Source organism: Phyllobates terribilis, unplaced genomic scaffold (assembly GCF_046119375.1).
Source record: "Phyllobates terribilis strain yellow unplaced genomic scaffold, ASM4611937v1 Scaffold_3__8_contigs__length_932513732, whole genome shotgun sequence".
Lineage (NCBI taxonomy): Eukaryota > Metazoa > Chordata > Amphibia > Anura > Dendrobatidae > Phyllobates > Phyllobates terribilis.
The window spans coordinates 201,678,561-201,822,739 of NW_027362763.1; the positions used below are offsets into that span (position 1 = coordinate 201,678,561).

General features: G+C 44.7%; 2 protein-coding genes across 5 annotated transcripts in view; both read left to right on the forward strand.

Moving 5' to 3' along the window:
• Window positions 1-23,995: 23,995 nt before the first annotated feature.
• Window positions 23,996-91,658, forward strand: KLHL24 (kelch like family member 24). 2 transcript variants are annotated; one of them, XM_073674478.1, is made up of 8 exons: window positions 23,996-24,165; window positions 65,866-66,832; window positions 69,311-69,495; window positions 71,954-72,072; window positions 74,820-75,008; window positions 75,885-76,073; window positions 84,110-84,145; window positions 85,556-91,658. In XM_073674478.1, exons 2-8 carry the CDS (start codon window positions 65,916-65,918, stop codon window positions 85,754-85,756), a joined length of 1,836 nt encoding a protein of 611 aa, XP_073530579.1. In that variant the 5' UTR covers window positions 23,996-24,165; window positions 65,866-65,915; the 3' UTR covers window positions 85,757-91,658. The 2 variants fall into 2 exon arrangements, with proteins under 2 accessions (XP_073530579.1, XP_073530580.1); XM_073674479.1 differs by lacking the exon at window positions 84,110-84,145 and having other exon boundaries at window positions 23,997-24,165.
• A 32,984-nt stretch (window positions 91,659-124,642) lies between these two features.
• YEATS2 (YEATS domain containing 2) overlaps window positions 124,643-144,179 on the forward strand; it is a 56,237-nt gene continuing 36,700 nt past the window's right edge. For 2 of the 3 annotated variants that reach the window (XM_073674480.1, XM_073674482.1), the window contains exons 1-8: window positions 124,643-124,843; window positions 125,072-125,190; window positions 132,025-132,122; window positions 133,973-134,065; window positions 138,443-138,670; window positions 138,753-138,862; window positions 142,814-142,975; window positions 143,105-143,216. In XM_073674480.1, the coding sequence (XP_073530581.1) occupies window positions 125,091-125,190; window positions 132,025-132,122; window positions 133,973-134,065; window positions 138,443-138,670; window positions 138,753-138,862; window positions 142,814-142,975; window positions 143,105-143,216 (903 nt within the window). In that variant the 5' untranslated portion in view covers window positions 124,643-124,843; window positions 125,072-125,090. Of the gene's footprint in view, window positions 124,844-124,863; window positions 124,925-125,071; window positions 125,191-132,024; window positions 132,123-133,972; window positions 134,066-138,442; window positions 138,671-138,752; window positions 138,863-142,813; window positions 142,976-143,104; window positions 143,217-144,179 lie in introns of those variants that run through there. The other variant, XM_073674481.1, reaches the window with a different exon arrangement.

Sequence of the window (144,179 nt, forward strand, 5' to 3'; positions counted from 1 at the left end):
GTTATACAGTATGATGCCACACCAATACATTCACCAAAGGTGAGTATGATGCCCCCACCATACATCCCCCCACACATAGTCCTCCTTAAAAATCAGTCTTCAGATATTTCTTGACCCAGTCTTGATGTTTCAACTTGTGTCTTTTCCAGTGCACTAGAGGATAATGGGTTCTTGGTCGCTTCATGTTTTATTCTTCTCAAATCTTTGACAGTTAAAGGGAATCTGTCAGCAGGTTTTTGCTACCTCATCTGAGAGCAACATGATGTAGGCAAAGGAACCCTGAATCCAATGTATCACTTAGATTACTGGGTGCAGCCGTTCTGACACAGAGATTTTAGATTTAGAAATGCAGCAGAGCTGAGAAAGCTAACCCCGCCCTTTACAGGCTGTCTATTTACATTCTCTATAGACTGTGAGCTGCTTATCGCAGGAGGGGGAGGAGTCAGATTAGCATGCACTTGCAGCTGTAGTCCAGACAATGATAATCACCAGGGGCTTATCAGTAAGCAAACAGAAGCACATAGCCTGAGAAGTGACACATTGTTGAAGAAGGTGTTTTAACCCCTACCTGATACTGTCCTCAGATTACATAGCAAAAACATACTAACAGATTCCCTTTAATGTGCATTTTTTTCTCAACATGTTTTTTGCAACCCTGTTGACTATTTGCAACTAAACTTTTGATGGTCCTATGTTAACGCCCCAACGTCTTAGCAATTTCACCAAGTTGCCTAATAATTTAGCACTCCTTGATAAAGAGTTTTGATATCATTAGGCCACAGGCTGTCTCCTTAAACAAATACACATCACCTGATCTGCTTCATCCCATAAGCTTTCAAGTTTATACAGAGTGGAGTTGGAAAATCTGCATAAAAATAATTTTGTGGTCAAAATATTCATTTAATAATAATAATAATAATTCTACACACAGTGTACATTCCCCCACACATAGTATAATTCCTTCACATTACATTCTCCTCCACACAGCATTATCTCCTAAAGTCCCCCTCACACAGTATAATTCCCCAATAGTACATTCCCCCACACACAGTATGAGGCCCCCACAGAACATTACCTGACATATAGTATGATGGCCCTAAAGTACATTCACCCACATACAGTATGATGCCCTCACATTACATTCCCCTACAGTATGATGCCCCTATATTACAATCCGCCACACACAGTAGAATGTTCCCCCACAGCACATCTCCTCACACAAAGTATGAGGCCTGCTCAATACATTTGCTGCACACAATTTTGATACTTCCATACGTCCCTACACAGTATGATGTCCCTCAGCACCCGACACACAGTATAATGGACCCATAGTCCCCATACACGCAGTATGATGCCCTCACACACAGCGATGTCTACACAGTACATTCCTCTCACAAAAAGTATGATGAACCAGAGTCCTACCACACAGTATGATGCCTCCCACAGCACATTCACTTACAGACAATATGATGGCTCCACACTACATTCCTCCACACACAGTATAATACCCCCTATAGTACATCACCCCCCACACACTATGATGAACCAGAGCCCTTCCACACAGTATAATGCCCCCACAGTGTGTGACACCCCAGGGGTCTGGTTGCCACAGTGATAGAGATATTACGTCTGAGAGCAGGTGGGAGGTCCTTTGGTCAGGGATCCTGTGCATGCCACACCTCCTGCCCAGTCTTGGGAGGGGAAGGACTTCCCCTATATAAACCCGGGGCTGAGGCAGAGTTAGTGAGAAAGAAGACAGAACAAGAGTAGAGAAGAGAAGCAGCATAGCAAGAAACATCAGGAGCTCTGTGGGGAGCAGTGTTACAACGAGTCAGGGGCTGGCAGCTACAGAGCTCGCCCTGACTGAGAAGATTTCTTACCGGACCCGGAGTCCGAGGCTGTGGGGACTAACTCCTACCCAGCAGCAGAAACCATCCGGCAGAGGATTTCAGGTCCTCTGGCCCAGAAGCCCGAAGGCACGGTCACACGCGTGGGACCAGCACCGCCATCGTGGAGCGGAAGCCATTAGAAGGCCCCGAGTCACCGGCCATACGGGTGAGCACCACACGGTACACTCAGGGACGTGGGCTACTTATTCCCGCCTCTAGCAAGGTAGCCAGAAGAGTACAGTTAGTTGGGAAGGCCTACAACTCCGCCTGGCCAGGGGAGATCCCATCTGCTCAAGGACTGACCAGGCCCCTATCACTAGCAAGTACTCCGGGAGGGTCTATCTTTGTCACCAGTAAAGACCCTGAACTACACCGCACCGTCTCTGAGTGGTTCCTGCTACCCCCATCATCCACGTCGGCTGCCCTGAGGCCATACCCCTCCCGTTGGGGGTTATACCATCCACGCTGCACCATCCTTCCACCGGCCTCAGCGGTCTGCCCTGCAGCGGCAGCTCCATAGCTGCATTCAACGTGTGGCATAGTCACCAACCATCTACTGCTAGTACATCGCCGCTCAGTTTGACTCCCTGGGCGCGGACCGGGTCGCCGCCACGAGACTACAACCCTCAAGAGATCCGGCTCCGGGTAAGCTCCCGCGTGCGCAACGCAGCGCGACACAGGCCCAGGGGCGCGTCAAGTGCATTCTCCTATACACAGAATGATGCCCCCACAGTATATTTCCCTATACACAGTATGATGCCCCCACGGTACACTCTCCTACACTCACAGTATGATGAACCAGAGTCCTCCCACGCAGTATGATGCTCCAACAGTCCCCCACACAAACATCACACTTACCTGTTACACCCCCGTTCTTTGCTCCTATTACTGAACTGGTCTACATAGTGACATAAAACCTGCTAAGACCTTTATGTCAAGTGGCATTCTCATGTCACATTGCAGGACTTTCAGTATACCTAGAAGGAAAGCTGAAGCAAGGATTTGTTAGATCCTTGCTCCACCAATATATTCAACAGTATCTGTGTTCTGAGGACACAGATGAAGCTAAAATCAGAATATTCCCCTGACCTCCCAGGCAGCTTGCCAAATTTGGGACTGGAGAAATGGGATAGTTTGGAGGTATGATAAGGTACCTAGAAACAATATTACTGCCAGAGCAGATAACAGTTGATTGGTTGGGGTTCCAAAGGTTGGTCCCCCAACCTCTTCCCCAGTATTAATGTTGATGACATAGCCTACCAATAGATCATCTATATGTTAATCCTGTCCTGTTGCAGAAAGAACAAGGGGAAGAGGTTCCTGTCCTACTAGAGCCACAGATGACAATGGGGAGAAAGAGAGGGTACATGCTTCAACTCTGGGGACACACATAGAATAATTCTTTATAGAATGCTTGATTTTCATTGAAAATGAGAAAAACTATTTTTTTTGTTAATTTTCTGTATTCTGTCCATTTTTTTGTCAAAATTTTAAAATGCCCTAAACTGTTGTGTATTTTGATAACCAGTAATAAAATCCCCCATTGCTTACCCTACCACTGCCATAAGGTTCAATGCTGCTCATGAATTAGCTTAGTAACAGTGGAAGCCGGAAGTGTCCCCATCAATAAAATTCAAGATAACTTAGAAATTAATCACTTGATTTACTCATGTGACTGCCTTCCTGGCTGCCTGACATTCTGTGTTGGCGTTAAACATGCTCGGTACCTGTACAGATACAGAATATATGTATGTGCTAACCCTGTTCAGCAGTAGTGTAGAAGTAATTATTGTAACAGCCCCCATCTTGAATCCTACAAAAGGGCGTATCGCCAATGTCTACGGTTTCCTAAAGTGAACCACGGCCAGCCCTACGTCAAAGCCATTACAGAAAGGATATCCATCTCCTGATGTAGTGGACCAGACATGTCAGGTACATGGCCAGTCAAAGATTTTTAATGGCTGCTGCATGGAAAATTTTGGACCAGACATGGCTTCCAAATAGCAAAAACAGTATGAACAGCACTCAAAGTCCTCACTTCCAGGAATCAGGTGCACACTAACTTTTGGGTTGTGATCCCGTCACTAACAAGTATACATTCAAGAACAAAAAATAATGGAGGCAGCGCTCCACTTTATTGTGATCCAAGATGCAACGTTTCGGGTACATTTGCAAGGCTCAAATCTAGCCAAAACGTAGCATCTTGGATCACAATGCTCGAAAAGACTTCTGGAGTGCTGCTTCCACTATTTCTTCTCAGACATGGCTTCACTAGGACTCACACACATTTCTACATACCTATTGTCAAACTTTTCCATTTACTATAGAAAATTTTGTACTAATTATTTGTATGTATTAGGACCTTGCTAGACAAATTGTTGTTAGGCAAATGAGAGCCTGCAGGATATGTCATTTTATTCAGTGCCGATCTTCATAACGAGAACAAAGCAGAATTGCACAATAACTGGACAGATAATTATAGATTTGATTATTTAGGCGGCACAACCGGTCTGTCTGCTTATGTCTAATGTTAGCCATTGCTTTCCTTTAAACGTATATTGTTTATCCTACTACCTAAACAAAGCGGTGTGGGGAAAAGTCTATGACAGCAGGACACAGCTTTAACCAGAAATGTTACTCCAGTCTCTGACTGGAATAGCATTTCTGGCAAGGAGTGTGCGTCTTAATGAATTTTGCCCCTCTTACCCCACCATGCCCTCTCATTAAGAATGGCGTAGACAGCACCAGTCTTCATGAATCTATGTGCACCAAAAGTAGTTTTACCTTGATGTGGGAAATGAGGTGCTTTTATTTTTGTTGTAGATAAAGATAAAAGGGACACTTTATAGGTTTTTAATCTAGAAAGTTTTTTCATGTTGTCCCTACTTATCTCGATGACCCATCTCTCACACTAACACTATTTTGGTGCAAGGACTTGCATATATCTTTCCTGCAGCACAGCAGTGACGATTATGCAATCCGCCCTCTCGTAAAACAAAAAAGCAATAACCTCTGTTTTTTTCCTGGAAACAATGGCACATTGTAGTGAATTCTGATTACCAGGAAACTGTTTTGCTTTATTTATTTATTTTTACATTAAAGGGATACTACAGTTTCAGAAATGTTATTATAGGGATATGTTCCCTATACTCCACTATACTTCCTACATCTTGTAGGTTGTAAACCCGCAGCTCTGCTCTCCCCCTGTGTCAGTCTGTCTCTCATTTCGCTGTGTTTACTTGTTCTTGTCCTTTATGTTATATACCGGTGTTATGCATTGTTATTAAGTGTTTCATGTTATAAACAGTTTTCAGACGTACAGAATCGCCCTGGAAATATATTACATGAATAAATAATAACCATCATTTCTTAATTGTCTTGATCAATCTCCGCTAGAAGGAATTTAATAGTAATGTTCATTGTTTACTTCCTTGGGATACAAATCTGTCCTGGTCATAGTCACAATAGTGAATATAGTACAGTTATCAGAGTTGTTATACAATGAGCCCTGCACCCGTGGGATCTTCACATGACTGGGACAATCAAAGTTCTCATTAATTGATGGCAGAAAGAGACTTATGGAGATTGTTGGCATGCATAGTTTGTTTGAGTTCAGCATATTAAAGAATTTCTTCTAGATTTATTTTACTCACTTATATACCACAATTAATTTCCACAGCGCTTTACAAACATTATCATCCCTGTCCCCATTGAGGTTCACAATCTAAGTTTCCTATCAGTATGCCTTTGGAGTGTGTGTGGAAACCTGGAGAGAACATACAAACTATTTGAACCCAGGACTTCAGTGCTGCAAAGCCATGCCAAGATCAAGTGGCAATCACCATGCTACCCCTAGATCAAGTGTCACCCACTCAGCTGCCCCTAGATCAAGTGTCACCCAATGAGCTGCCCCTAGATCAAGTGCCAATCACCATGCTACCCCTAGATCAAGTGTCAACCCCTGAGCTGCCCCTAGATCAAGTGTCACCCACTGAGCTGCCCCTAGATCAAGTGTCACCCACTGAGCTACACCTAGATCAAGTGTCACCCACTGATCTGCCCCTAGATCAAGTGTCACCCACTGAGCTGTCCCTAGATCAAGTGTCACCCACTGAGCTGCCCCTAGATCAAGTGTCACCCACTGAGCTGCCCCTAGATCAAGTGTCACCCACTGAGCTGCCCCTAGATCAAGTGTCACCCACTGAGCTGCCCCTAGAAACAAGTGTCACCCACTGAGCTGCCCCTAGATCAAGTGTCAACCACTGAGCTGCCCCTACATCAAGTGCCAATCACCATGCTGCCCCAGATCAAGCAGTGAAGCTGTCGGTGCCTATGTGTGACCACTGAACCCATAACTCTTGGCATCTGAAGACACTAGAGATGTAATGGGTTTGCTGATCCATGGCACCAGTCACATATACTGTACATATCACTAGTGATTTACACCAGACTAAGGGCTCGCTCACACTGGCGAGTAGCCAGCATATAACTCAGATGAGTGCTATGTGATGTTTCATCGGATAGCACTCGCTCCAATGTTATATTATGGAGCAGTGCCGACTAGCGTTTTTTTTGGCATGAGAAAAAAATCACAGCATTCTGCGGTTGGCAGCGTGTATCTGACAGTGCACAGCCATACAAGTCTATGGGTGCGTGCAAAACATTGGACTGCACTCAGATGTCATCCGAGTGCAGTCCATAAACGCCAATTCACACAATGGAGAAGATGGAAAAATTAAGTTCTCCATCTTTTCCGCACCTGTGATCTGATTCTTGCATGCAAGAGAATTGGATCACAGTAAAATGACACTTGGCTCACGCTCACAGCAGAGTTTGAGTTGTGGGTCATTTGCATATAGCATCTCATTCTCTCGCATAAGAGACTCATCGGATGCTGTACGCTAGTGTGAGCGAACCCTAAAGATGGCCACACACCTTACTTAGCGGTCAGACGATTGATTGTTCGGGTTTGTAAAAAAAAAATGGATCATACTCAGATCAATGTTATTCAATGGGGTTGTGCAGATGAACGATTTTTTTCACTGACCGAATCTGCGTGTGAAAAAGATCGCAGCGTGCACGAGTTTCTTCCGTAAATAGGATGAGACTCAACCATTCAAGTCTATGAGTGCGTAAAAAAAATTGGATGCCATATAGAGCCACAGTATAGCGTATGATTTTTACAGATACATTGCAGTTCTGCCGCATAAATGGTCCTATAAAAGATAATAGCTGATGAGTAAAACAACGGATTGTACAGTGCCTACAAGTAGTATTCAACCCCCTGCAGATTTAGCTGGTTGACACATGCGGAATTAACTTGGCATTGTGACATTTGTACTGTAGAGCCTGGAAGTGGGAAATGCACTGCAGCAAATTTTTTTTTTTTTTTTTTTTTTTAAAAAAAAACGTTAAAAGTTAATTCAGAGTGTCATTTATTATTCAACCCCTCAAACCACAAGAATTCTGTTTGGTCCCCCTAAAGTATTAAGAAGTAGTTCAGGCACCAAGAATAATGAGCTTCACATGTGTGGATTAAAGATCTCTTTTGCCAGCCTTTTCTTACTATTTAAGACCCTCCCCAAACTTGTGAACAGCACTCAGACATGGTCAACATGGGAAAGACAAAGGAGCATTCCAAGGCCATCAGAGACAAGATCGTGGAGGGTCACAAGGCTGGCAAGGGGTACAAAACCCTTTCCAAGGAGTTGGGCCTACCTGTTTCCACTGTTGGGAGCATCATCCGTAAGTGGAAGGCTTATGGAACTACTGTTAGCCTTCCACGGCCAGGACAGCCTTTGAAAGTGTCCTCCCGTGCCGAGGCCAGGCTTGTCCGAAGAGTCAAGGCTAACCCAAGGACAACAAGGAAGGAGCTCCGGGAAGATCTCATGGCAGTGGGGACATTGGTTTCAGTCAATACCATAAGTAACGTACTCCACCGCAATGGTCTCCGTTCCAGACGAGCCCGTAAGGTACCTTTACTTTCAAAACGTCATGTCAAGGCTCGTCTACAGTTTGCTCATGATCACTTGGAGGACTCTGAGACAGACTGGTTCAAGGTTCTATGGTCTGATGAGACCAAGATCGAGATCTTTGGTGCCAACCACACACGTGACGTTTGGAGACTGGATGGCACTGCATACGACCCCAAGAATACCATCCCTACAGTCAAGCATGGTGGTGGCTGCATCATGCTGTGGGGCTGTTTCTCTGCCAAGGGGCCTGGCCATCTGGTCCGCATCCATGGGAAGATGGATAGCATGGCCTACCTGGAGATTTTGGCCAAGAACCTCCGCTCCTCCATCAAGGATCTTAAGATGGGTCGTAATTTCATCTTCCAACAAGACAACGACCCAAAGCACACAGCCAAGAAAACCAAGGCCTGGTTCAATAGGGAAAAAGTCAAGGTGTTGGAGTGGCCTAGTCAGTCTCCTGACCTTAACCCAATTGAAAACTTGTGGAAGGAGCTCAAGAATAAAGTCCACATGAGACACCCAAAGAACCTAGATAACTTGGAGAAGATCTGCATGGAGGAGTGGGCCAAGATAACTCCACAGACCTGTGCCGGCCTGATCAGGTCTTATAAAAGACGATTATTAGCTGTAATTGCAAACAAGGGTTATTCCACAAAATATTAAACATAGGGGTTGTATAATAATTGACCCACACTTTTATGTTTAAAATTTAATAAAATTCAACTGAGCAACATAACTTTTTGGTTTGTAAGATTTATGCTTCTGTTCATAAAACCTACTCTCGTTTGCAGTTTGAAGGCTCTAACTTATTTGCATCTTATCAAACCAGCTAAATCTGCAGGGGGTTGAATACTACTTGTAGGCACTGTATATGAACTGCACACGGATAATAATTGAGAAAAATATCGTCCCACTTTTCTGGATGAAATTCTGAATAATTTTTTATACACTCGTCCTATCCTTTAGCTGAGAGCTTTCTCTCCCACCTCCCCCATACACAGTATCAGTCGGCTCAGCTGATTGCCACTGCCATAATCATCAATGGGAGATCCACATACACATTAGATGGACGGCCATAGACAAAGAAGTTGGCAATTCTAACCCTTTTTTATCAATGTGTGTATGGAGGGCTTTAGATTCATATAACCGGAACTGGGTTGCAGCCTGTTCCTCAGCTATTCTCTGCGTCCACTATTCTGAATACTGCTGGAAATGCAGACAGGCCAAGGCCAACTGAGAGTCAGAGCTCTTCTCACAAATGTCCATTTCAGCTGGATACCAATCACAATATACAACCAACCCAAACTCCAGGCTCTTACCGCACGCTGCCAGGATTCTCCGGTATTGCCAGTGAGAGCGGGCACTCATGTGACTACAAATATGCGATTTGCATACTTCCAACCAAATTTTGGCTAGATGCGCTCGTCCTCACTCAATGCAAGTGAATTGAGCAAGGCAAATTTCATAATTGCGGTTACGTGGCCGCCTGCTCTCGATGGCATTGCGCACACTGTAAGGATTTAGAATCTGCAGTCACTTAGAGTGACTGCAGACTTTTATCAGAAGACCGGACTTACTGTATATTCTCATATTTACTCTACATTCTCTCTCTCTATATATATATTTATTTATAGGTGAAAATGTACTTCAAATAGTGTTATCAAGTATGAAGCGTGCAGTCAGACACTTGACTTCCCTTTCATTGTGGATTATACTTTTCATACTTTTGTGCACTAATTCCCCTTCAGCAGTCTCGTGCTTTGATATAGCACAAAGGCCAACGTTAAACTGCAGATGTTCAGATGCAATATGAATAAAAAAAAACAGGATCGCAGACATAAGGGTGTGCACTTGATTTGCATGAAGGAACATCTTTTATTCACAAACCACAGATTTTGTAAGGACATGATGGAATCAGGGATAGAAAAAACTGTAGATCCGTGCACCCTATTCAGTAAGACACGGTGCTTGTGCTCGGATACCCAATTCAATATAAAGGCAGTAGTGATTGGCCCTGATATAACCTAACCTACATTGTATTTGTACAGTAGGTCACACAAGGCTTCATTTCTGAACATGAGCGATTCTTATCTTGATTTCTTAATTTGGTTTTTATCCTAAGTCATATTGCAAGACTCGTTAAAGGGTCGATAGTGACTTGTAGATTTGCTGCTTCCAATAGGTGGCACAATAGAGTTCTAGTCCTCTTCCTCTTTGAAGAGGTAATTTGCATATCTTATCATCCTGTAGATTGGGATCTGAGGAGGAAGGTTTCTCCTTGTGGAGAGTGACATGTGTCTGCCACGCTGTTACAGGTCCGGATAGTGGTACCACTGTGCCGTGGTACAAGGAGGGACCAGAGGGGCGTAACTAGGGAGCTCACCCTGGACCGACCATGGCTATGTGGCGGCTTAGTCGTCTCCGTGAACCAAGGAAGGACTGAGCAGGTAGACAAGGTTCTACTACGGGACCGATCTCATGTGAGAGGCTGGCGGGCAGCACTCGGACCTAAGGGCTGACAAGCGTGTTAAACACAAACTGACAACATTGCTGAGGCACCTTCATCTTAGGGGAGGTGCCTTAAGTAGGGGATGTCCTCCGGCCATTGGCCGGGGATATCTTAGGACGGTGCGCACGGCTCCTTTAAGAAACAGGGAGCGCGCGCCCTAATCATATTGCCCAGGGAGCGTGGAGCGAGATGGAAGGAGTGGTGCTCCCATGACCGGGGCCACGGCAATAAGGGGATCGGCATCTCTGCCGGGCAGGAGGCAGAGATGCCGACGCTACACATGCCAGTATGAGGAGACTTAAACACCTTGCATGCTCCTCTGGGAAATTAAATATGCAAATTGTCTCTTCAAAAGAAATAGGACTTGCACTTTAGTGCCACCTACTGGAAGTACCAATCCCCTCATCAGTGCAAAGTATGAGATCTGATTTGGCTAGGTGAAAGGCTAAGACAGGGATCTAAGGGGTAAGGTTTCTCCTTGTGGAGCGTGACATGCCAGTAGATTGTAAACCCTGGTGGGCAGACATATGCTCTGTACCAGTTTGTCAGTCGTCCACTGTACTTGTATTTGCTTTCTCTTTTCTACCTAATCCGTTGTCATGTGTACAGCGTGGGGCTTTGGAAAAATAATAATCAGAATTTTTCTTCATCAAATGTTACACGTTTTATATCTGTAAGCGAAATAAACATTCCTTTTTGTTTGTTTTTTTTCATAAAAAAAAAACGTAGCAGATGTACCTCCATCACACTGGGGGCAGATGCCCTATAAGGGAATCTCGTAAGGCAAGGAACAGTAGATTGGATATTAGTGGGTGGGGGCCTAAAATCTTCTCATTTTGGAAATATTCACACATGGCATATTTGTTGCAAACATTTCAGCAACTTTTCCAGACATCTCAATGTAGTTTCTAAAAATTCATGCACCTATAGAAACCACACCATTCACACACATGCCAACTGACTGGCCAGATTGTGCAGCAGCAACTCTGGCAAATGCGGGGATGATTTGGGGACATTTCAGGGTGGGATTGGGTGCGATCCTGGGTGGGACTGCTGGTGTTATGTATGTATAAATATACTATATACCATTAAAGGCAACCTATCGGAACGTATTTTTCCCCTCCATACCAACATAGTGTGTTTAGCTGCAGAAGATGGATTTGCTAAAAAAATAACTTTTATCCTTAAAGTCTTGAAAGTGGAGCCGTTGGAGAGAGAAGTCAAGTTGGCTGTGCTGTAATCCCACTTGTCTGACATAATTTATGACCTCCGAAGACAGTATGAAATCACATGCTCGCTCCATTGTCTTCTAGTTTCGATATATGAACCAGACAACAGGGCATATGTGGGGTTTCAGAAGCTCGGGATGTCATACCTTGTCCTTAAAGTCAAGGAAAGAAAGGTTGCAATGTCATGCGGGTGCTGCCGTGTAGGAGGAAAGGCCGATTCCAGGGGCAAGAAGGTTTATTGAACTACGCGTTTCAGGGACGGTCCATCACCTTCCTCAGGTATAATCAAACAGGAAGTCATTCCTGACCCATATATCGGTCGGAAATGATAGGACAATTGCAATTAGGTTATTAACCCATTGTTTGCAAAATCAAACATCCAATATGGCTTCTCACAGAGTCATACACCACTTCTTGAAAAGTGGCTATCACATATACGCAAACATAATATTATCACAGAAAAACAACATTATGAAATGAATTATAGAAAATGATATGATATAAAATCATGTATACTAAAATGAAGATTATTATTAAAAAAATCCAATACAAAGTACACAACTGATATTAGTATTTATCATGTATTTTCTATACATTCATTGAGACCTTCTGATGTCAAAGTAGACAATACTTTCTTTTCTTAGTATCAATGTGACTTGGAGCTATGTGATTTTTTACATTTCTATTGCTCCTAAAAACTATGTTTGTTTTTTTTTGGTATGACCTTAGAAAAAATTGCAATCTCTCTATACTTGGTTTCAATCTTCAGTTCCTTGCTGGTGCATTTGGAACGGGGCGATCGGTGCAGCAGCCTGGGTGGAACCACTCAAGCCTTCTTCAGTGTTGTGCCTATATTAGCACATCTATCTCAGGTGAGCAGTACTGAAACCTGTATTGTTTTCTTTCTGAAATCGATCACACATGGAGCAATTTTTCCTCTCTCCTTTTGATATCTTGTCCTTAGGGATGTCAATCAAGCTGGATTGGGGCCCGGCCATCTTAAATTTTCTCCCAACTGTTCCACCTAATGAATTGCAATTAGGTAAATAGCATAAAAAATGCATTGGAATAAATTCCTTTTGAGCAAATCCAACTTTTACTTCTGCAAAGAAACATCCTGAGGGCATGTGCACACCACGTCTTTTAACATAGGGTTAACCTGCTGAGTCTTTCAAGTAGAAGACGCTTTAGGAAACTGTGGCATTATTATTCTGAAGCTTAATTTTTTTCAGATGTTAGGGGTTGTCCACTATTAGGACAACCCCTTCTTAAACTAAATGTTCGGCCCCGATAAAATAAAAAGACCTATACTCACTTCCGGTGCTGGCTCCGTTCCAGCGGTGTCGCCACTCGCAGTCCCGGTGCTGTGATGCGGTGGCATGACACGTGAAGCCCGGCGCCCAATCATTGTTGGCGTCATGGTCCCCGCCTTCGAACAAACTGAACATGAAGAGGAAGCCCGGACTGCAGCTGATCCCGAACTTCCTCTTCATGTTCAGTTTGTCCAAATAACTAGTATAAAAAGTACTGCCACCACCATAAGGGACTTTTTTTTACAGCATACAGGAATGCTGTAAAAATTCCCCAATCCAGTCTGCAGATCTCAAAAAATAGCTTGGGCATCTTTCACACATCCTGATATTTCCAGTACTGGAAAAAACAGTACCGGAGATATCCATGTCAGTGTATCCGTGTGTCCATGTGTACCTATGTGTCATACTTGTGGCAACCGTGTGCCGCATAAGTATCACACGTACCGGCGCCTGGGAATCAGCGGTACAGTTAGCGATTTTCCCAAGCGCCGGGTGCTGAAGGAATCTCTCATTTTCTCCTGCTGGTGCTGAGATTTCCATGACACCGACTCCAACTCCCTCACACATGGCTCATGTTTAAATGTTTAAGTGATAAATTTACTGTAGCACAGATTTATCTCAGCTAAAAGTCTAGAGCCTTAGATCAGGAATAGGACATTTCATAACTTTCCCAAATTCTTATGAAAAAATATTCCCCACAAACTGCATTGAATTACTGTACTCAATTTATTATATATTTTAGGAGTCGGAGTTGGTCCATTTTATACCGACTCCGACTCCACAGCCTGGCCTGTAAACAAACTAAAAATAAATAAACACAATATCTCTCACCTGTCCAAAGTTAAAATAATCCAGTGTCCCAAGCCGTAATCCATCTGACCGGCATTTCTTCATTAGTGTGAGCGGTAGCTTGAGGCGACTGCACACGCTGAAAAGCAGAGAAGAATGACTCGATGCAGCGAACAGGCCCCTGAACTGCGCTGATCTCAGTGAGCAGTTTGCGGTCACTCAGTGAGCTCAGCGCAGTTCAGGGGCCCGCTGTCATTCTTCCCTGGTCCTCAGCGTGTGTGGTCGCCTCAAGCCACCGCTCATGCTGACGAAGAAATGTCGGTTAGATGGATTACGACGTGGGACACTAGATTATTTCAACTTCGGACAGGTTCTTTTTTATTTTTTTACTGGGGACAATGGCTTCAGGGAATTAGGTGTAAAGGTGAGTATAATGAGTTTTTTATTTTATTCTTAAATTTTATACTTCTTGTAGACAGCCGGGGGTTGAGTACAACTCTCAACATTGTCCCTTACTCGCGCTGATCGCAGTGCAACAGGAGACAATGATGAACTGTACCGCTGATTCCCAGGCACCAGTACGAGTCTAACAGATTAAACACGGTTATCATCTGTGTCTCATCAGTGTGCATGTGTGTGGGATGTTGTGCGGCGTGCAAAAAACGGCCATGTAAGCGTGCTTTGCCCACGGACACACGGTCCCTGGAAACACACTGACATGTGCGCAGACCAATTCATTTGAATGGGTCTACATGTGTTAGTGTCTCCAGTGCATGTGAAAACTGTCACCACACGTACCAGAAACACTGAAGTGTTAGAGGCCTTATACTTACAGACGGGGCGGTGTGCAGACTACAGTACTTTGCTCTTCCCTCGGCAGGGCAGAGAGAAGTGCTTTTGTGCAGGAGAGAAATGGAGGACACCATGAGGATGACGTAGGACGTGTCATAAGACATAAGACCAAGGAAGGCGCAAAGCGATCGCAAGAAGAGAGGTGGCGCCGGATCAAAACCAGAGACGCCCATTGGACTGGACCACCCCGTCTGTAAGTATAATAAAGGCTATTTTTTGGGATCTGCTGACTGGATTAGGGCGGCACGGTGGCGCAGTGGTTAGCACTGCAGCCTTGCAGCGCTGGGGTCCTGGGCTCAAATCCCACCAAGGACAACATCTGCAAGGAGTTTGTATGTTCTCCCCGTGTTTGCGTGGGTTTCCTCCGGGTTCTCTGGTTTCCTCCCACATCCAAAGACATACTGATAGGGAATCTAGATTGTGAGCCCTGATGGGGATAGCAACGATAATGTATGTAAAGCGCTGCGCAATATGTTAGCGCTATATAAAAATATTATTATTAGAGACTTTTTTACAGCATTCCAGTATGCTGTAAAAAGGGCCTTAAAAGGGCCCTAATGGTGGTGGCTGTACTTTAATGGGGGGAAATCTAGTGACAGGTTCCCTTTAATTGCAATGGGGACATCTACAGAGCCAGACTTATTGAGGACTTATTCTATTAGTGAAAATATGCTTCAAATCATGTTATTGGTGAAAAGTATGAAGAGTTCAGTCAGACACTATTTCCTTCTTGTTCTGGATCACTTTCCATTGCCCTTCAGCAGTCTCGTGCTTTCATAGAGCACACAGCCCAAAAGTAAGCTGCAGATGTTCAGGATATCAGTGTACAAACCCTGGATCGCAGACATAAGGGTGTACACTTGGTTTGCATGGAGGAACATCTTTTATGCAGACAATACACATCACAGGTTTATTAAGGACATGATGGAGTTAGGCTCGGTTCATTTGTCGCATACTTGATGTAGATCTTCTATGTATAAAGTCTGTCGCATTTTACAGTAGCAGCAAAGTGAATGAGTTTTAACTTAAAAGGGTTGTCCAGTACTTTTAAAAATATGCCAATGTGTCTTAATGATAAATAGAAGCTTCTTTCTAATTACCTTGCGCTGCTGTTTCTGCCTGTGAGCATCGCTATCAGTGGTCGCTCACAGGCAACACGTGACCCCCGGCTGACGTCACATCAAGTGAGGTGTGACTCAGCGCTGGGGTCCCCGCGGTGGCTGCTGGGTTGTGGGCGGGGTTTCCCATGGTCACTATATGGTAAAACTGACCTGACAATATGATTTCCCAGCTCAGCACGAGTGCAAATACCAAACATGTATAGCTTAAGTGGTGAAAAAAAATTAGGAAAATTGTATGAAAAAAAGTTTTTGCATTTGTAGCTATTTTCAGAGATCCGTAGCTTTTCCATTTTTTGGGATCTGGGGCTGAGTTTTTTATTGATACCATTTTGGGCTAGATACAATATTTTGATCCTTCTTATTCCATTTTATTGCAATATTGTGGTGGTCAAATAAAACATAATTCTGGCATTTAGATTTTTTTTTCTCGTTACGCTGTTTACCGATCAAATTAATTTATTTTATATTTTGATAGAACGGATATTAAGGTTACCGCAGGTCACAAGCAGCGGTTCTCACGGTAACCTCTGTAAGGTTACCGCAGTTCACAGCTGTTCGGCTCACACACAATCCTTTGCGGCTCACCTGCGGTAACGTTAATGATGTCACTGCCGCTGGTTTTCACGCTACTCTCAGTGTGTTCCGGCGGCCGTAGTAAGTAATGTTACTGATGTCACCGCTCTTCATAGCCTCCGGATGTAGCAGAGTCAGGGATCATCCAGTCACCTCCATATTATAGATTATGGCGGACTCTGTGGATTATTTTTTTTTTGCTAATAAATGGGTAAAAGAGGGTAATTGTCAGGGAGTGCTTTTTACAATTAAAGGACTTTTTTATGTGTGTGTTTATTTCTTTTGACTACGGGTATGGTAATGGGGGTGCCTGATAGATGCCTCTCGATTACTAACCCCTGGGCTTAATGTCAGCGGACATTACACAGCTGACATCAACACCAAAACCATTACTCCGATTGGCACCGCACCAGGGCAATGGGCAAGAGCTGAGGCTAAGCACCAGAATTGGCGCATCTAATTTCTGGGGATTGCTGAGGGCTGCACTTATTAGGTTGGGCCCTGTCCAGCCTATTAATATCAGCCTGCAGCTGTCTGCTTAGCCTTTGCTGGCTATTAAAAATAGGGGGGACCCCATGTCATTTTTTGGGGGATCCCCCCTTTTTAATAACCAGTAAAGGCTAAGCAGACAGCTGGGGATTGATATTAATAGACTGGGAAGGTCCGTGGATATTGGCGCCTTCCCAGAATAATAAGACAAGCTCACAGCTGTCTGCTTTCCCTCAGCTGGTTAGTAAAAATAAGGGGGATCCCATGCTGTTTTCTTCATTTATTTTTATATTTATTAGCTAAATACATTTACAGTAAACTACACATGCAAAGCACTGATTATATATTTTACCGACCTATTTCTAGCTATTCTATCTATGACAGTTTGGGCTGTTAATTTACTGTACGCACCTGATGAAATGTCGGGTTTCCTTTGAGATGTGTGCGTAAAAATCGGACAGCACACGCATTGTTCATGTGCCATGCGATTTTTTTTTCTCGCACCCTTTGACTTGCATTGGCGAGTGCAATCCCATTCTCGCAGACTTTTTTCCTCAGTACGACCCGAGCTGAGGAAAAAAATCGCAGATGAGCAGGGACTCATTTACTAACATTGGTCACTGTGGAATGTAATGTTTTCTCGCATTGTACTCCTCTGTATCATACGCTAATGTGATCGAGCCCTCAAGAACATGGCATCTCTTGCCAGCTGTAGCTCTTAACCACTTCATAACTGTAGGGGCTCATGCACACAGTTGTATCGCGGCTTTTGTTTTGTACAGAGCCATAGCGGAGGTGCCTGAACTGCCTTATGTCTCTGATGTAATATATGGGCACTTCTGTACAGGCGCTATCCATCTTATGTATGGAGGCAGAAGACCAGGTAGCACTTAGTGTAAAATGCTTAGAAAGTCCTACTGTCATGGTAATGTGGAGGTACAGGAGCACCAATATGGTGGCACCTTACACTAATATATGGAACCGTAGGAACTACTGGCCCTCACCATTATTGCTCTGTGTACAAGGCTGTACTGTGTACATAATTCCACAAGAGGGGAGAACCATGGTGTGAGCACCGCCACACCTCTGCCCTAGAGAGTGTTTTAGTCACAGAGGCGGTGAGCCCTCTATGACCGGTGTTCTGTTACCCGTTGAGTTCATTTCCAGGTCAGCTGTGCTGGGCATTCTTGAGAAGCTTCCAGAGTCATCTCCAAGAAATCCGAGGTCCCTTCTGATTGGCCAACAGAGGTTTAGGCGGGAAAAATCTTCTCAATTTATAGCAATTATAATCAATATATATTGTCCTTATAAACCACCCTAAACATAGCTGTGTGTGTAAGCACAGACAATCCATAGATTTGGTTGTGAAACTACAACTGTGATTCTAAACCAAACAGTCACAACAGCTATATGAGCATCAAATCCTTTATTACAAGAATAAACAGAATTTACAAAACACCCAAATATAATACAAGGCACCTCACACTGTGAGGGACATCAAGACCTGATAAATTGCCATGACAAATCATATAAAGTGTATCCCCTTAAAACAAAGGAGTAAGTATAGTATTATCAATATGTACACTGTACAGCCGTATACATATATTTGTAAATGCACCAAAAATGGCAGCTGATAAAAAGGCTCGCTAGTCACATGGTATCTGTAAAGCAAATATCTCTTACTACATAAAGTGCAATGTGCATCAAGTCAGTATCAAATACAAGTAAAACTTAAAGACACAGATATGTCCAGATTGACTGTACCTTAGAGAGGGCTACCAGGTAGCATATGTAGTCAGTCAGGTGTCCCTCCACCCTAACGCACGTTTTGTGTATGACTTCCTCAGGGGGCTGAAGTGTCTTTAATCTGTCATGTCCCCAAACACCATTAACCTGCTGATATAGTGTTGATCTGCAGGTTAATAGTGTTACAATGCCTGACTGAAAGCACGGCTTCTGGGAGGAAATTAACGTTATTCTTCTCAGGAACTGCTGGCTTCAGTCATGAGGCATGTACAGTGCTGAGTAACCACTCACTACACAGTGAGCCCAATCTGTAAGCACACCCCCTGACACTTTGATTGACAGCTTGCTCTGCAATGCAACTGTGCAGAGGGAGCTGTCAATCAAAATGTCGGGGCGTGCAGCCTCTCACAGTCTAGTGAGCGGTGCTGTGAGCGGTGACTGCAGTCGCTCCATGCACGCCTCTATGACTGAAAGCCAGGGGATCCCAGAAGTTCATTTCCTCCCGGTAGCTGCGCTTCCAGTAAGGCGGCCAGGCAGCATTGGAACACAATGAAGCTGCAGATTAACCCTAGCAGCTTAATAGCGTTTTGGGACATGACAGGTTCCCTTTAAAGAGTAACCGTTGTTTTAATTTTTACTTAATAAATCCATAGTATACATGAAAATAAGAAACGTTGTAATATATCTTATTAGAGAAATCTGCTGCTTTCTCATCCTGGACTGATCTTTCACTTTTAATTCATGGGTAAAATCTGTAAAAATGTGTATTCAGTAAATATAGATCTTCCCATTATTAAGATGGGAGATGACAGTTGGTGCTTTTAAAATGTTATGGAGCGGGAGGAGCTAGTAGATATGACATTCCGCTGCAAGTTCCATACAACTTCATGAGCACCAACTGCCATCTCAGTGATGGGTTCTCTTTATTCACTCAGTACAGATTTTCTGGTGAATTGAGAATTTTGAGAATAAATGATGAGTCCAGGAGGAGAAGCAGATTTCTGTGATAAGATATTTTACAAAATGTATTTTCATGTGTACAATTGATTTATGAAAAAAAAAAAAAAAATTAAAACAACAGTTACTCTTTAATAGAGATGAGCGGTGTTTGACTAGAACTGTTCGCCAATCTCAAATTCGAGCTGTTTTGGGCGGTGTTCGAGTTGTTCGACGAACCCGAACGATTTGCAAAAAATTCGGCTGTTCGAGGTTATGTTCGATAACTGTTCGTGCACCAAAAGCGTGTCCTGCATGTCTGGTGCTATTTAGAGCACCAATCATGCAGGGATTGTCTGCCACTCACTGTAATGCCACAGCCATGGTGGTTGTGGCATTACAGTGATTGCCCAAATCGATGGGAACAGTGCCAACAGTGAAACATGAAAAGCCGGCAATTCATCAGCGGCATACACCGGTACCCGACAATTTAGAACCGAAAGAATAGAGCTTCACACATAGATTAGATAGATATAAACATGTCAGCCACATATATACGAAGTACAGTGAAAGTGCTGCTTACTGTACTTGTCATTTAGCGTAAAGGATTTATCAAAAAAAATAATAGTGTTTTCATGCACCGTCTCTTTAAAAAAGCCGGCCGGCAATTCAGCAGCGGTACCCGACAATTTAGAATAGAAGGAATAGAGAATCACACATAGATTAGATAGATAGAAACATGTCAGTCACATATATATGAAGTACAGTGACAGTGTTGCTTACTGTACTTGTCATTTAGTGTAAAGGATTTATTAAAAAAAATAATAGTGTTTTCATGCACCGTCTCTTTAAGAAAGCCGGCCGGCAATTCAGCATCTGTACCCGACAATTTATAACAGACAGAATAGAGCTTCACACATAGATTAGATAGATAGAAACATGTCAGTCACATATATATGAAGTACAGTGACAGTGTTGGTTACTGTACTTGTCATTTAGTATTAAAATAAAGGATTTATTATTAAAAAAATTGGCGTGGGGTTCCCCTTAATTTTAGGCTCTAGCGGAGGTTAAGCAGACAGCTGGGGCAGATGTTTGAAGCCTGGGAAGGGGGTAATACCCACGGAGCTTCCCAGGCTACTAATATCAGCCCCCAGCTGAATACATAGCCTTTACTAGCTATTAAAATGGGGGACCCCCCAAAAAAAATGACGTGGGGTCCCCCCTAATTTAATAGCTAGCAAAGGCTAGGCAGACAGCTGGGGGCTGATATTAATAGCCCAGGAAGGGAGCCATGAATATTGGCCCCCTCCCAGGCTAGAAACACCAGCCGTCAGCCGCCCCAGAAATGGCGCATTCATAGGATGCGCCAATTCTGGCACTTAGCCTCGCTCTTCCACGCTGCCCTGGTGCGGTGGCAGGGGGTAATAGGGCTGGGGTTGATGTCAGCTTATAATGCCAGCTGACATCAAGCCCAGGTTAGTAATGGAGAGGCGTCTATAAGACACCCCCATTACTAACCCCATAGTCAAAGTTAAAAAAAACACAAACACCCAGAATAAAGTCCTTTAATTGAAATAAAGACACAATTCTTTATTGTTCTAAATTAAACCATACTTACCATCACGCCCATTCCAGCTGAAGCCAACGATCTCCTGTAATAAAAATAAAATAATAAAGCAACCTCATCCTTACCTTTCCATGGTTCCCACGACAGCTTCAGCTCTGCTACATCGAGATGACAGGCTGGACCGCAGCAGAACGCTGCCATCCAGCCTGTCATCCCGCAGACACTGAGAAGCGCAGGCTTGCTTGCGCTCTGCAGTGTCTGGCTGTGACGGCATAAAGATGAGACGAGTTCATGTCCAATGAACTCGGCGCACCTCATGCACGTCACTTACAGCGTGGGAGAATTCTCACGCTGAAGCGCTGAGTGCAGGAGAATTTTCCCACGCTGTCAGTGAGGTGCATGAGGTGAGCTGAGTTCATTGGACATGAGCTCACCTCATGCACGTCACTGACAGCGTGGGACAATTCTCCTGCACTCAGCACTTCAGCGTGAGAAGGTGTTTTCTATGTGTTTCTATGTGTTTTTGTTTGCCTGCCATTGGTTTTAACGGTGTTCGACGGTGTTCTAAGGTGTTCGACGAACAGTTCCTCGAACATCCCGGTGTTCGACGAACCGAACCGAACCCGAACACTACGGGGGTGGCTCAACACTACTCTTTAATGCCTTTACTGGTGGAAATGTTGTTGATGCACTTTTATAGCCATAACTTTTTCTGTTTTTAAAGGGAACCTGTCACGTGAAAAAATGCTATTTATCTGCGGGTAGTGTTCTGAATCTGCCCGGCGCCTGCACTGAGACCCCCGCTGCTGGGAGCCCGCACTGCGCCCGCATCCGCTGCTGGGAGGAAATGAACTTTATTCCCCCAGCAGTCATAGAGGAGGCACCCCCGGCGCCGACTGACAGCCGGCCCTAAATCAGAGAGAGCTGTCAGTCAGTGCGGGGGTTGCGGTTACAGCCGCTGCTCTCTATACACAGAGCGGTGACTGAACCCGCGCCGGCACCACCCCTGTGACTACAACCTAAACACTGACAGGGGGAATAAAATATTCCATCAATATAAAAGTCCGGACAGCCCCTTTAACCACTTCAAGACAGAGTCATTTAACCCCGTTCCTGACTGCCACATTTTTATTTATTTTTTTATTACATGGGGTTTAAACAGCTGTAACTGTTTTTCTCGTTCGGATATTCAAACAACTTTTGCTTCTTTTTTCGTGATACATGGGGCTTCATTTTTCATTCATATTCTTTTTTTTTTTCTTGCTGATATTGCAGGAAAATAAGAGAAATAAGTGTGTTTTTCCCCCTTTATTATAACCACAAAAGAATCACTAACTACATTTAAAAATGTGTTCCTTAATCTATAACAATTATTTTTATATGTAGGACACTTAGGAACTAGTAACAACGATTTGGATTGACGGTGGAATTTTTATTTATTTTACATACCCCATAAAATCATAAAAGTCTTTCAGGGGGCATTTCAATATTGAAAATATTATTATTTTCATATTATTTCCCTTGTAACTGGAGCTGGTATATCAGCCCAAGTAACAGGGTAAATGCCCCCTGACAAAGCTGGATAAAACGCGCGTTGGGGAGCCAAGCTACACACCTAACACATTATTAATATGTAAGTTTGCCTCCTACACTCTTCTATCTGATGCATATATTAACCATTAGGAAATGTACTGCAATAGATATGTGGGCATACTAATTATATACTGTTTATAGCCTCGGGGAGGGTTGTTGTTAGCCCTCCACTGAGCTTCTCTGTTTTTTAACAAAATCCGTTATATTTAATTAAGTTGATATATTTGTGAGATATTTTGTAGCACCATTTTTCCTTTTGGTTTATCCTACAGTATTGCAGAACTGTCCGGGTCTCCTATGACCCAGCAGCTCATTACTGCACACACTGAGCTTCTTTAGCGCTGTATATACAGTAATGGAGAGGGCGCAGAAGGTAATAAACCGTGCCATCTCTATGAGGACTCCGGCTGTCGGATCCCCGCTTCTGCAGCTACATGAACTTGTGTAGCTGCGCTCCTACGCAGTCATGTTTTAGGATGTCACTGCAGAGTATGCGAGGACTGGAAGTGGTTAAATGCTTGAAAGGTGTTGGATGCAGTCCTAGGAGACCTTAGAGTATTACACACATCTTTTCAGGCCAATTTGAGGCTTTACAGTATTTTTAATTTGCTGGGAATATTTTTGCCACAAATCAAAATTAATCGAAGTTGGTGAATTTAAATTTCCAAACATTCGCTCATCTCTAATTATGAGATATAAAATGCAGAATTTTTTTTTTTAATTAAGCTGCTCACTGTGCTGTACGGGTGGTTACGAAGATACCAAATATGTCCATGTTATTTTCCTATTTGAGATGTTTATCTGAAAAAGTTAGTTACAAAAATTCTTTTTTTATATAATTTTAGGGGTATATAATCCCTGACTTTCCTTTACAATGTGCTGACAATACCTGTAAATACCAGTACACCAGGCTTGTAAGGAGTGCTCGGGTATTTAGGCATATACATGCCACCCATAGAGGGCGCTGCAGCCTGTGCCTCACTGTGACGGTTTCTGCCTCCTTTCTGCTGTATTACAGGTCAGGAGTTTGATTCCCAGACGCTGTGCAGGAGATGGAGGGTCAGCAGCTCTGCAGCCCCTCACATTCCCTCCTTATGACAGGGGCCCCTGCAAACACGATGTCGGATGGCGCCTCTAGAGTTAATACCAGCTTATTACACGTTATTGTGAAAAAACAAACCTGTCTGCTTGATAACACCATGGGGCAGCTTGATAGCAGAGAACAATAGCTTACATTTAATGGGAGGCAGATGAGATGCAGAGATGAGCTGGGCCCTAGTAACATCCAGGAGGGACGAGAAGTCCCCGCACCAATCTCCGTCCCCGCGCCACTCCGTGCCCGCTGACGTACCAGCAGCTGGGAACTACACCTCCCGGCATCCCCGGCTGCGCTGTGATTGGTCTGCCCTGGTGACGTCACATGTTTTGGATCTTCAGTGTCATGTGTTCAGTGCTCTTTGTTTTCAAGGAGAGAAGAGACCGGAGAGAGGAGAGAGGAGAAGTATCAGGAGCCCCATCATTGTGTGACCCGAGCACAGCGGAGCCGGCACTGCACCCGTCCATGCCGGGAGGAGGCGGCAGGTCAGTGTCCTCTCTACACGTCACCTAATCATCTACATTATATATGGAATTACTGGACTTCTAGTGTCCCCTGCCAGCTATTGTCGTGCTTAGGGGCATGCTGGGAGTTGTAGTTGACCACAATTGCTGGAGGGTTATTATAGCCTCGGGGCTTTATCCCCAAAAAGAGACAGTGGCACAGAGAAGTCACTGCCATTATCTAGGATTGTACAGATCACATTGTACAGATCACATTGTACAGACTGTCTTGTATATTCTACATCATACAGAGCACATCTGACAGACCTCGCCGTACAGACCGCACTGTACAGACCTCTATCATACAGACCTTGCCGTACGGACGGCACTGTGCAGACCTCGCCGTACAGACCGCACTGTACAGACCTCTATCATACAGACCTTGCCGTACAGACCGCACTGTACAGACCTCTATCATACAGACATCGTCGTACGGACGGCACTGTGCAGACCTCCATCGTAGGAACCGCATCGTACGGACCACACCATACAGACCTCCATCATACGGACCTTGCCGTACGGACGGCATTGTGCAGACCTCCATCATACGGACCGCACCGTACAGACCTCCATCGTAGGGACCGCATCATACGGACTGCACCGTACAGACCTCCATCGTAGGGAGTGCATCGCACAGATCTCACCTTACAGACTTCCATCTTAGGGACCGCATCGTTCGGACCGCACCGTGCAGACCTCTCTCGTAGGGACCGCACCATACAGACCTCCATCATACGGACCTCGCCGTACAGACCTCCATCATACGGACCTCGCCGTACAGACCGCACTGTACAGACCTCTATCATACAGACCTTGCCGTACGGACGGCACTGTGCAGACCTCGCCGTACAGACATCGTCGTACGGACGGCACTGTGCAGACCTCCATCGTAGGAACCGCATCGTACGGACCACACCATACAGACCTCCATCATACGGACCTTGCCGTACGGACGGCATTGTGCAGACCTCCATCATACGTACCGCACCGTACAGACCTCCATCGTAGGGACCGCATCATACAGACTGCACCGTACAGACCTCCATCGTAGGGAGTGCATCGCACAGATCTCACCTTACAGACTTCCATCTTAGGGACCGCATCGTTCGGACCGCACCGTGCAGACCTCTCTCGTAGGGACCGCACCATACAGACCTCCATCATACGGACCTCGCCGTACAGACCTCCATCATACGGACCTCGCCGTACGGACGGCATTGTGCAGACCTCCATCATAGGGACCGCACCGTACAGACCTTCATTGTAAGGACCGCACCGTACAGACCTCCATCGTAGGGACCGCACCGTACAGACCTCCATCGTAGGGACCGCATCATACGGACTGCACCTTACAGACTTCCATCTTAGGGACCGCATCGTTCGGACCGCACCATACAGACCTCCATCGTAGGTACCGCATCGTATGGACCGCACCGTACGGACCTCGCCGTACAGATCTCCATCATACGGACCTCGCCGTACGGACGGCATTGTCCAGACCTCCATCATAGGGACCGCACCGTACAGACCTCCATCGTAGGGACCGCATCGTATGGACCGCACCGTAGGGACCTCCATCATACGGACCTCGCCGTACAGACCTCCATCATACGGACCTTGCCGTACAGACGGCATTGTGCAGACCTCCATCATAGGGACTGCACCGTACAGACCTCCATCGTACGGACCGCACCGTACATACCTCCATCGTAGGGACCGCATCGTACGGACTGCACCATACAGACGTCCATCGTAGGGAGCGCATCGCACGGATCTCACCGTACAGACTTTCATCTTAGGGACCGCACCGTACAGACCGCACGGTACAGTCCTCCATCGTAGGGACCGCATCGTACGGACCTCACCGTACACACCTCCATCGTAGGGACCGCATTGTACGGACTGCACCGTACAGACCTCCATCGTAGGGACTGCATCGTACGAACCGCACTGCACAGACCTCCATCGTAGGTACCGCATCGTACGTACCGCACCGTACACACCTCCATCGTAGGGACCGCATCGTACGGACCGCACCATACAGACCTCCATCGTACAGACCTCGTTGTATGGATCGCAACGTACAGACCTTGTCGTGCGAATGGCAACGTACAGACCGCATTGCACGGACCTCATCGTACGGACCACAACGTACAAACTGCACCGTATGGACCTCAATGTATGGACCGCACTATACGGACCTAATCGCACGGACCGCATTGTAGAAACTGCATTGTACAGATTGCATCATACATTCTGTAGATCATACATGTCCATGGATTATTGCACTCCTGACCACACTGGATACTTATTGCGCACAGACATGATCATATTACAGGTAAAGTGTTCAGCGCGGCGTTTACTATGATAATTCTCACATACAACCAGCTGAAACTTAGACTTGGCACTGGATCTCTTGCACTAGTTTGTCTTAAAGGGACGGTACGGTATGAGAACAACATGGCTGCTTTTCCCCAGAAACACCGGCACGTGTGTACATGGTGGTGTATGACATTGCACTTCATTCAAGTGAATTGGAATAAATTGCAATACCGCATACAACCTGACGACAGATGTGGTGCTATTTTGGAAGGAAAACTCACAGATTTCTATATGTTTTTTTCTGGGGGTTACTTCTGTAAATCTCTGCCATTATAGTCATCATAGATAGCAAACTTTAGAAATGGTTTACCAGATCCGATCAATTTATTCACCAATGTTTTGGGCTGTTACCCCAGATGTTGTAATAATTTATTACCAGCTCAGTGGGAATCAGTGGTAAAAACTGGAATATCTCATTATAATTGTTCATGGAGGGGTTCATACTAATTAAAGACATTTTCCCATGTTATTAAAGGGGTTAAAATAGCAATTTATCCCATCCCCCGTTGTCTGTGGGACTTCCATAAATAGTGGCGCTCTGTACTTTCTCTTGCAGTCCTCTGGACAATGAACGGTTGAGCACCTCCCCTCCCTCCATTCAAAGTGGGGTTCTGCTTCTCAGTGTCACTGAGGGTCTATACTTTTGGTAATAACCCCTTAAGTGATGGTATACTTCTAGGATATGACCTCATGGTGGGGGAGGGTCTGACCTCTGGTGCTGATGTAGTGTTGTTACTCCTTCTTTTAAGCTTTCACTGCTCAGCAGTGCCCCCCCAGTAACCTGGCAGTGCTGGGAACTGCTGCTGAACCCATTCAGACTGGGCAGAGCCGCAATGAAGTGGTCTAGCCTTATCCCAGTGTTGCATTCCCTTCATTCCAAGAGGTCGGACCCCACTAGCATATTCCAGCGCTATACCATCACTTTACAAGAACAACCCCTTTAAGTGGAATGAATATCTCTGGGCCCCCAATAAGTAACGAGCAATGTGGGCCCCATTTACTAACAGCCGATCTGTGCTTTCCCTTGAATGTCCAGCATTGTAATGAAAAGTTGGCGGGCGCCCTGGTACTTGTTGTCCCCCAGCTGTCAGAGACAGGAAGATGGCAGAGATGTATTGTGGACAGAGGACTGTCAGCGGACACCTCTCACAGCGCGGGCCATAAGGGGAGGCTGACTATGGCTCCCGGGTGCCTGAGATCTCTGCCTCGGGGTACGATCGTCTCTTCGGAAGTTGTCGTGTGCGATCCTCTCACCTGTCCTCTCTCACCTGTACACAAACAGCTGCTCTCAGGGCCGACCTCGCCTCCGCCCGGTCACCTGAGCCGGCTGTTTATTTACACCGTGTCCCTGCAGAGGGGAGGGCAAGATTTCGTAACATTAGGTAGGGTTATTTATTCTCCCGCAGCCCCAGGCACCTCGCCTGGCTGTAATCACACGCCTGATTTATGTGCGGCAGCTCTGTCTGTTGTGTCTTGTCCCTACTCATTCCAGTGACACGGACGGGTGGTCCCATAACTCCACGTGATCGGTGACTGCTGGGGCTCAAAGGGGATCCCCAGCCATTATGGGAATGAACAGAGCGACACTGACATGATGTGATGTCCATAATGACGCCATACTTCTTCGCTGTCATCTGATGAGCTGATTGTGAGGAGGCCGGAGTCCTTCCTTATAGGGAATCCCACAACCCTTGTACAGCACATTTATCCTCAGAATATGCTGCCATATTTAACCCTTGATTTATGGCCACTGATGTATCTGCTCCGACCCCAGTTCTTGGGATTGGTTCGGTCCCAGCTGTCGGACCCCCAGTTATCAAGAAGTTATCCCCTATCATATGTCTTCTAAACGTGAGAATACCCCTTTAAGTGTCATTTCAAGGGATCCTGTCAAGTTTCCCATAACACTTTAGAGCTCCTTTTTTGCATTCTAGTAATGCCCTTGTTGTCCCAGGCCAACCTTTATAGGTGTGCCAATACCAGGACCAGTCCGGCGGGGCATCACGTCTCCCAGACCAGTCCAATCTGTCATCATGACTGACGCCCTTCCCTAATACTCGTCACACATAACCTCCAATGGGAATAACTTCCAAACTTGTGAATACCTTTAAATCCCCCGTTCTGCAGAATGTTAGCTGACGGACATATCCCAGAAGAAATATGTGAAGAGATCGAACACTTTGATGATGGCGTAAATATTATCGTCTGTCGTCATGTCAATAGGGAACATGCTGCAGACGATCAAACTGTATGCAGCAGTACAATGATTGCACAGTGACCTGGTGTTTAACCCTTTGCGACCCCCCCTCTTGTTATCCGCTAGCGATGTTCCTGATATATACCCATCACTTTATGATCCCGGGCTGTATATTCAGATATCAGCGCCGCTTCCGCACTTCTCTTTTGCCATAATGCAGAGAAGGACGTGCTTTGTTAATCTCAGTGTTTCCGCCCGGGGCTGCCAAGCACGTGGGGATGTTGATGGCAGATTGTGCGACCCTAGTGGTGACACTTGGGTTAACTAGTGGCTGTGGAGCATGTGAGCGGAGCTGCACCCCCCGCTGCGCTGGCACTATACGGTTACACATCGGCCTGGCCTCATTTCCATCCTACATTGTTTATCTCCGCTCTCTCCTCCTCTGTTGCTGCCAAAGTTTTGCAGAAAGGAAACTGATCCGACTGCTTTGAGGAGTGGAGTGTGCGGCAATCACTGCGCAGGTCCCGAACACCGATGTGCTCGGCCCTTCTATTCTGCTGCCCAGCTATGTGCATACAGTGTGCGTTGCTCGCTGTGCAGGTCTCCCTAACACCGACGTGCTCGCCCCTTCTATTCTGCTGCCCAGCTATGTGCATACAGTGTGCGGCACTCACTGCGCAGGTCTCCCGAACACCGATGTGCTCGCCCCGTCTATTCTGCTGCCCAGCTATGTGCATTCAGTGTGCGTCGCTCGCTGTGCAGGTCTCCCCAACACCGATGTGCTCGGCCCTTCTATTCTGCTGCCCAGCTATGTGCATACAGTGTGCGGCACTCACTGAGCAGGTCTCCCGAACACCGATGTGCTCGCCCCGTCTATTCTGCTGCCCAGCTATGTGCATTCAGTGTGCGTCGCTCGCTGCGCAGGTCTCCCGAACACCGACGTGCTCGCCCCTTCTATTCTGCTGCCCAGCTATGTGCATACAGTGTGCGGCACTCACTGCGCAGGTCTCCCGAACACCGACGTGCTCGCTCCTTCTATTCTGCTGCCCACCTATGTGCATACAGTGTGCGGCACTCACTGCGCAGGTCTCCCGAACACCGATGTGCTCGCCCCTTCTATTCTGCTGCCCACCTATGTGTATACAGTGTGTGGCACTCACTGCGCAGGTCTCCCGAACACCGATGTGCTCGCCCCTTCTATTCTGCTGCCCACTTATGTGCATACAGGGTGCGGCACTCACTGCGCAGGTCTCCCAAACACCGATGTGCTCGCCCCTTCTATTCTGCTGCCCACTTATATGCATTCAGTGTGTGGCACTCACTGCGCAGGTCTCCCGAACACCGATGTGCTCGCCCCTTCTATTCTGCTGCCCACTTATGTGCATACAGTGTGCGGCACTCACTGCGCAGGTCTCCCAAACACCGATGTGCTCGCCCCTTCTATTCTGCTGCCCATCTATGCGCATACAGTGTGCGTCGCTCGCTGCGCAGGTCTCCCTAACACCGACGTGCTCGCCCCTTCTATTCTGCTGCCCAGCTATGTGCATTCAGTGTGCATCGCTCGCTGCGCAGGTCTCCCGAACACTGATGTGCTCGTCCCTTCTATTCTGCTGCCCAGCTATGTGCATACAGTGTGCGGCACTCACTGCGCAGGTCTCCCGAACACCGATGTGCTCGTCCCTTCTATTCTGCTGCCCAGCTATGTGCATACACTGTGCGGCACTCACTACGCAGGTCTCCCGAACACCGACGTGCTCGCCCCTTCTGTTCTGCTGCCCAGCTATGTGCATTCAGTGTACGTCGCTCACTGCGCAGGTCTCCCTAACACAGATGTGCTCGCCCCTTCTATTCTGCTGCCCAGCTATGTGCATACAGTGTGCGGCACTCACTGCGCAGGTCTCCCGAACACCGATGTGCTCGCCCCTTCTATTCTGCTGCCCAGATATGTGCATACACTGTGCGGCACTCACTACGCAGGTCTCCCGAACACCGACGTGCTCGCTCCTTCTATTCTGCTGCCCAGCTATGTGCATACACTGTGCGGCACTCACTACGCAGGTCTCCCCAACACCGAAGTGCTAGCCCCTTCTATTCTGCTGCCCACCTATGTGTATACAGTGTGCGTCGCTCGCAGCAGAGGTCTCCCGAACACCGACGTGCTCGCCCCTTTAATTCTGCTGCCAACCTATGTGCATACAGTGTGCGTCGCTCGCAGCGCAGGTCTCCTGAACACCGACGTGCTCGTCCCTTCTTTTCTGCTGCCCAGCTATGTGCATACAGTGTGTGATCCCACTAATAGGGTTAATATTGACCTGGGTGACGCTCTCCAAGAATACTGTCAGTCAGCTCCATTTATATACTTGGGCCCTTAAAATAAATCTATTACGGCTGATTCTAGCGGTGGGATAAGGCCCTCACCCGGAACAAAAACAGCCGTGATTTCCCTGGAGCTCTGTGACGGGAAAGACTAAGGGGCTGCAGCACTAAATCATCCACGGTGACCTGTCATTACTATGTGAGACCAAGGCCCCTTTATACTGCTATGCGAGGTTCCAAAATCAGCACCAGGTTGATGCACCATTTAAAGGGAACCTGTCAGCAGGTTTTTACAAACAGACGTAGTGGTATAGCTGTATAGATGCTTGTCCCTTAATAAAATGAAACCTTTTTGTACAGATCTGATGCAAAATCTAGCTTAAATATATATGCAAATCAGGCTGGTAACCCACTGGGGGTGTGTAAATGGAAGAAGTGGTCTGACACGCCCTTAGTGCACTTCTAGTCTGATTTGCATATGTCTTCTGTACTAAGTTTCTCATGACTTTTTATTGAGGGTAAAACATCTACACAGCTATACCCCTGCAGTACTCCTTTATGTAAAAATGTGCTGATGGGTTCCCTTTAAGTGAAATGATTGCCAGCTGCAGTACTAGACACAACCTGTGAACAACAGGGGCGCAGTCGGTAAGAGAGCAGCTTTGTAATGTTACGATTATATCATGAATTGATGTGGTTCTCGACTGTGGTTTTTACAGATGAAACGTAATATAATTGTATTTGGGCAAACTGCGCAGCAAAAAAACCCCAAACCGTGAGAATTTGTAGTAATACCGCATATGGTTTGGATGCTTTTGTTTTTTTACCACGCAGTCAAATAAATTATCTTTGGAAGACTTTGTAGTGGAGCAACTTTTTTAAATTTTTTATACCAAGGGTTTGTACCAAGATTAGAAGTTATGCGCAATCGATAGGAGATAACTTAATGATCACAGGGGGGTCGGACTACTTGACTTTCCCAGGCACTCCCATCAAGAATGAATGCAGCCCATGCTCGACCTCTGCTCTTTTCAGAGGGAGCACCATTCTCGGTTGGACCCCCATCAGTAATGACGCTATTTCTTCTCCGCAGTGAATAGCAGTTCTGCCGTCCAATTTAGGACAGGGGTGTGTTGAGCTGTCTTTATGGTGATGGACGGTTGAGCTGTCCAATCAGATGCTGAGGCGTGCAGAGTTGTCAGTGTCTTGAGTGACAGTTTAGTCGTCCAATCAGGACCAGGGAGTGCCAGGGCTTCATCCGTGTGTCTCTTGTTCAGAGTAACTAGCTGGCTATTTAATCAGCTCTCTGACTTTCATTGCTGCTAATTGCAGCTTTGCTCAAGAGGTGTTTGCGCTGTGCTCCTAGTCTTGTATTCTGATCTTGAATTTGCCTTGACCATCCGTTTGCCCAGCCCCTTTTGTTGTGATATTCTTAGAATCCTGACCTTGGACTGTTACCTGACTACACCTTTGTCTCACCCCTCTGTATATGATGTACCCCCTCCTTGCTTTTGACCTCGAACCTCTTGACTACCCAGCCTGATGGCTTGTCCATGAGTAGTGACTAGCGTCACAGGGGTAGCTTTCAGTCTTATTACAAACCCTTTAATTTGGGTAAATAGCTACAATACATTGACAAATTATAAAAAGTAGCACCATCAGTAGGATGAGATGGTGGAGACCCTTCGTTGATGAGTGCCTTGGCTGTTGCCACTTTTGCCCATTCTTTAAATCAGGCCTGGTGCCCTGTATGTGAGTTGTGTAAAGGGGAATCGTATAACTATCAGTTCCCTAATATACGGTTGCTATTGAATTGCTGACACTGCACCCCGTCGTGACTTTGCATGGCTGACAATGTGCTGTAGAGTTCACCATGACCCTTGGTAAGAGACGGTTTCCAGTAATGACATGAGGTAAGGGCATTGCTAGTTTTGGCTGCAGGCGTGTGCCATCTGCTCTCGGACTCGGTTCACCTTACAGCATTGTCTCCCTATTTGAATATTCGGTTGACAGAGGCGTGGGGGAGACACAGGAGGTGTTTGTTCTGCTTTCCATATACTCTGTCGGTTTGGCTCAGGTCAGAGGATTGGTTAGATCACTGCTCGGCTGTTGCTGAGGAGGTTATTATAGTCTGTCAGTGCTTCAGTTGTCTTTTCTTTGAGATTCAGGCATTCTGCCAGCACGTTAGGCCCGGGGCAGTCAACGAATCTCTGTGCTTGTGTCAGCCTCCTGTTACTCTTTTTTTTCAGCTGTTTTTCTCCTTTCCTTGTTATTCACAGAAGAGGAAGGGACGTTTGCTTTGTTTCTACTTTTAACCCACAAGGAAGCTGACGTCTGAGACCGGCCTCATGTTCGTGATCACTTTTTTTTTCCTCCCTCTTGTGTTTACCAGGATGTTCCTCGGTTTCGTTTTTTTTTTTCTATTTAAAGTGACGCGGTGTTTATTTGCAGCTACGTCAATAAGTTCAACAATGCTTTTAAAAGTATTTTTTTCTTCTTTTGTATCAGACATAGACACATATCTGGCATTATATATAATAGCAGAGTGACGGTATATCTATACAATCACTGAAGTTAATGTACTCATCCGTTTGTAGCGGTTTTCTTCTATAGGATTGTTAATCGCTGGCAAAAAACTATGTAGAATCTTATCAGTCGCGAGGAAGGAGCCATCGCTGGTCTTTATTTCTCTACAGCACTTGTAACTACAGCAGATACTTGGATACTGTCATTGGATCCTAAGAAAGGGGTTCTTAAGGAATACACATTGACAGACAAAAAAATCAAGTTATTTCTATCTGTATGATGGGGGGATAACTTGCTTAATCTTGGGGTCCAACCGTGATCCAGAGAATGGGGGTTTGGAACCCGGAGAACAGGGGTGTCCTGAGTGGAGCAAAGCTGCTTGTACACTGCCTCCACTCTATTCATTGTCTATGGGACTGAAGGAAATAGCCGAGCGCTGTGCTCAGCAGTCCCATGTACAATGAATGGAGCTGAGGCCACACACCTACATTCAAGACGGAGCGGTAAAGACCAGTTCTAGAGCCCCGTTCTCAGGATCACTGAGGATCTGACCTCCAGCAATCAGCAAGTTATCAGCTATCATATGGATAAGGATGACAATTTTGGGGGGGAATAACTCTTTAAGGCCCCCGTAAACATTTGAGTATAGTTGGATCAGGGCATCTACCAATGCATTAGGCTTGGGAGGTGGATGGGTTGGATTTGCGGGAAAATGGGGTTGCTTATGCTGTTTGACCTGGTATGCTGGGGAACAAAATGGAAACATGTTACTTGATGATGGTGGATTGTTTTTTCTAATGCACAATGAGTAACCGTACGGTTCGGATTTTAAGTTGGAATGTACGTGGTATATCTGACAGGATTAAGAGGGCAGCAGTTCTGAATCACATCAGATCTTGTGATCCTATGATTGCGTGCTTACAGGAGACCCATCTCACTAGAGATACTAGGCACTGGCTATCGAGAGGGTGGATGTTAAAGACATATCATTCCACTTATTCCTCGTACTCCAGGGGGGTGTCAGTCCTAATACACAAAAACGCACATTATGAAGAGCTGGCAGTGCAAGTAGACAGTGAAGGGCAGTATGTATGGATTGCGTGCAGATTGTATGGACACAAAATGATTTTAGTGGCTTTATATATCCCTCCACCTTATTCTAAAAAGGAACTTCAAGCAGTAATGGACTTGACGGCCAGATGGGGGGAGGCTCCGATGTTGATTATGGGAGATGTTAACAACACCATGAATGATTACTGGGATAAAGTACGTCCGGCAGGTATGGAAGCTGGACGGGACGGAATGACTGCATTTGGCACCTACGTGGGGGAGCTGGGGCTGGTGGATCTGTGGAGAGTACGAAATGAGGGTAAGAGGACCTTCTCGTGTCACTCGGCTACACACGGAACACTGTCAAGGATAGACCTGGCTTTTGGGGATACTGCTATGGATGGGATGGTTGGGGAGGTGGAATACCTACAGAGGACTCTATCGGATCATAGTCCTATGGTTGTCACGCTTCTAGTGGGATCTGCTCAGGGTCAGAGGGGAGGTTGGCATCTTCACCCGACGTGGCTTAAAGTGGTGGATATGGGTGGCATAACCAAAGAACTAGAGCACTTCTTCCAAGTGAATGAAGGGAGTGCTGAGGCCACAATGGTGTGGGAGGCTATGAAGGCATTTACGAGGGGACTCTTTATAAGTGAGATCTCACGGTGTAAGACCAAAACTAAATTGGCAGATCAACAAATAAAGGATGACTTGACAAGGGCAGAGGCAGACATGATTTTGGCGCCAACGAGTGTAGCTCACAATAGACTAAAATTGGCACAGGAGGCAGTTAATAAACTGCACATGATGCAAGCTGAGAGGAAAAGGGCATTTCAGCAAGCCCAATTCTTTGAGGAAGGAGAGAGAGTGGGTCGCTTGTTGGCGGTGATATCTGCGGCACAGAGGGAGTCTTCCAGGGTGTACAGGTTGAGAGACCAAACGGGGACGACTCTGACAGACACAAAGGACATATTGGAGGTCTTCAAGGAATATTACATGGCACTGTACAATTCAAGAGTACGGGACACGGAGGGGGCCGTAGAGGAATTTTTGGAAGGCATCTCACTGTCTAAATTGTCTGAGGAAGATAGGATGAGGTTGGATGAACCTGTGAGTGTGGAGGAGGTGGAATGTGCAATTCTGTCTATGCCCAATAACAAATCACCGGGTGCTGATGGTCTACCTGGAGAGGTGTACAGGGAGCTGGTGGAACTGCTAGCTCCAAAATTGAAATCTGTGTTTGATGAGGCTTTGGTGAAGGGGGCGTTACCGAGATCAATGGAGGAAGCGGTGATAGTGGTTCTGCCAAAGGAGGGGAAAGACCCCATGGATGCGGAGTCGTATAGGCCCATATCGTTGTTGACAACGGATGTCAAAGTACTCGCTAAGATCCTGGCCACCCGGCTCACCGGGGTTGCGCATACTGTTATTCACGAGGACCAGTCGGGCTTTATGCTCAACCGCTCCACGGCTGTTAACTTGAGAAGATTATTTCTTAATATGCAGCTGCCTGCTGATAATGGTGGCGGGAGAATAGTGATGTCATTGGACGCTAGAAAAGCATTTGATAGCGTGGAATGGAAATATTTATGGAAAATCATGGAAATAATGGGATTTGGCCCCGCATTCATGGCCTGGGTGAAGTTATTGTACTCATCCCCAAGGGCGGTAGTTAAGGTGAATGGTGAACGGTCCGGGATGTTTGACTTACATAGGGGCACAAGGCAGGGGTGCCCGCTGTCCCCGCTATTGTTTGCGGTGGCAGTGGAGCCCCTGGCGGCCAAAATAAGAGCTGAGAGAGGAGTGGTCGGATTTAAATTTGGGAGGCTGGAAGAAAAAATATCACTGTATGCCGATGACATCCTGTTCTTTCTGGAAAATGCAGGAGAGACATTGGGGTGCACGATGGATGTAATTAAACACTTTGGGAGCATTTCGGGACTGGAGATAAACTGGCACAAGTCTTATGTCATGGCTGTAGATAGACCAATAAAAGCGGAGGAGATAGATGAGAGGGGGAAGCAGCTCCAGCTGGTTTCACAATTTAAATACCTTGGGATATGGGTGGCGCTTCCATTGACACGATTCACGGATCTGAATTTAGTTCCTCTGCTAGAGAAATTTAAAAAGAAAATAGGCGCATGGTGCCAATTGGCTTTGACGGTGACGGGTAGAACTAACCTGATTAAGATGGTCCTTATGCCACAACTAATGTACGTTTTGCACAACTCACCGATATGGCTACCAAAAAAACGGTTTCAGGGTATTGATTCTATCTTCAGATACTTGATATGGGGCAAGAGGCAGGCAAGGATTAAATTGGGAACGCTGCAAAATGGGAAGAAGGAGGGAGGATTGGCCGCACCCAATCCCTGGGTCTATTTCTTGACAGTACAGGGCCAGCATGTCAGGGGATGGAGAGAACCCGATTGTGGAGGGGCAGCTTGCCGGGTGCTGGTACATGTGTCGGGGAGACGCCCACTGGTCCAGGCGTTAGAGGATGGTACCTTTAAGAAATTGGGAGCAATATATCCTACCTTAGGCTTGACTCAGAAGGTATGGGACACTATTAAAAAGATCAGGGGGGTGGACGGGCTGACTAAGTACTCACCGGTGTTGGGCAATGAACATCTGCCGGAACTTAATAAGCTGTGTCAAATGGGCAATTGGAAGGCGCAAGGAGTGAGATATGTGTGCCAGCTGCAGAGTGGAACGGACCTGAAGACCTTTGAGAAATTGAGAGAAGAATTTGATTTGCCTTTGGTGTGGGAATTTCAATACTATAGGCTTCGACATGCTTGGAGGGCACAGTGTGGATTGGGAGCCATGACGGTTCAGGGTGACATTGTACTAGACTCTGTGTGCATGAAGGGAGGGACGAGGGGAGTCATATCGAGCCTATATCATGACCTACTGCACTCCTATCTGGGGGGAAATCACTTCATTGCAAAGAGTAAATGGGAAAGGGAGGTGGGTACCCTCACAACAGAACAATGGGAGGCAATTCTAGAATATGTCCCGAAGATCTCTCTAAGCGAGCAGGCACGGATCTCCCAATTATACATAATACATAGGACATACAAAACACCGCTGCGCTTGTACAAGGCGGGCTTGAGGGGAGATTCCAATTGCCCTAGATGTGGCACGGACCAGGCCGGACTGCTACACATGCTATGGTCATGCCCGCGGCTAGTGGCTTATTGGTTGGTCGCTGTTAACAAAATTGAGAGGGCTTATACATGTACAATTGACAGAAACCCGGTGCTGTGTGTTTTGGGGGAGGTGGATGGAATACCTGTCTCAGAACATTACAAAGTGGCGATAGCGCGATTGCTATATGTGGCACGCAAACTAATAGCACGAAAATGGACAGATTCGGAACCCCCCACTAGGAGGGAATTTATTGCTCAGACACGTACGGTAATGCATTTAGAGGAAAGCATTTACAGGCGGAGGCATGGAGAGAGAACTTTTGGGAAAATATGGTCCGCATGGATGGCGGTAATATGATTGTCAATGTTCCCAGGTATGCCCGGCATAAGGAGTATTGGCGGGAGGGGGGAGGGGGGAGAGGGTTTTGACTGTATTACTACACGTTATGTGAATTGTTATATGTATATTGATAACTGTTTGCTGTAAATTTTTGAAACCTAAATAAAAATAATTGGTTTAAAAAAAAAAAAAAAAAAAAGTGTGGTGCGCAGTGCTCACCAGGTTAGGTTGTGATAAAGCACAATTCTTAAAGGAGCGCAAGGTATGATCCAGTTGCTGCTGCTCCTCAGATTGGGGGGGGGGTCCAATATAGAGATCAGGTAGAGGAGGTACTCTGGGCTGCTGGTTGGAGGATCCAATATAGACATCAGGTAGAGGAGGTATGCTGGGCTGCTGGGTGGGGGATCCAATATAGAGATCAGGTACAGGAGTTATGCTGGGCTGCTGGTTGGAGGATCCAATATAGAGATCAGGTAGAGGAGGTATGCTAGGCTGCTGGTTGGAGGATCCAATATAGAGATCAGGTAGAGCAGGTATGCTGGGCTGCTGGTTGGGAGATCCAATATAGAGATCAGGTAGAGGAGGTATGCTGGGCTGCTGGTTGGGGGATCCAATATAGAGATCAGGTAGAGGAGGTATGCTGGGCTGCTGGTTGGAGGATCCAATATAGAGATCAGGTGGAGGAGGTATGCTGGGCTGCTGGTTGGGAGATCCAATATAGAGATCAGGTAGAGGGGGTATGCTGGGCTGCTGGTTAGAGGATCCAATATAGAGATCAGGTAGAGGAGGTATGCTGGGCTGCTGGTTGGAGGATCCAATATAGAGATCAGGTAGAGGAGATATGCTGGGCTGCTTGTTGGAGGATCCAATATAGAGATCAGGTAGAGGGGGTATGCTGCGCTACTTGTTGGGGGATCAAATATAGAGATCAGGTAGAGGAGGTATGCTGTGCTGCTGGTTGGGGGGTCCACTATAGAGATCAGGTAGAGGAGGTATGCTGGGCTGCTGGTTGGGGGATTCAATATAGAGATCAGATAGAGGAGGTATGCTGCGCTAGTGGTTGGGGGATCCAATATAGAGATCAGATAGAGGAGGTATGCTGCGCTTGTGGTTGGGGGATCCAATATAGAGATCAGGTAGAGGAGGTATGCTGCGCTACTGGTTGAGGGATCCAATATAGAGATTAGGTAGAGGAGGTATGCTGCGCTACTGGTTGAGGGATCCAATATAGAGATTAGGTAGAGGAGGTGTGCTTCGCTGCTGGTTGGGGGATCCAATATAGCGATCAGGTAGAGGAGATGCGGGTATCCTGTGCTGCTGGTTGATAGTAAATAAGGATATCCAGAGAGTCCAGAGTATTGTAGAATATTTGCAGTTTTATTGTTAACGCGTTTCAAAGTCTATGGTTCTCCTGATGAAGAAGTCATAGAGACTTTGAAACGCGATGAGGATAAAACCGCAAATATTCATTCTACACTATTCTGGACTCTCTGGATATCCTTATTTACTATCAACCAGCAGCACAGGATACCCAGATATCATTTGTTGACATTTTCCAGTAATTCTAATGTGTAACGCTAGCTTTACCTTGTGCTACTGGGCTCTGTACATCACAAAGGCTGTTATTACCCCAGGGTATAAGGCTCGCAGGACAAACACTTGGAGGCGCAGATGTTTGCGGCGTGCAGGCGGCAGACTCTGATATTATTGGCATATTACGTATCAGATCCTTTGTTAGTCTAGAATACCACTGTTTATCTTTCTGAGTTTTGGTCCCAGCATTCACCGGGCTCCTGAAATACTTCATTGTACTTTACAGAAATGAGAAAAGTATGTACTTGAACTATCCATGAACTGCAAGTGAAGGGGAATTGTCAGTTCTCCAATCTAGACTTTCCACTATGAATTGTTTAGTGATTTTGTATAAATGCACCTTACCTTGTTTTCCACTGCAATGTTGTCACATATGAGACCTATGATCAGAGATCTTATTCTCTCTACTAGGGGACAGTAGGGGACAACCCCGTTAAGCATGTATAGCACATGTACAGGTCTTACCCTCGGGACCCTCACTTATTGGAAAAGTGATTCCCATTCTCTGATTCCTGATCTCTAAACTCCCCACCATTGGAGAGGTTGCCATGATTGCTGTATTGGCTGCAAACCACCGGAGTTACGGAAAGTGGCAAGCTCAGCTCTCCATTGGGCTTTGTGGACAAGATGGTGGCTGTAAGTTGGCCAACGAGCGTCAGCAGAATATAAAAAAACTATTGATAAAAAAATTTCCATTTCTAATGGCAATGGTCCGATTCATTATTGCCTTTACCCCTTTTTTTAACCAGTTTTTCGTTTTGCGCCTTATTCCTCTTCTAATTTTTTCCTTTTTAAAGTATATTTGATCTCTCTTTGCCTGTTTTTTTCATGTTCGCCTTTTTATTTTTGCAGGTTTTGGGGTTTCCAATTTTTTTGGACTGATTCATAAGTTGCGACTTTTTAAAAAGCTACAAAATTTTTGGTGCAATTGTACTCCAGTCTACCCCAAAGTGATTTTATGTATGCCAAATTTAGAAAACTTTGCAGAACGTGCAACTTTTTGAGCTAAAAAGTTGCAAAAAAAAAAAGGTTTAAGGCAAAAATAATCATTTTTGAAAATTCATGAACCATTGTGCATCATTTTAAAGAATTTGCCCCAATGAACGTCAGCTACTAATATTAGACGAAAAAAAGAAAAGTTACCCCAAGTTCTTCTTTTGCACAAGTTTTATAGTTATTTTTAAAATATATTTTGGAGGCCAAGCTGTATGTGAAAATGTATTTGCTGTCTTTTGTTTTCTGGTCTTGATTACAGAGGTAGTTAAAGGTATGATAAATGGTTTTTACATATTAGATACTGAAGGGGTCCAGGAGGATAAGGATAATGGGGCTTATTACACCCATTATAAAGAGAGAGGTCAGCCTGGGCCAGACTATCCAATATACAGTGGGTACGGAAAGTATTCAGACCCCTTTACATTTTTCACTCTTTGTTTCATTGCAGCCATTTGGTAAATTCTAAAAAGTTCATTTTTTTTCTCATTAAAGTCCACTCTGCACCCCATCTTGACTGAAAAAAAAAACAGAAATGTAGACATTTTTGCAAATTTATTAAAAAAGAAAAACTGAAATATCACATGGTCATAAGTATTCAGACCCTTTGCTTAGACACTCATATTTAAGTCACATGCTGTCCATTTCCTTGTGATCCTCCTTGAGATGATTCTACTCCTTCATTGGAGTCCAGCTGTGTTTAATTAAACTGCTAGGACTTGATTTGAAAAGGCACACACCTGTCTATATAAGACCTCACAGCTCACAGTGCATGTCAGACCAAATGAGAATCATGAGCTCAAAGGAACTGCCCAAGTTGCTCAGAGACAGAATTGTGGCAAGGCATAGATCTGGCCAAGGTTACAAAAGAATTTCTGCATTACTCAAGGTTCCTAAGAGCACAGTGGCCTCCATAATCCTTAAATGGAAGAAGTTTGGGACCACCAGAAGTATTCCTAAATCTGGCCGTCCAGCCAAACTGAGCAATCGTGGGAGAAGAGCCTTGGTGAGAGAGGTAAAGAAGAACCCCAAGATCACTGTGGCTGAGCTCCAGAGATGCAGTAGGGAGATGGGAGAAAGTTCCACAAAGTCAACTATCACTGCAGCCCTCCACCAGTCGGGCCTTTATGGCAGAGTGGCCCGACGGAAGCCTCTCCTCAGTGCAAGACATATGAAAGCCCGCATAGAGTTTGCTCAAAAACACATGAAGGACTCCTAGACTATGAGAAATAAGATTCTCTGGTCTGATGAGATGAAGATAGAACTTTTTGGTGATAATTCTAAGCGGTATGTGTGGAGAAAACCAGGCACTGCTCATCACCTGCCCAATACAATCCTAACAGTGAAACATGGTGGTGGCAGCATCATGCTATGGAGGTGTTTTTCAGCTGCAGGGACAGGACGACTGGTTGCAATTGAAGGAAACATGAATGCGGCCAAGTACAGAGATATCCTGGATGAAAACCTCTTCCAGAGCGCTTTGGACCTCAGACTTGGACGAAGGTTCACCTTCCAACAAGACAATGGCCCAAAGCACACAGCTAAAATAACAAAGGAGTGGCTTCAGAACAACTCTGTGACCATTCTTGACTGGCCCAGCTAAAGCCCTGAACTAAACCCAATTGAGCATCTCTGGAGAGACCTGAAAATGGCTGTCCACCAACGTTCACCATCCAACCTGACGGAACAGGAGAGGATCTGCAAGGAAGAATGGCAGAGGATCCCCAAATCCAGGTGGGAAAAACTAGTTGCATCATTCCCAAGAAGACTCATGGCTCTACTAGCTCAAAAGGGTGCTTCTACTCAATACTGAGCAAAGAGTCTGAATACTTATGACCATGTGATATTTCAGTTTTTCTTTTTTAAGAAATTTTCAAAAATTTCTACATTTCTGTTGTTTTTTCAAGTCAAGATGGGGTGCAGAGTGTACTCTAATGAGAAAAAAATGAACTTTTTAGAATTTACCAAATGGCTGCAATGAAACAGAGTGAAAAATGTAAAGGGGTCTGAATACTTTCCGTACCCACTGTACCTATGTATGTATGTGGCTGATACATCTACGAATGGTTCTTTTCAGTGAATGACTATGAAACCTACTAAAACATTGGATTCTGAGAGCTGGTTTTAGAGCCTCCATTATTTTCTACATGTCAGGGGGTAAAAACAATAGTTTTTCTTTTAAATATTACTTCCTCAAAAAAGAGATCTTGTTGACTAGAGACTTACATACCATCGGCACTGATGGAGCCTGGTCGGTTCACCTCTACAAGGTAATGGATTTTCTTGGAAGAAGCAGATGGTATCATCTCAAGAAAACCAAATACGCAAGCTGTCGAAAGAAGCGCTGTGGAAAAAAAAATTAAATGTAAACTTCCAAACATAAAAGCAAGACATAAAAGTCAAAAAATAAAATATATGTCTCATCGTTCAGGAGCTTGTATTAGTAGGGAAGGAAATATTTTCCTGGTCATAGACTTCCTGTCACTCGCCTCATAGGGGAAACACAATAGGCATTGTACATTCACCTACACAATGAACAACAGTTTATCCTCTATTTGTAGCAAGAATTAATTTCGTACCTAATTTGTAATATTTAGGTGCGGCATGCTTACTCAAGATATACTGTGTATAGTGTCTCTAAGCGGCTTTCTTTGGAAAAGGATGTTCAATAAAAAAACGCCATTACCCTGGAATATCCGGAGTTCTCTCTCTAATACCAAATCTTGTAACAGGGTTTGTTCATACCAAGCTTTACATGCTGAAACTTCCCGCCATAGGTCTGCATGTTTATTAGACTGGGTTCAGACGGGCGTTTTTCATGGTCCATAAATGGCCCTCAATGCCTGGACAGACCACGGGTCTCGAACTTACAATCTTATATGTGTTTATGAAGCTGTAAGTTTGGGTCGAGAGACCTGTGCACAGTCTGGGTACTGCAGTCCGTATACGGACTGTGAAATTCAGGCATATGAACCCAGCCTTAGCCTAAGGGGGCGAATCCATGTGTGGCTACTTGCTCAACATATCACTTATTAAATCAATTTTGAAAAACCATGTTAGGAAAAAGTGAGGCAACAGGGATCCCAAATTTGAAACCCGGAGCAAATCACTAGTAGTCAGGAGCCCAAGCTTCCACCTACGATACTGCTTTATAGCCATGGAGTACAGTTTCCTTAAAAAGCAATGGCTGCTCACCTTGATTGATCACATTTGTTCTTTCTGTGCAAATATTTAAAGGCGTTCTCCTATGAAAATAAGTTATCATCTATTTTCAAGATAGGTGGTAACTTCTAGATTGGTGAGGGTCCGAGCACTGGGAGCTCCGCGATCATTAGAATGATATTCATTCCATTGATTTTCTATGGGGCTTCTGAGTGATGTGGCAGTCCCCATAGGGAATTAATGGAGCGGCCATCGAGCATGCTGTGCACTGCTGCTCCATTCTACAAGGATAAAAGTGCCTTGCTCTGAAACTTCTTTTCACTGGTCAACCTCTTTAGTGCACTTTAAAATGAAGCAACTTTACAACTCTTCAGTCACTGACAATATTTCGGAGCCATTATGCGTTCATTTTTTATCTGTTATAGACTAAGCTGGTGCCAACACAGGGCGCTCAGAAGTCAGAAATGGAGTAGTCGGGCTAAGGCTGGATGATGAGATTGGCGCAGCTCTAATGTAAAATACATCAGTCATTTCTACATATTTCTATGTCAAACACATCACTACTATTCCCAGAAGATGAATGATGAGATGCTGCTCCGCACAATAGTGTGTGACACACAGACCGGCCTGAACTTGTAGAAATGCCCTCTGATGTTTTACCCTCCATTGTATTCATGTTGGGATTTGCAGGAACTTGCAAGCTATCATCTTATCTGCCAAGTTATCTCTCTGACAGTTCATGCATGCAATGATAGTACAGGCTGTTAACACACTAGGGGTCATTTTATAGGGAAGAGATCATCAGAAAAGGACCTATTGTTGACATTAGGTTTTCGTGTTACATGTAATTGTTAAACATTTTTTGACTTATCACAATATTTCTTGGAAAACCAAACTTGTTAATATTGCAATTTTCACATTGGCCACTAGAGGTTTTTTAGTCTGTAACTTCCCGTCCATTCAGGAAGAGTTTTCAGCAGGCTCCTTATCATTAGAGGCAGGGTTTTAATGACAGGTAACACCTCTATACACAGCCGATAACACAGGATCCACCAATCACAATAGAGGATGTCAGCCTTCCCTTTATAATCACTCTTACACATTCTCATTAGATGCTTTAATACCAAAGATAGGGTCTAGGCCTGACCATTGTAACTATGTACAAGTGTTGTTTCCTGAAACAACAGGAAGTTAGAGCCTGGAAAACCAGGCCAGTAAAAATGGCAAGATTTCTATTTTTTTTTTTTTTTTAAATGTACATGTAATACCAAACCTTAATTAAACACTAGGTCATTTTCTGATAATTGTTTCTCTTTTTAAAGCTTTATATGATAATAGCTGAACCCTTTCATATTGGCAGTGTTTAAGGGCTAAGGCCTCATATAGCCATTTTTTTTTTAATCTACCATATGGTTCCCAAGATATAGGCTTTTTCATTTCTTGCAATTTATGACCTTTATCAAAGAGGCATGGCTTACATAACTCACTGCTTTTGACCAATATGGTATGACTTGCCGCCAATGTCCAATCTGCAATGGCCTGACTGATGTGACCCTGTGTTCGCTAGGACTAAGTGCCAGATCCTCAAAAAAAAAAAAGTGCATGCTCCTTTGTCTTCTGGAATTCCATTGTGTAGTTATTATTTTGGCAACGAACAACCTATAATTGATCAGGGAAAGGTTGAACTTGAGGAACGTGTTTTCGAGAAACTTACTGTAAGGACATAGGAAAGGTAACGTGTGAAGGAGAACTACGTGAGTTTTACGGTGGATCAACCAAATGAGACCACAATAGATGAACTGATAGGAACAAGGTGACCAGTCTTACTACAGAAATAACCAGTACTGTGAAGGGGAAGCTGATGAACAGATAATGAAGACAGGAGGATGTACTAGAAGAGTAAACCGGCTGTGAAGGGCAGGTGGAGGTAATAGGGGATGGGGTGATTTCAGTATTTGATAACCATACACCACAACTAAATTGGATGAAATGTCAAAAAGTAAAAACAAATGCTTCATTCTCACATGTTCATAGCTCCAATCCATCAATGAAAATGCAATGATCTTCCCGAGAATTTCGAGGTCAGAAAATTGTCCATGTAGTGTTACAGTGAAAGATAAGCAACACAGTTCTGGGGATGTTGAAATGTGGGTGAAGAAGGAAGTAGCTGCTTTAATATTATCAATGGATCTTGCTGTGTAGTATTTATCCATTTCTTTAACACTGAAGTGAATAAGGCAATGCTGTAATACCTGCAATACCCGGCATAGCCACTAGATGACATAGAAGTATACAGTGGAGTGTAGACAATGAAGAGGCTGCAGCGATCACCTGAACGCCAAAGTCAAATGACTTTTAGGCAAGAGTGCCTAGAATCGATCCCCCCCAATCTAATATTGATGGCCTAGACCAGTAATACTGTGATCTTAGAAAGACCCCCTTAAGGGGTTTCCAAGACTAAGGTATTGACTACCTATCCTTAGGATAGGTAATCAGTATCATATTGGTGGGTTCCAGTACTGCTGAAAGCACACAATATACAGAACTGAAACAACACAGCTCATTACACCATGTAGTGGCCATTGTCGGGTACTGCGGCTGCCCTACCATTCATTTCACAGTGAACCGCCACTACACAGTGTATGGTAATGTGGGCAAATTGGTGACTACTGTTGAAGTCGCTAAGGTAGGAGTCACACCAAAGCCCTGCTGCCGGTACTGGCTTATAGGCTCCTCTATCACATAAGAAGTAACCTAAATTATAAATGGTAGGTGGAGGGGCCTTTATAGAATTTGGATTGGGTCCCAGGGGCTTATAGCAAGTAATATATATATATATCTATGGGTCAGAATAGATTAAAAAAACTAAATTAGGCAATTTTCACCTCACCAATACTCAGGTGCTCCTATTTTGATGCTTCCTATGTGCCTCAAGGTTTCTAATTCCTGGTATCTTCTTGACTCAACTAATCAGAGGCTGAAGCTTGTCTCCGCTGTCACCAGTGATTGGCTGAGCAGGCAATTCTAGCATTTCCTGTGTGCGGCACAAAATTGAGACCACTAGGGTACACAGGTAGCATCAGAACCAGTGAAACAATAGGGGATCAGGGAGGTGAGTCTTTCTTTTTTATTTGGAATATTTCTTCTTTTATTTATTTTTTTTAACCCATTCAGATTCATGAGTAAATGATGTTTACCTCCCAGACAACACACTACTACATGAATACCTATAAGTGACCAAACATAGTAAAGGCTCTCCTGAAAACAGCCAAAAAAAAACTACAAGATCAGGAATGACACAGCCCAAATAAAATTAAATCATTCTTTATTGATGCAAATATATGTAAAAAAAAAAAATATAAAAACAGATAAAAAGGAGAAAGTCAAATAGAAGCTGGAACCACGCAGGGAGCCCTTGATATGAATATGTTGGATCCTCAAGAGGGGTAAAACAAAGTGTTTACAAATAGATAACCTAGAGAAAATCCTACAATGATCCAATAGATCTTTGACAGTTAAGGCCCCGTCACACATAACGAGATCGGTAGCGAGATCGTTATTACATCACGGTTTTGGGATCGCTGGAGAGTCGTTTCGTGATCGCTGTGGAGCTGTCAAACATGCAGAACTTCCCAACGATTTCGGCCGCCCCAGCGATCTAACTAACGATCTCGGCGGTCGTTGGGACGCTTTCACACAGCAGCTATTTCAACGATCCACACCTGCATAGGGACTGTACTGTGTCACAAAGGCGTGCATAAAATTACTTTTCCGCACCCCCTCATCTCCGATTGGTGGACTCTACAACGATCTGCAAAATCAGGACTCAGTCGAATGAACGGATATCAACAGCCCGGAGAATTCTGCTAGGATCTGCAATCCAGCACGAGGTCAGAAACAAAGGATGGAATCGCTATTCTGTTGCCTTCTTTATGCACGGCGGAAAATGAGAACGCTGTAGCGACCACCAATCGGGGACGAGTGTGTGGAAAAGTCCAATTTATGCACGCCTACGTGTCTCAGTTCTGAATCGCTAACGAGGTCGTTGATAAGGTGTCAAATACAGCGATGCACACTGCCCAGCGGGAGCGCAACGACCCAGGAATGGTCCAGGAAGCTTTGTAACGATCAGCGATCTCACAGCAGGGTCCTGATCGTTGCTACCTGTCAGACATAACGACATCGCTAGCAAGATCGCTATTGCGTCACAAAAACTGTGACATATCAACGATCTCACTAGCGATCTCTTTATGTGTGACGGGGCCTTTACCCTCAAATGTAGAGAAAAAGGTATATACATACAGGGGGATAGCCCATAATGCTAATCCCGTAATTGGGTCAAGCAAAGGTCATAAACAAACAGAATAGTGATAACTAAGATGGTGAGTCTGGTGTCACACACAAAAGTAAACTGGAAAGAATCCTACAAAAAGAGGACACACTGAGAATACCATAGAATATAATGGAAATGACCTTGCTAACACAGAAGACAGAAGGTAAGTGATGAAGTCAAAGAAGGGCAGTAACCTGTGTGGAAACCAAAATATTCACCCCTGACGCGCGTTTCACCTTTAGCTTCTTCCAAGGGGTGATGTTAGGGCCTGGGCACCAGCTATGCTCCCATTTTTTTTACACTACTTTATACATCTGTGCCTTGTCAACAGTCCTGAATATGTGATAATTTGTGATAATCCTATTGGGTGAAGAAATTATACAGTATAAAGTGAAGTGATTTTACATAAAATGAGAAGAAATACTAATCGTAATCAGTATAAGGTATCATTTATTGATCTTTATAAGGCCAGACGTCATTCCTTCATTTGGGCTACTAAGTAGTTAATCTAATTCCCAGGTATTGTGTAGGCTCTGCTAATATACCCGTTCTGCACCAGTGACTGTAAATATTGTTCAGGAGTTGTTGCTGGCTGTGAGATGATCCAAAGGGTCAAAGATGTGTTTCTATATCAATTGTTGCTACTGTTGTAAAGAAAACTCATGGGTGGAACAGTAATGGGTCAAAGTTCAGATCAAAAAGAAAATATTTGGTCTGACTAAGGATCTGTATACATTGCCTCTGGAGAATTAAAAAGGGAAAGTCAATTGATTTAGAATGATCTGACATTTCCTACATATCGTACATATCTGTCATCAGAAAATAACTTATTGTTTAAATTATTTTTTATCTTTAATTAAAAAAATATATATTTTATATATTTTTATATTAAACGTATATTTTAAATAATTATTGATAGTAGTTATTTTTCTATTTTTCATGTACGTGTATTGAAGAAAATTTGAAATGTTGAAATTTTCACTGAGCCTCATAATAGGCTGATACTTCCTGTTGTGTAAAGTTAACTGTTCAGCAGTCAGTTATCATCACAGGCAGGAATACAATGACCGTTATCACCTATATATAGGTGACCCAGGATGCGCCATAATAGATGATGTGCTGGCCATAGCACACCTCCTCCCCTAATCATGAGCAGAATATAGAAAAACATTGACGGAGAGTTGATAAAAAAAAGGAAAGTATGCATTTAACTAGTAATTCAGTGGGGAAAAAAGTATTTAGTCAGCCACCAATTGTGCAAGTTCTCCCACTTAAAAAGATGAGAGAGGCCTGTAATTGACATCATATACCTCAACTATTAGAGACAAAATGAGAAAACAAATCCTGAAAATCACATTGTCTGATTTGGAAATACATTTTTTTCAAATTTTGGTGGAAAATAAGTATTTGGTCAATTACAAACAAGCAAGATTTCTGGCTCTCACAGACCTGTAACTTCTTCTTTAAGAGGTTCCTCTGTCCTCCACTCATTACCTGTAGTACTGGCACCTGTTTGAACTTGTTATCAGTATAAAAGACACCTGTCTGCAACCTCAAACAGTCACACTCCAAACTCCACTATGGTGAAGACAAAGAGCTGTTGAATGACACCAGAAACAAAATTGTAGCCCTGCACCAGGCTGGGAAGACTGAATCTGCAATAGACAAGCAGCTTGGTGTGAGGAAATCAACCGTGGGAGCCATGATTAGAAAATGGAAGACATACAATACCAATGATAATCTCCCTCGATCTGGGGCTCCACACAAGATCTCACCCCGTGGGGTCAAAATGATCTCAAGGACGGTGAGCAAAAATCCCAGAACCACACGGGGGGACCTAGTGAATGACCTGCAGAGAGCTGGGACCAAGGTTACACAGGCTACCATCAGTAACACACTACGCCGCCAAAGACTCAGATGTGTCCCCCTGCTTAAGCCATTACATGTCCAGGCCCGTCTGAAGTTTGCTAGAGAGCATTTGGATGATCCAGAAGAGTATTGGGAGAATGTCATATGGTCAGATGAAACCAAAATTGAACTGTTTGGTAGAAACACAACCCGTCGTGTTTGGAGGAGAAAGAATGATGAGTTGCATCCAAAGAACACCATACCTACTGTGAAGCATGGGGGTGGCAACATAATGCTTTGGGGCTGTTTCTCTGCCAAGGGACCAGGACGACTGATCCGTGTACATGAAAGAATGAATGGGGCCATGTATCGTGAGATTTTGAGTGCAAACTTTCTTCCATCAGTAAGAGCATTAAAGATGAAACGTGTCTGGGTCTTTCAGTATGACAATGATCCCAAGCACACCGCCAGGGCAATGAAGGAGTCGCTTTATAAGAAGCATTTCAAGGTCCTGGAGTGGCCTAGCCAGTCTCCAGATCTAAACCCTATAGAAAACCTTTGGAGGGAGTTGAAAGTCCGTGTTGCCCAGCGACAGCCCCAAAACATCACTGTTCTAGAGGAGATCAGCATGGAGGAATGGGCCAACATACCAGCAACAGTGTGTGCCAGCCTTGTGAAGACTTACAGAAAACGTTTGACCTCTGTCATTGCCAACAAAAGATATATAACAAAGTATTGAGATGAATTTTTGAAATTGACCAAATACTTATTTTCCACCAAAATTTGAAAAAAAATTTCTTTCCAAATCAGACAATGCGATTTTCAGGATTTGTTTTCTCATTTTGTCTCTCATAGTTGAGGTCTACCTATGATGTCAATTACAGGCCTCTCTCATCTTTTTAAGTGGGAGAACTTGCACAATTGGTGGCTGACTAAATACTTTTTTTCCCCACTGTAAATATGATACCAAAAGTGATACATGCTTTTTAAGAAGATTATGCAGTTTTGGTGCATTCTGTGATCTCAGGCCACCCATGAGGAGGTTAATTACAACCATAACCCCCTGACACTGGACATTCTACACAATATTCCAATTACATTTCCATTGATTTGCTACGTCCTTTGCTTAAAAATATGGAAATCCGTGGTATTATGAGTTCGTGAACTTCACCAATGTAATTTTCTTACATGTTTATATGACCTACTAGAAGGTATTTTTTTCTGGATTTTTCCTTTTAAGGAGTTATCCAATTAAAGAAAACTATACTTAATTATTCTTAAAATAGTAATTTACGCCAAGTACTAATATAGTTCAATTTTCCTCCATCTATGGGTGTCGGCTCTGGTGCCAGGTTCACTTCTGGACTATGCTTAACATAGGACTTTTCCCTTGTCAGCAAGCCATCAGAGTTATGTATGAAGGGGGCTGACTGATTGGCTCATGTCAATAACTAAGCTCAGCCCCTTCCCTGTCACTGACAATACTATTTATAGGCATATTTTTGTATATTTTTTTTAACTGGACAATCCCTTAAAATGTTCCAAGTGCTGGGATATTACAGAGCCATGATATGTGGTCCCTTAGGAGAAGGGCTATGAACCATGAAAACAACCACTAATGATCTATGTGTTCCCAATATTCATGACTATGATCCAAGACATTACATAAGAAGTATGATTTACTTTGTGGTGAAAGCAGCATTTAAATGATGTGAGAAATACTGTTGTTTCAAAACTTTGCATAAATTAATTATTGCAGAAAATATAAGAAATTTGAAATATATCTTAACAGAGAAATTAGATTTTTTTTCTTCACTTATGAGCCACTTCTCCCTCCTTCGCTGTCTATTGAACTCATATTCATTCTGAAAAACAACTAGCATTCATCTTATTTGCAAGGGAGTCTGACAACTCACTGATAATAAAGTGTATAAAGCACTAATAAAACCTATTAAGGGGACTGTGGGCGTGAGCATGCGTAGGACAGTGGGCATGATAGCATGCTTAGGGAGACACAGATAGATTGTGCTGCAGTTTTCTTCTAAGTGTGTATCTCACCACCAGTGCTGGATTCACAGCCACACAGCTCAGTACTGCTGTATAATGTCATTCCTGCTGCTGATTCTGAGCATGTGCTACACAGAGAGGAACAGGAAATTCTCATGTTTCTGTGTGCTGTGTAGGGGACATGACACCTCAGAGACAAATAAAATTAAAGAAGGAGCTTCAGAGGTGAAAACTGTTAAACCAAAGTGCTCGTAAGAATGCTCATTTCCTACTATCATTCCTAAACATTTTTATCACCTGATGAGTGAGCAAAGCTTTTTGTCATAGGGTGATCAGATTGTTTATGCCAGCATAAAAATAATTGTTATAATCGGCAGCACATGATTATCAGCACCCGCTGTTTAAGACTCCTCTAAGTTCTGAAGAACTTTGAATTCTGTAGTGTACAGTTCATGGCCTAGGGCAGAGGTCCCCAACCGCCGGTCCGCGGACCAGGACCGGGCCGTTGGGGTTTTTCAGCCGGTCCGCGGCGCCGCTCACAGCTAGCTCCGCAGCCCTGCGCCTGGTCAGAGCTCGCTCTGTGTGGATTTATAATGTTTTCTGCCATAGCCGTGACAGCTCGCAGCTCCCGGCAGAGAACATTATGCAGGACGGGGTGGGGCGTCGGGCGGGTCTTAGTGACGCAGCCCTCCACAGCACAGCATGGTACCTGTTGTACGTCACGGGGCGGGTCTTAGTGACGCGGCCCTCCTGCACAGCATGGTGTGTTCCTGACGGGGTGGGGCGGCAGGCTCTCCTCACTGACACGCCCCCGGCAGAACATGTTATGTGGGGCGTGCTGGGGCAGCAGACTGGCTTCAGTGACGCGGCTCCCGGTACCGGTGTTCAGTGTGTAGCGCTGCTAAGCAGCAGCGCTGTATACACTGACGCTCAATGTACAATGCTGCTACTTAGCAGCGCTGTACACCGAGGTCCCGCCAGCATCCTCCCCATACAGCTCCACCCCTCCATAACCCCACCCCCATATGACCAAAGCCCCGCCCCCACCCCCACCGGGCCATGGAAAACTGGTCTTGCTTAAAGCCAGTCCCTGGTGCAAAAAAGGTTGGGGACCTCTGGCCTAGGGTACTGGCCACCTCTGCAGTCTATCAGTTGTGGCTGGTTTCCTAAGAAGTATGTGCTTGCAAGGTGCATGATAGCTGTGAAGGCTGCTGGATCCCTTGATCCTGCTAGCTTCAGTGCCCCTGCACTCCTCCAATGATGCAGAGGTAAAGCAACCTCTGCTTGCATTATTGGATAGCGCACAGCTCCGATCAGAGGCACCAATCATGCTGTTGGTCTGAACGCTCAATCTCCAGGAGCACACTGCCCTTCTTACCCGACAAACAGGAAGTTGGGAGGCAGAGAAGCGAGGGCGCTCCTGACGAAAGAAGGTTGGAAAGCCCCTTTAATGGCCGAAATCAGCCAATATAAATGGGCCTTTACGTCTATTTCATACTACACATTTTGTGCAAGGAATATGTTTAGAGACCAGTAGAATCATAGAATGTTAGGGTCAGAAGGGACCTCCAGGGTCATCGTGTCCAACCCCCTGCTCAATGCCAGATTCACTAAACCATCTCAATGGAATCATAGAATGTTAGGCTGTGTGCCCACGTAGCGTTTTTCAAGCGTATATGCTGCGGAATTTCCGCAGCGTAAACGCTTGAAAAACGCATGTATATCCGCACCCCATGGTCCCCAATGGCATTCCGCAATGTCAATGCCCATGCTGCGGATTTTTCCGCAGCGTATATGCTGCGGTCAAAAATCCGCAGCATGTTCATTAATTTTGCGGAAGCGCAGCGGAATCAATGTGCGGATGGTACCCAAGTCTGGATGAGAGGAGACTCTCCTCCAGACCTGGGTACCAAAGAACCTGTAAAAAAAAGAATAAAATAAAGTTTATACTTATCTTCTGATGTTTTCCCTCCGTCGCGCTGTTGTCTGAAGGACCTGCCACGTCATTGAGTCATGTGACCCACCACATGACTCAATGACGTCACCGCAGGTCCTGCACACAACAGCGTGAGCCACTCAAGCCTCCGGACGGGGCAGAGAATGCATCAGAAGGTGAGTATAAAGTTTATTTTTTTATTTTTTACCATTCTGAACAAGTTGTCGAGCACTTTTCCAAGTGATGCTTGGAGAAGTGCATGATAACCCGCATGCGGAAATGCATGCAAAGACGCCTCACAAACGCTTCTACCTGGCGGGAAAACCGCATGTAATATCCGCATGCGATTTTCCCGCCAGGGAGAAGCGTAAAAAATATGCTTCAGGTCCGCAACGTGGGCACATAGCCTTAGAGTTGGAGGGAACACTACAACTTTGCAGCTCCATAGTGATTTCATGCTTTTACAAAGTTACTCACCTTTTCTTGTATAAAGTGTTGGCACTGCTGATTCATGAGGAGGTGTCACTTCGTAGAGATTATTTGCTCTACAGTTATGACCTTTACATTCTAGTCTAACTGTGTTACACAGAGAACTGTATCAAATGTTTGTATTATTCCACTTTGTTACTTAAAGGGATCCTGCCACCTACTCCTTAAAGGGCTTGTATATATGAATATGCTGAGATTTCACCATGATACATTATGTGTAGCACCGAGTGCAGTGATCCAAGAGTCTGGTGTATTCATGAGCTGTGGCTCCCCCCGCCCTCATGCTGATGATTGACAGCTTTCTCCTTATTACTGTGCATAGAGATAAATCTGCCAATCAGCGGTGGGGGGAAAAGGCGAGGCCGCAGTATATTCATTCATAGCAAACGATCAGAGTGCCTGTCACTATTTCCTGCATAATCAAAGAGAAGTATGAAGTCAGTGACAGATTTCCATTAATTTTTACAGATCACCTTGTTTTGTCGCCTGTGAAGCCGAGGTGCAGCTCATGGCCTGGAGGAGCGCTGCTATGCTTCTGCCAGGGCTTATAACTCTAATATATGCAGTCTTGATAAGATCACAGGGTTCCTGGTTTAGTCTAGGTGTGTGAATGTGGAAATTGTTTAGAAAATGGGGAGAGGCAGAGGATTTGGGGTTAACTAAGGTAAGGAGGAAGGTGCTGTAATAAACTACCTTTTCTCCTACAGTATGTATTATCTTGTACATATTTAGTTGATGATGACTTATAGATAACATACAATTCCTGATATATATTATATATTATTGTCTGTTTATTTAAATGGGTTGTCTACTACTAGATAATCCCTCATTACTCTTCCCAGTGTGCTGCATAAATGAAGAAATAAAAATCTATGCTTACCTGTGTCTCCCGCCGGTCTCATGATATAAACTATGTCACATGATCGCTGCAGATAATCATCAGCCCCTGATCGGCTGCAGCATTCACAATGACGTCCGAGTAGAAGACGTTTGATGAGAGGATCAGCGATTAGCTGAAGCATACTGATTTTGGCTGCGTGCCCACGATGCGTTTTTCAAGCGTTTTTGCTGCGGAATTTCCTCAGCGGAAGCGCTTTTAAAACACTTGGTAATACGTGCCCCATGGTCCCCAATGACAATCCGCATGTTCTGTGCACATGCTGCGGAATTTTCCGCAGCGGATATTCTGTGCGGAAAAATCCGCAGCATGTCCATTATTTGTGCATTTCCGCATGCGGATTTGCCTACTCAATGTTTTTGAAAAACGCATGGCAAATCTGCATGTAAAAACGCTTCAAAAACGCGTGTTAAAATCCGCATTAAATTTTACTGGCAAGGACATGCAGAAACGCTGCGGAAATTTTCTGCTTCAATTCTGCATTGTGGGCGCATAGCTCTTCTCTTACTAAAGTGCATCTAAGCTGCAGGACCAGCCACAACCCTTGGACAAGCTTGGCCCTGTTTTTTGCAAGAAAGCAAATATGTTATTCTTATACCCTTTAATCCAGATTATAGAACAGTTTGTTTCTTATGGCTAAATTTTTCTTATTCAAAAATGCTGCGATCAGATGTTACTTTGGGGTTACAATTACACATAGTTTTTTGTGCGTTTCTGTGCTTGTTTTTTTGGCCCAAAGCCGTTGGTGAATTCTAGTAAGGCTATGTTCACAAGTTGCTCTTTTGCTGCGGTTTTTTCTGCAGGCAAAACCTGCTCTCTTGGCAGTAAAGAAGCTGCTTACAAAAAGCAGGTTTTTCTGCGTTTTTGCTGTGTTTTTTTACTTTTTGCTGCGTTTTTATTGTCTCTTGTGCATGCTAATAAAGTTTAGTGCCTAACAAAAAAAAACCCATGATGCAACTCCCTTAGGTTTTTGCAGCAAAACCTGAAACCTGGAGTTTTTTTGCTGCGTTTTTGCTGCATTCTTGCACTTGCTTTTTAGGGGATGTCCACACTAGGTGCTTTTTCAACGTTTTTTTTCTGCAGCAAAACCTAATCTCTTGGCAGTAAAGTTTGTGCCTCAAAAAAGTAGATTTTGCTTAGCTTTTGCTTGTTTTTTTTTTTCTGCGTTTTTGTCACTGTCCATTTGTCTCTTCATGCATGTTGATAAAGTTTAGTGACAAAAAATGACCTATTCAACTTCATCAGGTTTTGGCACAAAAAATGCTGAAAAACCTGTTTTTTTCAGCGTTTTTTCAGCATTTTTGTCACTGCTCATTACTTTCAATGGGTGAAAAAACGCTGAAAGAAGTGAGCTCTATTGTGCAAAAAAACATGCAAAGATACTGATGACAAAAAACCCATGATGTGTGCATGAGATTTCTGAAACGTCATAGCTTTTGCTGGTACTGTAAAACACAGCTGAAAATTTGCATAAAAAAACGCAGCAAAAACGCAACGTGTGAACATACACTTCCTATACTTCTTCTTCCGGCTGGACCAACTTCTGGCCTTGACTCAAAAATGTAATGTGTTTCCAACCTAAGTTCTGTAGTGAAATATAAAACTCCCTATATACAATACATTTTGAATTGTGGTGTTTTGGTGGCATTTTTGGTGATTTTTTTCAAAACGCACTCTCGGAGTATGGCATTTTTTACCATTTTTTTCAGCTGTCCATAAGCTTCTTTTTAGGATTTGAATAAAAGGAAGAAAAAAAAGCATGTATAAAATAGTAAAAGATAAAAAAGCACCGAAAATTCTTGTAAAAAAATGCAGCAAAAATTTTGTGTGTATGAAGGAGACTTTACAGCAAGTATTTTAACTTGGCAAAAATATTTACGTATTATAGGCACTGTGCGGCTGCTTATTGGGCACTTGTGATCCCGGTAATGGGGAGATTAAGACTTGTATTTCTCGGTCATCCAACCTGTATGACCATCAGCCCAGGTGTATTTACTATGCAGATTGGATTCAGTTTTTGGAGGAGATGTGGTTTAATTCAAAATTTTTCATATAAAATATTAGGATAGACCAGAGTAAACAGAATAAATGATGGTAGATTTCGGGAGACACAGTCACTTCTTTGACTCAACAGGTTGTTTTTACACATCAAAAGAATATGTCCTTAGGAAATCTCCATAGAAATGTCATTCAGAAAGATATAATGCATGCTAGTATAATCCTGTTGGTTATGAATTAAATATTATTGCACAATATGTGAGAATAAAGAAAGACAACTTTCAGAGCAAAGCTGTTTTTGCCATTTTGGTAAAAACCCATTTCTTTTGCAAAACCACAGTATTTTGCCATGATTATGTGAAAGAAACAAGACTGCAAAATGGTTTATTCATAGCACAGCTATGTGCACAAATAGTTTATGGCAGCACACGGTGGATTTACGGTGACAGACACTGCTGCTTTGAATTATACCTCTGTATGGCACAATAAATGTTTTATAGGGGTGAATAATAGCTCCATTATTATTATTATTATTATTCATCCTGAAGAAAATCCTCTCTGTCCCAGTATAAAATTGGAGGCACACAGTGCATAGCCTGCTCATAGTCATTTATGGTGGATCATTCCATCATTCCTTAAAGGATTATTTTTCTCTTTCCAAGTTATCACCTATCACAGAATAGGTGATAAATTGATAATCACTGAGGGTCCGACTGATACTGAGAATAGGGCTCTAAAAAAAAGTCCATCTGTTCATTGGCTGTTGGACTGCCAGAGATACAGGAGTACAGGGATCCGTTATTTCCTGCCAGTCCCATGGACAATAAATGGAGCACATGTGCACCCATTCTTGGCATTTTTTGAGAGCTGATGCAAACTATATGGGCACTGAGCAATCATTAGTATCTGTAAAACCAGTGCACAGGTCTCCTGGCAGCGTGCTTAGGGTGCGCGCTCGCTCCCTGTCTTTTAAAGGCACTCTTGATTTGTCCCCAGCCAGTAGCTGGGAGACACTAGGCACTTAAGGCACCTTCTCCTGTAGGGAGGTGCCGGAGCAACAATTGTTTCAGTCAGTCTACAAGCTGCTAGTCTGTTGTTAGGTCCCTGTACATGTCCAGTTCATCTAAATCAGTACCTGAACCTGAAACCGCACCTGCGGTACCTGAACCTGAAGCCATACCTGTACCAGAAACCGCTCCGGCAGTACCTGAACCAGGACCTGTGCTTGAGACCCATATTATGTATACCAGCACCAGTGTCGGCCTCGTCTGAACAAGCTCCAATATATGTTCCATCAGAATCCAGTCCTGCTTTGGACTCCGAGTCCGTGTCTACTTTTCTGACCCTTGGGATCGGCTGCCATGGTACCTGGATCTGTCCTGGAGTGGCACCTGGCATCCACCTGTGGCTCAAGTCTAACCCCACCATCAGGGGCTCTAGTGAAGACACAGGTGTAACAACCCTCCAGGCTTTCACCAGCCTGTGGCACAGTGGTTCCATGATCCAGCAGTGTGACAGTATCATTGTTCGGTCTCCATTCAGTTGGCATAGCGTCAGTGGCACCTCCCTTATTACCACGGAAACATTCTGCCAATAACATGAGTTTAGGGCCTGCATAAAGTAACCAGATAGCCAAGGAACGCACATTTACAGTGCTGGCCAAAAGTATTGGCACCCCTGCAATTCTGTCAGATAATACTCAGTTTCTTCCTGAAAATGATTGCAATCACAAATTCTTTGGTATTATTATCTTCATTTAATTTGCTTGCAAGGAAAAAACACAAAAGAGAATGAAGCAAAAATCAAATCATTGATCATTTCACATAAAACTCCAAAAAAGGGCCGGACAAAAGTATTGGCACCCTCAGCCTAATACTTGGTTGCACAACCTTTAGCCAAAATAACTGCGAACAACCGCATCCGGTAACCATCAATGAGTTTCTTACAATGCTCTGCTGGAATTGTAGACCATTCTTCTTTGGCAAACTGCTCCAGGTCCCTGATATTTGAAGGGTGCCTTCTCCAAACTGCCATTTTGAGATCTCTCCACAGGTGTTCTATGGGATTCAGGTCTGGACTCATTGCTGGCCACCTTAGAAGTCTCCAGTGCTTTCTCTAAAACCATTTTAGAGTGCTTTTGGAAGTGTGTTTTGGGTCATTGTCCTGCTGGAAGACCCATGACCTCTGAGGGAGACCCAGCTTTCTCACACTGGGCCCTACATTATGCTGCAAAATTTGTTGGTAGTCTTCAGACTTCATAATGCCATGCACACGGTCAAGCAGTCCAGTGCCAGAGGAAGCAAAGCAACCCCAAAACATAAGGGAACCTCCGCCGTGTTTGACTGTAGGGACCGTGTTCTTTTCTTTGAATGCCTCTTTTTTTTTCCTGTACACTCTATGTTGATGCTTTTTCCCAAAAAGCTCTACTTTTGTCTCATCTGACCAGAGAACATTCTTCCAAAATGTTTTAGGCTTTCTCAGGTAAGTTTTGGCAAACTCCAGCCTGTTTTTTTTATGTCTCGGGGTAAGAAGTGGGGTCTTCCTGGGTATCCTACCATACAGTCCCTTTTCATTCAGACGCCGACGGATAGTACGGGTTGACACTGTTGTACCGTCGGACTGCAGGGCAGCTTGAACTTGTTTGGATGTTAGTCGAGGTTCTTTATCCACCATGCGCACAATCTTGCGTTGAAATCTCTCGTCAATTTTTCTTTTCCGTCCACATCTAGGGAGGTTAGCCACAGTGCCATGGGCTTTAAACTTCTTGATGACACTGCGCACGGAAGACACAGGAACATTCAGGTCTTTGGAGATGGACTTGTAGCCTTGAGATTGCTCATGCTTCCTCACAATTTGGTTTCTCAAGTCCTCAGACAGTTCTTTGGTCTTCTTTCTTTTCTCCATGCTCAATGTGGTACACACAAGGACACAGGACAGAGGTTGAGTCAACTTTAATCCATGTTAACTGGCTGCAAGTGTGATTTAGTTATTGCCAACACCTGTTAGGTGCCACAGGTAAGTTACAGGTGCTGTTAATTACACGAATTAGAGAAGCATCACATGATTTTTCAAACATTGCCAATACTTTTGTCCACCCCCCTTTTTAGGTTTGGTGTGGAATTATATCCAATTTGGCTTTAGGACAATTCTTTTTGTGTTTTTTCATTGAAGACAAATTAAATGAAGAGAATAATACCAAAGAATTTGTGATTGCAATCATTTTCAGGAAGAAACTGAGTATTATCTGACAGAATTGCAGGGGTGACAATACTTTTGGCCAGCACTGTATAGTCTAATCAGCGGTATGATTATATGAGCCAATGACATATAACAAGCGCTCTTATAAACACTTGTTCCCCTGATTATCGGCCTGTGTGAAGAGGCTACCAGAGATGCCTGGTGGCAACTTATCTCCCCCCCGAGAAGAAAAAGATTGTGCATAGAAATGTAACATGGCCGATCCTTCTTTTCTTTTCTGTTGGGGGTAAACAGTCCTGCTGATCGTTATTGGCACCCATGAAATTTAAGTACATAATGTGGAATATCTCCTGAAAAAAATTAATCAAGTGAAACCGTTTTTTTCTATACGTGTTAAATACAAAAGAGCAAATGATAATAATTTAAAACCAAAAACAATGGGAGGGAAAAATAGAAAAACCTAAAGCTTGCTGTGTCACTGGTATTGGCACCCTTTACATTAATTTAGTATGAAAACACATTTTGACTTGCCTGTGATGAATCACAAAAGAGATTCTCCTGTAATTCATTGTCAGTGCCCATGTGACATTAATTGGCTAATGAATGATAACTTCAGTGTTTTAAGCCACATGGTAGGCCCTGTTCCTTAGTCACAATGGTGAAGACAAAGGAGCTGTCGGAGGACATCAGAACTGCTATTATTAGCAAACACAAGACTTCCAAAGGGTATAAGGCCATCTCCAGAGACCTTGGTATCCCAGTTTCAACAGTGTGCAATGTTATTAAGAAGTTTGCCAAGCATGGAACCATCAAGAACCACCCTGAAAGTGGGGGAAAGAGGAAAATTAACAAGAGATGTCTTCGAAGGTTGGTGCGAATGGTGGAAAAAACACCATGTCAAACATCCAAAGACCTGAAGGCCAACCTGGGACAGTCTGGAGTCATGGTTTCAACAAGTACCATACGCCGCACACTAAGCGAAGCAGACCTTTATGGGCGAAGGCCAAGGTGGAAACCATTGCTGAAGAAAAGACATAAAAAGGAATGACTGATCTTTGCCAAAGGAGTACCTTGACAAACCACCATCCTTCTGGGAAAATATTCTGTGGACAGATGAAATAAAAGCAGAGCTTTTTGGCAGTGCAAAGCAACAGTTTGTTTACAGACAGCGCAATGAAGCTTATAAGGAAAAGAACACCTTACCAACAGTTAAGCATGGTGAAGGATTCATAATGCTGTGGGGTTGCTTTGCTGCATCTGATACTGGAGGCCTTGACTGTGTCACAGGAATCATGAAATCAGAGAATTATCAAGATATTTTAGAGTGAAATGTCCAACCCAGTGTAGGAAAACTTGGTTTGAGTCGAAGATCATGGGTCCTCCAGTAAGACAATGACTCTTGCACCCCTGCAATCTATCCCAATCTCTGCTGCCCGACTAATCCACCTGTCCCCCCGCTATTCCCCGGCCTCTCCTCTCTGTCAATCCCTTCACTGGCTCCCCATTGCCCAGAGACTCCAGTTCAAAACCCTAACGATGGCATATAAAGCCATCCACAACCTGTCTGCTCCATACATCTGTGACTAAGGCTGTGTGCCCACGTAGCGTTTTTCAAGCGTTTATGCTGCGGAATTTCCGCAGCGGAAACGCTTGTAAAATGCTAGGTAATCCGCACCCCATGGTCCCCAAGGGGATTCCGCATGTTCTATGCACATGCTGCGGATTTTTCCGCAGCGTTTATGCTGCGTACAAAAATCCGCAGCATGTCATTTAATTTTGCGGAAGTGCAGCGGAACTCCCGCCATTGACTTGCATTGAGACGCACAGAAACCGCGAAACATTTTTACAAGCGGCTTCTATGCGTCTCTATGTGCGGATGGTACCCAGTTCTGGAGGAGAGGAGACTCTCATCCAGACCTGGGTACCATTGTACCTGTAAAAAAAGAATAAAATAACAAATAAAGTTTATACTCACCTGTCCGGCGTCTTCTCTCTGAATGCCAGCAGCGCTGAAGGACCTTCGGTGACGTCACAGTCATGTGACCGCAGGCCCTGCACCGCTCTGTCTCGCGAGATGCCGGCATCCAGGAACCAGACAGGAAGCAGCACTGCAGCCACACCGGGGCCTCGGGGGTGAGTATAGCTTTATTTGTTCTAATTTTTACGGTTCACACTGTATAAATCCATGCTGTTTGCATGGATTTATACAGTGTGACCTAGTTGTCAAGCACTTTCCAAGTGATGCTATCGCCTGGAAAGTGCTTGTCAATCTGCATGCGGAAACGCATGTGAACCCGCATGTGGATCCGCATGTATTCTGCAGGAAAAACGCATGCACAATCTGCATGCGTTTTTTTCTGCCAGGGAGATGCAGAAATGCTGCAGAAATTTTCTGCTTCATTTCTGCATCGTGGGCACATAGCCTTAGTCTCCCGGTACTTACCTGCACACAACCTCCGATCCTCACTAGATCTCCTTCTCTACTCCCCTCTTATCTCCTCTTCCCACAATCGCATACAAGATTTCTCCCGTGCATCCCCCCTACTCTGGAACGCTCTACCCCCAACTCTCGGCTACCGTGGAAATCTTCAAAAGGAACCTGAAGACCCACGTCTTTCAACAAGCCTACAGCCTGCAGTAACCCTTGCTCCACCATACCGCTGCATGACCAGCTGTACCCTCACCTACTGTATCCTTACCCATCCCTTGTAGATTGTGAGCCCTTGCGGGCAGGGTCCTCTCTCCTCCTGTACTAGTCGCTGACTTGTTTTTGTTCAAATTATTGTACTTGTTGTTTCCTATGTATACACCTTTTAAACATGTAAAGTGCCATGGAATCAATGGCGCTATAATAATAAATAATAATAATGACCCAAAGCACACATCCCAAAATACACAGGAATGGTTGAAAAAGAAAAAAATGGACTGTTTTAAAATGGCCAGCAATGAGTCCTGATCTCAATCCCACTGAAAATCTTTGGGGTGAGCTGAAATCTGCCATTGGGAAAAAGAACCCTGCAAACATTAAAGAGCTTGTACAAACTGCAAAGGAAGAGTGGGAAAAAATTCCAGCTGAGAACCTTAAGAAGTTTATAGATGACTACAAGAAACTTTTGGAGGAAGCAATGCCAAAGAGTGTGCAACCAAGCATTAATTAGGGGTGCCTTTACTGCTGCACATGCTGTTTATTCTGTTTTTTTTTCTTTGAAATTGCAACATGGGAGTTGACAAACAATGTTTTATTGTTGTATTACTTTGGACTACTAATTAAAAAATCCTGAGGATATAACTTTGGTACATTCCTATATATTTCTGAAGATATTGTACAGTCTGTGAAAAAAATTAAGGGGTACCAATAATGGTGAGCAACACTGTAATTGGGAGGCCCTTATGCACATAGGATAACCTTCTGGTCCCCTCTGCAAAGAAGCATTAAGGCATTTCGCTTTACAGTCGTTATTTTTTTTTTCAGTTTTGAATTTCTTTTTTTAATCAGATCATTCAAGGTCTAAGTCATTTTCAATTAAACTTTTCTTTAGATGATAATGGTAAAACTTTCCTATTAAATAAGTTGGCGGAAAGTTCTGAGCTGTAGACAGACCTACATCCAAGATATGTCTGTCGTGCGAGTTATTACTTGTCCTTGTTGAGGTGTTATTATAACCATTATTTCCTATCTAGAGTACTGACAAGTCCACAAAGTTCTCTACAGGCTAAACATGATTTTGCCAAGTCCCGTCATGTTTAGTAACACTACACCTTAGAAATCCATTATCCTAAATGGAAAAAAACAAAATAGTTGAATTTTTATAAAAAACTGATGCAAAAAGCGATGCTTTCCTGTAAACTATGACAAGCAGCTGGCATGTGAATGGTACATGTGGCATTTAATGCATTATTACTCATGGTATGATCTGTGAGAAATAGTCCAACGTGAATTATTTTTGCAGCTGGAAAAGGCTGAAGTCTTTGACATCAACAGTGGAGTAATGAAAGCTGACATATGTGGCACTAAAGCGTAGCTCCAGTAATAAGTATAAAATTCATAGTGCGATGATTACTGAAAGAGAGTGGGATTTATGTAAACCCTGGGTTGGCCAGGAGTGTGCCCTGGGGGGGTTGGAAGGTTCCCAGAAGAAGTGTGGCAGGGTCGGGTTATAAAAGTCACCAGAAATGTTAGCGACTATAAGGTTCTTAGTATTGTTAGTACTCTTGAGGTCATCCTGTGCCGCACCTATGAAACTTTTAGTGCTCCACAGGTTATGCTTCAAATCTTTCCTCTCTACTAATTCACTAAAAAGACGTTTTGTTCGTTGTCCAAAGGAATTCTGTAGCCAGTCAGTTTATCTACAAGCCTGCTATTGTACAATATATTTGCCTTTTGCAGAGAGATAGAAAATTCCTGTTTGAATCCATGCCTATGCTGCTGTGATCAAAGTACTTTATTAATTAGCATGATACCTATATCTGTTTGGGTGAGAGATTTACAAAAGTTTATTTTAGATATATCTTTATCTCTCAGTAGGGAGTGTGACACTGAGTTACTAATCAAGGATAAGCCATGAGACAGGAAAGTCAGGAGGTCCGAGGTCAAATACCAGGAGGGCTCGTAGTTAGAGGGGCAATAGAAAAGCATGGTCAAGTAACAGTCGTCTGGGGTCCAAATGCCAGGAACATACGACAAGATAAGGGGCTATGACAAACAGATAGTCAAGTCCGGGGTCAGGAACCTGAGGTTAGAGAGCATCAAGAGCAAAAGGGATAACACACACAAGTAGTCACAACAAATCTCAGGTCCGGCAACAAGATCAGGGAATCGGACACATAGCAAAGCACACACCTCACAGAACAAAGCTACAGCTGACAGAGACAAGAGGCAAGCATCCAGCTAAGTAGTCTGGGAATCATTCTGAACAGGAGACACCTGTAGGAAGCCCAGCACACCCCGGCCCTGATTGGGCTACTGGACTGTCACTCACCACACTGAAAGCTCAGCATGCCCAAGCCTCAGATTGGAGGGCTGAGCTGTCTATCAATATACTGACAAGTCCGCACGTCCCTGCCCCAGATTAGATGTCTGAGCTGCCACTCACCACACTGAGAGGAAATAAAGACTATAATGGTTTTTTTTTCATCCACACAGACCCCTGAGTAGAACCCAATGGATGTAGATATAAATATAATGAACAAAGGTGGTTTTTGAAAATTAATGTATGAACATATAATGGCCTTGTTTCCTAACTGCTGATCTTGTTCTTTTACAGGCAGTAAAATAATTCACTCGAAATCTGTTGTGTAACCACACAACTGAACAATGGTACTCATATTAGGACGCCGATTAAATAGAGAGGAGAGTGGAGTTCGTGAATCTCCTGCAACCAAAAGAAAAGTTTTTGAGATGGACCAAAAGTTGTCAGGTCACGAAGTGTTTGATTTTAATTCTGGTTCTTGCCATTCTGAAAGTATCCTGCAAACCTTCAATGAGTTTCGAGAGAGCCGGCTTTTTACAGATGTCATCATTTGTGTGGAAGGCAGAGAATTCCCATGTCACAGAGCAGTCCTCTCAGCCTGTAGCAGCTACTTCCGGGCCATGTTCTGCAACGATCACAGAGAAAGCAGGGAGATGTTGGTTGAAATCAATGGGATTTTTGCTGAAGCTATGGATTGCTTCTTGCAGTATGTCTACACAGGGAAAGTAAAGATTACGACTGAAAATGTCCAGTATCTGTTCGAAACCTCCAGCTTGTTCCAGATCAGCGTGTTGCGCGATGCATGCGCCAAATTTTTGGAAGAGCAGCTGGACCCATGCAATTGCTTAGGAATCCAACACTTTGCTGACACTCACTCCCTCAAGACACTCTTCACCAAGTGTAAAACGTTTGCACAACAGGCATTTGAAGTGGTTGTCCAACACGAAGAGTTTTTGGAGCTGGGAAAGGCTGAAGTCATTGATTACATCAGTAGCGATGAATTGGTTGTCAGCAAAGAAGAGTTTGTGTTTGAGGCAGTCATGCGATGGGTGTACCACCATGTTGATGTCAGGAGACCTATGTTGCATGAACTCTTGACACATGTTCGGCTACCTCTGCTGCACCCTAACTACTTTGTGCAAACTGTAGAAGTCGATCAGCTGATTCAGAACTCTGCAGAATGCTACCAGCTGCTCCACGAAGCCAGGAGATATCACATACTTGGAAATGAAATGATGTCACCTCGGACCAGGCCACGCAGGTTTGAATTATCTCAGAACACATATTGTGTACTTTTGTCAACCCCTGTTCATTTTTACCTATGGGGTACTTTAAGGCTGTGTGCTCACTATGCGTTTTTTAAGCATTTCCGCAGCGGCAATTCCGCTGCAGAAATGCTTAAAAAACGCTTGGTAGAAGGTCTACCATGTTCCCCAATGATAATCCGCATGTGCTGTGCACATGCTGCGGAACTTTCTGCTGCGGATTATCTTTTCGGAAAAATCCGCAGCACTATCAATTATTTTGCGGAAGCGCGGCCTTTTAATCCGCCATTGACTTGCATTGGAACACATGGAATCCGCATCACTGCATCTGTACATGCGGAATCCATGCGTTTCAATGTGCGGATGGTACCCGGGTTTGGACAAGAGGAGACTCTCCTCCAGACCCGGGTACCATAGAAACTGTAAAAAAAAGAATTTGCTCTGGTAGCCACAGTGGTAGTAATACCATGTCTGGGAGCAAAACAGGGGTTTCCTGGCCAGGAACACACTACACGCAACACCTCCTGCTCCAGACCAGAAAGGGGAGGATCCTGCCCTTTATAACCAGGTCTGGAGGCGGGGTTAGTCAGTCTAAGTCTAGAGCTCAGTGTGTGGAGTCAAGTAGGACACAAAGGAGCAAGGAGCTGAGGACTGGAGCTGGCAGAGCTCGTCCTGACCAGAGCACATACAAGCTGCCGACAAGCCAAGACAAGGACACCGGGGGCCATCAGAAGGTAAGTATAATATTTATTTTTTAACATTCTTTCGGTCACACTATATAAATCCATGCCATTTGCATGGATTTATATAGTGTGACCAAGTTGTCAAGCACTTTCCAAGTGATGCTAAAATCGCTTGGAAAGCGCTTTACAACCCGTATGCGGAAATGCATGTGAAGAACGCTTCACTTCCGCATGTCCCTGGCAGGAAAAACGCATGTACAATCCGCATATACAATCCGCATGCGTTTTTTCTGCCAGGGGAGATGCAGAAACGCTCAGGAAAAATCCGGAGCATTTCTGCATCGTGGGCACATAGCCTAAAGGGTTATTCACAAGCTAAACCCTTTTAATGGAATAGGGGATAACTTCCCGATCACTGAGGGCATAACTGCTGAGAGCCCCACCGATCCAGAGAAACAGGGCTCTGAAGAACCCTGTGTGAATGGAGATGTGGTCGATCATGCACCTTCACTCCATTCAGCCTTTTGAGAGTGCCAAGAGAGCATTGATCATCTATTTCCAGCTATCCCTTTCAGAATTAATGGAGCGGCAGTGCGCATAATCAACCACTGCTCCTTTTACACAGGGCTTTTCAGTGCCCTGGCTCTCGGGATCGGGGAGGTCCCAGCAGTTGGAACCCCAACAATTGTGAAGTTATCCACTCTCCTTTGGTTATCCCTTTAAGCTTTTTAAACTGTTTAAACTGTCTTAGAGAAGTAGAGAAAAATTAAAGCTAAACCCATATTCCCATGGCAAAATAAGCTGTTTGCCGAGAACATTTATGGGAATGTGTCATCAGAAAATGACCTAAATATTTATGTTAGACACAATATTTTAAAATTTTTTGATACTTTTAATTTATTTTATATGTTAAAAAGGAGTGTTGTAATCTTCTAATTTCAGGAGCATCTCCTGGTTGCCAGGTGCAATGTGTTCCTGAAGATAGACATTTCAGACCCGTGATATGGCTGCTCCACTGGTCAGTACTGAGGCCCTCCCACGCTGCAAGCAGTGGCAGCTTTGCCTCTGAAAAGCACAGAGTGACTGAAGCTGGTCAGATCCAGCAATTCAGGCAGCTTTGGAGCAGCACATACAAGCTGTAAAGCAAAAAGAGTCTAGAAGTGATGCGCGCTCATTGCCTAGGAAACCGGCCACTTTGAAACTGCAGGGTGGCTGGTAACCTAGGCAACGAGCTCTATACTATAGAACTCAAAATCACTTCATACTTGCGCATGGAGAGAATTTTTATCAAGAGGTAAATTACAAAGTTGCTAATTTCTTACAAGCACTTTGCAATTTTTACCATTTAAAAACCTGAGACCACCCCTTTTAATTTTCACAATGACCACTGAGCCTCCTCATAGGCTGACACTGATTATCACTGGAAGAGTACAATGACAGGAAACAATCTCTGCCCCCATAATTATGTACAGCAAGTAGAATTAAAATGCCAAATAATATGTATAGTAGTACCTGGCTTACTATTTCTGTATGAGCTCTGGGTATATCTATGATGAGACAACCCTTCTAACTGCACAAAGGTAAAACAAATATTAAAGTTGCAAAACAGGTAATAATGACAAATGCACAAGATAAATTGCAAAGATTCTGAATGTTACACATCGTAGCCATATTACCAAGGTAGTCCGAGTGGCTGGTAGACTGTAAGCCGTGGACTGTAGGTCACCATTATACACAAGCTCTACTTTGACTGCACTGAATATATGGTTGACATATTTGCTATTTTTACAGGTCCACTGGCTACTCTGAGGTCATTGTAGTAGTCGGAGGTTGCGAACGCGTTGGAGGATTTAATCTTCCTTACACCGAATGCTATGATCCGGTAACCGGAGAGTGGAAATCACTGGCAAAGCTTCCAGAATTTACAAAGTCAGAATATGCAGTGTGTGCCCTGAGGAATGACATCCTGGTGTCAGGTGAGGGCTACTGCGAAGGCAGGGTTGATATGTCTATTACTATTTTGCATTGCATTGGCAGTCTTCGTGTTTGGCACTGCACCTTTCATGCCCTCCTATTTTGGCAGTGGTCATAGACCTACACCAATCTTAATATTTGCTTGGTTTACGATTTCTCGGGTTGGACAACAAAGGGCTCCAGTTCCCAGGAGATCAGTGTTTTGGGAGTCACTCTGCAGCAATGTAACAAACACCTTCTGGGCCGACAGCCAGGACAAATTTGTTAAACTTGGGTCATTGGATTGTCAATGGGGTTGGTTGTACGAACCTCTGCGGCTGTCAGCTCTGTTGACAATGGTTCATTTAGTTTCAAGTATGAATAACTACTTGGTATTGAGTCATCTGTGATAACTATGTCTAGATTTCTCAGCAAAGGTGTAAGATGAAGTTCCTGGGCCTAAGATCAAATTCTGTAACAAGACCCTTCTCCTGCCATGTGTCATTTTGTATACTGGTGTTTTTACTCTACGGTAGAGAGGCCTTTCGACCCCCTGAAGCACCAGAGCCCTTGTCCAACTGCTAACTGTGCGCCCTAGACACCCCTAGACGTCAGTATTTAACGGTTTGGGTCCATCTAATTTTTTTAAAGTTTTTAATCTATTATTTAGTTAGAAAAGTGTTCTAAAATCCTTTGTCCCTTATTATATTTTCAGAAGTTGCACTATTTGGATTATGTTAGAAGGGATACAGAGGTAATAGATTAGTGACAGGGCAGGGGCATACCGTCCATAGTTGCAGACCATGCGGCCACGATGAGGCATGTACGCTGGGGGGTCCAGTGCTAGGCTACACTGACACCCCCACTCCACCCGCCCATCGTCACAGTTTCAACAGTAAGCGCATCCTCAGGATGGAGATGCTTTTGAATAGAATAGTGTAACTGAGTCGTCGGCTTGTGGCTGCACTATTCGGTCTTCGCATCCGTCGCAATGACGTCACTAAATTGCGCCTGACTTGCCTGAACTGCGGGGAAACGTGACTGAGTACCTTTTTTTTTATTTGTTAAATGTCAGTACTTGTGGGGAGATAGGGGAGACTGAAACTGTTTAGATAGTCTCATATTGCTTGGGGGGCTGTGGGATCCATCATACTGTGTGGAGGCTGTGGGGAAATTCATGCTGAGGGGGCATCATACTGTGGGGAAATGGGTTTTTGGGGTTACCATACTGTGTATGTGGGGCTGTTGGGGCATCATATTTTGTGGGGGGCTGTGGGGTCCATCATACTCTGTGGGGGGCTTTGGGGAACATGTTGCTGGGGGGCATCTTACTGTGGTGAAGGGGGTTTATGAGGTTGTTATACTGTGTATGTGGGGCTGTTGGCGCATCATACTTTGTGGGGGGCTGTGGGGTCGATCGTACTGTGGGGGGGGCCGAGGGGAACATGATGCTTGGGGGCATCTTACTGTGGTGAAGGGGGTTTATGAGGTTGTTATACTGTGTATGTGGGGCTGTTGGCGCATCATACTTTGTGGGGGGCTGTGGGGTCGATCGTACTGTGGGGGGGCAGAGGGGAACATGATGCTTGGGGGCATCTTACTGTGGTGAAGGGGGGTTTGTGAGGTTGTTATACTGTGTATGTGGGGCTCTTGGGGCATCATATTTTGTGGGGAGCTGTGGAATCCATCATACTGTGTATGGCTCATCAAACTGTGTAGAGGTCATGATACTGTGTGTGAGGGAACTATAGGGACATAATATTGTGTATGGCACTTTGGGAGCATCAGCTGTGAAATGTACTATACTTTGTTGGGGGTCACTATAGGGACATCATACTTTTCTGGAGGTACTGTGTGGTCATCATACTATGCGTGTGGGGTGGAGCTGTGGGGTTAAATTGTTAGGGGGAATTCACTGCACTATGGGGTTATCATGCTATGTGTAGGGGGACATCATACTCTATAAGGGCCATGAAAGAGATATAGTAGTGGGTGCGAACACTGAGGGGCTTCATTATTGGCATAATTACTATGGAAGTGCCGCAATACATATCCATCTCCCTGTTTTTAAAAGATCAGAAGTATGGCCCTACCTACTTCGCCGAATATTTTTTTTGGGGGTGTGAGGAGGAGGGGAGACCAATTAGGACTTTTACTATGGGCCCCATGATTTCTGTGTATGGCATTGACACAGGGAGGTCCAATGCTAGGAACCAGAGCAATCTGCTGCAATCCATTGGGGATCCAGGCAGCAAGTGCCCAGTTTCCCTGCAGCGCCACAACAGGGGTGAATGATGCATTACATGGTGGCTATTAAAATCTATAGGCTGTCTTTGTGATGAACAGACATACTGGGTCCTCTAGAGCGGGAAATGCTCTTTGCAGCTACTCACCATCCTAGCGAATAGATGATAGACTAGATGATAGATTAGAATGATGGTACTAATTACTAATTGATTGATTCATTAATCCTATTTTTAGGAGGAAGGATCAACAGTCGTGATGTATGGATCTATAATTCCCAGCTAAATATTTGGATCAGAGTTGCCTCACTAAACAAGGGAAGATGGCGTCATAAAATGGCTGTGCTTCTAGGGAAAGTAAGTTATTGTGATACATGGAATATAAAATTAGTTTTGAATTGTCTTCTCATTCCAGAATATCAGAAATTCACCTTTTTCAGTGATTTACTTTTTTATAGAGATTTGAGATTTTCTAGTACCATATCTGTAGAGAAACACAGGTGCATGTTTTGCTACTAGATAGAGATTGATAACAGTAATGTAATGGCCACCAACTGTGCACTTACACTGGGGAAAATAACTATTTGATACACTGACGATTTTGCAAGTTTTCCCACCTTCAAAGAATGGCGAGGTCTGTAATTTTTATCGTAGGTACACTTCACCTGTGAGAGACAGAATCTAAAAATAAAAGCCATAAAATCACATTGTAAGTGTTTTACATAATTAATTTGCATTTTATTGCATGTTATAAGTATTTGACACAATAAAAAAACAGAACTTAATATTTGCAGAAACCTTTGTTTGCAATTACAGAGGTAAGATGTTTCCTGTAGTTCTTGGCCAGGTTTGCACACACTGCAGCAGGGATTTTGGCCCACTCCTCCATACAGATGTTCTCCAGATCTTTCTGGTTTCAGGGCTGTCGCTGGGCAACATTGAGCTTCTGCTCCCTCCATAGATTTTCTATTGGGTTCAGGTCTGGAGACTGGCTGGGCCACTCTAGGACCTTGAAATGCTTCTTACGGAGCCACTCCTTGGTTGCCCTGGCTGTGTGTTTCGGGTCATTGTCATGCTGGAAGACCCAGCCACGACCCATCTTCAATGCTCTTACTGAGGGAAGGAGGTTGTTGGCAAAAATCTCGCGATACATGACCCCATCCATCTTCCCTTCAATACGATGCAGTCGCCCTGTTCCCTTTGCAGAAAAGCACCCCCAAAGTACTGTACGATGTTTTTGGGGTTGTACTCATCCTTCTTCCTCCAAACACGGCGAGTGGAGCCGATACCAAAAAGTTCTATTTTGCTCTCATCTGACCATATGACCTTCTCCCATGCCTCCTCTGGATCATCCAGATGGTCACTGGTGAATTTTAAATGGGCCTGGACATGTGCTGGTGTGAGCAGGGGGATCTTGCGTGCCCTGCAGGATTTTAATCCATGACTGCGTAGTGTGTTCCTAACGGTAATGTTTGAGACTGTGGTCCCAGCTCTCTTCAGGTCATTGATCAGGCCCTCCCATGTAGTTCTGGGCTGATTCCTGACCTTTCTCAGAATCATCCTTACCCCACGAGGCGAGATCTTGCATGGAGCCCCAGACAAAGGAAGTTGCACTCATCTTGTGTTTCTTCCATTTTCTAATAATTGTTCCAACAGTTGTTGCCTTCTCATCAAGCTGCTTGCCTATTGTCCTGTAGCCTATTCCAGCCTTATGCAGGTCTACAATCTTGTCCCTGGTGTCGTTAGACAGCTGTTTGGCTCTTTGGTCTTTGTCATGGTGGAGAGGTTGGAGTGTGATTGATTGAGTGTGTGGACAGGTGTCTTTTATACAGGTAACGAGTTCAAACAGGTACAAATAATACAGGTAATGAGTGCAGAGTAGGAGGGCTTCTTAAAGAAGGTCTGTGAGAGCCATAATTCTTGCTGGTTGGTAAGTGATCAAATACTTATTTCATGCAATAAAATGCAATTTAATTATGTTAAAATCATACAATGTGATTTTCTGGTTTTTATTTTTAGATCTGTCTCTCACAGGTGAAGTGTACCTCTGGTTATTACAGATCTCTCCATTCCCACCTACATTGGGAAAAAAGTATTTAGTCAGTCACCATAGTGGAGTTTGGAGTGTGACTGTTTGAGGTTGCAGACAGGTGTCTTTTATACTGATAACAAGTTCAAACAGGTGCCAGTAGTACAGGTAATGAGTGGAGGACAGAGGAGCCTCTTAAAGAAGAAGTTACAGGTCTGTGAGAGCCAGAAATCTTGCTTGTTTGTAATTGACCAAAATTTGAAAAAAAAATTCTTTCCAAATCAGACAATGTGATTTTCAGGATTTGTTTTCTCATTTTGTCTCTCATAGTTGAGGTCGACCTATGATGTCAATTACAGGCCTCTCTCATCTTTTTAAGTGGGAGAACTTACACAATTGGTGGCTGACTAAATACTTTTTTTCCCCACTGTACTGTATCCTCACCCATCCCTTTGTAGACTGTGAGCCCTCACGGGCAGGGTCCTCGCTGATCCTGTACCAGTCACCGTCATGTTTTGTTTAAGATTATTGTAATTGTTTTTGTATGTATACCCCTTTTTCACGTGTAAAGAGCCATGGAATAAATGGCACTATAACAATAAATAATAATTCTTTGTATGTGGGAAACCTTGCAAAATCGGCAGTGTATGAAATACGTAGTTTCCCCACTGTATTTGGCCACCACGTGACCAGAGCACATTAATTTAGTTGCAATTATTTATTTTCCTTTTAAATGACTATAAGCAGAGATCTTGAAAAGCGAGAATAATTGATACTGGATATTGGAAAATTGTATAGTTTTTAGTTATTTTCTTTAATCCCCCTTTATGGCTGGCTTCATACATCCGTGTCTCACTTTCCAAGTACGGACTGGAGTGTATAGACTGGCCTCAGGTCTCCTCACCCAAACTGCACAGCCTTATACTGTAGGTATATATAAGACTCTTTGGCTCAGGAGACCCGCGGCCATTGTGTACATCCTGGTCCGTACTCAGACCGGGGCACGGATGTGTGAAGCCGGCCTTCATCTACTTCGTGTAACCTCTTGAGCTCTTCTGTGCCCTTTCTCTTGTAGGTTTATGTGGTTGGCGGATATGATGGACAGAACAGGCTGAGCAGTGTTGAATGCTATGATTCATTTTCTAATCGATGGACAGATGTGGCTCCACTGAAGGAGGCTGTCAGCTCGCCCGCCGTTACCAGCTGTGTGGGCAAATTGTTTGTTATTGGAGGAGGACCAGACGACAACACTTGTTCTGACAAGGTACGTGATTCTGGCAATGACGTCTATGCTTGAGATCATCATTTTGTGTGGATGTACGGTATTTAAGCACAATCAGTCTTTTAAGGCTACATTCCCATGATGACTATTTGATTACTTTTCGATGTTGCAGATTTTCTGTGCCATTTCTGCACTTATTAGCTAAATTAGGTTACTTGCATTTTTTCATTATGCTTTTTGAGCGCATTTTTTTACAAGTTTTTTTATCTTGGTTTTGGCGCTGGTGTTTTTGTCCTTTTTGGTTCGTCGAGTTTTAAATAAAGCTGCTTTGTTTTTAATACTTCCTGGTATTTGGCTTTGACAAAAACTTGATTAATACAGTGTGAAGTCGGCTTTACCTTACCAATCCCATTCCTGGTCTCTCGGCAGTCTCTGTTCTTCCATCTCCAGTCAACGAGACTGATTACCACTGCGATCAAAGACATTTTACAGGCTGTTTCCAAAATTTGTGGCAATAGTTTGTAGACAGCGCCCTTCTATTTCATTGCAGCAGTGTCCATACAGATAGTTTGCTAAGTTTAGTGAGGCATCAGAGGCCATACTGTCCAATGCTATTGCCCAATAATGCTCTTGTGGTTAAGCCAGCCACAGTCTCTGCATCTTTAATCCAAAATCTAGAGGAAGACCTACTTGGAAGTGTTCAGGGTGGCACAGCTGTATATGAAATGTAAAGGACCAATGCTGTATTCTCATCTGTAGTATCAGGGTCAGATGAGCAGGCACACATCACATGAGAGCTGGGTGTCCCCATAGCTATCGCCTTGTGTTATGTATCGAGTTTGGAAGCCAGATGTCGCCATAGATGGACACTGTCTTCTGTATGCCACCACATAACTGATAATCTGCTTTGATTCTCAGGTGCAGTGCTATGATCCAGACACTAATGCTTGGTTACTACGTGCTGCAATTCCTATAGCAAAGAGATGTATCACAGCCGTGTCCTTAAACAACCTCATCTACGTTGCTGGAGGGCTCACAAAGTCAATTTACTGCTACGACCCAGTGGAAGATTACTGGATTCATGTACAGAACACGTTCAGCAGACAGGTACTCAATCATGTCCTAATCTTTTAAGGGCCTCTGCCCAAATCTCCCCTTAGGAATAACGCTTTATGTGTATTGTAAGGATGACTCCACCTGCGTCGGGCGGAGTGTCATAATACAAAATGTATTTAATCCCATAGTATGTGTGTATGATGTTCAGCATTTTTGTAAAGCACGGCTGTTCTAATTACTCTCTCCACATTTTACTTAGGGTTCACTCACACTCTCATGCAAGAGAATTGGGTCGATTATGCTAAGACACTTTGCATCTTCGTGTGATCCGATTCTCTTGCATGCGAGAATCGTATCACGGGTATGGAGAAGATGGAAAACTTAATTTCTCCATTGTCTGAGTCCGTAGATGTCAGATTGCACTCAAATGACATCAGAATGCATGTCGATGTTTCACACACACCCTTAGGCTTGTATGGATGAGCGTGATCTGAACTCTGGAGCCACTCCCAGCATGCAGATCAGCACTGCCCCATAGAATAACATTGGTCCAAATGCTATCTGATAAAACATCAAATCGCACTCGTCCATGTTATACGCTCATGTGAGCGAGCCCTTACCTTTTTGATCTGCTGACTTGACATCTGACATAGGGAGGTGCTCCTGCATGCTGTGGGGGTACAGTTACAATGTCAACCGTTTGGCTCCCAGAAACTATTGTACACAAAATTAACTAATTAGAGTATGTCCTGAGCTTTCCTATGGCCCCCATACATATTAGACTAAAGTCGGCCGAACCCACCCATGTTGCTGCGATCAATCATCCATCTAATCTGTATGGGTGCCTCCTAACTTTCCCCAACAGATCATGTCCGGTAAGAGAAGGATTGCCAGTGTTTGATCCCTTTTTTCTCATGGAGTTAAACTGCAGCAATAGAGCATTCAGGAGCACCCGGCCGAGCCTGTGTTTGGGGGAGAAGGCTGTTGGTTCAGTTTGTATGAGGGGTTTGGCAAGTTTTATGGATCTGTGGTTGGTAGATATTTTCAGAATACTTGGTTAACACCTTTTCTAAGTCTGATAAATAACTGTGCTCACACAAGACCTCCCTCCGCCTGTAAACGTTTGATTCATGAAGAGATTAATACGCGAATAATAGATGTTTTATTGCCCCTTCCTGCTATATACCCTATTGTATGCATGTAGCTCCTCAGAATCCCAGTTATTAAAAGCCTCCATTAAACCTGATGGATGGACACTTATTCCACAGGCGCCGACCTTCCCTGCAATGATCGTTTCTTGGGGCTTCCAGCCGCAAATTGAATTTATGATGGGGAGAAGGGAGGAACAGATAATTTCTGTAATAAAATGGAGAAATTCCACTTTTTTGTGGCCCAGTATCTCAAAGCCAAGCAGTGTTCTGCTGGCACACTTATAGTTAACATTCTAGGGCACCGATCTTATTTCTATCCTGTTAACTGCAAGCAATAAAACCGTATATAAGTGAACTGTCCATGTAATGCACAAGTCCAGATGGGTCACAGGTAGGCCATGTGCACACCTTGAGTATTTGGTGAGTTTTTTACCTCAGTATTTGTAAACCAAAACCAGAAGTGGTGACGTGTTTCTATTATACTTTCCCTCTGATTGTTCCACTCCGGGTTTTGGTTTACAAATACTGATCTAAAAAACTCCCCAAATACTGAACGTGTGAACGTGGCCCTACTTTGTATTTGCTTTTTCTCCAGCTGATGGCGGCTGTGAATAAGGGTATAATGTTTTGCTAGAGACGGAGACTTCTGTGTGTTATATACTGGGAGCGGCGCTCATCGTAGAGACACGGCTCCTACGTCTGGAGTCACAACACACATGATTTATAACACTGTGGTTTTCACACTTTAATGTGGATTTCTAATTCTTTTGAACAATAAATCTTCATGGCTTTCCTTCAGGACAATAATAGATGCTTGAATTTCCTTTGAGACGATTCCACTTCTAAATTGATATTGCTGTTGGGGCCCAAACACAAAAGCCCCCATTGTCAGCCACCTGCCAGCTTATACACCCCCTCATGCGCCATCATTCCTGCTTTTGTAAGAATGACAGTCTGCGCTCTGTTCTGCAGCACAATTTATCTTTCCAGTATTTTCATAGCTTTTGCTTTCTCTACAGTAACACTTGTGAAGAGTCAGGGAATTTCAGGTCACTTCAAAGTGTGTTTTGTTCAAAGGATATGCGCACATGTGTCTGCATCAAAAACATGGCTCTCCGCAGAAAAAATGATGTATTTTTTTGCATTCACTGGAATAGGTGAAAAGCACTGAAGGGATGGACATGTCTCAGATATGACACTGAAAGAAAAATAAGCAACATATGCATGAGATTTTCGATATCTCATTCACTTTGCTGGGACAGTAAAATGCTGCATTTTCAAAGGCAAAAAACGTGACATATGAACATCACCTTAAAGGCAAACCAGTCAAAGGTCTTTTGCCGTCTAAGGCTGTGTGCCCACTATGCGTTTTTCATGCGTTTTTGCTGCGGAATTTCGGCAGCGTAAACACTTTTAAAACGCTTGGTAATCCGTGCCCCATGGTCCCCAATGAAAATCTGCATGTTCTGTGCCCATGCTGCAGAATAATCCTTAGCGGATTTTCCTTGCAGAAATATTCTCAGCATGTCCATTATTTGTGCGTTTCCGCATGCGGATTTGAGGTCCCAATGCATTTGAAAAACGCAAGTCAACACTGCAAAAACGCGTGTAAAATCCGCAAGCGTTTTTACTGCCAAGAACATGCAGAAACGCTGCGGACATTTTCTGCTTCAATTCTGCATCATGGGCACATACCCTAAGACCACGTTCACATGTTGAGTGTATAGTAAGTTTTTTACCTCAGTATTTGGAAACCAAATCAGGAGTGGGTGATAAATACAGAAGTGGTGACGGGTTTCTATTATACTTTTCCTCTGATTGTTCCATTCCTGGTTTTGGTTTACAAATACTGAGGTAAAAAAAACTCCTCAGATACTGAACGTGTGAATGTGGCCTAAAGTGCCAACACTCCCTGCAATCTCCAAAGTTTTCCTTAGGCCACGTTCAGTATTTGGTCAGTATTTCACCTCAGTATCTGTAAGCCAAAACCAGGAGTGGGTGATAAATACAGAAGTGGTGACGTGTTTCTATTATACTTTTCCTCTGATTGTTCCACGCCTGGTTTTGGCTTACAAACACTTAAACTGACCAAATACTGAATGTAGCCTTAGTGTCCCCAGTCTATGTCATTTTGCTAAAATGAAGCCTAATGCCGCTTGCTCCATGTGTTAATCCGGTCTATTCAGTAAAGGAGATGGCGATGCATCAGAGTCATGTCAAGCTGCCGCTCACTATTTCTGCCCTCTATGGCTTGACTGTCCTCACTAAGGAGAAGGCATATAATTAAACTTCATTCTTAGCAAAATGAGACATACTGTAATTTTAGGACACTTTTGGGGTCTGCAGTAAGAGAGATAAAAACATTCGGACAGGTTCCCTTTAACATGACTGATACACGCTGCTTATAAAATGCACTATTGCTTGTAATGTACGTCAGTGCATTGCATTAATATTATTTCCCTCGTCTGGCACTTTGGTCTGGGACTGCAAAAACAATTTTTTGTTGTGCTGCCGTTTTAAATACTTTTCCATGTGCTTTATATTATGTCACAAAAGATACACCACTCATGAAAGTTGTATGCCACTCAGTGTCATTATAATACTGCTGTTATCACTTCTGCGGATGGCCTTGTCCAATCAATTTTAACCCATTTTATTTTTTCTTATTGTTCCAATGCAATTAAAGTAAAACAGCAAGTCATAATTAAAAGTGTTGTTCACTTTGATACGGTAAATGTGCTAAGAGGCTCTGGGTGGTGGTAAAATAAAAAATAACACACAGCCTTCGGACTGGTGGTGCTCCTCCTCCTCCTTCTGTGCAGTCTCCTGGTTTGCTATTCCAGCCTGAGTCATCAGGTAACCGCTGCAACCAATCAAAATTTTTATTGTGTTGTGTCTGCAACTGGACAGATCCGAAACAAACTCTGTGTAACCCTTCCATCTGTCCCCTGCTTTTGACTCATCAAATGTATGTAATCAAGAAAGTATGATATATCGGCAGCACTTCCAAGTATAAAAAATAAAAAAAAAACAGATTTTTGTTTTACATTTCATTTAATTTAAAAAAGATTGCAGCAAACAATAACTGTAATAAGCTGTCCAACACTGTTCAGACCAGAAACGGGGGACATCGAGACAAACAAAGCAGGTGGGAAGGTGCACATAAATGTTTGACCCTGGCAAGGGTGCACCGAGCACCAGTATTTGGCTTGAACTGTCATTGTGTGCTGACAGAGTCCATTTAAAATAGCTAAATCAACAAACAGAGCAGGTACTCACCCCCCGGGGCCATCACCAGCTCCCGCCATTGATCCAGTCTCAATGTTTTAGATGCAGCAATGACATCATGCTACCAGTCCACATCTTCGCTGTAGCCACTCACTGAGCTCAGCTGCTCTGCCAAGACAGGAGCTGCTGAGCTCAGCAAGTGGCTACAGCAGTGATGCTTGCTGTCGATGTGACGTCATTGTTTGTCTGCTATCAATATTTTTTAATGGATTTTTTAAAATACTTTTTTCTTGAATGTGCTGCAAGATAGATCATATTTTCTGAATTGAACACCGTGCCATGTCAACATGTGATATTAAAGGGGTTTTCCCACGAACAAAAGTTCATTTTAATCAATAGATCTTGGAATAATAATAACTTCCACAATTGGATGTGTTTAAATAAAATGTTCCTGTGCTGAGATAATCTTATAAATGTGCCCCTGCTGTGTACTGTGTAATGGCTGTGTCTGACTGTGCAGGAACGTAGTCTGATCATACCACAGCTCCTGGGCAGGGGAGGAAGCAAAACAGTATACAGACATTACAGCACAGGATCACAGCTGATTCTTTTTGTGAGGAAAAGCATTTCCCTGCCTGTTGTTAAACAATATTTTACTTCAAAGAAAGAATCACCGGCAATCCCCTGCTAAAATGTCTGTACTCTCTTTTGATTCCTCCCCTGCCCAGGAGCTGTGGTATGATCAGACCATGTTCCTGTACGGTCAGACACAGCCATTACACAGTACACAGCAGGGGCACATTTATAAGATTATCTCAGCACAGGAACATTTTATTTAAACACATCCAATTGTGGAAATTATTATTATTCCAAGATCTATTGATTAAAATGAACTCTTGTTCATGTGAAAACCCCTTTAAGTCTCTGACAGCATTTGAAAACTTTATCTAATATTGAGTCCCCTGCAGGATTAGACTACACCGGGATTTGTTTGTTTGTAGTCTGTTGCTATAGAGACACTCAAGTCTGCATAGGAGCTGTATACATAGCACAATAGGATATTTTTATATCCAATAGAATTCCAATATGGTCATGAAATTACTTCATTTTAAATTGACTGTACATGAACAATTTACAAAACCCCATTCACACTTGACCAAAGCAGCTCACACAAATTTGATTATGTCATAGATCAGATTTTTCGTTTCTTCTAAACAGGGGAAGATTCCAGTAGAACATTCCTGTAGGATATTACTTTTCTGTTTCGGCTTCACAAATGTACAAGTGTCGGTTTGTTTAATTGTAATAAAACCCTAATGAGCCAAAAACAAGGAGGCAAAGTTTTGAGCTTTTTTTGTTTTATCTCTGACAACAATGATGACAGTACCGCATGAAGTGCTGCGAGGTTCCCTCTAGTGGTTGGTAATGATTATTCTTACTCGCTTTCATCATAATAAATCAGCCTTTCCTTTATATGCTGCTCTGTCTCCTTTCTCTACTACTAGGATCATCTGTAAACACATAAAACTAGGTAAAGAGGAGGCTCAGGCGAGCTGTCAATGCTCCTAGGACTATTCTTAAAGTGTTTTGTTTGAATAGATAACCATCTCTTTAATATTGGCGTGAATTGTTGCAGCCTGTTCCACATTGTTTGTGCCCCCCATTACTCCGATTTGCAGAACTAGATGATTATTAGCACTATAACAGTATGTCACAAGTCCTAAATCTTCATTTATCTCCTCTTGACCTCCATGGTAGGGAGTGTAATATACTTTACATACAGAAAAATCAGACTAGAGCTGGGGGTGCAAATAGGTTGAATCGCTCTACAAACATCAGATTCCTAATTATAGTGGGTGCACCTGGGCCCTGTGGAGCTTTGGAATTTGGAGGTAGGGCAAAAAGGCCCTTTGGCCTATATAAGACCAGTTCTATTAAAGACCCATGGTAGCTGGGGACCTTGTTGGAGACTTTCCATTAGAGCTCACAAGCTTCAAGTTCTGCCAGTGACAACATATATCATTATATTTCACCTCTTTGGCCACCTTCATACTTCAGTGTTTTGGATCATTTTTAATAAACCAAAAGCAGGAGTTGAGCCAAAAAATACAGGCAGCTCCCAGGTTATGAACTAGATAGGTTCTGTAGGTTTGTTCCTATTTCAATTTTTTATGTAAGTTGGAACAGGTATGGGGCCAGCAAAAATAAAAGAAACTAATACCTCATCGCTCACCTCTCGTCTCACTGCCTGCCATCCGGGCCTTTACTTTCCGCTGTCGAGTGGCCTCTTCACGGTAGGTCAAGGCTTCCGTTAGCATCTAGGCATCGGAGGTCAATGCTTATTGTAGGGTTGTGAAGTCAATAAGTCAATACATGCGCTTCAACCTTATGAAGCTCAATTAACTTCGAGCCTCGAGTCATGGCCTATAGTTCAGAGAATGGAGATGTGGCCCACGGCAGTACAAAGAAGGGGACCAGGCAGCAGGCAGCAAGCAGCCAGGTGTCCAGAAAGGTATTAGTATATGTTTTAGGGGTTTTTTTTACCAATAATCATCTCATCGCTTACCTCTCAGACCGCCTCACTGCCCGACATCTGGTCCTCTTCTTTCTGCTATTGTGTACCGGATCTCAGGCCTCTTCACTATAGGCCAGGACTTCTGGCCGCATCTGGAAGTCCACTTCACAATCCTACAATATGCATTGACCTCCAAGGCCTGGACACGGCCAGAAGTCCTGCCCTACAGTGAAGTAGCTGAAAATTTGGCAATCGACGATAGAAAAAAAGGACGGGATGGCAAGTAGTGAGCAGGGGGGCGGCCTCAAAGGTGAGCCATAAGGTACGAAATGAAGTGGGTTTTTGCTTGTTTTTTTACAGCTGACACTTGTAACTATGAAATCCAAAGTTGCATATTTTGGAACAGTTTTCTACTTAAGGCTATGGCTTTGTCAGGGGCAGTCCAGAAGCCCGGAACAAAGTCACGAATGGAGGCTGAGACTTAGTGTTGCCAAACATGTTCAATAACACTAAGTGACAAATCCTTCTGGGAATGTGTTTCCAAAGAAAAACAATTTGTTCTATGAAAGCTCTTTTACCAAACTAATGGACAAAATAGTCAAACACGGCCAACCTAATTTTAGACAATGTGGTCTGTCTGTTACCAATTTAACCCAATGAATGTTTGAAATCATCCATTCTCATCAACTTTAGTGTAATGTGTATGGGCACCTTTAAGCTCACCATACACATCAAATGCTTGTTGGTGGAATGATGGTTCGGCTGGCAGCCTACTCGGCCTTGTCTTCCTTACATGGGGGCGATTGTTCGACCAAGGCTCCTGTGTTCTCTATAAGAGAGCGATCCGAAATCAGACATGCCTAATTGACAACTCAACTTGTCCGGGACCCTCATACACATTAGACTGTCGGTTGAACCCATTGATATCGTCAGGTTTGGTCAACATTACTATATGGGGGCCTTTACTATAGGATTGCATTTTATACCAATAGGTATGTCATGTACCCACTCATCTCCACTGTCTGTGTATAACCAGATCACTCGGTAATAACATGTACCCACGAAACTTGAGGTCATGGCACTTAATTTCCTGCATTTCTATAGTTTATAACCTATGTTTTTTTTGTTGTCCTGTGTTGCTCAGATATTTCTGTGGCCCTTCCCTGAATGTGTCTAATTTTCATGTCCTTTAGGTGGTAGGGCCTTCTGACTTGAACACAGTTCTCAAGGTGAGATTTCACCGGTCAAAAATAACTTCACTTTTTAACCCCTCTTATCACTATGTATTTCTTATAGTATTTTAGTAGCACTGGTATACACTACATGGACAACAGTATTGGGACATGTCCACATTACACCTACAGGGGTTCTTACGACCTCACATTCTAAATCCATAGGCATTTATATGGAGTTGGTTCCCCTTTTGCAGGTATAAGAACCTCCACTCTTCTGGAAAGGCTTTCTACAAGATTTTGAAGGTATCTGTGGGAATTTTTGCCCATTCATCCAGAGGAACATTTCTGAGGTCAGACACTGATGTTGGATCAGAGGACCCGGCTCACAATGTCCATTGTAGTTCATCCCAAAAATGGGATGGAAGTCAAAGCTCTGTGCGACTGGTCAGGTTCTTCTATATGAAACTCCCCCAACAATGTTTTTAAGGGTCTTCCCCAAACTTTTCCCACAAAGTTGGAAGCTTACAATTGTCAAAAATGTCTTGTTATGCTGAAGTATTATGATTTCCCTTCACTGGAACTAGGGGGCTTAGGCTGAGCCCTGAAAAATAAAACTATAACATTATCCGTCCTCCACCAAACCTTACAGCTGACACAATTCAGTCAGGCCGGTAACATTCTCCTGACATTCACCAAACCTACAATCGTCCATCAGACCCCAGATAGATAAGTGTGATCACAGAACACTCCAGAGTCCAGTGGTGGCTGTTTTACACCACTCCATCTGACGCTTGGCATTGTGCTTGGTGATGTAAGACTTGATGTAAGACTTGCCTGCAGCTGCTAGGCCATCTAAACTCAAGCGATGATGGTTTTTGTGCTGATCTGGATATCAGGGAAGGTTTAGACACTGCCCTTATGGAGTCAACAGAGCGTTGGTGACTTTTATGCCCTCCGCACCTCAGCTCTCTGTGACACAACTCTTTATCTTTCGTGATCTCCACTATGTGCCTGAGTTGTGCAGTTTCTTCCACTTGTACCACACACAGGTGATGGTGGGATATTTAGAAGGGGAAAAATGTCATGAACAGACTTGTTAGATCCTATTATAGGACCGTGCTGGGATCTCTAAGCTCTTCACCTGCCATTCACACGTTGGTAAAGGCCAACGGCATGGCGCGGGGCTGGATTTTATACCCATATGGCAATGAGAATGAATAAAGAAGCTGAATTCAGTGAAGAAGATGCTTGTCCCAATACTTTATCCACATAGTATATACACATTTTCTATGGCACCATACAGAGTAAAGCAGTAAGGGCACTGTGTATAATAAGTCATGTTATTCTGTATACTGTCCTTAGTGCTTAAGTACATAGGAATGTCTCCACTCTCCATTGTACTGTTCCATGAGGATGTTACTGTAATGGCAGGGTGCAGCTTACACTATTCATGTCTTCTTTTAGGAGAACTGCGGTATGTCTGTCTGCAATGGGAAAATCTTCATTCTTGGTGGACGAGGTGAAAGCGGAGAAGCGACCGACACCATCTTGTGTTACGACCCGGCTACCAGCATCATCACAGGAGTGGCAGCTATGCCCCGACCAGTCTCTTACCATGGCTGCGTGACAATTCACAGATACAACGACAAGCCCTTCAAAATGTGACCCCCTCCCCCCAACCCTGGAGGAGAAGGGACAGGGACATCGTCATGAACACTATCCAGAAACTGGCCTTTTATTCAGGACATGGTTATAGGGAATCTGTCATTGAAAATGTTTGTGACCCTGTCATGAGGTCTACAATGCAGCAGAAAAGGGACCATGTGATTCCTTGTCCAACTTTGGGGTGTCTGTCACCTGTCACGAGGGAAACTGAGGCCTACATATAAAAACATGGAGCAAGAAGATGATGGTAGTCGTCGTCACTAGACCACATAGGGATACAAATGCTCAATGATAGATCGCCTTTTCAATATCCTTCTAAGTTCGCCAAATAGATTTTGTGCGGCCGTTGCCTCATTATTTATAGCCTTGGGGAAAGGACTATCTGTATTTTTGTTAATACACTTTTTCTATGCACTTTTCTATGTGTATGTGTTCTAGATTCTGAGTGTATTTAATACATGGATTGCATGAAAGCATTTTGTGATTTCGGAGTTATGGAGACAGTAGAGGTTGTTGTGTGCTCCCCTATGGTATCCCCTATGGTATCACTGACTTTCCCCATAAGTGGAATAAACTGTATTTTCAAGTGCAATTAGGATGCAATGACAATGTGTCTGTAAAATAACGACAATGTAAAGTTTTCTTTTTCCAAAAAGTTATTCTGCACAGAACACTAATAATAATGGAATCAGGGGAACCTGAATGCAGAAGTTTGCATGTATGGTGACGATGATTTAGTTAGACCCAGATGGAAATGAAGCAGCATCACCCTTGTCTATAGGCTGTGTCTAGTATTGCCGCTCAGATCCATTAATTTCAGTGGGGATGGGCCAGCTGCAGTACTTGGCACAGCCTATGGATAAAAGTGGCGCTGTTTCCAGGAAGAAGTAAACAGACTTTTCTTCTTAGGCCACGGCCCCACTACCAGTATTCGGTCAGTATTTTTTCTCAGGAGTGGGAGCCAAAACCTGGAGTGGGTAATAAATGCAGAATTGGTGACTTGTTTCTATTATACCTTTTCTCTGATTGTTCCTCACCTGGTTTTGGCTCCCACTCCTGAGAAAAAATACTGACTGAATACTGACCAGATACTGATAGTGGGGCCGTGGCCTTATCATGTACAACCCCTTTACAGTCTTGACAGGTTAAGGGAAGCTTGGTAAATGCATCACTGTCCATTATATGGGTGCTCCCTAGATACTCAGCCAACGCCGCCTAGACAAAGAGCTCATCTTCTAATGATTGCTCACTTAACGTTCAGCATCCCATAATGTAAAAATGAGCCGCTGAAAAAAGTCCCATAGGGTCAATCCATATTTCTGCAGATATCTATGAGCTGTCAGTCTCAGGAACGGGTATTCATTTCCGTTTGTATCTATGAGAAACTAAAGGTTTCTAAGCTTCAGGGTTCGAGGTTCTGTAGCTGTGTAACGCTTAGGTCTGATCTGGTCTTCCCGCTAACTTATATGGAAGAGATATTGGTGTGATTCAAAGCCCAGTTTGTATGCCTAAGTATATGCGGATGCCTTATTTTACATCTTTTTTTTCCCGTTTGAGCTAATCACCATCTGTACTACAACCGTCATATGTGAACCCTGCTGTAAATGTGTCTTGAAGATGATAGTTACTGTATCTGTGCTCCTCAGTAGTCTGAACCATACGCCCTCTCTCCCATTTACCCTCTTGTAGGTTCAGCAGTGTTCTCCTCCTTTCCATACTGGCAGTAGTGATCTGCATTCATATTCTATAGGTGCAGGGGTGCCTTCCCCCCAGTATTCACAGCAGAATTACCTCCAACATACTCGCGCCCAGCAATCTACTGGTAGGGAGCTGCATCTGGTTACCATATTAGCAGTTGCTACATACATCTTCCTGTTCCAGAGAACTATGTAAGAGGAGATAACACAACTCAGACATTCACTCTGATATTAGCAGTCTGTATCAGCGGTGGTTGAACACATATTCCATCCTCTGTTAACTGTCTGCGCTTCCTTATCTAGTTGCAGGTGCAATCCACATTCTCCCACAGTAGTCACATCAGTGTTTCACCATCTTCCAAGTAATTATAGCAACAGCTCCTACTCTCCCCCAGTAGTCACATCAGTGCCTGTTCATGATCTTCCAACTAATTACAGCAACAGCTCCTACTCTGCCCCAGTAGTCACATCAGTGCCTTCTCACTATCCTCCAAGTAATTACAGCAACAGCTCCTACTCTACCCCAGTAGTCACATCAGTGCCTTTTCACTATCCTCCAAGTAATTACAGCAGCACCTCCTACTCTTCCCCCAGTAGTCACATCAGTGCCTTTTCACTATCCTCCAAATAATTACAGCAGCACCTCCTACTCTTCCCCCAGTAGTCACATCAGTGCCTTTTCACTATCCTCCAAGTAATTACAGCAGCACCTCCTACTCTTTCCCCAGTAGTCACATCAGTGCCTTTTCACTATCCTCCAAGTAATTATAACAGCACCTCCTACTCTCATCCAGTAGTCCCATCAGTGCCTTCCCCTAATGTTCACAATTAAACATTCTTGTCTTCAGCTTGTTAATGTACTGACCAATTTGCAGGCAGGAATCAAGCGAGTAGCCACTTACCATCTGCTGCATACTGCTCCTTGTTCCAGAATCCAACCCTGAAAACAGATTTATGTGAAAGGAGAGCTCAGTCTTCAGTTGTCTGACTGCCCCCTACACTCTGTCTGCAGCCCCCTATACGCTGTCTGTGGCTCCCTATTGGTGGCCGCATTCAGTTTTGAGATATCAGTTGAGAAACCAGTTATTGGAATATCATGGCGTTAACAGGTGAACATTTACTTTAAGATCATATTGGTTGCTGTTTACAGATATGTTTGAAATTTGGTGCACTGATTTGCTATCCGCCATCCTATCTATCAGCAAAATCCAGTGAGCACTGCCTTATGGACAAGCCACTGTGCCTATGGAGGCAATGAAAGGAACACAGTGCCCACTAGAGGTAGCTTTATTCTGTTTATTGACAGGCATCTTGTTAGTAGATCTTTGAAGTCCAAGAAAATCCCTTTAATGATGGCTACTCATAATAACAAGATTGTTCTGGGCTTTGGACCATCTAAATAGACGTACAAAAATATAACCATAACATGTTCCAAGTTTTCATGTTTGTAAGTATGCCATAACATACTGAAAGGGTTATTCTCATCTTTGATTTTCAGGAGCGCATTGCTCCCCAACCTACCAGCTTCCTGCTTTGCTAGGGGCGGTGTGCTCCAGATTGATTGACAGTTCTGACCTGCAGCATCATAGTGCTTCTGGCCTGAACTAAGCGCGCTCCCATACTGCAAGCACAGGCTGTTTTGCCTCTGCAGCATCAGGAGAGTGCAACGGGACTGAAGCTGATCTGGCCAGCTTCAGAGAAGCGCTTCCATGCTCTATATCAAAGACCTTGCAAGCACTGCGCCTAGGAGACCGGCCATTTCTGATAGACTGCAGAGGTGACTGGTAACCGAGGCAATGAGCAGTAAACAATAGAATTTAAAATTCCATTCTTGAGAACAGAGAGGATATTTAAAAAGAAGTAAATTGTAACGTTGCTTTTTTTTAGAAGCACTTTGCAATTTTTCTCATTTGAAAAGTTGAAGATGAGACAACCCCTGTAAATCACATTTTCTGTTTAAACTTCATAAATTCATAGTATATCAATTATTGATTTGTTTTACTTTTTATTTCTGTCTAACTATAATTCTTATGTAAGAGTGTAGAACAATGTGTTGCTTTGTAGATGTGTTCAGAGATTTTACAGGAGTGTTATTGTATATGAGTTATTGACTTCCGCTTAATTACATCATGTATATGTTATTTTCCTGAGCTTTGTGGCCCTGTTAGGTCTTATGTTCTACTGTAAATCCTGGAACTTGTCATTACAGATGATCCTTCTGTAACTATTGATTTCTATTACACAAAGTGACACTTTTTATGCTACCTGACTGATCGGGTCACACCTACTGTCATGGAGAGACCTGTGGACCCGTGATTTGCCCTACGGTCCTCATTTGGGCTCGCTTGCCATCTGTTTTTGTTGTAATTGGCATGGCAGAATATCGCTTTTTGTGTGTGGGCAGCTTTGGGTAGCAAATAGTTTTCATTACGTTTAATGGTGTTGATGACTTTAATTGTACGTGTGTGAAGATATCATGCAATTTACTAATAAGATGGATGAGAAATCCAAAGCTAGAATGACAAATCAAGTTCTCTATGAGTCCACCAACACCCATCCATCAAGGGCTTCGGAGGAGGAACGTGATGTCCCTGCTCTCCATGTTATTCTGAGGTCTCACACACTTTACCTTCCTTATCATCTTTAACCTATGTTACCTATAATGTGGCACCTGTAGAGATCTGTGGTCCCATATTGTACCTGAATACGCCTTAAATTTCATACAAAGAGACATTGTGCACTTCTGCATACAATTCTTCAATACGGGTGATCAAGGCCTGGGAGGACTGAAACGTTGTGATGTAATTTATGAGGTTGTCCCACCACAACCACTTATCTTCTATACACAAGAAAGGTAATAACTTGCTAATTGTTGGGAGTCTGATTGCAAGGACATACACCAATCTGAAAACCAGGGCTCTGGAGTCTCCCACTTGAATAGTCCCACCTCCACCCCATGACTCCATTCATTGTCTATGGGACTGATATTAGCCGTGTCCAGCTCTCCTTACTGGAAGTAGGGACAGTTCTGTAACTGGAAGTCTGTTAGGAAGTTGTACACACAGTAGACCTATGATATATGAGTCTAGTCTGTTCCAGAATAAGGCCTTTTAATAATTTGGGATCTGCACTAGCAGATATATACAAGACGTGAACAAGGTGCCACTGCTGTGCCATGGCTGCCCATGATTGTCATAGAACATCATATAACTATTCACAAGATGACAGGGACCACTAAACCAAACAGTCGGAGGGCTGCATCTGTACCTTTGCTTTTACTAGAACTTCGGGCTCTTTTGAAGCTGATGATTCAGTCCTTGATGTCTTTTCAATAAAAAGGTTAGAAGTATATCTAATAAACTCTGATGCCTGCTGCCACATAACAAGTATATCCTAAAGGAAACCTGTCGCCTCCAAAAATTGTATTTAACTGTGGATGCAGGGGTAATCTGTAGGCACATAATGTTTTAATCGCATTATTGTGTGGCTGAAGTGAGAAAGTGAAATTTTATTCTCCCTGTAGTCATTCATTTCCAGCCATCGAGGTGGTGCAGGGAGCAGGTGACTGTAACTGCTCCCTGCACCACCCCAATGCCTGAAAGCGAGCGGCTACAGGGAGAACATAACTTCATTTTCTCCCTGCAGCTGGGCTTCCAGTAACACAGTAAAATGATTAAAACTCTATTTACCTGTAGATTACCATTATATCTGCAGGTAAATAGCATTTTTGGAGGTGACAGGTTCCCTTTAAGTGCAGTTCTTTTTGCCAGTTTTATTCAATCTTACAGTTTTTACTAGTAGTGATATCGTTTAATTTTGTTTCATTTGGAAAAAGGGACGATTCTGCGTGCCTGTGTTTTGTATGGTATGTATAAACTCTGGGGATTTCTTTCTTGCAAAAAGGGAACGTGTGTGGTAATTGCTGGTGCATATATGGGCTTTAAGTCATGAGGATTTCCTTCCGAAAATCAGGTTCCATATTGATTGAAATCTGTGAAATGTATTGAGAGGATATTTCCATTAATAGAGTAAACCTGGAAGGACAAGAGTGTGGAGCGCTACGTAATTACCAGGCAGCCTGGTGCCTTCTTTTTTGTACAGTACCGTTTTTGTGTATTTTTCTTGAATATGTTCAGCTGTATGTGTAATATGACAATTATAATATTGTTACTTATGTCTGATCTTAATAAAGATTGAAAAATAAATTACGGTGATTTAATGTTATATAGTGATGGAAAATATTGAGGCTGCGGCCCTTTCAGTGCTCACCCGGCACGGCTACATACATTTAGTAGGAGGAGGATTAGCAATTCCACAAAATGCTGAAGATTTGTTGCTGTTAGTGAATGAGGTTTTGGTAAAACCCCATCTCCTGCATTGTATTTTTAGCATTAGACTTTGGTAAGCAATTTTGATGAGGATTTCTAAACCTATAATTGTGCAACAAAAGCTGTCGAAGAGGGAAGAAGATGAAAGATGTGAAGATTTAGAGATAACATCAACGATGGAGCATTAAAAGGAATCTGTCAGCAGGTTTTTGCTGCCTTAAATGATAGCAGTATTGTTATGATAGTGTAGCAACTCACTCTGGAAAATAGATAACACACTAAAAACTGCAACTGACCCTGCCAATTGCTGTACAGACTAGAGATTCTGACCCCGCATTACCTAGTGGTCCCTGCATGAGCTGAGATAGCCCTAAGCACAGACTAGACTATGGCAACTCGGACCTATGCTGCCTGAAAGGCTGTTAAACACTTCACGTTCCTCCCAAAGAACCGGAGGGCAAAGAAGGGTATACAGTACATTACCTACAGAAGGGAAAGTGTGCTGAAATAGATAGCGATCCCAGAGTAAATAAATCAAACCACGAAATACAAAATAATGGATTAAATGCTCACTGTTAGAGAATATGCCACCTGCTTCCTAAAGGGAAACAGAAGATAGGTGCAGAGTAAAGAACATAAACATCAAAGAGATAAACCCTGGCTGGTTTTTCACCAACTGGCTTAACCTACAGCAGTATGGCTGGACATTCAAATGAGACTATCACCAACAGGAAATACCAGCAGGGGAGAAAGTATATAAAGACGCACCTGAAAGGTGATAGGGCAGACAAATGAAAACACAGGTTACCCTAAAAAGACCTAAGCAAGGATAACAGAAACTTAACACCCGGAGAAAAGGTGTAACTGCTGAGGCTCGGCGGACAGAGAAGCCGACCACAAATCAAAGGTTCAAACCCAGACACATGACAAGTATGATGTAGGAGCAGAGAGCCTGATTCCAGCGATGTGTTACTTACTGGGTTGCTTGCTGTAGTTTTGATAACATCACAGTTCTTTGAATGCTGAGGTCTGTATAACTCTACCCACTACACCGATTGGCAACTTTCTGTGTACTCTGTGCATAGGCAGAAAGCTGTCAATCAGTGGTGTGGGCAGGGTTGGACTACCTAGCAGCAGGTTTACTAGTCCCCTAGTGATAATCTCTTGCTGATAAAACAGTGATTTTATCAAAACTACAGCAAGCAGCCCAGTAAGTGACACATTGCTGGAATTGGGCCCTTTTCTATACATTATGCTGCTCTAAGAATACAGTGGGTACAGAAAGTATGTAATGCACACGCCCGGGCTGAGCGGCGTGTGCGTGCATATGTAGTGATTCCACTGTGCCATGAACCGGAGAGTGCCTGGAGGGGCGTAACTAAGTATCTGCCCGATCCGACCAAGGTCGCACGACGGCATACGACTGTCAGTATTCCGGGTTTTCTAGGTAACCTTGTGAATGATTTTGCCCTTTGTTAAGATGGAGTTTGCTGTCTTTGTATGCCCTACTTCCTGTTCGTTTGTTTAAAACCCGGCTCAGGTGCTGGCTTCCTTGCTGGAGTATTCTGCTTCTGCTTCCCTTCAGTCAAGCTGCCTTGTCCTACTATTATCTCCCAGATCTTGTGTGTATTTACCAGGTTAATCTTCACGCCCTGGCTCTGGACATTCTCTGCCTATGTAAGCTACACTCACTGTGTTATCATTAATCTGTTGACTTTGGAATTTAACCCTTGCCTCACTCCACCTGGTAAGAACTGTGTTTCTGAACTGTGTTGTTGTTTAACCCTTCGTTCACTCCCTCCGGTGAGGGCTGCTGGAACTATTTACTGGAATATTACTTAAATGTGAACTTGTTTCTGGACTTCCCTGAATCTACGCCTCATCTAGGATTAACTTGTGAACTTGTTCTTGGACTTCCCTGTGGCCACGTCACCAGTCTGTTAGACTTTCCTTTTGATCACATTTGTGTGAGGACTCTGTCGTAAGAACATTGCAGACTTGCTATATAGGTTCCAAAGACTTAATATCGCTGGACTTATTTCATTGTATGTCACTACGGGTTATCTGTATATTGTTTTTGGGTGTTATTGCTGTTGCACAAATACATTATTTGCATTAAAGAAACCCGTCTCTGCTTGTTCATTGCCCCACGCTATCAGAATCCTCGAGTTCCTACTATAGTATTACAACGACGCCAGTGCACCAGGGAGGAACCGGGCAGAGGGACCAGGTGCTACTCCAGGTCAGACCCCGGACACGGCTGTTGACCCACACAGGAGAATACTGGAACAGGCAGGTTAGGCTGGCACACAGACTGGTGGGTATAGGCAGACACGGCTGGAATACAGATGGGTGGATGCTGGCGAGCACGACTGGTATGCAGGCAGGGAGATACTGGCTGGTAAGACAGGTTGGAGCACAGAGTGGATAGGACCCAGTTCAGACTGGGACTCAGGAACAGAACCGCAGATGCAGCGGACAAACACAGCAGAGTGAGACCGCCCGGAGCGGCGAGCAGGACAAGGCCGCCTGGAGCAGCGAGCAAGGAGTCAGAGCAGAGCGAGACTGCCGGAGCAGCGAGCAAAGGAGTCAGAGCAGAGCGAGACTGCCGGAGCAGTGAGCAAAGGAGTCAGAGCAGAGCGAGACTGCCGGAGCAGCGAGCAAAGGAGTCAGAGCAGAGCGAGACTGCCGGAGCAGCGAGCAAAGGAGTCAGAGCAGAGCGAGACTGCCGGAGCAGCGAGCAAAGGAGTCAGAGCAGAGCGAGACTGCCGGAGCAGCGAGCAAAGGGTCTGAGCAGGCTAGAACCGCCGGAGCGGTGAGCGAGGCAGGGCAGAGGGGACAGGGCTCTGTTCACACGGAACAGACAGGAAGGGAAAGGCAGAGCCAGATACCCACAGGGTACTTGCAGTGAAGTAGCGAGTGGACCACAAACTCACAAACGGAAGTACAGTGACAACGAACAGGAGTAGGTACGAGTTCAGACTCTGCAGAAAAAGGAAAGGTACGGACAGAGAAAAACAGGAAACAGGCTAGAAGAGTATTCAGACAAGAACAGACAAGATACAGGAACGGGTCTAGGTATGCGGCCCCTAGAAGGCGGAAAGATCAGGCTAGGAGCGTGTTCACACAGGACAGACAAGATACAGGAGCGGGTCTAGGTATGCGGCCCCTAGAAGGCGGAACGAACAGGCTAGGAGCGTGTTCACACAGGCCTGGAAATACAGCCTCCAGGATTGGCAGGCAAGCAAGCAAACACAGAAAGGGACCTGGCACATTCAGAGTGAAAGAGCACACTGAATGAAACACAATGCTCAGGCAGGGTTTCCTGGGAGGAGCTGGGTTAAATACCAGGTGACAGACAGCAATAGGCTGAGGACGCACAAGGGGTGTGCCCGCAGCAGGTACAAAAAGCAGGAAGTGATCAGGCGCCGACCTTAAGCAGCAGAAACAGAGGCAAACAGACAGCATGGAGGGAAGCCAGAGAGACATTCTGGATAGGAGATCAAGTGCGAGCTCTTGCACAGTGGGAGATGGACCACTATGCAAGGACGCCGCCAGGTATGTTACAAAGTATTCAGATCCCTTTACATTTCTCACTCTTTGTTTCATTGCAGCTATTTGGTAAATTCTAAAAAGTTCATTTTTTTCTCATTAAAGTACACTCTGCACCCCATCTTGACTGAAAAAGACAGAACTGTAGACATTTCTGCAAATTTATTAAAAAAGAAAAGCTGAAATATCACATGGTCATAAATATTCAGACCCTTTGCTCAGTATTGAGTAGAAGCACCCTTTTGAGCTAGTCTAGTCATGAGTCTTCTTGGGAATGATGCAACAAGTTTTTCACACCTGGATTTGGGGATCCTCTGCCATTCTTCCTTGCAGATCCTCTCCAGTTCCGTCAGATTGAATGGTGAATGTTGGTGGACAGCCATTTTCAGGTCTCTCCAGAGATGCTCAATTGGGTAGGTCAGTGCTCTGGCTGGCCCAGTCAAGAATAGTCACAGAGTTGTTCTGAAGCCACTCCTTTGTTATTTTAGCTGTGTGCTTAGGGTCATTGTCTTATTGAAAGGTGAACCTGAGGCCAAGTCTGAGCTCCAGAGCAGTCTGGAAGAGGTTTTCATCCACTTGGCCGCATTCATGTTCCCTTCAATTGCAACCAGTCACTCTGTCCCTGCAGCTGAAAAACACCCCCATAGCATGATGCTGTCACCACCATGTTTCACTGTTGGGATTGTATTGGACAGGTGATCAGCAGTGCCTAGTTTTCTCCACACATACCACTTACAATTATCACCAAAAAGTTCTATCTTCGTCTCAACAGACCAGAGAATCTTATTTCTCATAGTTTGGGAGTCCTTCATGTGATTTTTAGCAAACTCTATGCGGGCTTTCATATGTCTTGCACTGAGGAGAGGCTTCCATCGGGCCACTCTGCCATAAAGGCCCGACTGGTGGAGGGCTGCAGTGATAGTTGACTTTGTGGAACTTTCTCCCATCTCCCTGCTGCATCTCTGGAGCTCAGCCACAGTGATCTTGGGGTTCTTCTTTACCTCTCTCACTAAGGCTCTTCTCCCACGATTGCTCAGTTTGGCTGGACGGCCAGGTCTAGGAAAACTTCTGGTGGTCCCAAACTTCTTCCATTTAAGGATTATGGAAGCCACTGTGCTCTTAGGAACCTTGAGTAATGCAGAAATTCTTCTATAACCTTGGCCAAATCTGTGCCTTGCCACAATTCTGTCTCTGAGCTCCTTGGGCAGTTCCTTTGAGCTGATGATTCTCATTAGGTCAGACATGCACTGTGAGCTGTGAGGTCTTATATAGACAGGTGTGTGCCTTTCTAAATCAAGTCCTATCAGTTTAATTAAACACAGCTGGACTCCAATGAAGGAGTAGAACCATCTCAAGGAGGATCACAAGGAAATGGACAGCATGTGACTTAAATATGATGGTCTGAGCAAAGGGTCTGAACACTTATGACCATGTGATATTTCAGTTTTTATATTTTAATAAATTTGCAAAAATTTCTACATTTCTGTTTTTTTTCAGTCAAGATGGGGTGCAGAGTGTACTTTAATGAGAAAAAAATGAACTTTTTAGAATTTACCAAATGGATGCAATGAAACAAAGAGTGAAAAATTGAAAGGGGTCTGAATACTTTCAGTACCCACTGTAGATGAGATGACAAAAACCTGGTGAGAGATTCCCTTACCAGTGAAAACTAGTTAGCACCTATCCACAGAATAGGTAATAACTTATTGATGGGTGGGGTCTGACTGCTGTGCATCGACTGGTAGCACAGGGCGCTTTTATGCTAGTTAGAATACAGCTGTAGTGCACTTGCTCGACCTCTGCTCCATTCATTCCACTGGGCCTTCAGAGCACTGCGCTAGGCTTTTTTGGTATCCCCATAGAGAATGAATGGAGCAGCATCCGCCCTGCCGGTCCATTTTGTAATAGGGATAAATGTCCCTGTCAGGAATAATAATTAAAATTAAAAACCGCTGGTTGTTTCTTCATTAGTCTATTGAGTGAAAAAAAAAAACATAACTGGAAAAAAAAACTATTGAAAAAACCCTCGAAAAATGCCAGTGGCCAAAAACACACAAAAAAAAAAAAAAACCCACTCAGGAAATAAAATGAAAAAAAATTGCTAAAGACATTTCAGGAAACAAATGCCAGAATTTCCTGAAGCAACTTCTTGAAAAACTCATCAGGTTCACAGACATTGTGTGTACATAGTCTTCCACAGCAACCAGTCCCTTCACCCTATGAGGTTCCATGTTTCCTCCTAATCAGGGAGCAGCTCTATGAATCCTAATAATTTCATACTTGGTTCATAACTAGTGTTGAGCGATACCTTCCGATATCGGGAAATATCGGATCGGATTGGATCGGACCGATACCCAAAAAATATCGGATATCGCCGATTCCGATACCGGAAACCAATGCAAGTCAATGGGACACAAATATAGGATTGAAAATAAACCCTTTCTTTCCTTGTAGGTTAATTCTACATGAAGGAAAACAACTAAGAATAATGTAGAATGTATTGGGGGAGGTGGAGGAGACATTAAAGGCATAGAGGTTTAGCCCAATCAAATGGAATAGCAGGAATTAATATTTTTTTAAGACTTTTGGAGTTACAAAGATATTGACTATGTTAAGCTTTTTTATATTTGGTCAGATATTTATGTTTCACTACTTCCATGCTCTTCACCTTCTTTTTTACTTCTCCCACAATTTCTCCTTCATCATCCTCAGCAGCAGCATATTTTTCATCAACTTCTTCTTCACCTTATTCATCTTCTTCTTCTTCTTCACATTCTTCCTATTATTCTTTTTTTTTTACATTCTTCATATTCTTCTTATTCAACTATTATTCTTCTTCATCTTCATATTCTTCTTCTTCATCATATTCTTATTTGTGACAAGCATTCCTGTAGTTATTATCTATAAAAGTTTGAAGATTACACCTTCCGTTCTGCCTGTCACAAAAGATTTACAACAGGATTTGTCCGCGTTCAGTTTGGCCTGCAGCAGCAGGTATTTTCCAGGGGCACCACGAGGAGGAACGGACTCACCCCCATACACTGCTTAGTCTTCTTCTGCTTAGAATTTAGATAATATCTTTTGCTCTGATTTTTAGTCTTATGCTTAATGTTCTTCTGCTTTTTGTTCTACAGCTTCTTGTTCTTTTGCTTCTTGGTCTTCTGTCTCTTGTTCTTCTGTATCTTGGTGGTTGTCTTCTTGTTCTTTGTCCTCTTGGTCATCTTTTTCAGGGTCATCTGCTTGGTCTTCTTTGGGGTGGTCTTCAGGGTCGTCATCTTCGGAGTCCTCGTCTTCTTCGGGGTGGTCTTCAGGGTCGTCATCTTCAGGGTCGTCGTCTTCGGGGTCGTCGTCTTCTCCGGGGTGGTCTTCAGGGTCGTCGTCTTCTTCGGGGTGGTCTTCAGGGTCATTGTCTTCAGGGTCATCGTCAGGGAGATCCAGAGTGATTACCAAAAACCATTTCAAAAACCTTGAACTTGGAAATGTAGCAGAAGGTACAAGAAGGCTGAGGAACTGCCGAGAACCAGCTGACGGTACTGGAACCCGGACGGGTAGCAGAAGGTACAAGAGCCAATGGAACTACCGAGGACCAGCTGATGGTACTGGAACCCGGTTACTAAGCAGGAGGTACCTGTGCCAGTCCTACAGGGGGTGCTTGTCCTATTGCCACTATGGAACCAGCCTTCATTGCCAGATCCCGCAGCCCACATAGGAGTCACCTAAACTGCAGGCACCATAGAGTCGGCTAACCCGACCGCAACACGACAGGACAACGTATTGGAGGCAAAGTGACGTTGACACTACCCGGAAACAGCTGGCGTGCTGGAACCAGGCTGGGCAGGAGGGAGTACCCGTGCCAAAGACACTGCCGAGAACCAGCTGACGGTACTGGAACCCAGATGGGTAGCAGAAGGTACAAGAGCCAATGGAACTACCGAGGACCAGCTGATGGTACTGGAACCCGGTTACTAAGCAGGAGGTACCTGTGCCAGAAAGCACTACCAAGGACCAGCAGACGTTGGTGGAACTCGGATACCAAGAAGGAGGCACCTAAGCCAAAGGCACTGCCGAGAACCAGCTGACGGTACTGGAACCCGGAAGGGTAGCAGAAGGTACAAGAGCCAATGGAACTACCGAGGACCAGCTGATGGTACTGGAACCCGGTTACTAAGCAGGAGGTATCTGTGCCAGAAAGCACTACCAAGGACCAGCAGACGTTGGTGGAACTCGGATACCGAGAAGGAGGCTCCTAAGCCAAAGGCACTGCCGAGAACCAGCTGACGGTACTGGAACCCAGATGGGTAGCAGAAGGTACACATGAAAAAAAAAGTTGCAAGGCCGCGAGCCGGCCGGAGTTTCCGAAACCCACAGTCCTACAGGGGGTGCTTGTTCTATTGGCACTATGGAACCAGCCTTCATTGCCAGATCCCGCAGCCCACATAGGAGTCACCTAAACTGCAGGCACCACAGATTCGGCTAACCCGACCGCAACACGACAGGACAACGTATTGGAGGCAAAGTGACGTTGACACTACCAAGAAACAGCTGGCGTGCTGGAACCAGGCTGGGCAGGAGGGACTACCCGTGCCAAAGACACTGCTGAGAACCAGCTGACGGTACTGGAACCCGGATGGGTAGCAGAAGGTACAAGAGCCAATGGAACTACCAAGGACCAGCTCATGGTACTGGAACCCGGTTACTAAGCAGGAGGTACCTGTGCCAGAAAGCACTACCAAGGACCAGAAGACGTTGGTGGAACTCAGATACTGAGAAGGAGGCACCTAAGCCAAAGGCACTGCCGAGAACCAGCTGACGGTACTGGAACCCGGATGGGTAGCAGAAGGTACACATGAAAAAAAAAGTTGCAAGGCCGCGAGCCGGCCGGAGTTACCGAAACCCACAGTCCTACAGGGGGTGCTTGTCCTATTGCCACTATGGAACCAGCCTTCATTGCCAGATCTCGCAGCTCACATAGGAGTCACCTAAATTGCAGGCACCATAGAGTCGGCTAACCCGACCGCAACACGACAGGACAACGTATTGGAGGCAAAGTGACGTTGACACTACCCGGAAACAGCTGGCGTGCTGGAACCAGGCTGGGCAGGAGGGAGTACCCGTGCCAAAGACACTGCCGAGAACCAGCTGACGGTACTGGAACCCAGATGGGTAGCAGAAGGTACAAGAGCCAATGGAACTACCGAGGACCAGCTGATGGTACTGGAACCCGGTTACTAAGCAGGAGGTACCTGTGCCAGAAAGCACTACCAAGGACCAGCAGACGTTGGTGGAACTCGGATACCAAGAAGGAGGCACCTAAGCCAAAGGCACTGCCGAGAACCAGCTGACGGTACTGGAACCCGGAAGGGTAGCAGAAGGTACAAGAGCCAATGGAACTACCGAGGACCAGCTGATGGTACTGGAACCCGGTTACTAAGCAGGAGGTATCTGTGCCAGAAAGCACTACCAAGGACCAGCAGACGTTGGTGGAACTCGGATACCGAGAAGGAGGCTCCTAAGCCAAAGGCACTGCCGAGAACCAGCTGACGGTACTGGAACCCAGATGGGTAGCAGAAGGTACACATGAAAAAAAAAGTTGCAAGGCCGCGAGCCGGCCGGAGTTTCCGAAACCCACAGTCCTACAGGGGGTGCTTGTTCTATTGGCACTATGGAACCAGCCTTCATTGCCAGATCCCGCAGCTCACATAGGAGTCACCTAAACTGCAGGCACCACAGATTCGGCTAACCCGACCGCAACACGACAGGACAACGTATTGGAGGCAAAGTGACGTTGACACTACCAAGAAACAGCTGGCGTGCTGGAACCAGGCTGGGCAGGAGGGACTACCCGTGCCAAAGACACTGCTGAGAACCAGCTGACGGTACTGGAACCCGGATGGGTAGCAGAAGGTACAAGAGCCAATGGAACTACCAAGGACCAGCTCATGGTACTGGAACCCGGTTACTAAGCAGGAGGTACCTGTGCCAGAAAGCACTACCAAGGACCAGCAGACGTTGGTGGAACTCGGATACTGAGAAGGAGGCACCTAAGCCAAAGGCACTGCCGAGAACCAGCTGACGGTACTGGAACCCGGATGGGTAGCAGAAGGTACACATGAAAAAAAAAGTTGCAAGGCCGCGAGCCGGCCGGAGTTACCGAAACCCACAGTCCTACAGGGGGTGCTTGTCCTATTGCCACTATGGAACCAGCCTTCATTGCCAGATCTCGCAGCTCACATAGGAGTCACCTAAATTGCAGGCACCATAGAGTCGGCTAACCCGACCGCAACACGACAGGACAACGTATTGGAGGCAAAGTGACGTTGACACTACCCGGAAACAGCTGGCGTGCTGGAACCAGGCTGGGCAGGAGGGAGTACCCGTGCCAAAGACACTGCTGGGAAACAGCTGACGGTGTTGGAGCCCAATAACACTGGAGCAAGTGTTGACTGTACAGACGGCACCTCTGAGCAGCAACTGGCGGTGTTGGAGTCCAGGGTAAATACTGAAAACAGAGTGGAGCCAGAGGCCTAATTGGAACAAGTTTAAAATCAGTAGTAGTGTGAATGTGGACAGAGCAGGAGAAATTGCCGGACACACAGCAGGGGAACAGCTGACGTTACTGAACCCCAATAACACTGGAGCAAGTGTTGACTGTGCAGACGACACTTCTGAGCAGCAACTGGCGGTGTTGGAGCCCAGGGATTACAGTTCCGGTGGTAGAAACATGAACACAACAGGAGACCTGGATATTGTTGCCAACCAATTATTTAATCTGGAAGAGGACTGGCAAATTCATGCGAGATCCAGGCCTTGTTCATTTTCAGAAAAGTAAGGCGGTCAACGTTATCGGAGGATAGTCGGATGCGACGGCCTGTTAGTACACCACCTGCGGCACTAAAGACGCGTTCCGATAATACACTAGCAGCAGGGCAAGCCAGCACCTCCAATGCATACTGGCTGAGTTCTGGCCATGTATCCAGCTTAGAGACCCAAAACTTGAAGGGGGAAGAGCCGTCTGGGAGTACACTGACAGAGCAAGACATGTAGTCTGTCACCATCTGACGGAAACATTGCCTCCTGCTGACTGGAGCCGTCTGTGATGGTGTAGACATTTGTGGCGGGGACACAAAACTTTGCCACATTTGGGCCATACTGGTCTTGCCTTGTGCTGAGGCGCTGCTTCTGCTCCCTCTTTGTGCAGAGCTGCCTCGACGCACTGAGCTGCTTTGTAAAGCACTAGCAGCACTGCTCTCGGGTGGAATGGAGATCATGATGGAATGCACCAGTGTGTCTTGGTACTCCCGCATTTTACACTCCCGGTTCAACGGTATTATGAGGCTTTGTAAGTTGTCCCGGTAGCGAGGATCTAGGAGGGTAGACACCCAATAATCAGCCGTGTTGAGAATGTGGGCGATGCGGCGGTCGTTTCTCAGGCACTGCAGCATGAAGTCAACCATGTGCTGCAGACTGCCAACTGGCAAAGAAACGCTGTCCCCTGCTTGAGGCGTGATCTCTGCCTGCTCTGCATCACCCCACCCTCGCTCTAGATACTGACTACTAGAGCATTGTGTACCTCCCTCCTCTGGACAGATGTCTTCCTCCTCCATTGACTCCTCCTCATTCTCCTCACAAAGTGTCCCCTGCCTAGGCCTTTGTGAGGAACCACGTTGCGCAGACTGTACAGAAGCAGATGGCATTTGTGACTCCTCATCCTCCACCTCTTCCAAAACCTCCTCCCTTAGTGCCTGCAGTGTTTTTTCAAGCAGGCAGATAAGGGGGATAGTCATGCTGACTAGTGCATCATCTGCACTCGCCATCCGCGTGGAATAATCGAAGGCACGCAAAACGTGGCAGATGTTCTTCATAGAGGCCCACTCAGTGGTGGTGAAGAGTGAACGGCGCACAGTGCGACTTGTTTGCGCCTGCTGCAGCTGGTACTCTATTACTGCTGCCTGCTGCTCACACAACCTCTCCAACATATGTAACGTTGAATTCCACCTGGTGGGTAGGTCACATATGATGCGATGTTCCGGAAGGCGTAATCGGCGCTGCAGAGCTGCAATGCGCGATCTTGCGATGCTGCAACGCCGCAAGTGAGCGCACTCTATGCGGACCTTGTGCAGCAGTGCATCAAGATCCGGATAGTCCCTCAAAAAACTCTGAACGACCAAGTTGAGCACATGTGCCAGACATGGGATGTGAGTGAGGTTGCCTAGGCCCAGAGCTGCCACCAGAGTTCAGCCATTGTCACACACTACCATGCCTGGCTGGAGATTCGCTGGCACAAACCACACGTCGCTCTGCTGCTTGATGGCATTCCAGAGCTCCTACGCTGTGTGGCTTCGATTCCCCAAATAAATTAATTTCAATACGGCCTGTTGACGTTTGGCCATGGCTGTGCTCATATCGGTCGTAACAGGTAACCGTTCACGGGTCGATGTGGAGGAAGACCGTGACGGCTCCTGCAGCGCTGATTCAGAGGAACTGGAGTATGAAGAGGAGTCAATGTGTACAGACTGGATTCCTGCAATCCTTGGAGTTGGCAGAACATGTACAGCGCCACTCTCAAGATCTGTATCCGGCTCCACAACATTTACCCAATGGGCAGTGAGGGAAAGGTATCGCCCCTGTCCATGCTTACTGGTCCACGCATCAGTGGTCAGGTGGACCTTGCTACTGACGGCGTTTTGTAATTTTTCCCTCCACATGCTGTTGCAGGGCAGGGACGGCTTGCCTGCTGAAATAAAAGTGGCTGGGCACGTTGTATTGTGGGACTGCCAATGCCATCAAGTTACGGAAGGTGTCAGGCTCCACCAGCCTGAATGATAGCATTTCAAGGGCCAGCAGTTTCGCAATGCCAGCATTCAGAGCCTGTGCTCAGGGGTGGTTTGCCGAGTATGGGCGCCTTTTCTCCCATGCCTGTGCTAACGATGGCTGTAGCCTGGCCTGGGAGTGTGAGGATGACAGGGAACGTGGTGCTGTGGGTGGAATGACACTGTGTCTCTGTACAACAGTGCCAGAGGTTCTTCCATGGCGATCCTGTGAGGAAGCCGAACCAGCTGTGTGTGAGCTGGAGGAAGAGGCTACAACACGAGCTGAAGAGGTGGTAGGTGGCGCTGTAGGTTGGCCTAGGTCTTCAGTGTGCCTTTGTAACTCCACCACGTGCTTGGTCCGCACATGTTTCCACATATTTGTGGTATTGAGGTTGCTGACACTTTTCCCTCTTTTCACTTTCTGATTACGCAGCTTGCATTTGACAAAGCAAATGTCATCTGTAACTGTGTCAAAAAAGGACCAGGCACTGCAAGTCCTGGGAGCGCCCGTTTTGGGTTTTGGAAGAGGCATGCTCCTAATGGGTGCCGAAGTGGAGGCTACAGGCAACCAAGTCTGCCCCCTCCCTCTCCATCCTTTTTGGGCCGTTCGGGGAATCTCTTCCTCAGAGCTGCTCCCACCACCTTCCTGTACCTCACGCCATGATGGGTCAAGGACCTCATCATCTACACTACCCTCTTCAAACAACTGCTTCTCCTGGGTAGTCTCGAGAGCACAGTACGCACCAGAAAGTGGCACCTGAGTCTCATCATCAGATGCGTACTGAGGTGTGTGGACCATAGGCACTGGCCCACCCACCTCTTCAGATTCAGAGAGACAAAGCGGTTGCGCATCACTGCATACTACCTATTCTTCAAATTCTAGAATTCTGCTTGGCTGGCCCCCTCTTTCCAAGCCAAGAGATTCAGAGAACAGAAGTAGAGATGGCTCCTGTCCAGGGCTCTCTGACTGCCTGGGCAATTTGGCAGGTGGTGAAGAGACAGATGGGTGCTCTTCAGTGCTCAGGACCTGAGATGATCTGGAAGTAATTGAAGTCGATGTGTTAGCTGCCATCCATCCGACAACGGCTTCAATTTGGTCCTCCCGCAACAGTGGGGTATGGCGAGCTCCTACAAAGCTGCGCATAAAGGACTGTTCCCTGGTAAAAGTGGGGGATGCTGAGTCACTGGTGCCCGCAGCAGGCACAGAATCCCCACGTCCTCTCCCTGCAGGCACAAAGTCCCCACGTCCTCTCCCTGCAGAAACTCCACGCCCACGACCACGACCACATGCCTTACTCCCTGCCTTCTTCATCTTGGTAGACTGATAAAGATAGGCAGAAAAGTACTAAAGGGCTTAGTGCACTTATTCCTGAACAGCTGCTAACAGGTATAAGAAACACTAATTTTATAAAGTGTGGACTAGACTTTAATATGAGCTAATGTGGCCTACACAACTGTAAAGTGGAGTATTTGGTGAACTTTATTTACGTTTTTTTTTTTTCACAAAAAGACACTGGATGTGCCCAAAGATGTAAAACCAATAGTATCACAAACTTTTTGTAGCTATTACAATGCAGGAAGGTAACCTACAATGCAATAGATGAGGCTACAAAAAATAGGCTAATACTAATCTGGCTGGGGCTGAAGGGCACAAGGCTGCAGAAAGGCTCCTCTGTCTACTCCTATATAGTGTGTTTGGAAGCAATCTAGGAAAAATGAGCAGCACTAATGCAAAAAAGCACAATGTATGAGGCAGTGACGCACTCTGAGCGGACTACAACCGGACGTTGCTGCAGCACACACTACAGCATGAGCTGCACTCACACACACAGACCTTGCAGACAGCCATGAACAGTGCAGAGAACTGTGCACTAGCGCTGCAAGGCAAAAGAAAGCTTTATAAAGTAGCCTGGGTAAAGCACAATAAAGCAAATAGGTAGCTAAAACTGTCCCTCAGAACAACAGCGTCCTATCCCTAACTGAATTCACAGCAGAGTGAACCCATAATGGCGGCGGTGGCTTTTATAGTGCATCATGACATCATTTCAGCAGCCAATCACAGACATGCCATTAGTTAACATGCCTAACAGGATGTGCCCACACTTCTTAGGCTCCTCATTGGCTGAATAAAATCAAACTGGCTCATTGCATTATGGGAACTTCCGATTCCGGTATTCGATATTCTAAAAGTATCGGAACTCAGTATCGGAACTCCGATACCGCGAATATCGGTCGATACCCGATATTTCAGTATCGGAATGCTCAACACTATTCATAACATATTGCATGAGGTGCCTTCCCTCTTTTTTCATACTCTCTTCTTCAGCTATATTTTCTAAATTAAACATTTTTTTTTTATTGGTAAATGAGACAAATAGACAATATACATTGGTAAAATATCCAGCAAGCTTTCACCATGAGAGGTGTATCATCAATAACACCTACCAACCATCCTGGGAAGTCAGGGGTATGTCACAACTTTAGCTGCATCTGTGTCCTCCTGTTGTTTTGGTGTAGCAGAGTTGTGTCTGTGTGTGCAAGCACGGCCACAATCAGGGCATTACTGCCCTTTCTGCTGTATTGGGCCCCGCCTTAGGCGGCGCACATCTCGGCACTGGGTTCTTTACCGGAGCTGCAGCAGCTCCTTCATGCTTCTCCTGACTTCTAGTCATGTGACAGCGCGTAAGCGCCATCACATGACCAAAAGTAAGGAGAACCCGGTATTGAGCATCAGGATTCTGCAGGGAACGCATGAGGGGTAAGTATGACAGCTTTATTTTTTTAAATACAATTAATTAAATGGGTGTGGGCGGGGGGGGATGAGCTGCACATGGAGAATTGGGAGTGGGGAAATGAGCTGCACATGGAGAATTGGGAGTGGGGGGGAATGAGCTGCACATGAGGAATTGGGAGTGGGGGGGGAATGAGCTGCAGATGAGGAATTGGGAGTGTGGGGGGGAATGAGCTGCACATGAGGAATTGGGAGTGGGGGGAGAATGAGCTGCACATGGGGAATTGGGAGTGGGGGGGGAGAATGAACTGCACATGGGAAATTGGGAGTGGGGGGAGAGAATGAGCTGCACATGGGAAATTGGGAGTGGGGGGAGAGAATGAGCTGCACATGGGGAATTGGGAGTGGGGGGAGAGAATGAGCTGCACATGGGGAATTGGGAGTGGGGGGGGGTGAGCTGCACATGGGGAATTGGGAGTGGGGGGAATGAGCTGCACATGGGGTTTTGGGAGTGGGGGAGGGAGAATGAGCTGCACATGGGGAATTGGATGTGGAGGATGAGCTGCACATGGGGAATTGGGAGTGGGGGGGGAATGAGCTGCACATGGGGAATTGGGAGTGGGGGGAATGAGCTGCACATGGGGTATTGGGAGTGGGGGAGGGAGAATGAGCGGCACATGGGGAATTGGATGGGGAGGATGAGCTGCACATGGGGAATTGGGAGTGGGGGGGATGAGCTGCACATGGGGAATTGGGAGTGGGGGGAATGAGCTGCACATGGGGTATTGGGAGTGGGGGAGGGAGAATGAGCGGCACATGGGGAATTGGATGGGGAGGATGAGCTGCACATGGGGAATTGGGAGTGGGGGGGGGAATGAGCTGCACATGGGGAATTGGGAGTGGGGGGAATGAGCTGCACATGGGGTATTGGGAGTGGGGGAGGGAGAATGAGCGGCACATGGGGAATTGGATGGGGGTGATGAGCTGCACATGGGGAATTGGGTGGGGGGGGGGGAGAATGAGCTGCACATGGGGAATTGGGAGTGGGGGAATGAGCTGCACATGGAAAATTGGGAGTGGGGGAGGATAAGCGCATGGTTAATTGGGAGATGGGAGTGGGGAGAGCATGGACATGACATAATGAATTGGGGCAGAATTAACACTATATACTATGTACAGGGCTCCTGTGTATAATGTCACTGGTGATCACTCTATTACCTGCACACTATATACAGAGCTCCTGTGTATAATGTAACTGATAATCACTAGATTACCTGTACACTTACATTATACACTGTATACCATGTACAGAGCTCCCGTGTATAATGGCACTTATAGTAATCTTAGTATTGAGTTCTTTTATTAATGATGTGTATTGTAGTATTCGGTGACAATGTGGTAGTAATATGTGGTCTGGTCATGGTGTGGCGGTTTTTTGTCCTTTCTGTGTGGTATTATTCAGTCACTATGTGGTGGTAATATGTGGTCTGGTCATGGTGTGGCGGTTTTTGTCCCTTCTGTGTGGTATTATTTGGTCACTATGTGGTAGTAATATGTGGTCTGGTCATGGTGTGGCATTTTTTTGTCCTTTCTGTGTGGTATTATTCAGTCACTATGTGGTGGTAATATGTGGTCTGGTCATGGTGTGGCGGTTTATGTCCCTTCTGTGTGGTATTATTTGGTCACTATGTGGTGGTAATATGTGGTCTGGTCATGGTGTGGCGGTTTTCCTTGTATGTGGTATTATTGGTCATTTTAAAAAATGTATATGACACATTCCCTTAAAGAAAAATAAATAAAAATATACCTAAAAAGAGTATTGGATATTTTAAGAAAATTTTAATAGGCTAGCGTAGGGCCCGGCCAGAAGAGTCTACCTTATCGTGGTGGTGGCTTTAAAAATCTTTTGGCCAAAACAAAAGCTGCTGGCTATGTGTGTGATCTGGTGTTCACTGGGAACTGGTAATGTGTGATTGGTGAGGACGGGGTGCATTAGTGGAGTTTTTCCAAGAGTGGGCGGTGGGACTATAGAAGGTTTGAGGGATGGAGGCAAAGCCTGGGCGGAGTCTCAAGGGGGCCTGAAAATTTTGCCAGTATGGGGCCCCGAAATTCATGGTGGCAGCTCTGTGTGCAAGTGTTTTGATGTAGCAGAGTTGTGTCTGTGTGTGCATGTGTTTTGGTGTAGTAGAGTTGTGTCTGTGTGTGCAAGTGTTTTGATGTAGCAGAGTTGTGTCTGTGTGTGCATGTGTTTTGGTGTAGCAGAGTTGTGTGTGTGTGTGTGCATGTGTGAGTTGTGTCTGTGTTAAGATACTGGTGGAAATGGCTGTAATCCAATGGCCGAAGCAGCACAATCAAGGAACAGAAAGCGGTGGTAGAAATCCTTGGATGTAGCAATGCGAGTTGTGCAAAAAATCCGGAGAGAAGTGGAATAGTCAGAGTAAGACAGTTCTGGAGCTGGAGACTGGCACTAGACAATAGCTAGACACAATACTCAAGCAATGAGTGAGAGATCCATCAGGTGAATAATAGCAGCCACTAGTGGTCAATCTGCAGAAGGACAACAGAAACCTGACTATTTTGGTGTAACAGAGTTGTGTGTGTTTTGGTGTATTAGAGTTGTGTGTGCCTTTTCGTGTAGCAGTGTTGTATGTGTATCAGAGGCAAATCCGATTTTAGAAAAAGTGGGGCCCTGGGCAAAAGTTTAAAGTGGGGCCCCAAATACTAACCCATATTGCACCATCACACAGAAACATTTCGGTTGCATTTATATGCACTGAGTTTAGGACGTTAAGCGAGCGTGATCGGCAATATTTATGTCGTTGTTTACCGAACTGTTCACTCCGGCTGAGGAAGAACAATGGCACAGAACAATCACTAGTAGAGCAATCTGTCCCCATACAGTGTCATGTTATCAGCAGCACATCTGCAGTTTACACCGGGCGAAGTACTGCTGAAAACTATGATTTTTGGTCTGGTATAAACAATCCAGTCACCCGATGAATGAGCAGATTTTGCTCATTTTTGGGTGATTGCTGTCATGCTTACATCTATGAACTCTCGTTTGCACTTCCGAGATTTATAAATGAGGATGCTACACTTCACACACATATGTATGAATGTGGCACCCCTGCGGGGGATTACCACAGGATCCATAGGTGCAGGGAGAGATGTACACTTGGGCACACACAACACCTTCCACCCCAGGTCTGAGGGGAGGAGTCAGTTTCCAGGGAGACAGCAAAGTGGCAGTTAGTCTAGAGACGGGTGAAGGAGGAGAGACAGAGAGCTGTTGGCTGAGGACCAGTTAAGCCCTGAACTAGGAAACAGGTCTGTGTTGTGAAGCGCCCTAGAGAGAGGGACAGAGGCTAGAAGGAGAGAGAAAGAGATAAAACTATTATCCCTTTAGCTCACCCAGACACCGGAGTCCGAGATTGCTATTAATTCAGGAATAGCATAGAAAACCCGGACAGATCAGGAGGATCTGCTCCCCCTGAAGAAGAAGGGGAAAGAGTTGCCAAACTTGACCAAGTATAGGACCAGGGGCCCAGAAAGAGAATTGGTAGCCCCAAGGAAAGGTCCTCATTGTCAGTTGTGGAGAAGGACCCCAAAGAAAGTAAAAGGTGGCAGGCTCAGCTTAAGGCAGGACTGATCCCAAACAACGCACACAGTGTTAGAGGAGGCCTCACAAATCCCCAAGGTGAATAACTCTACCTGCACCGAAAACCTGGTTACCCTCCTGAACTGTCCCTGTTACCGGACATCAGTAAAAGAAAGGTACTGAAACAAAGACTTAATGTGTGTGTGTGCCTACTTTGACATTACTGCCTATAGCGTTCGTACAAGCCGTATGCCGATCACCTCAGCAACCATACACAGCGCTGGTAACCGATTTTACCAGTTACCACAGGAGGCATCAGGACACAATACTCCCATCATCCTCACCCCCATCCCTTTACTGACGGTCCAGGGCACGGAACCGGGAATCGACCAACCATGATCCCCACAGAAGTAGCCCATCCATCCCGGTATCCGAGTACCCCTACCCTGTCGACCGACTCAGTTTGGCGCCACGAACAGGATTCCGGGCCCGGTAGAACCTGGTACTGTGTGCTTAAATTGGACTTTATTGGAAGTTTGTGTACTGTAAAACGGGCCGTCATTACTGTGCCATAGAGAAATTAAACTGCGTCACAGAGCGGAGAGAGTTGCGGGAGCACAGCTAAAGGAGCGCGAGGATAGCCCCGTCGTTTTTTTTTTTTTTTTAGAATCACCGGTTACTGAAGGAGTTAATCGTAGCGGCTGGCAACGGTTAACTAGGGGGGCACCGTCATGAGTGAAGCAAACAATATCCAAGACCTTGAGGGAGGGGACGCCTCAAGGTGGTGAAGGAGCCGCAGCATCTGGAGCGATGGCCCCGATAATGCCAATTGCCTTGCCGTATGTACCGAGGGCCAAATGGTTACCGACGTATGAAGGTAAACCCGGTACCTTAGCAGCTTTCAAACGTAAAATGTGTGCTTTGCTGGACATGTATGCAATGACAGGAAAGCAGCGAGCCTCCGTTGTGCAGGGACAATTAATAGGCGCAGCGGAGCTAGAAGCTGAGACTTGGAGCGATGCTGATGGAGACTCTATAGAAAATGTGTTTGATAAGCTCAAAGCTGCTTTTGAAAAAAAGCACATAGTCTGAACTAAGGATGCGATTCTATCATTGCAACCAGAGACCGCAAGATACCATCAGAGACTTTGCCCAACGTTTACAAGCGGCACTCCGGTCCATAAAACAGGTAGATCCAGCAAATGTGCAAGATGAAGATAAATTGCTTGCAGAACAGTTTATGAATGGGTTGAGATCAGACTTTCACCGTCAGCAGGTGCACATGTGGGTCCTAGATTTGGATTTTAATACCTTAAAGGACCGTGCTATAACTGTACTACGAGACCCATTACCTGCAAAACCTGCAATTCCATCCTGGCATGTTAATACCTCTCACATGAACTTAGAGCCTACCCCTAAAGACTCTGTAAAAGCAGTAGGACAAGATGTCGCACCCAAATCTGCTGATGACCTACGTAATCAAGTGTTACAACTAACCAAAAACATGGACTACATGCTAAAACTCTTGCAAGCAAGACCGGAGGCACAACCACCAAGCAAAATCCAGTTAGCTGAATCCCCTGAGGATCTTCCGTGGATGAGAAGAAAGCTCATGTCGTCCGTGCACGGGACCAACGCACCATTCCGACGCAGACCCATGTCGCCTGTGGAGGGGATCAACAAGTCGCCCGTTCAGGGGACCAACGCACCATTCCGACGCAGAGCCACCGACCACACGGATTCTTCAGGACAACCCGTTTGCCTTCGTAGCAACAAACCGGGCCACTTTGCAAGAAGATGTCGTTTAAACCCGAGATTCCTGGGTCCCAGGGCCAACCCCCAGGAATAAAACGGCAGGGCCTATATGACTGGCGTAGTCGGTATGTGGGAGGCCGCACGTACCTCAACATTACGCTAGAAGGAATCCCCACATCAGCCCTAATGGACACTGGGTCACAAGTCACCACTATCCCACATATCCTTTACAAGCAATTTTGGTCTGATGCTGATCTTAGCCCCCCAGACTCTAGTCTTGTCATTTTAGCAGCTAATGGTCAACCACTGAATCAGGTGGGGTTAGAGATGTGACAATAAAGCTGGGGAGGGTGGAGTTGAGAGGCCAAGGGTTATGTGTGGTAGAAGATGACCCCAATAACAAATGTCCTTACATGGTGCTTGGTACTAATGTGATTGAAAACTGCCTTGAAGAAGTGATGTTTTTACTCCAACAGATTACAGAGACTGCTGGCATTGGGCGGAGGAGAGTCCTTCAAAGAGAAATCCGTGCCTTAATTTACAAGCAACAGGTAAATCTGTCTGGGGGGGGGGGGGGGGGATTGGCAGTGCGCGGGTAAAGGACCCGTTTCCCATTGTATTACCACTAAACAGTGAAATGATGATATGGTGTCGAGCTGCTATGGGTATCAGAAGAAAGGAATACCAGGCAATTGTAGAACCGGTATATTCAGAGCATAGACCTACACTGCTGACAGCTAGAGGGGTGGTGGATGTACGCAGGGGAAGAGTACCAATCCGTGTGTTGAATTGTGGTGAGGAAGAAGTGAAACTACCCCGGTATGCTACTGTAGCAAAGCTGTACACTATCAGTAATAACAACATACAGACACTAGAACCCTTGCCCCCGTCAAGTCAGGCTGAGGACAACAACCCCAAGGGACAGCTGGAGGAGTGGTGTCAGCAGTTGCACATAGGGACTGATGCCACTCCCGACCACCAGAAGCAAGGAGTTTACCGGGTAGTACAAGAGTTTAGCCAAGTATTCAGTAAGCATCCATTAGATTTTTGGAGGATAAAAGGGGTACGCCATCACATACCCACAGGAGATCATCCCCCGATTAAAGTGAGACATAGACCAATCCCACCAAACCACTACCAGTGTGCTAAAGAGATGCTGCAGGACATGAAGGAGGCCGGGGTTATAAGAGATAGCTGTAGTCCCTGGTCGGCCCCCTTAGTCTTAGTCAGAAAAAAAAGATGGCACTATGAGGATGTGTGTGGATTACAGGGAGGTCAATAAGATCACTCACAAAGATGCTTACCCGTTACCCCGGATAGAGGAGTCTCTTGCTGCATTAAAGACTGCTAAGTATTTCTCCACATTAGATCTCACTAGTGGGTATTGGCAGGTCTCCGTTGCAGAAGAAGACCGGGAGAAAACAGCATTCACAACACCAATGGGCCTATGCGAATTCAATAGCATGCCATTTGGGTTATGCAATGCACCAGGGACGTTTCAGAGACTCATGGAGTGCTGCCTGGGACACCGGAATTTTGAGACGGTACTTTTATACCTGGATGACGTCATAGTGTATTCCAAAACCTATGAAGAACATCTGGAACACCTGGTAGAGGTATTTACAGCTCTAACAAAGTATGGAATGAAGCTCAAACCATCTAAATGTTACCTGCTGAAGCCAAAAGTCCAATACCTAGGGCATGTGGTCAGTGCGGATGGCGTAGCACCAGATCCGGAAAAAGTGACAGCTATCCAGGACTGGCAGAGGCCAACCACCATCAGAGAGGTACGTCAGTTCTTAGGTTTGGTTGAGTATTACAGAAGATTTATTAAGGGCTACACAAAGATGGCAGCGCCCCTACAAGATCTTCTTGTAGGCCAAGCTAAGAAGAGAAGGTCTGCAGAGCCGCCGTTGGAATGGGGAAAGAAACAAGAAGACTCCTTCCAACAAATGAAACAGGCCCTGACCGGTGAGGAAATCTTGGCGTACCCAGATTATAACCTACCATTTGTCCTCTACAGGGATGCAAGTAATGTAGGCCTGGGAGCAGTACTGTCCCAAATACAAGAAGGCAAGGAAAGAGTAATTGCCTATGCCAGTAGAAGACTTCGACCTACCGAGAGGAACCCGGACAATTACAGTTGCTTTAAGTTGGAGTTCCTGGCCTTGGTCTGGGCCGTCACGGAGAGGTTCAAGCATTACTTAGCAGCTTCAAAATTTACCATCTTTACGGACAATAATCCGCTAACACACTTGGATACTGCAAAGCTTGGTGCATTGGAGCAGCGCTGGATGGCCCGGCTATCGAACTACGACTTTACCATCAAGTACCGAACAGGCCGTGGAAAAGCAAATGCTGATGCCCTCTCCAGAAACCCTCAAGTACATTTGCAAGGGCTTGAAGAAGAAACAGATGACCTGGAGGATATAGAACTTCCAGCTTTCCATAAAAGTAGAAAATGGAAAATGACAGAAACCCATATCTACCAGAACCGTCAGGATGTTGCACTAAACGAGCTGCCTCATTATGGATGGAAAGAGACCCAAGATAGTGATCCGGCAGTGAGCCTAGTGAAGAGGCTGGTAACCCAACCGGATTCCAAAATTGTGAAGAATGCTCCTCCAGAGGCCCAATACCTGTGGAAAGAAAGAAGCAGGTTATTTATCTATAAAAACCAATTGTGCAGACGGTATATCAATCCAAGGACACATGAAATGGTATGGCAAGTTGTGGTTCCAAAGAGAGACATCCAAATGGTATTGGAAGCGTACCATAATGGAGCAGGACACTTTGGATGGAGAAAACTGGAAATACTGTTACGTGAGAGGTTTTATTGGATTGGCATGAGGTCTTCCATAGAAAAATGGTGTAAAAATTGTGGCCCATGCTCATTAAGAAGAGGAGATCGTAACAACCAGAAAGCACCACTCCAGCCTATCATAACCAAACAGCCCTTGGAACTAGTAGCCTTGGATCATGTCAAACTCACACCCAGTAGATCAGGCTATACTTATGCTCTTACCATGGTGGACCACTATTCCAGATTCTTAGTGGTAGCTCCTGTGAAGGACTTGACAGCTCAGACGGCAGCAAGAACCTTTCAAGCTTATTTCTGCAGGCCACATGGATATCCAGAACAGGTATTGACAGATCAGGGTCCTGCCTTTGAAGCGGAAATATTTCAAGAGTTCTGTAGCTTGTATGGATGCAAGAAAATTCATACCACGCCTTACCATCCCCAAACTAACGGAATGTGCGAAAAAACTAATCACGTGGTAATAGAACTGCTGAAGACTCTGCCCTTGGAAGACAGAAACAGATGGCCAGAGAAATTACCAGATCTTATTGACATCTATAACAACATCCCAGTAAGCTCAACTAATTGTACCCCGGCATACTTGATGAGAGCGAGACCAGGAAAATTGCCAGTGGACTTTGAAATGGGCATTGTATTCCTGAAGACGACCGCTCAAGTGCAGATTGGGATACTAGAAGAACAGAACAATACAAGAAAATACAGGAGTGTGTTGAGAAAAGTCTAGCAAAATCCAGAGAAAGACAAGAAACCAATTTCAATAAAAACGCACAAGGAATCCCGTTAACCCCCGGAGAATTGGTTTTGAAAAAGAAAAAGAGACTTCATAAGCTAGATAATCAAAACCAATTTTGACAACCAGAAAACCTGTCTAATCAGCAAGGATAACGGAAAAACAACAGCAACAGTGTCCCGAGACCACTTAAAGAAGTGTCCTCAACCCTTACAACAAAAAGAGTATATCCCTTGTCCCATACCAGAAGAAGAGACGCCAAGGACGATTAAGACAATCTTAGGAGAGTTACCCGCAGATTGGACTCAAATAGAAGGAGCATACTTAATTCCCATGTTGACATTCCCACAACCAGTAGAAGGATCAAGAGAAGAAGAACCACCCGCTGTAGCCGAGCCAGGGAATCCTGCAATCGGTGTACCTGCCATTCCCACTAGGGGAGTGGGAAGACACTCCGGCATACCTGTGCTACGTAGACCAACACATGAGTCAGTAAATAGTGTTCGCTCCACACTAGGCTTACGCACCAGTGGGATACCAGTTTTATGGAGGTCATCAAGTATTAATTTTGGACACCCACCACTCAGATACAGGGAGTAAACCATAACAAAAGGGAAATGTAAATAGGTTCAAAAATGTAAATATGTAGTTAAAGTCAGTATATAGAAGGGTGACGAGTAGACCAAAACAGGTTACACCAGGAACACAACATGAAAAAAAAGGGGTGAGTAGATTTGGCGTAAGAAGCTGTCTAGGGAGAGCAAAATCTTGGCCAATAGGTGACCCCAGGGCCAAAGGGCTTACAGTGCTTATGACCGGGAGAGGCCCCAGCAGTACCTAGGACCCTTGCGCCCAGGCACACGTAGTAAATGTTTTGTTGTATATTGTGAATTATTAAGTCTATTTGAATCTTTAAGCCTAAAGAAACTTTGCCTGTTTGGACATCTGAAACTTTTTGCAAATTTTTAAAAATGGACCGAAGCCACAGGACTGGTGGTGGCAAAAAGACTTTCCCTTTAACAGCCTGCAGCAGATTGACTAGTGTTGTATGGACTGGTTATCCATCTTTCCCATTATCCCTGGTTTTTGTAAATTTTATTTTTGAGACTCTGTTCAAATTACAAATATAAATGTTAATGTTATGTTATCTTTGTTAAAAAAAAAAAAAAAAAAAAAGTTTCAGTCCCGGAGGACTGAAGTTAACTAGGGGGGAATGTGGCACCCCTGCGGGGGATTACCACAGGATCCATAGGTGCAGGGAGAGATGTACACTTGGGCACACACAACACCTTCCACCCCAGGTCTGAGGGGAGGAGTCAGTTTCCAGGGAGACAGCAAAGTGGCAGTTAGTCTAGAGACGGGTGAAGGAGGAGAGAGACACAGAGAGCTGTTGGCTGAGGACCAGTTAAGCTCTGAACTAGGAAACAGGTCTGTGTTGTGAAGCGCCCTAGAGAGAGGGACGGAGGCTAGAAGGAGAGAGAAAGAGATAAAACTATTATCCCTTTAGCTCACCCGGACACCGGAGTCCGAGATTGCTATTAATTCAGGAATAGCATAGAAAACCCGGACAGATCAGGAGGATCTGCTCCCCCTGAAGAAGAAGGGGAAAGAGTTGCCAAACTTGACCAAGTATAGGACCAGGGGCCCAGAAAGAGAATTGGTAGCCCCAAGGAAAGGTCCTCATTGTCAGTTGTGGAGAAGGACCCCAAAGAAAGTAAAAGGTGGCAGGCTCAGCTTAAGGCAGGACTGATCCCAAACAATGCACACAGTGTTAGAGGAGGCATCACAAATCTCCAAGGTGAATATCTCTACCTGCACCGAAAACCTGGTTACCCTCCTGAACTGTACCTGTTACCGGACATCAGTAAAAGAAAGGTACTGAAACAAAGACTTGATGTGTGTGTATGCCTACTTTGACATTACTGCCTATAGGGTTCGTACAAGCCGTATGCCGATCACCTCAGCAGCCATACACAGCGCTGGTAACCGATTTTACCAGTTACCACAGGAGGCATCAGGACACAATACTACCATCATCCTCACCCCCATCCCTTTACTGACGGTCCAGGGCACGGAACCGGCAATCAACCAACCGTGATCCCCACAGAAGTAAACCATCCATCCCGGGATCCGAGTACCTCTACCCCTGTCGACCGACTCATATACATGGAGCATATAACTCGCCCCCTGGGCCGTGGGGCACTCGGATCCGGGCAATAGGGGAACGATGGGGGTAGTAGTGGCAACCCGGTTCCGTGGCTCAGGGTGGTCAGGCCAGTGGTAGTCTGCTACGTGCTGTTGTTAACGTCCGACTACGCCACCCGTGGATTTGCGGTCATTAGGAACCGCCGCTGCAGGGCAGACCGCTGGGACTGATGGTGTATGCAGCTGAGGTGGTGTGACTCCCCACGGGAAGAGTGCAGCCCCAGGGCAGTGTAGTGGATGGTGGGAGTGATGGTGGTGAGAGTCCCGGTACCAATGGTGCTGGAGGCGCAAAGGAGCACACAGACAACAAGTTACAGTCCAGGGTCTTTATTCACAGTTCATTTGTTCCGGGTCACTTCTGTCAGCAGTGACCGCCCGAGCCGTGCTGTGTCCACCAGGTGTGGGGCTCGGTCAACTCCCAGGCAGCTCAGAAGTATGGCTCAGGACCCCCTTCAATCCTTCCTCTGGCCTGCCTCACCAGTGACCCACTTTTGTCCAGCTGCCGCGAACTTGTGCGGGTAAACGTGGATCCCGTTCCCCGCTGTCCTTTATGGTGCCTTCCTAGCAGGTTTGATGAGGTGCTGCACCAATAAATGGTCACAGCCTCCGGTCTTCGGCTGAGGGTTGTTTCTCCTCCACCAACTTGGGATCCGGTACCCTTAATCTGCCTGACCCTTCACCCTGTATTCTTGTGGGTTCTTAGGGTCCCTTCTTCCTTCTTGTTCCTGATTCCCTATGTTCCTCTGTCTCTTCTTTTCCTTTCTCTGTTCCTCCTTCTCCTTTCTCGTGGAGCTGGGCTGAGACGGAACCACAGCTCCCCTTCACCTCCTCTCTCTCTCCACTCTCCTCCTCGGCCTCTCTCTAGGCCCACTCTGGAGTAGAGCTCCTACAGAGCCTCTACTCCCTGTCCTCTCCTCTCTCTGCACAGACTGTCCTCCCATCCTAAGATGGTGCCCACCTTTTATACCTCCCTCTAGCCATGAGCCCAGGTGACCAGCAACCAATGGGCTCCTACCTACGCTCAGGAACCATCCCCTATCTGCTCCTACATCACCGGGTATTCCTCCCCCCTCCCCACTCCAGCCAGGGACATGGTCTGTCGTACCTGCATTTCTGTCTAATGGGAGCACCGTTGAGCTGTCCCTTGGAAATGGGGTGTGTGTGCTGTATGCAGCTAACTGAGCCCTGGTCCATACTCCATCCTTACCCGGGAGTGGAATACCACACCTCTGGCAGAGGTGCAATACCCCTGTAGCGGCCGAACCCTCGGGGCGCTACACATACACACATGTATACACAGAGCACATACACACACATATGTATACAAGAAGCAGATACATGCACAAAGCACATACATACAGAGGCATGCATGCACAGACACATACATACAGATACTTGCATGCACATACATACAGATTTGTCTCTTAAACGAGACCATTATTTGTGCACAGTGTGCACACTATATAAAAGTAGTTTGGTGATAACTTGTTGATCAGTGGGGCTCCGACCGCTGGGACCTGCACTGAGCTTTTATCATAGAATGGAACAGCAGTTCACATGTTCCACCTGCGCCCCATTCATCCCGTTTGGAGGCTGCCGAATGAATAAATGAAGCAGCTATTGAGAATGTGCACAAGTGCATCATTTTAATGGGGCTAAAAGTGTAATGTTGGGGATAAAATTTCCCCACTCTGTCGATCAGTGCAGGTTACAGCAGTCAGGACCCATCGCAGCCTGTGATGTGATGCTTGTTTTCATCAGAAAACCCTTTCAAGTAAAACAACGTTTAAAACTGGAGAAGAAAGAAAAAAAATCAATTGTATCATTCATTCATTGGGTACTAAAGTGTATATTCAAACTACAGCTGTGTTTTCCTACAAAGTTAAAGGGAAGCTGTCATTAGCTTTATGATACTTATTGAACGAGCAACATGAATCAAAGCCTGTCTATCACATTTCTGTTGTCAGATACCCCCCAGCGGCTCCTACCCTGTCCCTAATGCTAGGGGTGCCCTGGTTTGATGGTGAAGATGCTGGGGCCATGTACCTTGCTGAACTCCTGATTCAGCCCTTATCTATCCCCCTCCCCCACCCAGGGAAGTGGGGAGGAATAATGTATGAATATACTGTGACAAAGTCACTGGCAAAGTGCTGGAGGGGAGGTATGTTTCACTGAGGCCACTAGCTTCAGTGATTTGAAACCCAGAAGTTTTACACCAGGACACTTAAGTGTCTAGGAGTTAAGCAACCATTTTAAGGGCTGGGTTTTTTAGAACAACCATAGAGCGGGTGGGAAGTTGTTCTCCATATCTCCACCCCAGGGTGTGGTCTGGGGTTTAAATAGATGGCCTGCTGAGGCATTAGTTGTTCAGTATGTCTGGAGAGGCTAGCTCCGGAGATGTGCTTGTGTATGTGCTGAAACTGAACCAGTGTACAGATCCTCGCTACCATAAAGACTGAGCTTTGTGTTGCCACTTTGTTTTGCTTTTCCTGTTTTGCCCAAAGGGCCGTGTTTACTTTGATGGACTCCATGTTGGTTTATGCCACATAATAATAAACCAGACAGAAATTTAAAGAGACAGTGTTCCTGTGTCTACCTCCACGTACAGCTCAGTGAGCTGATCTACCAAAATACACAGACAAGGAAGGATGTACAGGGATAAATGAATATACCAATTGTAATGCACACGCTCGGGCTGAGCGGCGTGTGCGTGTGATTCCACTGGACTGTGCCGGAGAGTGAATGCCTGGAGGGGCGTAACTAGGTATTCACCCGATCCGACCAGGGTCGCACGACGGCATACGACGCCAGTGCACCAAGGAGGAACCGAGCAGAGGGACCAGGTGCTACTCCAGGACAGACCCCGGACACGGCTGCTGACCCACACAGGGGAATATAGGAACAGACTGGTTAGGCTGGCACACAGACTGGTGGGAATAGGCAGGCACGACTGGTATGCAGGCAGGCGGGTATGCAGGCAGGGGGGTACAGGCAAGCACGGCTAGAGTGCAGACAGGGAGGCACTAGCAGGTAGGAACACAGGCGGGATAGGACCCAGTACACACTGGGACTCAGGAACAGAACCACAGATGTGGCGGACAAACACAGCAGAGTGAGGCCGCCCAGAGAGGTGAGCGAGAGCAGGGCAGGACGAGACCGCCCGGAGCGGTGAGCAAGAGTAGAGCAGGACGATGCCGCCCGGAGCGGTGAGCAAAAGTAGAGCAGGACAAGGCTGCCCGGAGCAGCGAGCAAAGGAGTCAGAGCAGAGCGAGACTGCCGGAGCAGCGAGCAAAGGAGTCAGAGCAGAGCGAGACTGCCGGAGCAGCGAGCAAAGGAGTCAGAGCAGAGCGAGACTGCCGGAGCAGCGAGCAAAGGAGTCAGAGCAGAGCGAGACTGCCGGAGCAGCGAGCAAAGGAGTCAGAGCAGAGCGAGACTGCCGGAGCAGCAAGCAAAGGAGGCAGAGCAGAGCGAGACTGCCGGAGCAGCGAGCAAAGGAGTCAGAGCAGAGCGAGACTGCCGGAGCAGTGAGCAAAGGAGGCAGAGCAGAGCGAGACTGCCGGAGCAGCGAGCAAAGGAGGCAGAGCAGAGCGAGACTGCCGGAGCAGCGAGCAAAGGAGTCAGAGCAGAGCGAGACTGCCGGAGCAGCGAGCAAAGGAGTCAGAGCAGAGCGAGACTGCCGGAGCAGTGAGCAAAGGAGGCAGAGCAGAGCGAGACTGCCGGAGCAGTGAGCAAAGGAGGCAGAGCAGGCTAGAACCGCCGGAGCGGTGAGCAAAGGCAGAGCAGGCTAGAACCGCCGGAGCGGTGAGCAAAGGCAGAGCAGGCTAGAACCGCCGGAGCGGTGAGCAAAGGCAGAGCAGGCTAGAACCACCGGAGCGGTGAGCAAAGGCAGAGCAGGGGGGACAGGGCTCTGTTCACACGGAACAGACAGGAAGGGAAAGGCAGAACCAGATACCCACAGGGTACTTGCAGTGAAGTAGCGAGTGGACCACAAACTCACAAACGGGAGTACAGTGACAACGAGCAGGAGTTAGGTACGAGTTCAGACTCTGCAGAAAAAGGAAAGGTACGGACAGAGAAAAACAGGAAACAGGCTAGAAGAGAATACAGACAAGAACAGACACAGTAGCAAGATACAGGAGCGGGTCTAGGTAGCAGCCCCTAGAAGGCGGGAGGAACAGGCTAGGAGCGTGTTCAGACAGGACAGACTGGATACAGGAGCGGGTCTAGGAATGCAGCCCCTAGAGGGCGGGAGGAACAGGCTAGGAGCGTATTCAGACAGGCCTGGAAATACAGCCTCCAGGATAGGCAGACAAGAGAACACAGAAGGGACCTGGCACATTCAGAGTGCAAGAGCACACTAAATGAAACACAATGCTCAGGCAGGGATTGATTGGAGCAGCTGGGTTAAATACCAGGTGACAGACAGCAATAGGCTGAGGACGCACAAGGGGTGTGCCTGCAGCAGGTACAAAAATCAGGAAGTGATCGGGCGCCGCCGCCCTTAAGCAGCAGAAACAGACACAAACAGACAGCATGGAGGCAAGCCAGAGAGACATTCTGGACTGGAGATCAAGTGCGCGCTCTTGCACATTGGGAGATGGACCACTATGCAAGGACGCCATCAGGTATGTTACACCAATCGTACAAATATGCACTCACAGATAAGAGAGGGGAACATAGAGGAGAAAAGGTAGGGAAACTAAATCAGAGAGGATGAGGAATTGCACACAGCCAAAACACCAAGCAACAGTCAAAGATATGAACTCCAAATACCTATACCAAACCGACTCCTCCACTCCTCACCAGACAGTACAAAACTAAAAAACACTGGCAATCCAGAGACGAGTATATATTTTAGAGGGGAGTGGACAATACTGAACAGCTGAGATCATCCAAGCTGGGAAGCCTTAGAGACTCCAAGCTCAACAGATTAACCCCTGCACTGCTGACAGAAACCAGCAACACTTAATATGAAAGAGAATACTTCTGACCAGTGCAGGAGTACTTCTAACCCCTCTCTGTCGCGATAAACCCATGACACTGTCTACACAACTGCAGCCAGGGATGTTTTACTCTGAAACGTTCCAGTGTTTAGCTGGAAGAGACTCTCAGGGGCCATAGGCAGAGACAAGACTAATCTTGTGCAGACCCCGGCTGGGCTCTCCGTGCCCCACTTTAGGAGACTGACAGGTCTCTCCCACGTGCTGTCCCATTGTGATGGGCAGGAGAAGATTTGCAATTTTTTTTTCGTATATGAGAAATCATTGATGGTAAAAACTGATGCATAGAACAAACACTGATAGGTCTGTTTTTTTATCAGAAAAGAAAAAAATGGCGATCTGAATAAGACCTTAGGATAGGTCATCAATACCTGATCAGATTTGACACCCCCACAGAACAGCTGTTTTCAACTCCGGCAGTGGACAGATGCACAACACAGCTCTGTACACTAGTGGCCTCAGGTAATCCAGCTCAACTTCTATTGAAGTGAATGGAGGCTGAGCTTCCACTGCACAGTAAACAGAGCTGTGCTGTTAGTCTTAATTTACTATTTACATATGGCCACTCCAGGAATGGAAAACAACTGATTGGTGGAGGCAGGACCGCCATCAGGGCATTACAGCCCTTACTGGCGTATGGGGCCCAGTAATCAGAAGCAAAGAGCGAGGGCCGGATCCAGTCGGGTCACCCCTCTTTGCTTCTGCTCACGGGTATAATAATGTACTGTGTGCTGATGCGCTGCCATCGGTGGCGCACATCTTGGCACAGGGAGCTTTCCTGGAGCTCAATGGCCGTCAAAACAGAACGGCAGCGCAGCCCCAGGGGAGCTCCCTCCACATTTTCTGTGAGGTGCTGGTGGACAACCCCTTTAAATTAATCAATGATGGGACCCTCCACCGATCCCGAGGCTTGTGTGTATTGATGGTTGATCTGCTGCTCTATTTTTAATGGTTTGCCGGAGATGGTAGAGCGCTTCTTTAGCACTTCCATAAGAATGAATGAAGCGGCAGTGCGCACGATCACTCTAGTTTTCAGGATCAGTGGGGGTCCAAACAATCAGACCTCCCAGGCAGGTTTACCAACTTGACTTTTTATATTTTTTCTGGACGGCTTATCAAAAAATCACGGCATGACAATATTTTTTACGGACACATTGGAAAACCATAATAAATCATTGTGATTATAAGTGATCAATGTCTACAACCCATAATTCTGATATGAAGACATCAGCAACCTTCACTGTAAACTGTAAAATGATAAGTACAGCCAAAATAATCTGTACAAATTTCTTCAGTTTAAAAAAAATCAAGGAGACCTAAAAAAAATTTACAGACAGGTCAAAAAAGTGTCCTATTTTTCTGGAATTTCTGGACAGTTGGCGACCCTGCTCCCAGGGATCAGGAAGTTATCAGCTAACTTACACATTTAAGAATCCTCTTGTGAACCTCACCTCACTGGACTTATCCTATTAAATGTAAGAAGCAGCACTGCCACCCAGCGGCCTGCATGGCTCACTGCATGACTCCACATCTGTACACTCTATGGACATCACATGGTCTATGTGCAACTTTTGCCAGTAACAAAGATGGCTGCTAAACCAGTGACATAAAAATTCTGCGTCCGGTCTCTTTGATCTACCTCACGACGACAGTCGTCTGTACCCACGTGGTACACTCCATCTGGGCCTTTTCGATGATCGACTAGATAGGCGATCCTCCCCAGGGCTGCACACCGAGCGTCCAAGATACCGCTGTAAACACAAAGCTGCGGCCGATCCCCTGGCAGGCTGAGGCTTACAGGAGCTGCAGTCACGTGTCACACACCCCTCACAGACGTGCGCGGTCCCGTGATTTGACCGGGTGAGCAGGTTAACCCTTGCAGGTCTGCACAGAGCAGCCACATATCCAGTAGTGCAGGCTGCATGGTGCTGAGGGTGGGCGGTGTGTATAATGTGTTATCAGCACTAATGCATGCCCCATGTGCTTGCTATAGGAGGACTATGGAAGGACATGTGTGGTGTTAGCTGCAGTGTGTTATACCCTGTGATATCTGGGAGTAATGTGCTCTCTGTGGTTTATTATCTCTAGTACATTACCTTGCACCAATATGTCCGGGGTGAAAAGAACCATGGAGGACAAGGATCCGGACTATGAGGACGTAGCGGTGGTACGGCAGAACAAGCGGCACAAGGCAATAGAGACCTCCGGTATGTGACACACACATTTATTAAATGCATTACACTTTAGAGGATGTGAGAGCGCCCCCGTCAGGCCTGTCACAGAACGTGTATTTCGCAGCAGCTTTCTAATAACTGTGCTGTTCCTCTGTGATTAGGGATGAGCGAACGGTAAAGTTCAGGGTCCCTACTGAACACCTAGTGTCCGTGACCGACTGCTCCAGGAAGTCCGTGTTACTATTTGGGTTCGGCAGCCCGAACATCGGGTGTTTCCTGCCCTGTCATCTGTGTGACAGCGTGAGCAACACAGGCTCTGATCATGTAGATGACAGTGTGAGCCAGCAGATTTTATCACCGGTCATAGGCGTCGGCTGATGAGCATACTACTCTTTATCATCCTGCTCTCGCTCATAGCAGCAAGAGCAGGTGTATGGTGATGGGAGTATTCATCAGCCGGCACCTGTGCATTAAATAAATGAAAGCAAAAGATGAGTGGTCCCTCTATTTTTGACAACCAGCGCAGGGAAAACCGACAGCTGCAGCCCTCAGCTTTATCATGCCTGGTTATCAAGAACAGAGGGGTCTCATGCTGTTTTTTTCTAAAATTATTTAAATAAATCATTTAAAAAAATGACTTAGGATTCATCCCATTTTTGACAACCAGCCAAGCTACAGCTGAGGGCTGGTATTCTAAGATGGGGAAGTGGCCACGTTTATTGGCCCTCCCTAATCTAAAAATAGCAGCCCACAGATAGCGGGTCGGCACTCCATTAGCGTGGGGCTTGTGGAGAGAGTATGCAGAAGTAAGAAAATCCCGGCAGTCACATGTTGAGTAAGTAGTTGCTGTTTATTCAAGTGCAGATTCCATTCGGACTTTTCAGCCTGTCCCAGGCTTTTTTCAACAATCTTGATTTGGAATTTTGGAATGGAATTTGCACTTGAGCAATTAGTTGCTGTTTATCTCACACGGGACTGCTGGGATTTACTTCCTTCTAAAAATAGCAGCCCGCTGCCACCCCAGAAAAGGCGCATCTATTAGATGCAAATATTCTGGCGCTTTGCCCGGCTCTTCCCACTTGCCGTGGTGCAGTGGCAAGTGGGGTAATACATGTGGGGTTGATATCAGCTGTTTTATGGTCACTGACATCAAGCTGAGGGGTTAGTAATGGAGAGGCGTCTATATGACACCCACATTACTAACTCCTTAGTTACATTGTAAAAAAATACACAGCTCAAATAAAGTCCTTTTAATTGAAATAAAAACACTGACACCTTTTTATTTTAAATAAAAAGCAAAGTTATATTCTCCTTTCCGCTGATAATCAATTCATGCTCATGTCCCTTCTAAAAGCCAAAAAATAATAAACGACCATATTCCTCACCTGTCCAACGAGAAGATAATCCATATCTGTCCCACGACGATCCTGATGATTTGGATAGCGGTCCGCTATCAACGCCAACTGGCTCACAGTGAGACAGTAGCGTAATCACGCAGCGAGCAGTGCCGTAAGTGAGGTGACTGGGGTTCATCAGCTATAAACTCCTGTGACCTTTCTCACGGCAGCTCAGTGCTACACGCTGCAGGAGCGTGATTACGCTCATGTCTCAGAAATAACCCCCCCCTCTTTTACCCATTTAATCACAAAAAGTGCTTTCTGACTGTGGCTTTAAGCCACCATACCCCAGCGCAGACATACCTCTTACCATCTTCAGTCTGTTTAAGTGTCATCCCCAATGAATATTGACTACGCCTCTTCCACTTTAACATCACAGCATTTATCTGATTATTATCCACATTATCCACTAGCTGTTGATCCACGGACTGTAAATAAATTTACCTTGTTTTGCAACATATTCTTTTGAGTGCCGATTTTCATTACTACTTCAGGTAACCTTTCAGGTCTCCCGGCAGCTGTGAGGCCCAGAATCCTTATGGGAAACTTTGAGGGACATTTTAAGGTTACTGGAGTTTCCAGCTGCTGGAATACCCAGAGGCTGTGAACTAAGGCTACCTTGGGTGTGTATATTACTGGACTGGAAGTAGCAGGCCTCAGTCTCTGTGAGGGCAATGTTGAATTTTTTATGTTGTTCATTTACTTCCTACTTTACCATGATTGCTATGGGCAATGTTTGCAGGGCAATTGTCCTATTCTTACCCCCATTTAGCTTTCTTTTGCAGCCCCCTAAACCTGACTATGACCATTTTAACCCCTTTCCGACGTGGTACATAATAGTATGCACCACGTCTGAATCCCCGGTTCAACATGGGCTCCGGCGGTGAGCCTGCACTGAATCGGGCACATGTCAGCTGTTTTACACAGCTGACATGTGCCCGCAACAGCCACTGGTCGAACCGCGATCCACCCGCGGTTGTTAACCAGTTAAATGCCGCTGTCAATCTCTGACATTAGCCCCGCCCACCGGTGACCCCTTCACAACATGGGTTGTGGTTGTCATGTCCAATGATCGGCGCTCATAGCAAGTGAGCACATCTGCTGCATACAGGCGATCTGCTCATCACTTGTATGCATGCAAAAAATGGAAAAAAAAGAAAAGTTTTTTTTAAAAATATAAAAGTTTGTCACCCCCTTTTCGCCCCATTCAAAAGAAAACAATAAAAATAAGCCACATACACATATATGGTATTGCTGAGTTCAGAATCGCCTGATCTATCAATATAAAAAAGAGAATTAATCCGATCAGTAAACGGCGTAACGAGAAAAAAATTCTAAACGCCAGAATTATGTGTTTTTGGTCGCCGCAACATTATAATAAAATGCAATAACGGGCGATCAAAACATCAGATCTACACCAAAATGGTATCAATATAAACGTCAGCTCAATACGCAAAAAATAAGCCCTCACCCGGCCCCAGATCCCGAAAAATGGAGACACTACAGGTTTGGAAAAAATTTTTCGCCACTTAATTAAAAAAGAACCTATACATGTTTGATATTTATGAACTCGTAATGACCTGGAGAATCATAATGGCAGTATTACACTTTTTTTGCAATTTCACCGCACTTGGAATTTTTTTCCCGTTTTCTAGTACACAATATGGTAAAACCAGTGATGTCGTTCAAAAGTACAACTCGTCCCGCAAAAAATAAGCCCTCACATGGCCATATTGACCAAAAAATAAAAAAAGTTATGGCTCTGGGAACAAGGGGAGCAAATAACAGAAACGAAAATGGCCCGGGGGTAAAGGGGTTAAAGCACCGAAGTTCGGGTCCCCACTTGTATTCGGGCCGGGGTCAAGTTCACACCCGAACCGAACATTTTACTGTATGTTCGCCAACCCTGCGAACCCAAATATCCACGGGTTCGCTCAATCTCTATCTGTGATTCTTCATGGATTCTTCAAATGTCTGAATATATTGAAAGCTGGGTGATACCAGTTGGGGCTGTGCCTCTGTACAACGATGGCCTGGTCCAATCAGTGCCGACTGTACAGGGACCTGCCTATGTATCAGTGAGATACACCCATTTGTCGATTTATTGCTACATTGTGTGAAGTGTCCGCTGATTAGCTGCAGGGCTCTCGTGACATTAGAATGCCAACGCTGGAGGTTGAGTACAGTCTGTTTATATTTTACATGAAGAAACATCCACCACACTCTCAAGAAGATCTGTTGCCAAGTGATTTTTTTTCAGTGATGTATACAGTAATGGCCAAAAGTATTGGCACCATTGGAATTGTTCCAGAAGATGAAGTATTTCTCTCAGAAAATTATTGCAATTACACATGTTTTGTTATACACATGTTTATTTCCTTTGTGTGTATTGGAACAAAAGGTTGCATTGCAACCTTTCATCAATTTTTCTTTGCCGTCCACGTCCAGGGAGATTAACTACAGTGCCATGGGTTGTAAACTTCTTGATTGTGCTGCGCACCGTGGACAAAGGAACATCAAGATCTCTGGAGATGGACTTGTAACCTTGAGATTTTTGATATTGTTCAGCAATTTTGGTTCTCAAATCCTCAGGCAGTTCTCATCTTTCTGTTCTCCATGCTTAGTGTGGCACACACAGACACACAATGCAAAGATTGAGTCCACTTTTCCCCTTTTTATCTGGTTTCAGGTGTAATTTTCTTATTATCCATACCTGTTACTTGTCACAGGTGAGTTTGAATGAGCATCAGGTGCTTGAAGCAAAGTTGTTTACCCACAATTTTGGAAAGGAGCCAACAATTGCGTCTGACCCATTTTTGGGGTTTTGTGAAATTATGTCCAATTTGCCGTTTTTTTTTTTTTTGTGCTGTTCCAATACACACAAAGGAAATAAACATGTGTAATTAAAATGGTTTTCTGGGAGAAATACTTCATTTTTTTGGAACAATTTCAAGGTTGCCAACACTTTCAGCCATGACTCTGTATATACAGTAGGATAGAGTGAGTTAGGTGAAACGAAAAGCGACACCGTTAAATTGGACGTCTCGACCCTTCCCGGGCCTTTGTTAGGGGTCGCTGAGTCTCTAACATAAAGTAATACTATATAATACGGTGTATAATACATAGTGTACAAAATATATACAGAAAGAAAATGTCTCCATACATGAATACCAATTATTTGCAGAATATTCATAAGGCATGTATAGTATATAGGAGTAATGTGAAGACCATTCCTCTTTATTTATTTTACATGAGGCAATAAAGTAATTGAGAAAACCCTTATACCTGGCTACAGTTTGATTAAAAAAAAAGTCTCTGCTTCTGCCGGAGTCTGTAATTGTATACAGTGCTGACGTCACATTGGCAGCACTGCAGACAATCAGTGTGCTCAACGGCTTATGGCGTCAACTCGGGCAGAGCCATAGAGCTCATTTATTAGCTGCAGTTTTGAGGTGATGACATCAGCACTGAAACACCAGGTGCAGCGGCAGAGACTCAGTGCTGGACTGGGAAGGGTGAGTAAAGCACAGTTTGCCTGGGAGAGGTGTTTTCTGAAACCAGAAAACCCCTTTAAAAATTGTCTTTACAAGTTTGTGCTGTTACGGTCATAACTTCACATAGGGCCTGATTAAACAGCTTTTATGCCAGTATTCTGGCGTAAAAAGCTTTGAAAAGTTGCCGAATTTTGGCACAACTGGCGGCTGCACTGAAATTTTGCAATTTTGGCGTTCTCACTCCATTTTCGCTCAGCTCCAACAACTGGGCGGAGCCAGGACAGTACATGGGCATGGCGACCGCTGCTCGTTAAATTTATAACTAGTGGTGTTATTCGCTGTCCTGCAAATCTTACTCCAGCTGGGGCTGGAGTAGGATTTATGTGGAGATGTACGCCACTCGTCCAGTGCTGCTGAGTATGCCTCTTCATGAATCAGAAGCGTCTGACTCCTCATCAAGACACATGAACAATGCCGGTCTTGATGTTTTGGACTAAAAGTTTATGCTGAATTGCTGTGATGACTACCAAAAAATGGTCCTAGAGAGGGTGACTGGTAAACTGGCAACAAATTGTGGAGATGCATGCTGGGAGCTGATTCAGTCCACAGAAGCTCTATTGTAGAACCAATTGCCAATAAGTTAATGCTGGTGTCGGAACACGCTGAGCGTTCCCCAGATTTCAGTCCAGTTGAGTGGGATTTACTGCAAAAAATGTCCCATACATGGAGGCCGCCCCTTATGCATCTGCTGGTAATGTTTTGGTGCCTGATACTTCTGGACGGCTTTAGAGGTCTGGTTAGGTCATTACCTTGCTGATGGAGGCCTACACAGTATTAGACTGGAGTCACCCAGTCATATAAAAAATCGCTCCGATGTTGATCCAGAAAAGTAGGACGAGTGTCATTCGAGTACAATGCGATTTCTCACTTGGCATCTGTATGACATCCATATGCAATGCGTTTTTAATATCCTCTTTTACATACTGTAATTTAAAGCTAGTTTTCAAACTAATAAAGCAATAATATGTAAAGATATAAATAGAATATATAGATGTCCTGTAGACATATAATTTCACAAGCCTCCTACATATAATAAACTTGCACCCTTTAGTGTCTTTCATGTGGGTGTCTTTCATGAAGGGTGTTTCTCCTTATTAAACCTATTAAAAAAAAATAATGACATGAGGTCCTCCCTATTTTTGATAACCAGCTAAGATCAAGCAAACGGCTGTGGGCTTATTTCTTGGTTCTCCTCCTTGAGAAAGCCACGCAAAACGCGCGTCGGAGGCCTGTGTCGGGTCTTGCCCCTTCACCTGGTTCCATACTCGCCCTCTGCTCTGCTCCCCCCTTTAGTAAGATCAGTCATTGGCATCTCCACATTTGTTACTGGTTACTTGGCCTTTTATAAATTGATATATGCCTGTGTGATTCCTTTGATCTTTCTTGATTGATGCTATGGGTTTTCCCCCCTGATATTGTGCCTGGCTGCTATTTATTATACAGAAATACTCTTATAGGAATTATGATTTATTGCACTACTGGCACTTCATGCGTGCAGAGCAAAGGTGCTCTTTCACTAACTGTCCTATTTTTAATTAATCATTTTCTATGTGTATGTATTGATTTTAATAAAATTTTCTACATATTTTTTCCATCCTTAAACTCCCTGCTCTTTTTGTGTGTTTAAATTTAATGGAGTGATGCCTGATGAACCGAGGTGCCTGACTGTGGCACTCTAGGTTCATCCTTACGTTATGAGTTTTGTGTATATTATATTATCAGCCTGGGAAGATCTCTGGTTATTGAACCCTTCCCAGCCTAAAAATACAAGCCCGCAGCCACCCCAGATTTGGCGTATAACATTAGATGCACCAATTCTGGCGCCTGGTCTGGCTCTTCTCAATTGCCCTGGTGCGTTGGAAATTTAGTTTTTATAGTATCATTAAACTAATTTGACTTATACATTTGGAATATAGCTCGTGATGCTGCCATCTCAAAGATCGAGTCCATCGTTAACGAACAGTTTGCTGTTGAGTTGAAGAACAAGGAGAATGAGATTGAAATCATAGATCAGGTTTGTGGTGTACATCTTTGCCTTCTTTTCATTTTTTGACAAATTAAATAGACATTACTGTTTTAGTAAATGAAGGTTTAATTCTAAAAAAGAGCTTATTCTGAATTTTACTTTATACAGAATATTGTTATCAGCCATGTAATAGATGTCCCTGTGTATTCTGCATACAAAATAAAGAAGGGTAACATAACTGTTTATAAAGGGTTAATTGGCAAGAGGAGAACATAGCTGCTTAGAAAAGGTTTAACTTTTTAGAGGCGGACATAATTGCTCTTTCAACTATGTTTACCACAGACCGCTACAAAACACTGTTGGGGAAAGCTGCTTCTTCTCTCCTCCTTCTTCTTCTGATCCATAATACACAGGAATCCGTATTACAATGTTTCTTTTATTACTGCATCTAGCATGAAGAGCAGCATAGATCTTCTGTGTTTCTATGCTGCACACTCCCAGCTCCCCACCACCCCTGATGCAGTTGTATTTCCCTGCTCTGAGGCAGTAAGTCTAACACAGCTGTCAACTGTGAGACCTGGAGAGCCTGACTTCAGACTTTTTCTTAAAGGGCCGGAAAGAACTGACTTGTATTAATATATGCTTTAAAATTAAATGAACAGCATCCTATGTGCAAGTGCTAATCCAACCTGGAAGTTCCGTTAAAAACACAACTGGTCTGACTGATGTCTTTCTTTCATCATTATATTGTAGCCACTAATGTTGCTGTTTTCATAAGTCAGTGCAGTAACTCTATTGATATATATTCGGCTCAGTTATATTGTAGCACCTGCATGTGCTAAATGCAAAAAACTGGTGTCTTTATTGGCGCATGTAAACAGGTGCTGCCTAACAGTAATTTCTGGCAACTCAGATGATTGCTGAATAAAACATAAAATGATGGCCACTGGCCTATTTCACCATAACAGGGCCGCAGCTGACACTGCTGTCATAGATATGGTTTGTGGGTGTAGAAGTTTGACAAGTTCCATTTAAAAGGAATCTGTCCCCAGATTTTTTTTCTGCCCCATCTCGGAGCAGCATAATGTAAGGGCAGAGACCCTGATTCCAGTGATGTATCACTTGCTGGGCTGCGTGCCGTCATTTTGATAAAATCACTGTTTTATCTGCTGAAGATCTAGGAGTTCTCTGAATGCTGAACTCTGTATAACCCCACCCACACCACTGATTGGCAGCTTTCTGCCTATGCACAGTGTACACAGAGCTGCCAATCAGTGGTGGTGGCAGGGTTATACACAGCTCATGAATATGAAGGACTACATTGCAGCAGGTTTACTAGTCCTCTAGTGATAAAATCGCTGTTTTATCAGAATTACTTTATCAAAACTACAGCAAGCAGCCCAGTAAGTGACACATCCCTGGAATCAGTGTCTCTGTCTCTACATCGTGCTGCTGTCAGATTAGGTGACAAACCTTTTTAAAGTGAAGCAGTATTAGCTTATCCAGTTGCTCAGGAACATTCAGATATCTCACTTGAAAAAAATGGACAAATTTTGTTGATTTAGAGGTAGAATATGAGCTAGAACGGAGTTATAGTGCAGTACTCTTAGCCAAAAGTTTGTACTGATAGGAACAAGGTGTGAGACCCCCTATCTTGCATCATAGTGACAAGCCCTTAAGAAATATAACGCCCCAGTAATCACTTGGTTATGAAGGGCCAAGGAAAGCCATGTGTGGCTGTAAGGAATGGCTGAGCATGCAATGCAGGGACAGGTCTGGAGCCAGAGATTCCTCTCTGTGAGGTCCTGATGTCCTGAGTTTTTATTTTCTTGATTCTTTACAGGTTAATGATGTGATGACATTTAATCTTTATTCTTTCTCATTTTTTTTTCAAACAGCGGTTGACTGAAGCGCGACGTATGATGGATAAACTTCGTGCATACATTGTGGCCAATTACTATGCCTCGGCAGGGGTCAGCAAAGTACCAGAGGTACAAATTTCTTTCTGTGCCCTGTTACTCTTATCCTCCCATTATCCTGAATATTTGACGTATTTTTGATCCTATGGGTGTCGACTACCTTTAGGGTATGTGCACACGATGCAGAAATGCTCAGGATTTTTTCCTGAGCGTTTCTGCATCTCTCTGGCAGGAAAAAACGCATGCGGATTGTACATGCGGTTTCCTGCCAGGGACATGCGGAAATGAAGCGGTCTTCACTTTCCTTTCCGCATGCGGGTTGACAAGCGCTTCCCAAGCGATTTTAGCATCACTTGGAAAGTGCTTGTCAACTTCACACTATATAAATCCATGCAACCGGCATGGATTTATATAGTGTGTGAATGTCAAAAAATAAATCTATACTTTACCCTCTGATGGCCCCCGGTGTCCTGCTTCATCGGTCCCGGCTGCCGGCAGTGAAGACTTTAGGACCTTCCGACGTCAGCGTCACGTGACCCGTCACATGACTCTGACGTCAGCGAAGGTCCTTCATTCAACCGCGAAGTTCCCGGGAAGCCGGCAGGACGCAGCGCGGGCCGTCAGAAGGTGAGAATATATATATTTTTTATTTTATTCTTTTTTTTTTAATGGTACCTGGGTCTGGAAGAGAGTCCTCTCCTCCACACCCGGGTACCATCCGCACATTAGACCGCATGAAAAGCGCATCAACATATACAGTGATGCGGATTCCATGCGGTCTAATGCAAGTCAATGGCGGCAAAAGAGCAGCGTTTCCGCAAAATTAATTGACATGCTGCGGATTTTTGACCGCAGCGTTTACGCTGCGGAAAAATCCGCATCATGGGCACAGCACATGCGGATTTCCATTGGGGAACATTGCTGCCCTTCTACCATGCGTTTTTCATGCGTTTCCGCGGCGTTTACGCAACTGCAAAAACGCCGCGGAAACGCATGAAAAACGCATCGTGTGAACTCGGCCTTACTGAGGTCACAAATATGGGGACAAACTGTGTGTGAACACAGCCTTAGTGTTGGCTCTACAGTGTAGCAAGTGATGGCAGAGTTTCTACACTGTGAAATCTGCACTGGGGATGTGTCACCAGAAAATGACTCACTGATTAAATTACTGGCAGTTTTTTATGTTAAGCTTATTTTTAAAACATTTGATAGTTTTTTGTTTTTTTTCTTCAACTCTTATTTTCAGCCAAAAATGTAAAAAAAAAAAAAATCGGAAAATTAGCAATTTTCACACTGGCTACTAGGCTGTATACTAAACTCTCACTTCCTGTTCTATGCAGATAACTTTTCAGCAGTCTCATTATCATCACAGACAGGATTACAATGAAAGGTATCGCCTCTATATACAGTAGATAACAGAATTCACCATGTGTGATGGTCACAGCTCACCTCCTCCCCCTCCCTGGCTGTTATCTGATTACAGCATGTCTAGAAAGCTCCTGTAGAAGTCAATCTATTTCTGCCTCTATGTGGCTGCTCTGCAGAACAGGATATAGGAGTTTAGGCTTAGTAGCCAGTGTGAGAATAGAAAGATTTTTATATTTGTTTTCATAAAGATAGTGATATAGAAATATATATTTTTTAATTTTATTAAAAATTTTGGGAAAAAAAGACGCATTTACATATGGTAAAACTGTGATCCCTAAAGTTTAACCTTTTTCAATCAAATTAATCATTATTTGTTGGTAGCATATTACCCACAATGCCATTTGTTAATAGATAAGCATCTAGCTTTTTTTTTAAAAAATGCTGATCTATTATCTTCCATCATTACTTGCAGCAAGGTGCCCCACAGACTGACCACCCTAAGGGGATGTGTACACAACGTCTTTTTCAAGAGGAAAACACCTCAGGAAACTTTTGTTGTTTCCTGAGAACTTTTGCAATGTTTTTTTTTTGTTTGTTTTTTAATACATTCAACGATGAAGAAACCACCAGGCTATACAGACAGCTGCTTTTAGAGTAGAAAACGCCTGAAGAACGGTCAGGTCACTCTTTTAACCACTTGGCGTCTTTGGAAACCCAAAGCCGTTAAAAGACGCTAAGAAAAAAAACATGAACACCTAGTCCTTTTTTCATGGAAATGTTCATAGTCATCTATTCTATTGACAGTTTAGGTAGCTACTTTTCAGTTGGTTTTCAGAGCCGAGTCCTCTTAAAAAAGACATCTTGTGCACATACCTTAAGGTTCCTGCCAGGAACAAGCGTTTGTCACACGTTTTGCACATGCGGGTTGTCAAGCGTTTTCCAAGTGATTTTAGCATCACTTGGAAAAGTGCTTCACAACTTGGTTACAACCGGCATAGATTTTATATAGTGTGACCAAGTTAGTAAAAAAAAAAACAAAAAAAAAAAACATATACTCTCCTTCCGATGGCCCCCGGTCACCCTATCCAATGCGTCCGGTCTTCGCGGTGTTGTAAAAGGACCTTCCATGACGTCATTTAGTCATGTGACAGGTCATGCGACCGCTGATGTCAGCGGTCGCGTGACCCGTCACATGACTAAATGACGTCATGGCAGGTCCTTTTAGACCATCGCGAGCTGCCGGGGAGCCAGGACGTATCACTAAGGAGACCGGGGGCCGTCAGAAGGTGAGTATAATGTATTTTTTTATTTAAAATTCTTTTTTTTTTTTTTTTTTATACAGGTTCTATGGTACCCGGGTCTGGATGAGTCTCCTCTTCTCCAGACCCGGGTACCATCCGCACATAGAATCGCTTAATATCCGCATGTGCACATGTAGTCATGCGGATATTAAGCAATTCAATGCAAGTCAATGGCGGCGAAAATGCCACGATTACGCAAAATAATTGGTAGTGCTGCTTATTTTTCCGCAGTGATAATCCGCAGCGGAAATTTCCGCAGCATGTGCAGAGCACATGCGGATTATCATTGGGGAACATATCAGATCTTCTACCAAGCGTTTTTTAAGCGTTTCTGCAGCGGAATTGCCGGTGCGGAAACGCTTAAACGCATAGTGGGCACACAACCTTACTGTAAAGAACCCTTTTCTACGTAGATGTCTAAATCCCCTTTCCTTCACACAATACATTTTAATATAAAAGCAGAATTTCAACAATAGGTTCTTGTGACACTTTCTTCCAACCGCAATTTACAGCATTTCATAATCTATATGGGCAAAGTGCGGCCCATGGGCCACGTCCAGCACTCTGGCTGTTCCAATCTGGCCCTCGGACTGAAGTGGTACCATGCCTCCGCCCAGCGTCCCGTTATCACCGCTCTTTGCATCCTCTGGATTTTGGAGTGGTGAATTTGATGATGGAGGAAGGGGCTGCTGGCTTCTTCCACCATTCAGCGTGTGCGACTGAGACAGTAGACGTGATGACTTCACTACATCGCTGTACACGCAGCAAAGACAGACGTGCGTCATGGGAGCGAGTTTTTTTTTAAATGTTTGTGGGATGTGCGTCTGTACGTAAGATCTCTGTGTGGAGGCTCACACTGTATATTGGGGGTCTGTGGGGGATCATACTGTATATAGGAGGCTATGTGGAGGTCCATACTATATATAGGAAGGCTAGGTGGGGGCTCATACAGTATATAGGGGGCTGTGGGGGGCTCATAATGTATATAGGGGACTGTGAGGGGGGCTGAGTGATGGGTATAGGGGATGTCAGCATACTTAATTCTGCTCAGTATTAAGTGATAACTGTATATTAATATTAACTGTATCATATATTAATATTGAGCTTAATTAATTTAAGCCAATTGGTCCGTTTCTCCGCAACACTTAAGTCTCTCATGTGGCCCCTCGATAAAATTACCTGCCCATCCCTGATATAGAGGATTTATGTTCCTGCTTTTGTTACATCCTATTTCCTCTCCATATGTCTGCTGCCTTGTTGGCGCTCACGTTACAGTTGGGCTTTGTGTTTGGAGACATCCATTTATGATAGACATCACATTGCTGTAGTGGATGATTAAGGACCCAGGCTACACCAGGTGGGCCCGGCAGACCCTATTCACTTTTGAGGGAGTCCGTCATGTTCTGTAGACCTGTGCGTGACATGCAGTTCTAGTCTCTCATTCTAACATCAGAATCCGAGGCCGAGTCTTCTAGGAGAGACTCCAACTAAGGTGTGAATGTAGTCTTGGAGCCAAGCTTACTGTTCCCATGTCTGACACTGGGGTGTAGATAAACCATTGTCTGTTTCCAATGACAGCCAGTGCTATTTTGTTAGCATTTCTGTCTGTGACTGAAGAAATCAGCACCAGAAACCTTCCATTTTATAAAAAAAAGTGTTATTGTATCTTCTCACTTACATTTTTAATGTCACTTTGTGCTCCTCTTCATGTAGAAATAAATTCTGCTGCGTTGAAGCCCCAGCGATGCTTTAGTTACCACGCTGCTTCTTGTCTAAACAGGTTACGGCATCTTGTGATCCCACAATTTTGAACCATCCGTCTATAAAGAAGTTTTTGGAATCCCCCTCTCGGGCTTCTTCTCCTGCAAATCACCGCTCAGACACACCCTCCGCCAATAACTCCGAGACGGACTCCGTCTGTACCCACAGCGAGCCGGATAAAGACAGCACAGTCCTATCAAGAGCAACGCTTAAAGGGGCTCCTCCAGCCGACCGCCAGCTCGGGAAAGTACGTTTTATCAAGTTCTGTAATCAGGACCGTTCTCATTCTTCACACTGTGACTTGTGCAATCATTTCCTTTTTTCTGTAGGATTCTACCTCAACGGAAAACATGAACAGTAGATCGGTCGGGTTTTCAGGATCTGAAGACACTTCTCGACGTTTTGTGAAGAAAACTATAGTGGTCGGAAATGTCTCAAAGTACGTTTTCGTTACTGAAAGAATATGACTGCAGTTCGTGTGTGCCCACTGCAATGCACAGGTTTTTTATCATTAATGGCTACTAAAGGGGTTTTCCCTTGAGCAAAAGTTCATTTTAATCAATAGATCTTGGAATAATAATAATTTCTACATTTGGATGTGTTTAAATAAAATGTTCCTGTGCTGAGATAATCTTATAAATGTGCCCCTGTGTAATGGCTGTATCTGATCATACCACAGCTCCTGGGGAGAGGGGGGTATACAGACATTACAGCACGGGATCGCAAATAATTTTTTCTTTGAAGTAAAGCATGGTTTAAAAACAGGCAGGGAAATGTTTTACCTCACAAAAATAATCAGCTGTGATCCTCTGCTGTCATGTCAGTATACTCTTTTGCTTCCTCCCCTGCCCAGGAGATGTGGTATGATCAGACCATGTTCCTGCACGGTCAGACACAGCCATTACACAGTACACAGCAGGGGCACATTTATAAGATTATCTCAGCACAGGAACATTTTATTTAAACACATCCAATTGTGGAAGTTATTATTATTCCAAAATCTATTGATTCAAATTTAAGTTTTGTTCGGGGTAAAACCCCTTTAAAAATAACTCCACTTGCACTGCATTTTTTCATCTTTAGCAGCCACTTTTAATTACCTGCAAATCAGTGGGGGTCCAGGTATTGAGATTGCTGCGGATTGCTCAATAGACCCAGGAGACCGGAACGGGCACACAGAGCGGGGTACGGACTCAGTAGTAAGCATGGGCTTCTTGGCCTTTACTTCTATTGACTGCGTATGACGCTCAGTGTACCCCTGTCGCCGAGCTGCTCACTGTTTGGGGGTTTATTGAGCCATGAATCTCCGGATCTGGACGCTCACTGATCTGCAGGCAATTATAATGCCTGCCAAATATATATATTAAAAAAAAAAAACATTAAAGTTAACCCTTTCACTTTTGTGTTCACAACTTTGGCAAGCACCCTAAAAAAAGCATTAAAACCTGAATTTAAGATAAAATATATATCATATTCCCCTCAAACACACACATTTTCTGAAGTAGACATCTGGCACATTGTGATAAAAACATACGGCATTGACAGGTGGCCTTAATATGGGACGGGGAGGGATTGTATACACCAACCTCCCCCTACCTAGATGACACTCAGGTGAAATTATTCATTGGAAAGTGGGGAAATACCATAAAAAGCGTTCCTGAACTCACAATCCGGCCCCCCATAACTCCAATCCGCTATCCTCACTGAAAAGGTGTGATGATGTATCCTATGTGGATTTGGCCCACAGTGAATCCACTGCAAAATCCTCATGAATTATCATGCCAGTAGTAAAGTGGACCAATCCAGATTTTGCGCTTTGCAATGCACGTACCATGGCAAACCCTTATCTAAATTTGTATGTAACATGTCAAATGTGCCACCGATATGCCGCTTCCAAATACCGGCTATGCTCTCTATTCCAGGTGTAAGTTTCCACTCCTTCACAGACCCACAGGACTAGTATACACCAAATTGTCTCTATAAATCATGGGTCTTCAATGTCAGAATATATCCTGTATAGAGCAAGACTCAAAACAAATTATAAGTAATCATTTTAATATTTATTATTTCACAACATAATTATACAAAAACTATTAAAACTTTAAAAATTCTAAAGTAATGTGCATGATACAAAAACAGTATAAGGAGGCTTGCTGCAATACAGTCAAATACTAGTGTATACATGATTGATCTGAATAACTATGTAGAATCAACAATAGTGCAAAACAATTACATAACATGGCATGTATAAAGCAATTAAAGAGTCTGAGTAATCCTATTGCAGTGCAGCAATGCCAATAGCACACTTAAAGGGAATCTCTATGTAATCTGAGGACCGAGGTAGGGGCTGAGACACAGATTTCAGGGATGTGTCACTTATTAGGCTGTGTGCTGCTGTTTCCATACAATGAATGTTTTATCACCAGGACTTTATCATTGCCCAGACTGATGCTCATATGAGGCTTTGTCCATCCACGCCCCCTCCTCTGCTAAGCAGCTTACTGTCAATAGACAATGTACATTGAAAGCTGTGGTGTGAGCTGGGGCAACATTTTATGAGCTCTGGTTCATGCCACATCTGAAAACTCTGATTATGTCACAACTCCTGCACCCAGTAAACTAAACTGCAAATAGGGTCTTTTTTTTTACATTAGGCTGCTATCAGAAGAGATAACAAAACTTGCTGACAGATTCTATTTAAAGGGACTTTGTACACAGAGATCCTGGGGTGGGCGGGGTTAGCTGTGTGTGGGTGGGGTTAGCGTCCTTAGCTCTGCTTGATTCTAAATATAAAAGGTCTGATTGTGTGAGAACGGCTGCACCCAGTAATTTAAGTGATACATCGTTGGATTCAGCTTCTTTTTACCTACATCAGGTTGCACTCAGATGAGGTAGAAAAAACTGCTGACAGATTCCCTTTAAAGGATGGTTGCTATTGGCATTGCTGCATGGAATTGGGATTATTTGTTTTGTATTGTCATGCATGTGCACAGGTTATATAGTTATTCAGATCAATCATGTATACATTGGTATTGCAGAAAGCCTTTTTATTCTATTTTTGTATCATGCACATTACCTCTGAATTTTAGAGGTTTTAATAGTATTTGTATGATCATGTTGTGAAACCACAGAATCAGAATGTAAAACTTTTCATCTGTTTTCACACATTGCACCTACTCTGCATTTTTTTTTTCCTCAATTGCAGTAGATCTTGGAAAATTCCTCCAAAACGATCCCTTTTTCTCCAGCAATTGCGACAAAATAGCTTAAAATAATATGGCTAATGTGTGAATTCAGCCTTCATGCTTTTCCCTTAAGCGAGTGCTGTGCTTAGAATATGGAGTCCGGTATAATTTTATATTTAATCTTTCATATTATTAAAGGGAAATTTTCAAATAAAATAGAATAATAAACAATAAGAAAAGGGAAATTGTTACCGGGCCACACATGGAAATATCCATTATCATGTGCAACTGATTAACAAAGAAACTCTTGTAATATAGAAAACAAACATTAATTCTAATTTTCAGCAGAACATATAAATAACTGTATGTAAAGCCACAGGGTACCGACTAAGGACTCAGCAACCATATATGAACGTTGGCTCAAAATGAATATGTATCTAAGAAGATACGCGTATGTGCAAATAAAATAGCAGTTCTAGCTGAAAAAAGGACAGATATAAGTCCAGAGAGTAAGATATAGAGGTAAAGGAGAAGCGAGAGGGGAAGAAAAAAAGGTGAGGGGGTCGGAATGGGAGGCACGGGTGGTGGAGGGGTCGGAATGGGAGGCACGGGTGGTGGAGGGGTCGGAATGGGAGGCACGGGTGGTGGAGGGGTCGGAATGGGAGGCACAGGTGGTGGAGGGGTCGGAATGGGAGTTACGGGTGGTGAGGGTGGGAGCAGTCTGTCTATAACTGGTGTGCAGCGGTATACAGAATTTTTACTTTTGGTCTTATGATGAAAGTAGGGACCGGAAGTTGGGAGGATCTCTAAAGAGAATCCAGGGTTACCAAAGACTGAAAGATTCTGTATAATTTTATAGCTAATTTCTGGCCTTTAGAGTGATAATAAGAGCTAAGCTCTAGACCTAAGATCTAAACTGCAGGTAGAGGGATTACTGTTGCATATGGACTTTGTAGGGCCAAATAGTTTTCCTAATTTTGTAGGAGGAGAAATGTGTGGCCATTTCTAATGTTGCATTTCAACTTTTTTGTTAAATACTGGACCCGATTGGAGTTTATAATTGATGTACAAGATTAAAATTAATCTAATTTGTAAAATCTAAACATACACTGAAATCTGATGAAAGTATATACTAATAGTACACTGTGATTGCACTTGGATTATGTAAATACTTGTTATCTTAATCTTTTCCTTTTATTTTTAAGGTACATCCCTCCAGACAAGCGAGAAGAAAATGATCAGTCTACTCACAAGTGGATGATTTATGTTCGGGGCTGTAGAAAGGAACCCAGCATTGATCATTTTGTGAAGAAGGTTTGGTTCTTTCTGCACCCAAGCTACAAACCCAATGACCTTGTGGAAGTCAAGTGAGTTTTAAGACAAACGTTTCTTGAAATTTCAACTCTTAAAATTCAATATGAAATTAAAACATTTTCTTTTATACTATTGCAATTTTTCTGTAAAACTTTTTTTTTTTTTTTTTGTTTTTACTTTAGGGAGCCCCCTTTCCACTTAACACGCAGAGGATGGGGTGAATTTCCTGTTAGAGTCCAGATACATTTTAAAGACAACCAAAATAAGAGGATTGATATCATTCACAACCTGAAGGTATTTGGGTTTGGACATTCTGTGATCACTGGTTTTAGTCTGTTTGGAGTTTTCATATACAGTTGCCAGTGACATGTATACTGCATGGTACATGTTTGGGGGACCAATTGTATAAATAGTCACTGCGTTCATCTCCCCTTGTAGAGTCTTTGCTTTAGAGTCACAGGGGAAGGGTCCTCAGCAGCCACATCAGTCTAGAGCAGTGTTTCCCAAACCCCATCCTCACGGCCCCCCACAGATCATGTTTTCAGGATCTCCTTAGTATTGCACAAGTGAGAGAATTCCTGATGCCTTGATGATACTTCAATCACCTGTGTAATACTAAGGAGATCCTGAAAACATGACATGTGGGGGTCCGTGAGGATGGGGTTTGGAAAACACTGGTCTAGAGGTTAAATTATCATTAAATCTATTGAACACACTGATAGATTTAATGATAATTTATTTCTTTGCACCCTTATAGCAGATCTTTGTGGGACTCAGTCTCAGGACCTGTAATATGAAAGGTAGAAACACTAACAGTGAGCTACAGGCTGCACTCTTCTGTATACTAATTTTTTTTCTGCCTAAAATGTTAATGTTGTATTTATATATACAGCTACACCTCTATATACCAGTGCATTATGGTTTAAAGAGAAAAAAAAGCTGAAAAGTTAGAGCATATTCAGTTTCCCTGTAATTGTAAGTACCCCAACCGTACGGTCAACACTTTACTCATGGTGATCGGTAATTAATAGAAATAAAAATGGTACCATGTTTTTGTTTTTTTTCTACATTTAAATTATAATAGCAGTTTATATAAATACATAATACTTTTTATATGTTGGAAAATGGAGTCTTCAACTACAGCTCTCAAAGAACAAGATCTCAGGCAGTGATATTCACATAGGGAAGGTAAAAGAAAAATAATCCTTCTGGTCGTCTCAAGTACAGCACTAAAATTTCCATCAGTCAAAGGGTTAA

Excerpts from the sequence above, each read along its gene's own strand:
- KLHL24 (XM_073674478.1), top strand. The coding sequence starts at position 65,916 with ATGGTACTCATATTAGGACGCCGATTAAATAGAGAGGAGAGTGGAGTT. Across the intron at positions 66,833-69,310 it reads CCTCGGACCAGGCCACGCAG|GTCCACTGGCTACTCTGAGG; the intron begins GTTTGAATTATC and ends CTATTTTTACAG. Across the intron at positions 72,073-74,819 it reads TGGCTGTGCTTCTAGGGAAA|GTTTATGTGGTTGGCGGATA; the intron begins GTAAGTTATTGT and ends TTTCTCTTGTAG.